Source organism: Rhinatrema bivittatum, chromosome 7 (genome assembly GCF_901001135.1).
Source record: "Rhinatrema bivittatum chromosome 7, aRhiBiv1.1, whole genome shotgun sequence".
Classification (NCBI taxonomy): domain Eukaryota; kingdom Metazoa; phylum Chordata; class Amphibia; order Gymnophiona; family Rhinatrematidae; genus Rhinatrema; species Rhinatrema bivittatum.
The window spans coordinates 53732922-53853463 of NC_042621.1; the positions used below are offsets into that span (position 1 = coordinate 53732922).

The 120542-nt window shown below is 47.6% G+C and overlaps 1 protein-coding gene across 1 annotated transcript; it reads right to left on the reverse strand.

The window, feature by feature from the left end:
- Window positions 1–289: 289 nt before the first annotated feature.
- On the reverse strand, window positions 290–111694 carry GPATCH1 (G-patch domain containing 1). The gene is made up of 20 exons (XM_029608394.1): window positions 111472–111694; window positions 103490–103624; window positions 103099–103184; window positions 94206–94366; window positions 93398–93495; window positions 93126–93184; window positions 84896–85138; window positions 71510–71657; window positions 59755–59834; window positions 57547–57751; window positions 56415–56702; window positions 54544–54722; window positions 51128–51255; window positions 44255–44394; window positions 34247–34413; window positions 23552–23765; window positions 22339–22452; window positions 9499–9620; window positions 1417–1562; window positions 290–575 (listed from the first exon to the last, which is right to left on the reverse strand). Exons 1-20 carry the CDS (start codon window positions 111542–111544, stop codon window positions 551–553), a joined length of 2811 nt encoding a protein of 936 aa, XP_029464254.1. The 5' UTR covers window positions 111545–111694; the 3' UTR covers window positions 290–550.
- Window positions 111695–120542: the final 8848 nt, after the last annotated feature.

Here is a 120542-nt window from a genome sequence, read left to right on the forward strand (position 1 = left end):
ATTTACACCAAAATAACGAAAACAGGAAAAAAAAAAAAAAAGATTACATCAAGAACAAATCACACAATAAAACCCCCACATTACTAAAGTGATGTAACTACTGTGTGCAGAAAAATAGAAAGTGCCAAACCCCTCCTACTCCTACACAAAAGCAACGCACACCTACAGACTCACTAGATGCACTGCGATGGCCTCACTTGCTCAGACTTCCTTTGTAATTACAGTCAGTATTTACAACTCTCTTTTCTTTGTATGTTTGATAGAGTCTTGATTCAAAGCACTGGATGGTAAGCAGTTTATTAAATACATAAAGTTTTATTTTATTCAGTGCATAATCTGGACTTTTTTTTTATACTACATTGTACCAGTCACACAAAAAATGTTCATTTGTAGCATTCCAGAGGTTTAAACCATCAGAGTATACAGAAATTTAACAAACACTAGATTTACAGTATATTACAATACAGCTTCAATTTCTGATCTGCCATCATGGAGGAGATCATCTTTTCACATTCAGTATTAAAAACAGTTTAGAGCTCAGTCCAAGTGACTAAGGCAGTGGAAGACGTTTCAGTCTGAAAGACAAATAAACAAACATATGATATTCTGAAAACTTGAGCAAGAGCAGTAGTTATTGTTTTGTTTTGGGGGTTTTTCTATAACAAAATCCAAACCCTACTGATTTCTGAATTTACCAACAATTCTTATTTTATATTAAAAAGAACAATACTAACAAGTAAAAGTGCAATTTGGTTTAGCACAAACACAGCAACCAGAGTATTACAAGTCAGGTTACAAAAAAAATCTTAAATGTCTCCTCTTAAAAAGGGACTGTGCTCATTGCAGGAATCTTAGATCTTTTGCAGTCCAAGGACAGTGTAAATTAAGGCACTCACAGGACCGAATGATTGTCCTTTTGCGGAAGGGAGCACAGACTCCAAATGATGGTCTCCGATGTGGTTTTGTTAGGCAACTTTCCAAGTGAAATTATCACTGTTTCAGCAAAATTAGTGCACAGATACTCTGCGGTTGCCAAATCGACATGAGCAGAAAAATAATTTCACTGACACCACTTAGTTTTTCAGGGGAGTAATAAAAGAGTTGCATACAGAAACTCATGCAGGGCTTCATGCACATATTTGTAAAAGACTCCAGTTTAGTGTTTTGTTTTTTAATTAAATACAAATACAAACTGAAACAAGGAGTACTATGACCAAAAGAGACACAAGCCGGTCAGTCTGTTCCCTCTCTGTAACATTTTACCAGTTATAATAGAAGCAAAAAAGAGGCTACAACTCTTTTTATTATACCAGCTTTAGAAATTATAGGACACATACACACGCAAAGGGGTAAATGTTTCCTTATTAATAATAAATTATTTCCTTAATTATAATAAATTAAAATAAAACTGTTCACCTTTTTAGTAGCTCTTGGGGGGATAATTTTGCAGTTTCCTCTGTCTCGCTATGGATGTCGGTACTATCTGCAGTATCCGAGCTGCAGTTTTCCTCAGCTTTTTTCTTGTGTTTGCTTTTATGTTTATGCTTTTTGTGCTTCTTTTTCTGTTAACAAAAAAAAAAAAAAAGGAAGTCTGTTTAGTCAGACAGCTGTTGCTGAAGGTACAGGCAGGTGGCATATCCAGACAGTAAGGTGGAAAGCAGAGTTGCTTACCTGTCACAGGTGTTCTCCGAGGACAGCAGGATGTTAGTCCTCACACATGGGTGACATCATCAGATGGAGTCCCGATGCAGGAAACTTATGTCAAATTTTCTAGAACTTTGACTAGGCACACTGAGCATGCCCAGCATGCCCTATATACCATGCATCCATGCAGGGTCCCTTTCCAGTCTTGTATCATAGAATTAGAATTAAAATAAAAAATAAGAGAAACCCAACTCCGCAGGGTGGTGGGTGAGTTTTGTGAAGATTAACATCTTGCTGTCCTTGGAGATGGTAGTCCTCACACACAGAAGTGAATCCCTAGCTATAGGCTGCTCCCCAACACAAAAGGGGACCAAAAGACTCCCAACCAGGTACCAATGGGCACAACACCACGGTGCTAGTAGAGGAGGAGACAGCCTGAACCAAACAATGGGCCCTAGGTAGGAGAGTTGGGTTCTACACCTAAAACAGGTCCCGAAGGTCAGACTAGCCAAACCTACTGTCACGTCGACCATCCCTATCCAGATATAATGAGATGTGAATGTATGGAGAGAACTCCAAGTCACAGCCTTGCATATCTCCTCCACGGGAATTGCTTGCAAGTGAGCCACCAACATTGCCATGGCTCTGCCAGAATGAGCCTTGACATGACCCCCAAGATGCAGTCCCACCTAGGCATAACAGGAGATGCAATCTGCTAGCCAACTGAATAGTGTCTGTTTGGCAACGGCAACGCCCAACCTATTTTTGTCAAAAGAAATAAAAGGTTGGGTGGACTATCTATGGGCTTTTGTATGCTCCAGATTGAAGACTAAGGCTCACTTGCAGTCCAAACTGTGTAGAGCACGTTCGCCTTAGTGCAAACGGGGCCTGGGAAAGAATATTGGCAGGATGATTGAATGGTTTAGATGGAAATCTGTCACCACCTTAAGGCAGGAACTTAGGGTGCGTATGCAAGACCACCCTGTCATGATAAAATTTAGTATAAGGTGGCTAAGTCACTAAGGCCTGGAGCTTGCTGACTCTGCGTGCTGAAGTGATCACCACCAAAAATATGATCTTCCAGGTCAGGTACTTCAGGTCACAGATCCACAGCAGCTCAAAAGGAGCTTTCATCAGCCGAGCTAACATCACAATGAGGTCCCAAGAAACAGCGGGAGGCCATAGGAGAGGCTTCAATTGAAGCAGGCCCTGCATGAAGCATACAACTATATGCCATACAAAGATTGGCATATTATCTGTATCTTGGTGGTATGTGCCAACTGCACCAAGATGAACTCTAACGGAGTTGGTCTTTAAGCCAGCCTCCGATAGGTGTAGGAGGTAGTCAAGTAGTTTTTGTGTGGGGCAGGAGAATGGATCTAGGGCCTTCTGCTCAAACCACACGGACAACCTCCTCCATATGGCCCAACCACCTCAACATGTGCCAGGCTACCACCTACTGGCTCTGATGGATTTCTGCCATGATGGTCGTCAAGGTGATGGCCCTCGTGAGGTAGAAAGGCCTTGGCCTGAGCCATGTCTAACAGGGATCCTATGAAGCCCAACTGAAGTGTGGACTGAGATGGGACTTTGAATAGTTGAGAACAAACCCCAGTGACTCCAACCCTCGCATAGTCAAGCACATGGATTTAGTGGCCCCTGCCTGAGACGTGCTCTTGACCAGCCAATCGTCCAGATACAGGAAAATATATACTCCTAGCCCGCTGAGGCTCACTGCTATAATGGCAGGCATTTTGTGAAGATCTGTGGGGCTAACGCAAGCCCAAACGGCAATACCTGGTACTGGAAATGCTGTTTTCTCACCCTAGATCGGAGATACTTCCTGTGACCGGGGAAAATCTCATAAGAACATAAGATATGCCATATTGGGTCAGACCAAGGGTCAATCAAGCCCAGCATCCTGTTTCCAACAGTGGTCAAACCAATTCACAAGTACCTGGCAAGTACCCAAACATTAAATAGATCTCAAGCTACTATTCCTTAATAATTAATAGCAGTTTATGGATTTTTCCTCGTATTCAAACCTTTTTTAAACCCAGTAACACTAACTGCCATAACCACATCCTATGGCAATGAATTCCAGAGCTTAACTATGAGATGAGTGAAAAATAATTTTCTTCAATTTGTTTTAAATGAGATACCTGCTAACTTCATGGAGTGCCCCCTAGTCCTTCTGTTACCTGAGAGAGTGAATAACTGATTTACATTAACCTGTTCAAGTCTTTTCTTGATTTTGTAGTCCTTTCTATCATATCCCCCCCTCAGTCATCTGTTCTCCATACTAAACAGCCCTAACTTCTTTAGCCTTTCCTTATAGGGGAGCCATTCCATGCATACACTCGATATGAGTGTATGCATTCTTTAGGTCAAGGGAGCATAGCCAGTCAGTCCCCTTTTTGCAAAAGGGGGATCAAGGTGCCCAGGGAAACAGTCTTGAACTTTTTTATTCCTTAGAAATTTGTTCAAGGCCCTTAGGTCTAAGATGGGTCGGAGTCCTCCTGTTCTGTTTGGAATCATGAAGTACCTGGAGTAGAATCCCTGCCCCCTTTCCTCTGTTGGTACAGGCTCGACTGCTCTGGCCATTAAGAGGGAGGAGAGCTCCACTAGTCGCACCTCCTGATGCACTACCGGACCCCAAAACAGGCATGGAGAGCAATTTGTGGGACACCCAATAGGTTCAATTGGTACCCCTGACAGATGATGGTCAGAACCCATGGTCCTCAGGCACTGGGGCCATTGCAGAAAACCACGGCTGTCCTCTGAATGGAGGGTCCATCTTCCCAGGTACGGGCAACTGGCTCCCGACGACCCAATCAAAACCACATCCCCGGAGTTGACTGAGGAGCCAGCTGGGGCGTGGGGCTCTCTGCAGCCTTGGGTGGCCACGGGAGTCCTGATGGTGTTGATGGAAGTGAGGAGGCAGAGGATAGTACTTCCTTTGGCAAAAGAAAGACGTCCTTGGCCCCAGTCTTGCCTGCCTCCTAGAAGAGGAGGATGTGTCTGGAGTATTGGTGGAGAGTTGCTAGAGCGATTTTCATAGTGGTCCTGAAGCTGAGCCACAGCATCCCTGTCATTCTGTGGGTGCTGATTCCCGTTGCAGAGACTCTCGATGCTCTTAAAATCGAAGGTCACATGAACCTCGTGTTTTCTGCACTCCAGGCCCTTATGCACCAGCGACATGAGGCAAGAAGATCTCGCAGCTCGGAAACCCAAGCCACAAGAAAAAAAAAACCTGCAAAGGTAAATAGGTACAAGGAATATCCACACAGTGGACAAAAGGTGGGACTCACCAAAGTCAAGACCAGATTAACGTTCCACAGTAGCACCAGTAGCTGCAAGGGAGGCTGAAAACAGTTAACTCCCTTCAAGAACTGAGACACCTCTGGTCCAACAACTACTCGCCCTCTGTCAGAAGTGAGAATTGCTATCTGAACCTTCAGGGTGGTAAAGACCAAGTCTCTAAGCCAACCTTCCGGCAGGAAATTTCAAAAGGAAAGGAATTTCTCTGAGAAGGTGAGGACACCGTTCCTCACCCCAGGCCTGGAAGATCTCCCACTCTAACAAAAGCCAGAGAGACAGAACACTCTGCAGCCCAGAACAAAGTAGAAATCACTGCAGAAGAATAACCACACTTCAGCAATCTAACCCTCTCGATGGCCAAACCATAAGGCAAAATCAATACGGATTGTTGAGAGGAAGGATCCCTGGAGCAACCAAATAGTCCTGAATGATAGGCTGAGAGCATTACCCACTAGCAGCCTCTGTAGATCAGCAAAACGACCCCCAGAGTCAATCTATAGAAATCTGAAATACAACTGCAGTCTGGATAGCAATCTTGTGAAAGATGTTGTCTATCTATGTTTCTGGTGGGAAGGCTTATAATACCCTACGCCACGGTCACATCTGAACAGGAGCACTGAAATTTTTCGCTCTTGGACCAGCGACTGAAGAAACGAGGTACCTTCTCAAGATTGGACAACCCATTGTGCTGAGTGGAAAGGCCTCTGTACCGCCTAGATGAATGTTGTAGACTACTGTCTATGCACTGACTGACAATACTGTGACCGGATATGCACTGAAGTGTGGACTGAGATGGGACTTGGAGTACATGCACTCCCAATAACTGATAGGAAGCCCCATAATTCAGCAGGTTCGCATCTGATATGAGAATCTCGCAGCCTGGTGTCTCCAGGGAAATCCACTCCCTGAGAAGATCCACCCATAGTCACCATTGCAACTGGCCCCTCACTGGCAGAAGCAAGTGAAACCACATTATGCACTCATGTGACCGCGGATATCACCAGGAGAGCAACGTGTGCTAAGGCTGCAAGCACTTCTACTGACCAGGGACAATGTCCAAAGTTGCCTCGATCGACCCCAGGAACTGAACAATTAACTCCTGATTGCGACACTCCACACCGGCCAGACACTGAAATACTCCAGCATCTGAGATGGCTGTAAATCATCTAGATACTTGCCCTCTTTGCACACAGACGCCAGTACATAAGAACATAAAAAATTGCCATGCTGGGTCAGATCAAGGGTCCATCAAGCCCAGCATCCTGTTTCCAACAGAGGCCAAACCAGGCCACAAGAACCTGGCAATTACCCAAACACCAAGAAGATCTACTACCATGACCTTGTAGAAGTTTCATATACGCAACCACCAGCCTGAAGGACAATGTCTGAAAACGATAATGACATCTCGGAATGGCCAAGCTCAGGAAATGCTGATGTTTCTGGAAAATGCATAGACATGCTTCTGTCAGAAACAAAGATATGAGAAACTTCACTAATGCATAGTTTTCCACCGGAAGGAGTCAAACACAAATGATGCTCAACTTCTTTAAGAATAATAGAAAAAGGGGATGGGGCCTGCAATTTTCTATCAGCATTCTGTTCGGCAGAGAGTTGCACGGAGAGATTATAGAAGCATCCAGAGGAATTCCAGAGCATAGCCACCCCTTAGGTTGAAGACCTAGTGGTCTGACTAATCTGGACCCACTTCTGAGCCAGCAGGTTAGTCTTTGGACCTTCATTGGGATGACTGAGGAGCTCCAGTATTGGAGGATGCCTCAGAAATGAAATCCTAAAAGAGTAACGTTGTGAGATTGGATCTGGAGACTGTCACCATGTCACAGCCCGCATTGGCTAAGAATGCAGTCCTCCCGGTTCCGTATCGAAATGCCATCAGACCACGTTCTTTGTTTGTCTCTAAAGAGACACAACTAGTCTGTACCACCAGGGAGCAACATGATGCAATCTGCAAATGCATTGCCAAAGCTGCAAGACCTGCCTAAGGATAGTCTCACACCTATCCTGAGCATTGTGTAGAGCACCCTCGTTTTTGACCAAGGGGCACAAACTCGCCAAAGTGCGCCCTCCAATGAAATTAGGTTCAGAGGTGCTCCATTCAAGGACAATCAACCCTGAAATCGCACCCAGAAGGGGAAAGAAAACATGACGCCTTGCGTAGGGTGACCAGTAAGGGGTCCTCCTGCCACATACAGGCAGAGTCACTCCCAACTACACTGAACATCTCCAGAGTCTGAAACAATAGACCTTGCCACTCAACTGTGTGAAAAACTCGTATCAGAGTGTACTGTGGTTCCAAATCTGGAGGAGTCTCCCCTTCGTCCAGAAGAGAAACCCAAATCCCCATTGGAGGCATTCACGTATCGTCAAGCACATTCTCCTGAACATTACCAGGACCGCCTCACTGCGGTGCCTGCACGCAGTGGCTGAAAAGTGGGGGCCTTGAATCTCTGCTGAGTGACCCTGCAGAAAAAAAACCCTGGGATTCCACCCAGGAAAGGGAGGATGGGTCCATCCTGGAGCATATAGGCCCAAGACTAACATCATTGATTGACCTACATCTCTCGAGATATCTCGGTCATAGGAAAGCAAGGAGCAGGAGATACACTCATTGTATCACCTTCTGTCCCACTCCCCTCAGATTGAGGGGATGGCCAGAGTCAACAAAAAACCATAGTAGCTAAATCATCTTATCCAACCAGTGCTGACACAGATTCCAAGAAGGCGATGGCTCCATTACCCTTATAATGCAAACTGCATAATTACAGTATACACACACAGTGCAAACTGTCTTTATATGACTTCATTAGAACAGGTCTCCTTGAAAACTCCTGCAAAAACTGCTTGTCCGGAAAGGACCCCCAATGGGGCTTGAACTGGCATTGGCTGCAAGATTGAGGACTGGAGTCTTAACGTCTAGGCCAGCCTAGTTAGACTCTGAACCCTCTATGTCCCCAGTGCCATAACCTTTCTGGGAGAACATACGCCATCACACACCTGCAAAGGGGCCATGGTTCCATACAGTAAGCGCACAAACAGTATGCACCCAGATAGAATGCACTCATATCGAATGCACTCAAATAGCGTGCGCCCAGACAGGATGCGCTCAGACAAAATGAGAATGAGCCCAGACAGGAGGCACCCAACATGCTCTGACACTGTGTGCACAGAGTGCGCTCAGTATGCATACAGTATGCGCTGATAGTAAGCGCTCAGTATGCGCAACAGTATGCATTCAAATAGTACATGCACAGTATACGTTCAGACAGCATGCACTCAAAATATACATTCGTAGCATACCTCCCTGCTCTATATAGGCCACAGTCTTATGCGCACAAGCACACACGTATCTGTGTGTTTACATCAGTGCACTACCGCACACAAGCCAACGTGCAGGAAAACCATTTCACCATGGCCCTCCACGTGGCTGAAGAAAATCGAGCCTTTTGAAAAGGGCTTAGCCAAAGGCTACTGAACCCACCGAGCTCACACCGCCGGCTCTACACTAAACCCTGAGAAAAGTGAGAAGGAATGGGAGAAGGGATGCCGAACACTTAGAATTAAGGAAAGGAGACCCAGTAAGGAAAAAACCTTCATAAACTCTCTTCTTTTTTTTTTTTTGTGTATACCTGAGCTCAGCCCTCCTGGCTGAGACCATGAACGGGTCTCCAGCTACAGGGGGAGAAGGCACAAGCTGCACCGCCGAGCACTCCCTCTGGCTCCAACCATTTTTTTTTTTTTTTTTTTTTTTAAGTCCATGCCTGAGGCAGGCTTCCGGACTGAAATGCTCAACTGAGGGAGGGACCTACTGGTGTCACCTCAGGAGCTGAAGCGATGTTCGAAAATTCTTCTATCTTCTTTTCTTTCATTAATTTTTTACCACAGGAAATCCCCAGAAGGGAATGCAGGTCCACCATCTGCTGAAATACTGGCGGGCTGATGTCAGGGCAGGTCTATATGTTCATGATGTCAGCTTTTACTCCGTCTCCATCTGCTAGTAGAGATGCATAACCCACTTGTGTGGCTTGACCTGCCTGAGTGCACAGGAAAAAAGGAACTGTAGAAACCACAAAGGCTTAAAGAAAACACCTTTTCCCCCCTCACGGACTGCCTTCGAAATACAGAATGCGATGGTAGATCAGCGCTGCAAGGTCCAGTCTAGTCTGCCTATTCCCAATGTGTCATTTTGTGGTATCACCTCAATGTCTAAACTAACCCAAAGTTTTACTGCAGGTATTCCTTACAGATAGAGAAGCTGTGAAAGAAAACCAAACAGTTCTGAAGGGGAAAAATTAGCATGCAAACCCTCTAAAATATGGTCTTCCTTTCACAACTCTGCAAAACTGAGAAGAGCCACGGTGGTTTGGATTTTCTTTTAACCATTTTTCCACAACCCTTGTACTGTAATTTATATTAATGCTGTGTTACAGCGGTATACCCAGTAGCATGGTTCTATAAAGTGATTATAATCTTACTAAGCACCAGTATGCAAAGGCAAAAAAAAGTTAAACAAATCACCTTTTCTTTTTTGTGTTTGTGCTCCCGCTTATTTTTGGGCTTGTCTCTGTTTTTCTTCTGTTTCTGTTTTCGAGGGACTTCAGCTGGGTTTGACAGCTCGGTTTCTGGTTTCGGATGAGTTCCTGGAACACCGACCAGACACAAAAAGCCAATGATCAATAAATGCAGATGAAGGCAGAATTCCACACATAGTTACATCAATTGTCAAGGTCTGCTTTGAAATTTAACCTGGAAAAACTATATGTACACAATTATATCTACTAGCTGGTGTACGTAGATTTGCTGGGAAAGTTTACACGCATATTTTTTAAAATCAAAACGTATGCGTTTAAGTCCCAATCCTGCCCAGACTCCACCCCAATGCATGTCTTGCCCCATGAGCATAAATCTATGTGCATACAGTATATATATATATATAGATAGATGTAACTTTATATATTTATCAGGAAAGCAAGTTTCTAAAGGGCCATTTCTGTGGGTAAAGCACTGCCTTACTCACAGAAATCAGTTTTTAATTTTTTTTTCTTAAATGCTCGAGCTCTTTTCATCCCAAGCTGTAGTGGACAGAATTGACTGCTGATCTCCTAAAGCAATTTCATGATGGTATATTGGCTTTCAATTCTACTTCTTGTTCTGTTTGGTTACCCTGTATAGCAGGTTACTTACTAGATATGCTAGTCCTGGATTTACTTTCTATTCATATTTCTGAAGTGCCCCAGGCAATTCACATAACAAAATGAACACCAATCTTAAAACAACCACCTGTTACAAAGTGCCAAAAGAAACCTCCTACAGAAAATGCAACATGAAATGCTGTTTCCTTTTCCTTGTAACTAATCTTAACAAAAAAAGCAGGTCTGTACCAGGTTATACCCAGTGGAGTAAAAGCAAAGTTTCATATTGTCCAACACTTGGAGGCGTGTGCTGCAGTAGAAGCTCAGAGATATTTACCAACTGAAGAATTCCCAGTGTGGAGAGAGAGAGAGGTTAATCCTGCTTCTCCTGTACTTCCAAACAAAAGAAACTAGGCTGGAGGCATAGTATGTTGCCATTAAAAGAACCAAACCTATTTTAACTCTAAGTTGTTCTGGTATTTAACGGAATTCCGAATGACAAGCAGCTAAGAGTTAAATGAACCGAATAGTCCCATACAATTAAATCTCACAATACTCCTAGTGGTTTCATTTGCACAAAAGGAAAATTGGTTCTTACCTGCTAATTTTCATTCCTGTAATTCCACAGATCAGTCCAGACGAGTGGGTTGTGCATTCTTACCAGCAGATGGAACAAAAACTTTGGGCACTGCTACATAATCGAGAGTACCACCTGCAGTCCCTCAGTATTAGCCTGTACCCAAGCCCAAACAACTAAGCTTACTAAAGGGCGAAGGGGGTTGGAACCCAAAACACAACAGCAAACCCCTCACCCGTAACAGATAAAACACAAAACCACTAGACCACCTCGGAACCTGCTCCTTCAAGAGCATTTGCAAAAGAACAAATTTGTTTCTTCAGGAAAATATCACCTCTCAAGGTAGTCTTTCGGCATCTGAAAAGGGGACGGGCCTCTGGACTCATCTGTGGTATTATAGGAACGAAAATTAACAGGTAAGAATCAATTTTCCTTTCCTGAACATATCCAGATCAGTCCAGACCAGTGGGATGCACCCAAGTCACTCCACACTGGGCAGGAACCCGAAAGACCCACGCGCAGAACACCCTCATCGAAGGACGATTCATCGTGCGCCCTAACATCCAAACGATAATGCTTGGTGAAAATGTGAAGGGAGGACCAAACCGCCGCTCTGCAGATCTCCTGAGGTGACAGAAGCTGACATTCAGCCCAGGAGGGAGCCTGGGCCCTAGTGGAATGAGCTCTCAGACCCACGGACACCTGACGCCCTTGGGCAACATAGGCTGAAGAGATAGCCTCCTTAATCCAGGACGAAATTGTCGCTTTGGAAGCCTTGTCACCCTTCTTAGGGCCCCCAAACAAGACAAACAGATGATCCGACCGCCGGAAGTCATTGGTAACCTCCAAATAGCGCAAAAGAGCAAGACGCACATCCAGAAGATGAAGCTCCCTCTCCTGAGGGGAATCCCTAGACCACTGCGGAAATCCTGGCAGCTCCACCGCCTGTTTGACATGAAAGGCAGACACCACCTTGGGAACGAAAGAAGGAACCGTGTGCAGTGAAATCCTATCATCGTAAATCCTAAGAAAGGGATCCCACACAACAAAGCCTGGACCTCTGAAATGCTTCATGCAGAACAAATGGCTACCAGGAAAACGTTCTTCAAGGTCAAATCCTTAATGGGAGCCCTGTGTAAAGGCTCAAAGGGGGCTCTGCAAAACATCCGAAGCACCAGGTTCAAACTCCAATCCGGACATCACAGATGTACAGGAGGACATAAATGATTTACTCCCTTGAGGAACCGCAAAATATCTGGGTGCACTGCCAGAGACCGACTGTGAACCCTGCCCCTTAAGGCACCCAAAGCTGCCACTTGAACCCGAAGTGAGTTGAAAGCCAAACCTTTGGCTAGCCCCTGTTGAAGGAAATCCAACATCTGGGGAATCTCCGTTGACAAAGGATCCAAGGAGCGCTTGCGGCACCATGCCTCAAACAACTTTCAGACCCTAACATAGGTCATAGAAGTAGATGGTCAATGCGCCTAAAGAAAAGTGGAAATGACCTGTTCTGAATATCCCCTCAATTGCAATTGCCGCCTCTCAAAAGCCAAGCTGCGAGAGTGATCCTCCCGATCCGAAAATATGGGCTCTTGATGGAGTAGTTGCAGAAGACCTTCCAGAGCTAATCGCACCATGTTTGCGAACCATGGACGATGTGGCCACTCTGGAGCCACCAACACTACACTGCCTGGATGTCGCTCTATGCGTCGGAGAAGCCGACCGATGAGAGGCCAGGGGGGGAAGGCATAGAGAAGAATGCCTGTTGGCCACGGACACACTAGGGCGTCTAAGCCTACTGAGCCCATTTCTCGACGACGACTGAAAAAGCCTTCCGTCTTTGCATTGGCCCGAGTTGCCATCAGATCCCACACCCCACCTGGCGCAAATGAGGTTCTAAGCTTCGGGAGCTAACTCCCACTCCCCAGGATCAAGCTGTTGCCTGTTGAGGAAGTCCACCTGAACATTTTCCATTCCTGTGACATGCGATGCGGCGATTCCTTTGAGATGGCATTCTGCCCAAGCGAACAACAGCCTTGCTTCCAGCGCCACTGCGAGACTCTGTGTCCTGCCTTGTCGGTTGATGTAAGCTACCGTCGTTGCGTTGTCTGAGAACACTCGAACCATTGGGTTCTTGACCAGAGGCAGAAATCTCGCAGGGCCAGGCGGACAGCCCTCATCTCGAGGCAGTTGATGGACCAGGATTTTTCCGTTGGGAACCAAAGACATTGAGTGGATTTGTTGAGGCAAACTGCTCCCCAGCCTGACAGACTGGCATCTGTGAAGATAATCACACAATTCGGGGGTCCAAATCCACTCCCTGTACCAGGTTGCTGCGTGAAAGCCACCACGATAGACTGACTCTGGAAGTAGAGGCAATGGTACATGGAACTGTTCCGACATCAGGCTCCATCTCGATAACAGCGCATGCTGCAATGGACGCAAATAAGTGAACGCTCACAGGACCAAATCCAAGGTGGAGGCCATGGATCCCAGAACCTGTAAGTGATGCCAAACCGTCAGAGTCTTCCTCTGAAGAAGAGCCTTGACCTGATCTTGCAACTTTGTTACACAGGTGTCGAAGAGCGCTCCCAAGTAGACCAGCGTCTGCGTGGGTTCCAAGTGACTTTTCTGGACATTTATGACCCAGCCAAGCGACCGCAAGGTGAGAATCACCCTCTGGACCGATCTTACGCAGTCCTCCTGTGACTTCGCTCGAATTAGCCAGTCGTCCAGATACGGGTGAACAAGGACTTCCTCCTTGCGCAGGAACGCCACCACAACCACCATGACCTTGGTGAAAGTATGTGGGGCCTTTGCCAGGCCGAAAGGAAGAGCTTGAAATTGGAAATGTTAACCCATCACTTTGAATCGGAGGAAACGCTGGTGAGCCTGGCGAATCGGGATGTGGAGATACGCCTCGGTGAAGTTAAGAACATAAGAAAATGCCATACTGGGTCAGACCAAGGGTCCATCAAGCCCAGCATCCTGTTTCCAACGACACGAGAAACTTCCCTTTGCATACCGCGGCTACCACAGTCCTCAAGGTCTCCATGCGAAAATGGGGGACTCGCAGACACCAGTTCACCTTCTGCAAATCCAGAATGGGACGAAAGATGCCCTCTTTCTTGGGAACCACAAAGTACACCGAATACATCCCTTGCCCTGCTCCGCAAGGGGAACTGGAACGATGGCCCAGAAATCGAGCAGCCGTTGAAGGGTCCCCTGTACTGCTTCGCGCTTGGACCACGAAGCAATGCGAGACTCCACAAAGGCCTCTCGCACCAGGCACAAAAACTCGAGAGCATAACCATCCCGGACCACTTCCATCAGTCCGAGGTAATCTTTTCCCACTCTGCATAGAAGCTCAACAATCTGCCTCCGACAGCTTCTATGACAGAATGAGTGCCCCTGGCTTCATTGGGAGGGTTTTCCACGTCCAGCACCCTGGCCCATGGACACTGTGCCTGGGCGCCGTCCTCCACGAAAGGACTGCTGATGCCCTGAGCCCGGCCTGGGCCCCGAAGGAGCTGAAGATCTACCAGAGCGAAATCTGCGAGAATCCCGAAAACAAGCTCGAGGGGGAAAAACCTTCCCAGATGGTTTCCTATCCTCCGGAAGTCGGTTGCCTTTGGATTCCCTCAGCAATTTCACCAACTGGTCCAGATCCTCCCCAAAGAGAAGCTTGCCCTTAAAGGAGAGGTTACAGAGTTGAGACTTGGAAGACAAATCTGCTGACCAATTACGCAACTAGAGGAGTCTACGAACCGTAACAGTGGACACCATACTACGCGTCGAGGTCTGTACTAAGTCATGCAACGCATCTGCGACATAGGCAACTCCTGCCTCTAATCGTGTGGCTTGCAAGGGCCCCCTGCTGTCGGCACTCGGGGCTGCGGACGCCTCCTGAACCCAGCAAAGACAGGCTCTCTGCATGAGGCTGGCACAAATCGCCGCCATGAGACTCAAAGTTGAGACCTCGAAGACTCGCTTACTCCTGCTTACAGTCCTGAATGTTCTTCAGTGCAGCGGCCCCGGCCACAGGAATGGTGGTCTTCTTAGTCACGGCAGACACCGCCACATCCACCTTCGGTACCTTTAGAAGATCCAATACATCCTGCGACAGGGGGTAAAGGTTCGCCATGCTCTACCTACTTTCAAACCAGCATCTCACGAGTCCCACTCCCGGGTCACCAGCTTGTGAACTTTCTTAGGCAATGGGAAGGAAGTGGTCGGTCCCCGAATCCCATCCAGGACCGGGTCGACACCTTCGCTGTCTGATTCTTCCTGCGAAACCTTGATCCCCAGAATCTCCAAGATCTGGGGAATGAGAAGCCGAAGCTCCTCTCGCTTAAATAAGCACACCACGCTGGGATCATCACCTTCCAAGGGTGGGAGGTCGTCCTGGTCCGGGTTGTCCTGGCTCCCATCACCTATATCCTGGGTGAGTCCCAGATCCTGATCCGCCCCGGGGCCCGAGGAATCCCAGAGTGGGACCAGCAACCTATCCTCAACTCGGGCCTCCCTGTCGAGCCCCTGAAGGTTGATGGAGGTCTGGGGACCCCTTGGATACCCGCTTCGGTGGATGCTCTGCCAAAACGTCCGGCTGTGCTGCTCTCTTCAGGATTTCCTGTTTCCTAGCAGTAGCAGCACAAACTCAAGACAGAACTCCCCTGAATCGGTCGTTTCCCCCCCCCCCCCCCCCAGCAGGAGGGTCCGGTAGCCCAGGGTCATCTCCAAAAGTGGGAATCTGGTCCATTGGGGATAGAATGGGAGGGGCATCCTCCTTCTGCAGCACCTGCCACGAGCCACCCTCCCCCGCTGAGGAGGACCATGGCCCGGAAGAACGGAGCCCTTGTCTGTCTGATGCTCCCCCCGAGGAAGTTCCCTCCTGCCCTGTGGAACAGACCGAACAAAGGGAACTAGCATTTAGGGCCTGCCCTGACGTGCCACACGCGCAGCAGGTCCCTATCTTGGGTCGGGGAGCCATAAACTGAACCGAGAAGCCACGCGGTCGTCAGAAAAAAGAAAAAAATCAAGCTGGGAAACCTTCGCGCAGTTGCAGGAGCTAAAAATAGCAAACTCCCTGCCGGTGCGAAAAACTGCTCTGAGGAGAGCTGCTGGCGGAAAAAAATGCGGCCTAGCATGCACGCGAAGGCCTTCTCTCCCCCCGCCGACCTACCTGGAGCCCCAAACCATTGTGAGGACCCACAGGGTCGAGCTCCCTACTCCGAATGGCCTGCCGACGAAACGGCATGGCCAGTTCCCCGAAGCAACTCCGCCTACCTTAAAAGGACTTCAGTTTCGTTTTTTTTTTGTTTTTTTTTTAAAGAAACTTTACACAGAAACTCCTGGGGCCTGAAGAAAGTAGTGAGAGGAGTCTCCTCAGTGGTCAAGGGAACCAGGAGCCCCTGGCTATCGAGACACTGGACTGTTGCGGGCGAGACTCAGCCAGGGGTGTCCAACCCCCTGGACGCCTGGCTTCAACTGAGAGATGGCCCACGAAGGTGCCTAACACTTCAGGTGCCTAACACTTCAGGTACCTACACCGCTAACTACTAACTAGCCTAACCTAGGAAAAAAAAAATATTTCACTAATCCTTTTTTTTTTTTTTTTTTACACTAACAGATAGGAAAATTGGTTCTTACCTGCTAATTTTCGTTCCTGTAATACCACAGATCAGTCCAGACAAGCAGGTTTTATTCATCCCTACCAGCAGATGGAGGTAGAGAACAAAACCTTGGGCACTGCCACATATATGAGAGTACCACCTGCAGTCCCTTCAGTATTAATTGATACCGAAGCCAGGATAAGTAAAAATTAAAGAGTGAACAAGGCTCCTAATATGGATACCCCTGACCAACTAGATAACAATTCAGAAAACGTTAAACCAAGAAATCGAAGCCAAAAAAGGCAAATCTGCTTTGCCAAATAAATACAGCAGTACACCAAGCAGTCTTTTGGCAGAGATCCTCAGGGCGGGCCTCTGGACTGATCTGCGGTATTACAGGAATGAAAATTAGCAGGTAAGAACCAATTTTCCTTTCCTGAACATACCCAAATCAGTCCAGACAAGCGGGATGTACCAAAACCCTCCTACACTGGGCAGGAACCTGAAAGACCCGCTCGAAGAACACTCTCCCCAAAAGGGGCCATCTCCGGGACCCGCACATCCAAACTTAATGCTTGGTAAAAGTGTGCAATGAGGACCACACTGTGGCCCAACAGATCTCCTGTGGAGACACCAGCTGACACTCAGCCCAAGATGTTGCCTGAGCTCGAGTCAAATGTGCTCTAAGCCCTACTGGAACCGCTCTTCCTTTGGATACATGATAAACTGCAGAGATCGTCTCTTTCAACCAACGAAACAAAGAAGCCTTAGATGCCTTTTCGCCCTTTTTTGCTCCCCCGAACAGGACAAACAAATGATCAGAACGACGGAAAGCGTTAGTGACTTTCAAGTAACTTAACACCACTCGCAGCCAAAAGATGAAGCTCTGGCCCCATCGAGGGATCCCGAGCCCAATCCGGAAATCCGGGCAATTCCACTGATTGATTCACATGAAAAACCGGCATCACCTTAGGAAGAAATGAAGGCACCATTTGCAAGGACACCTTATCAGACAATATCCGGAGGAACGGATCACGGCAGGAAAGCACCTGCAATTCCAAAATCCTTCTAGCCGAACAGATAGCTACCAAGAAGACCGTCTTCAGAGTAAAGATCTTCAAAGATGTCCGGCCCAGAGGTTCGAAAGGCTCCTCGCAAAGGGCCCGCAACACGAGATTGAGGTTCCATCCCGGACAAATGCAACGCAGAAGGGGACGGATATGTTTGACTCCCCATAGAAAATGCACCACATCCAGATGGGAAGCCAAGGCCTTCCCCTGTACTTTCCCTTTGAGACAGCCCAAAGCAGAAATCGACTCGAAGGGAACTATGGGCTAATCCTTTGGATAAACCCACCTGCAAACAGGACAAAATATGAGACACCGAAACTTGAAAAGGGTTCAATCCCTGTTGTCCACACCAGGTCTCAAATACCTTCCATAGAAGGCTAATGAGGTAGAAGGGCATCGCACTTGGAGAAGCGTGGTAATTACTGGTTCCGAATACCCTCTCACATGCAATCGCCTCCTCTCAAAAGCCAGGCCGCGAGACAGAAGCGATCCTCCCGATCAGAAAATATAGGACCTTGACGAAGAAGCTCTGGTAGGTGGGTCAGGCGTAGCAGACCGTCCACTGCCAGACGCAGCAGATCCGCGAACCACGGGCGGCAAAGCCACTCTGGAGCCACCATTATCACTGACCCTGCATGGCCCTCTACTCACCTGAGCACCTTCGCTATCAGCGGCCACAGAGGGAAGACAAACAGGAGAACCCTGGTCAGCCACGGACATACCAGGGCATTGAGCCCCACCGCCCCGGACTCTCTCCGGTAGCTGAAGAACCTTTGCGTTTTGGTATTGAGACTCCTTGCCATGAGATTGAACTGCGGGGTCCCCCACCGCTAGCAGAGGAGTTCCCAGGCTCTCTGAGGAAGTTCCCACTCCCCCGGATCCAACTGTTGCCGGCTGAGGTAATCCGCTTGGATGTTGTCAACTCCTGCTATGAGGGAGGCGGCGATTCCCTTGAGATGAAGCTTTGCCCACTTGAACAGCAGCTGAGCCTCCTGCACTACCGTGGGACTCTTGGTTCCCCCCTGGCAGTTGATGTAAGCTACCGAGGTCGAGTTGTCCGAGAAAACTCGCACCATCCAATCGTGGACCAAGGGTAGAAACTGCTCCAGAGCTCTGCATTCCACTCTTGTCTCCAGGCGATTGATGGACCACGCCTGCTCAGACGTCGACCAAAGGCCCTGAGCAGACTTGCCCAGACAAACCGCTCCCCAGCCCCGAAGACTAGCATCCGTGGTGACCACCACCCAATCCAGGACCTCGAGAGGCATTCCCTTCTCCAGATTGCTCTGCGTCATCCTGGACCTGGTCAGTTCCGTCAGAAAAAGGGGTAGAAAATATTGTTGCGACAGAGGATTCCAACGGGACAACACCACTTTCTGCAGAGGCCTTAAGTGGGCAAACGCCCAGGGCACCAGTTCCAACGTGGATGCCATCGAGCCCAGGACCTGTAAATAATCCCAGACCTTCGGCACCTGTAGACGAAGCAGACGCGCTATCTGCCCCTGAATCTTGTTCACCCTGTCATTGGTAATAAACACTCTGCTCCACTGGGTGTCGAAACTGGCTCCTAAGTATTCGAGGGAACGGGAGGGGACCAGATGACTCTTTTGCACATTGATGACCCAGCCCAGAGATTCCAGGAGTGACCGAACTCAGTCCATGGACCGCACACACTCCTCTAGTGACTTCGCCCAGATCAGCCAGTCGTCCAAGAACAGATGCACCAGAAATCCCTCCTGTCGCAGAGCCGCTGCCACTACCACCATCACCTTCGTAAAGGTCCATGGGCAGTGGCCAGCCCGAAAGGAAGCGCCTGAAATTGATAGTGCTGTCCCAGAACCATGAATCTGAGAAATTTCTGGTGCTCCTGATGGATGGGGATATGAAGATACGCCTCGGTGAGATCCAGAGACACCAGAAACTCTCCTCCCCATACTGTTGCAATTACGGTGTGCAACTTCTCCATCCAAAAATGTGGTATCTTCAAACTGGTTGACTTTCTTCAGGTCTAAGATAAGTCGGAATGTGCCTTCCTTCTTGGGCACCACGAAATAGATGGAATATCTGCCTTGCCCCTGTTCAGACAGTGGTACCGGCACAACCGCTTCCAAACTTAACAACTGCTGAAGCGTCTCCTGGACCGCTGCCCGCTTGCTTCGGGAAAGACAACGCGACTTCAGAAAAACCGACCGCAGAGGACGAGAAAATTTCTAAGGTGTAGCCATCCCTCACCATGCTCAAGACCCACCGGTCGGAGGTTATCTTGGTCCACTCCTCGTAGAACCGGGCCAGCCTGCCCCCAATTACCAGAGACGAGGAGTGGACCTGCCGGATCTCATTGTGAGAACTTATTGCCACCCACTCCCTGGGTGGATCCGCCTCTAGATGACATTCTAGACCCCCGAAAAGACTGTTGCCTGTGCGAGGACTTTCTTGGGGCCAAGGCCCCCAAGGACCTCGTCTGACAAAAACGCCTCGACTCCTGAAAGAGAGGCCGAGAGGAGAAAGGTTTCCGGTCAGACTTTCGATCCTCTGGCAGCCTATTGCCTTTCATCTCTCCCAGCGACTTCATCAGACTATCGAGATCCTCACCAAACAGCAGATTACAGAGCTGCGATTTTGACACAACAGGTCTGTTGACCAGTTACATAGCCACAAGTGTCGTCTGGCCGCTGCCACCGACACCATAGCATGGGCCGTGGTTCTCACCAGGTCATACAAGGCATCCATGCCATAGGCAACTCCTGCCTCCAGGCGGGCCACCTGGACTGGAGAAAGCGTCCCAGAGGCCGACTGCTCCTGCGCCTTCTGGATCCAACACAAACTGGCCTACTGCATCAGATTTGCACATACCACCGCTCATAGGCTGAGCCCCAGAACCTCAAACGCTCGCTTGAGATGCACTTCCAACTTCCGATCCTGAACATCCTTCAGAGCAGAAGTTCCAGCAACCGAGATAGTCGTCTTCTTAGTGAATGCTGAAACTGCCGCATCCACCTTCGGGACCTTGAGAACATCCAAATGTTCCTGCAGAAGCGGATAAAACTTGGACATCGCCCTGCCAACTCGCAGACCCGAGTCGGGAGAATCCCACTCTCTGTTGATCAACTTCTGGATCTTCTTCGAAATTGGGAAAGCACTGGGGGGGTCTCCGTAGCCCATCCAGAACCGGATTAACCCCTTCAGCATCTGAATCCTCCAGGGTGAGCTTAATCCCCAACTCCTCTAACACCTGAGGTATAAGCGGGCAAAGCTCCTCTCTTTTGAAAAGACGGATCACCCACGGATCATCTCCTTCAGCCTCCAAAGTCCCCTATTACGTTTTAGAGTCTCCTGGGTCCAGAGGGGGACCCCCAATCGGGACCCCATCCCGATCGGCATCCGAGGAAACCTCCTCCTCCTCCTGAGACTCGTCCGAGTCTTCTGAGGCTGATTCCAAGCGAGCTAGACGTCCCTCGGGAGGCGGGATTCACAATCCCGCAGCGCCTTTAAGGGGAACCTTCCCCCGCTTTGCCGAGTCCGCTGACCTTTCTGTGGCACCGCACTTACCTACCTGCCTAACCAGGAAGGCCTCGTGCAGCAAAAGTACAAATTCGGGAAAAAACCCCTCAGGGGCCCTCGAAGGGCGTTTGGGGCTGCTAGGACCAGAGACATCCAGGCCTTTCACCTTTGGTCAAACCATGGGGGACAGGAGCGGCAGGAACCCCGTGGGGAGAAACCCCCCTATCCAGCTCCGCCTCTGCAGCCATAGCCACTCCCTCCTGCGCCGCAAGCACCACCGCCGCGGTCCGTGAATGGCTCCGAAGCTATGATTGCCTCTTGGACCCCCTCCCCCCCTCCCCCCCCTCCAGCACACTCCGTGCAGAGGAGGAGGTCACTCAGCAGACTAACGGGCTCCCACAGGCCCTGCAGGTCTCCCTGAGCTGCCTGTCCATCATGGCAACTCAGCAACCCAAAAATGAATGCAAAAGCAAGCAAGTTTCCTGCCGACCACGTTGCCACGCGGCCCAGAATGCGGGGGGAGGGGCGCACCATGCGGCAGCTGATAAAATCTGAAGAGGGCGCACTGCCTCAAGAAATTCCTGCCGGCGCGCAGGCTGCCGCTGCTGAAAAATCGCATGGCTCGATCGGCAGGCCAGCCAGCCCCCACCGGAGGAAATTTCGCCTGACCGGAACCACTCACCTTCGAAGACTCTCCCGATCCGCCCATTTACTGTGAGGCCTGCACTCGACGATCCCGCCGAGGTGACTGTCTGCCCGACAGCTCAGTCTGCCTGCTAGCTGCTGCTGTTGCAACGCATACTGCTGCAGGGTTTTTTGTTTTGTTTTTTTTACACAAATACTTAAAGGTCCAGGCACTCAGGAAAGTAATCCCCAAAAAAGACTAAGGGTACTTCCCTGTTCCTGGTCCGGGGGAGGGGCTTCGATCCCACCGAGGAAACCGGCTGTCAGTGGTCCTGGGGTTGCGGGCTGAAGCTGGTCAGGGGCATCCAACCCCCCCTCCCCCCTCAGTTCGCCCGGCTCCACCCGAGGGGCGACCCTTCTTCAGGAGCCTGTCACCTCGGGGAGCAATTTTCCTCAATATATCTAGTCAGTCAGGAATACAGGTTTGCATCTCTACCATCTGCTGGAGTCAGAGAAATACTGAGGGACTGCAGGTGGCACTCTCGTATATGTAGCAGTGCCCAAAGTTTTGTTCTCTACTTCCATCTGCTGGTAAGGATGAATAAAACCCGCTTGTCTGGACTGATCTAGGTATGTTCAGGAACATCCTGTTCAGTACATTTTAAATGCTACATTCAAATAAAGCAAATAGCCTGTTAAAACCAGTATTCAAGATGTGCATCATATTTAGTGAAGCACTCTCCTACAGCCTAAACTGTAAAGTAAAAATATACGACAAAAAAAACAAAACAAGAAACCAGAATTTTCTGAGGAAAAGAGCCTTTGATAGGCTGTCACTGTACCAGAAGAGAAGAGCGGAGGCAGCTTAGGTCCAAACTCTTCCGACTCCGACTCCTGAGCTTGCATTACAGGAGGTGGCACAGGAAGAACCAGTTCATTTTCAGCAGTCTTAGGCTCTTAAAACAAACAAAATAAAAACAGATCTGAGAGCTCCTGGCTCACCTTCAGCATTTCAGATGCACATTAGGACAGTTTTCAAAAAGCTATTTCCATAGGTAAAACTGTGTTTTACGTGTGTGAATGGGCTCTTTGAAAATTGCATGCAAAAGCACACCTTCAATACCAGTACGAACAGAAACAGGTGTTCCTAGGGGTGAAGTAGGGAAGGGGTTAGCGTGTTAAGTTCACTGGAAAATGTGCCAAATTTATTTAAATCTTTTTCTATACCGTCGTTAAGGTGGGTACCATCACAACGGTTTACATAAAGGCACATAAAGTAATGCTATTGTAATCTTACATTTTACATGGGTGCCATACGGTTCGGTAACAGTTTTTAAGCAAGATTAATTATTAAATGAGGTTGAAAAAACATGTCTAGTTCAATTCTATAGCAGTTTGAGTCCAGGACTCATTCTCTAATTGTAGCTTTATCCTTTACTGCAGAGTTCACTTAAAAACTACACACTTAGTGATTACTGTTGTGTGGTTGGGTGTTTCTTGTCCGTACCATGCACTTCCCTGGTTTCATTCTCCCTTCTCTTTTTGAAAAGCTTGTTTAAAGAGCCAGGTTTTTAGGTTTTTCCTAAATGTTTTGTTTTCTCTTTGTAATCTTAACTCCAAGGGCATGGAGTTCCATAGTATGGGACCTGCTAATGATAATAACAGGTGCAGGCCTATTTCGAACCCAATTTTTAAAAAGGAAAGTCTTCCCTTTGAAAATTGATGAAAAGTCTGCGGGCAAAAACTACCCGCAGAACTTGCACTTCTGTGCACAGTTTCAACATTGCCCTAGTACTGATTTTCCTCTGCCAGATGTTGCATAAATGTTTTTTCATCACTTGGGCAAAACCAAGACAATGATTCCTTGATAATGGCCCACAAAAACTTCCGATTTAAGGGATTTAAAAACTGATGAAAAAGTGAAGTATATCTAAATCAAAGACTTCCTGTCATCTCCTCTGCTTTTACTTTACTGTTACCATTCAAGATGTCTCTCAATGGGGCAACTTTTAGTGGGAATGTTTTCTTTTTTTGTGAACTCCAGCTCCTATGTACCTTGTACATCAGAAGTGATGGTGTCTGGTGTTGGTCCTGCCAAAGGTTCTGGACTTTTTGCATCAGTCTGCATGGTCCGATTCTCCTCCTCCTCCTCACTGTCTTCAGAGGATGACGACTTTTCGTCTGAAGAATTGGCGAAAATAGCTTTGAACAGATCCATTGGAGGTCTACTTTCTTCTCCCTCGTTATGATCTGTGCTCTCGCCAACTGCCTGTGCACAACAGCATTGAAATTACATGGGTCAGCACTGCTTCCAAAAATAGTACATCAAAATCTCAACACTAACTACAAACATTTTCTGCTATTTCCAGCAAATAACAGAAAGAACAATCATACTACAAGAACCATTTAAACTATCAATGACAAAACAGCACAACTTTGATTTGCTGCTCCAGGATAATTTTTCCCCATGCTCAACTCCAACCTGTGCCTTTTCATTGGCTTAAACAAAATGAAAGACGTTCACTTTCAATCCAATCAAAAATTAATTTGCTTGGTAATTTAGGGTCAGTTTTAAACTTTGGGCAAAAGTCCAAGAAGCCTGGAAGTCATTTCATTTGCACAGTTTTGAAAAGACCAACTTAAATTTTACCCAAGGATTTAGTTTCCTGAACTTCCAGTAGGGAAAATACTTTCCACATTAAAAATAAATAAAGCAAGCAAAATAAACAAAATAAAACCCTAAAACACTTGCCCAAACTATCTGTATTTAACAAACCAGAGCAAAATGTTGCAGTTGTTTTTTTCCCTTTTCAAAAGTTAAAAAAAAAATCAAATCTTATAAAATTAGCCCAGTTTTGGCCCAATCACATACAAATAGTCCTAATGTATAAGGTAAGAAATAAACACATACACAGATTAGTTCTTCCTATGAAGAATTATCATCAGCATTTAGTATGGGCTTATTTGTTTATTTCCTACCTTATCCATTTGGACTATTTATTTGTGATTATGTGGGTTTTTTGCCTTCCTCTTGTGCTATTTTAAAATCATACAGTAAAACAGACTGAAATGGTGAAATTACTTACCTGATAATTTCGTTTTCCTTAGTGTAGACAGATGGACTCAGGACCAATTGGTATAGTGTACTCCTGATAGCAGTTGGAGACGGATCAGATTTCAATCTGACGTCAGCCTCTAGTACATATACCCCTGCAGGAAGTGCAGCTCTTCAGTATTCTCCTCGAAAAGCATTGTGGATATATGTATGACAGACTAATTTGATTAACTTGGATAACTTCACAACTTGGTTAACTTTATAACTTGATTAACTGGATTAACTTGAACTGGTTGAATCTGGCTATAGTTGGCGACCGCCAGTGTACTCAACCGGAAAGCGTCGACACCCGGCAGGGTGGTAATCCTAAGTGAGTGAAGACATGGCTTACCCTTGATCATTCGAATTCCATGTGTAACGGCAGCCAAGGGTGGGATGCTGAGTCCATCTGTCTAAACTAAGGAAAACAAAATTATCAGGTAAGTAATTTCTCCATTTCCTAGCGTGTAGCAGATGGACTCAGGACCAATGGGATGTATAAAAGCTACTCCCGAACCGGGTGGGAGGCTGCCCGTGACCCACTTAGTACTGCCCTTGCAAATGCCATGTCCTCTCGAGCCTGAACATACAGGCGGTAAAATCTGGAGAAGGTGTGCATGGAGGACCATGTCGCCGCCTTGCAAATCTCGGCGGGTGACAGTATTCTAGTTTCTGCCCAGGATACTGCCTGGGCTCTGGTAGAATGCACCTTGACTTGTAGAGGCGGTGGTTTGCATGCTTCTACGTAGGCTGCCTTGATGACTTCCTTGATCCAGCAGGCTATGGTTGCCCGCGAGGCCGCTTCCCCTTGTCTCTTCCCGCTGTGAAGGACGAAAAGGTGGTCCGTTTTTCGTACGGGTTCCGACATTTCCAGGTATCTGGATAGAAATCTGCCGATGTTGAGGTGACGTAGACTTCGAGCTTCTTCCGAATTCTTCAAGTCATCCGGCGATGGTAGCGAGATGGTTTGGTTAAGATGGAAGTGTGATACCACTTTGGGAAGAAATGAAGAGACCGTACGTAGCTGTATGGCTCCCGGAGTGAGCCTGAGGAACGGTTCACGGCAGGACAGTGCTTGTAGTTCTGAAATGCGGCGGGCTGAACAAATCGCCAGCAGGAATGCTGTCTTTAACATTAACAGGTGGAGGGACAGCTCTCAGAGGGGCCTGAAAGAGGTTCCTGCTAGAAAATCCAGGACCAGGTTGAGATTCCAAAGAGGTACCGGCCACTTTAGTGGTGGGCGTATGTGCTTGACTCCTTTCAGGAAGCGTGACATGTCCGGGTGAGAAGCTATGCTGTCGCCCTCGCTCTTGGAGACGTAGCATGACAATGTGGCCACCTGTACGCTGATGGAGTTGAGGGACAGCCCCTTCTGTCGCCCGTACTATAAGAATTCTAGGATCATGGGAACTTTACTTGAGCGTGGCTTGATGTTGTGGTCTTCGCACCAGGCTTCAAATACTCTCAAAATCCTTATGTACATTAAAGATGTGGAGAACTTGCGTGCTCGGAGTAGGGTGTCGATTACAGCCCCAGAGTATCCGCTCTTTCTCAGGCGAGCCCTCTCAATGCCAGGCCGTAAGAGAGAATTGAGCTGGATCCTCGTGGAGGATCAGACCTTGTTGGAGCAGGTCTCTGTGTGGTGCCAGTGGTAGGGGGTTCCCTGCCAGTAGTCTTCTCATATCTGCGTACCACGGTCTTCTTGGCCAGTCCGGGGCCATTAGAAGAACTAGTCCCCTGTGTAATTGTATCTTGTGAATGATTGCACCCAATAGGGGCCACGGCGGGAAGGCGCATAATAGGGTCCCCTGTGGCCAGGTCTGTACCAGGGCATCATTCCCCTGGGGCTGAGGTTCCCGCCTGCGGCTGAAGTACCTGGGAACTTGGGCGTTGGACCTGTTTGCCAGCAGGTCCATGTCCGGTTCCCCCACCGGTTCACTATCAGTTGGAATGCTGCGGACGAAAGCTTCCATTCTCCTGGGTCTAGACTTTCCCTGCTGAGGTAGTCCGCCGTGATATTGTCTTTCCCGGCAATGTGGACGGCCGAGATCTCCTGGAGGTTTACTTGCGCCCACACCATTAGGGGGTTTATTTCCAGAGACACCTGCTGGCTTCTGGTTCCCCCCTGCCTGCTGATGTAGGCTACTGTTGTGGCATTGTCCGACATTACCCTGACCGCTTTGTCTTGGAGTCTGGGAGCGAATCGTAGACAGGCTAGTCTGACTGCCCGTGCTTCTAGGCAGTTGATGTTCCATTCCGCCTCTTCTGCGTTCCACCGTCCTTGGGCGGTTAACTCCTCGCAGTGCTCCCCATCCTCATAGGCTGGCATCTGTGGTGAGCAGGGTCCAGGTTGGGGAGGATAACCTTGTTCCTCGGCTCAGGTGGCTGACCTGCAACCACCACCGTAGCTGGGTCCGGACTTTACCCGTGATAGACGTACGGCATAATTCTGACACAGTGGATTCCACCATGATAGAAGTGAGCGCTGCAGGGGTCTCATGTGAGCTCGCACCCATGGCACTGCTTCCAGTGTGGATGCCATTAGACCGAGGACTTGCAGGTAATCCCATGCAGTGGGACGAGGTTCGCTCAATAGGAATTGTAACCGGTTCCACAGTTTTGATCTCCTTGTGGGGGTCAGGCTGACCTTGTCTTCTTTGGTGTCAAATCGGACTCCTAGGTATTCTAGAGACTGTGAGGACTGTAGATAACTTTTGTTTGTGTTTACCACCCAACCTAGGCTCTCCAGTAGAGTTTTGACTCTGTTGGTTGCTTGGTGGCTTTCCTCTGGGGATTTTGCCCTGATCAGCTAGTCATCTAGGTAAGGATGTACGAGGACTCCTTCCTTCCTCAGTGTTGCCGCCACCACCACTATGATCTTGGTGAATGTCCGGGATGCTGTGGCTAACCCAAAGGGTATTGCCCGGAACTGGTAGTGACGGTCCAGGATTTTGAAGCATAGATAGCGCTGGTGTTCCTGATGAATTGGGATGTGTAGGTAGGCCTCCGAAAGATCCAGGGATGTGAGGAACTCTCCCGGTTGTATCGCCCTTATTACGGAGCATAAGGTTTCCATGTGGAAGCGGGGAATCCTTAGGTGGTTGAGTGACTTGAGGTCCAGAATGGGCCTGAACGTCCCCTCTTTCTTGGGGACGATAAAATAAATGGAATAATGCCCAGTATTTATTTCTTGTGGAGGCACTGGGTTGATGGTGTCGAGGGCCAGTAGTTTGGTCAGTGTAGCTTCCACTGACGCCCTCTTGGAGGGGTCGTGGCAGGGGGATTCCACGAACTTGTCCGGAGGGGTTCACAGGAAATCCAGGTAGTACCCCTCCCGAATGATGGCTAGGACCCACTTGTCCGAAGTTATCTTGACCCATCTGTGGTAGAATAGGGCTAGTCTGCCCCCTATGGCTTCTTTCCTTGGATGGGTTGGCTGAATCTCATTGTGGGGTACGGCTGGGGCCTGCACCCGAGCTGGTTCCCCTCTTGTTGTGCTTGTTCTGAAAGGACTGGTTCCTGCCCATAGGTTGGGGCGCTTGATAGCTGCTTCTGTATGGATTGAAGCGCTGAGAGCTTCTGCCCCTGGAAGATCGGGGTAAGGGTCGCTGGTTTCTCTTAATCCTATCCTCCGGTAAGCACAGCAATGGGGACTCGCCCCATTTGTCGGCCAGTTTCTCTAGCTCCCTGCCGAACAGGAGGGATCCTTTGAAGGGCATCATTGTGAGGCGAGTTTTGGAAGATGCGTCGGCTGACCAGCTTCTGAGCCAGAATTGTCTCCTGGCAGCCACCGCAGATGACACTCCTCTGGCCGCAGTACGCACCAGATCGGAAGCAGAGTCCGTAAGGAATGATACTGCTGGTTCCATGACTTCTCCAGGGGTGTTGCTCCTGGTCTGAGATAAGCAGGCACGTGTCACTACGGTGCAGCAGGCCGCTATTTGTAGGGACATAGCGGCTACGTTAAAAGACTGTTTAAGGATGGATTCCAGACGCCAGTCATGTGCATCTTTGAGCGCTGCTCCTCCCTCCACGGGGATAGTAGTGTGCTTCGAGACCGCGCAGACCATGGCATCAACTTTTGGGCATGTCAGGAGGTCTTTGGCCGCCGGGTCCAGGGGGTACATGGCTGCCATAGCTCGTCTCCCCTTTGCATGAGGACTCTGGAGCACTCTATTCCAGGTCAATTAGCTGCTGGACGGCTTGTAACAGAGGGAAATGTCGAGAGGTCTGGCGGAGGCCCTCTAGCAGGGGATTCGGCTTAGGCTCCCCCGAAGCACCTGGGCCCGGGATAGCGAGCTCCTTCAGGCTGTGAGTGACCAGGTCAGGGAGTTCGTCCTTGGTGAAGAAGCATCTCATGGTTCGGTGAGGCTCTGTCACCGGGGGGAGTTTCCCCTCTTCTAGGGGCTCTGCTTCCTCTTCAGAGTAGTCCGTATCCCCGTAGGTGGGGCTTCTGGGTGGTGGAAATCTTTGTCTAGGCCTCAAGGGGCCTGGGCCATACAGGTCTTCTGGCGGACAATTTATTTATTTTATTTATTTAAAGGCTTTTATATACCGAAGATCATGTACTGGTACATATCGCTTCTGTTTACAGAGAACCAAAAATTGGAAATTACAGCAAACAAAATGAATGAATACACTGAACATGAATACATAATAAGGATTAAAGAGAACCTCAAGAAGGCATAACATCCAAACATAAGAACAAGCCTAGTATCAACTCAACCACAGAGTATAAAGAGTATAAATGGTATCATCTGGAACACGTAGATATTTGGGCCTTTGCCCCAGCCGTTCTAACCTGCTACCTTAGATCTGGGGGTGATCTAGTTCAATGAGGTAATAAGTGCATAAATACGGGTAACAGTCAATGCTGTAGTATTAGGTAGTAAAGACTTTAAGTAAAGGCTCTTGTGAAAAGCCAAGTTTTCAGCTTTTTCTTGAACATTCGCAGACAGGGTTCCAGGCGAAGTTCCGGGGGGAGAGTGTTCCAGTGCATGGGGCCGGCTATCGAGAAGGCATGTTTCTTTAGTGATGACTTTGCAGAGGGTACATACAGGGTACCTAGGTACAATGTTCTAATTGGTCTGGATGCTGAGCGATGTCGAAGAGGGCAATTTAATTCGAGCGAGGTTTGGGAGTGAATAGATTTGTAGATCATGGTTAGCACTTTATACAGAATTCTAAATTTAATGGGGAGCCAATGTAAGTTCATAAGAATAGGAGTGATGTGTTCTCCTCTGCTGGTGTTGGTTAAGATCCTGGCTGCGGAATTCTGTAGCATTTGAAGTGGTTTGGTAGTGATAGCTGGAAGGCCGATTAGAAGGGAATTGCAGTAATCTATTTTTGAAAATAAGATAGCTTGGAGAACTGTATGGAAATCTTGAAGATGAAGGAGAGGTTTCAAATTTTTTAGAATATGTAGTTTAGGAAAACATTCTTTTGTTGTGTTATTGACGAATTTTTTTAAATTCAGCAGGTTGTCTATAGTTACTCCGAGGTCTCTTACATGAGTGATGGAGGTCATTAGGGATGAGGGGAGGTTGGAATCACCTGAACATTGTCCTCTTGAGTGATGAGCAAAAGTTCAGTTTTTGAGGTATTGAGTACTAAGTTAAGGCTGGTGAGGAGGGTGTTTATAGACTGTAGGCAGCTGTTCCATACGTTGAACGTTTTAGAGATTGATTCTGTGACTGGTATCAGGATCTGGACATCGTCAGCGTAAATAAAATGAGTAACCTTTAGATTTGTGAGAAGTTGACAGAGGGGGAGAAGGTAGATGTTAAATAAAGTGGGGGAGAGAGAGGATCCTTGAGGGACTCCGAATGTGGCTTTGACAGGATGCGAGTCTTTGTTGCTTATTCTAACCTTGAATTTCCTATTGTCGAGGAATGACTTGAACCAGTCCAGGGCTGTTCCTGATATACCGATGTCTGAGAGGCGGTTAATGAGGATGGAGTGCTTCACCGTATCGAAAGCTGCGGATATATCAAGTAATGCCAACAGGTAAGGGGTCTTTTTTTCAAGACCTGTAAGGATTCTGTCCGTCAGAGAGATTAGGAGGGATTCTGTGTTGAGAGATTTGCGGAAACCGAATTGGGCAGGAGCTAGAATCTTATGTTCCTCTAGGTATTCCGTGAGTTGTTTGTTCACTATTTTCTCCAAGAGTTTGGCGACAAAAGGCAAGTTAGCAATGGGGCGAAAATTGGCCGTGTCCATGGGGTTCAGGTTGGGTTTCTTGAGTAGTGGTTTGAGGGTAGCGAGTTTCAGTGCGTCTGGTACTGATCCTTGTGTTAGAGAGCAGTTGATAATCTTTGCTAGAGGCTTGGAGATAGTTTCTGGGATGGTGAGCAGTAATTTAGAGGGAATGGAGTCCGTAGGGTGAAGGTGGTCCTGTGTTTGAGGATGCCAGTGGGGCTAATAGTTTAAGGATTTTATTATCAAAGAATTGTGCGAGTTCTGAGCACCTAGATTGGGCTTGGTTGTCGGGGATGACTGGAGAGTTAGGTTTCGTGAGCTCTGTGACGTAGGAGAACAGTGTTTTGGCGTCAAAAAAGAAATTGTGAATTTTGCTGGCATAATAGTCTCTTTTTGTACGAAGGATGATGTTTCTGTAGCAATGCATGAAGGATTTATACTCAGTTAGCGTAGAAGTGGAGGGTCTCTTTCGCCATAAGTGTTCTTTGCGTCTTAGTTCTTGTTTGATTTTTTTCAATTCCTGTGTAAACCAAGGTTTTTTGTTCATGATGGAAGGGTCTAATTCTTTAGTTTATCTACTACCTTGTTTGTGATGTTGTACCAAGAGGCGAAGGCTGCATCTGCGTCAGAGAGATCAAGGTTGACAAGTTCTATCGATAGCTGGGACCTGAGGTCATCCAAAGAGCAGGATTTCCTGTAATGGATTGTAGTTTTGGAGAAGGAGGGAGCTGGGTTTTTTTTTATGAATAATTCAGTTGTGATCATCCGGTGGTCTGACCATGGGATTGGGGAGCAATGAGGCGGGGAGGTTTGTGAAAGGCCTGAGTTTATGAATATTAGATCAAATGTATGGCCAGCTTTGTGAGTGGAACTGTTAACAATCTGTGTGAAGCCCATGGCCTTGAGGGAATAAAGCAGCGCTTCACAGTTGGTGGAGTGGGAGGGTCACATCAATGTGGAGGTTAAAATCTCCCATGACGATGGCTGGGGTGTCGGATTTGATATATTTGGCAATGAGCTCTACAAGGAGAGAAGGGTCTGATTCTAGAAGACCAGGGGGAGTGTAAATTAGGCAGATCTGGAGCTGTTTAGAGTTGAATAGAGCGCATTCGAGTTTGGAAGTAAGTTTGGTGTTCTGTAGGGTTAGATCTAGCTCTTTTTTTGCTGCTAAGATCAGTCCAGAGGTTCCGTTTGCTGCTAAGATCAGCCAGAGGTTCCGTTTGCATGTGAACAAAGGACTCCACCCATGAGATAGACGCTGGATCCAAGCCAAGCGGCGCTGGGTCCCTGGGGGTCCCTGTCTGCAGGGGTGTCCCGCTGGGATTTGCTAGGTCTGGGGTACCCACTGAGGAGCTATTACTCGGCCCTGGGTGGGCCTGGCCCTGGGCTGGATCTCCCAGGGCCTCCTCGCACTGAGCGCATTGGGACAGGAGGAGTTAGATGACACGCTTGAGGTTCCTATGGACCTCAGGGAGACCCCTGATCAGAATGTCCTGGTTGACCAGTAGATCCGGGGACCGGAGGGCAAGACCCTTTGGGGGTCCCCAGGCAGCATAGCTGCAGGCCTAACTGAGCCTGCAGCTATGCTGCCTGGGGACCCCCAAAGGACTACCCGCTGGGCAGGCAGGGACCAGGAAAACTGAGCCCTGCAATCTGCTTGCTGCCTTGCCATGCAGCAGCAGGACAAAATCCAGAGAAAAAGGCCTCACCAGGTCTTCCCCCCCCCGCAGGGGGCTGGGAACCAGTAAACTAGGACTTACTTCCTCCTCCCCGTCCTCCTGATCTAGACCGGAATCAGAAGAGGTCGGGGACAGGTGCGGGAGAACGTTGTTCCCCCCCGCCCCCGCGGGAACTGCCGACGAAGAAAACAAAAGAGCTGCCATTCCCGTGCTAAACAAGGAAGGAACAGGACCCTGGTCAGAGCCCTGCTCTGCGAGCGACCCGACTGCAGGACAGCCCTGATGCCAATTCACTGCTGGAGGACCTCAGATGGCCAACTCAGCCTCACACGAGCAGAGCCACAGGCCCGGCATGCCGACCCGCTGGCCACTGCACCTGCCTGCAACTAAAATGAGCCAGAAAAAATAAACTTAGCTTGCTCCGAGATCAAGCCTGTACAGGAGGAGGAAGCCGCCTGCTTAGCAAGCCGTGCCTGTTGCTCTTAAAAAAAAAATCTTTCCTTTTCTTTTCTTTTCCTTTTTTTTTTTTTTGAATAAAGCTTTATTATTGAGGCACCAGACTAGGTCTGAAAATAGAAAGATTAGAGTGCCTCATAGAAAAAAAGGGACTACCAGAGCCTGCAATCGCCAGAGCAACCTCATGAAGAGGAAAGATCTGGAACCACCAGATTTACACCACACAGGCGCACAGGTCGAGCACACAAAAATGTCAGCGACCCCCGGCTTACCCGCCTCGACCAGACAGGGAAGAACCCCGCAGGATTCCAAAAAAGATCCCCGGGAGGAAGGCTCAAAAATAAAAACTGCCCAGACTACACAACTGCAGGTTTAGCACCATCTACCATCTGCTGGAGACAGAAAAATACTGAGGAACTGCAGGTGGCACTAGGGTTTATGAAGCAGTGTCAGTGAAACTTTCTCTGTCTCCATCTGCTGGCAGGGATACATAAATCCAGGAGTCTGGACTGATCCAGGTACATACAGGGAATTAAATTTACACTGAACTTTTTCTAACACTGTTCTTTAACAGAACTAATCAAATGGCATTCAGGACTTACCTCTTACAACAAATGTACAAATAATGTATTCTGCAGTTTTTAAACTGCAGGGTTGACCAAAGCCAATCCACATTCAGCCAAAACCCACCAATTAACCAGATTCTCAGTTTAATTAATCAATCGTCATGCACAAAGTGCTTTTCATGAATATTCTTTAGGAATACTCTGAAAACTGGACTCTTTTGTGCTTCTGACTAGAGTTGGACACTCTGCACTTAGAGGCCAATATTGGGATAAGGTTAGCCAGACAACTTTTCAGTTCAAATATCCAATCTAAAGTTAGCCAAAGTTCTCCAATTAACTTTAAAGCCTGCTTTTGGGCCGACAAGTTTTACCCAGTTAGCTATTCAGTGCTAGCTGGCCAAAGCTTAGCCTGCTCTGAGAACTCCTTCAGTACCACGTTTTATGTATGGACTACGATTTGCCCAGAAAAAAATCTCACCGGTTAATTGGTGGAGGTGATGGGGAGAGGGGGCGAGGAATTTGAAACAGCAAGGTTTGTCCAGCTACCTTCTAAAGTTAGCTGGATAAGCCCTTGGAATATCAACCACTTAAAAATTAATTGTTAAACTCTTCAAGCTACTACTTCAGTGGCTGTTCAACAGGAAAACTAAAAGTACATCTAAAGGCCATTTCAAAACAGTTATAAGAACAGTGCAATCATGAAGACATCACCTTAATATCTAAAGCCATAATTTGGGATCCTTTTAAGATTTTTTACCTCAATGGCCAGTGGCTCCACCGTGTTACTTTCACCTCTCTCTGCTGATGTACTCGGTTGTTGCATCTCAACATCTGTCTTGGATCTGGCCAGAGTTATAAATTCACTAATGGAACCTTTTTTCTTATCTTCAGCAGACACATCCCATCGTGACTGCTTCCTGGGCTCTGAGAATGAGTAAGTAGATAGGCTGGATAAACCTTGCTGGTTATATTTTAATAACTTATACTTTTAATTTTCAGGTGAAAGCAAACAAACACAAAAACCAGGCTGATTACAGGGCACAGAAATGAATACTTAAATAACGGAGTGCACTAATCTTACATTCTTGTCACGTAGGTGATAGTACAATGATAACTTTCCAAGCAAATGTAAAGAGGAATAGCTACTTGTAACTAACACCAGCTCACATCCAAGGCCCTGAACTCTCCAAGCAACAAGGTCCATCATGCAGAATCTTTTTGCCTTAATGTTGTATGGTCACTTTAAATTTATTTGGAAGCTGAATGATATTAAACATCTGAGGGCATAATGATGCCAAACCGAGAGAAATACTGACAAAGGAATGAAAGTCAGGAATCTACTATCTTCCTTAACGAAGCTTGGATACATAAGACACTCTTGGGATCTTTCTAGCACTTTTTCACTATATCTCTGAAAAGTGATTATGTGATGACTCAATCCATTCATAGACAATATCATTTTTTTTATTTGTAGATTTTTATTGCGTATCAAACAACAATATAATCCAGAACCAATGGTATGAAACAAGATACCAAAATGGTCAATAGACTGTGCATTAAAGTCTTCAAAACATTTCTGGGGAGAGGCGGCTATACACAATATTCATAGGAACTTATTCCTTGTCTTTATATATACCCAATAAGAAAAATGCATGAGCCATTAGAAACAAAGTAAACAAATTGTAACCACCTAGTCTGGATATTGTTCCTTGTATACAAACTGTCTTTCAATAAAACCCCACCTCCCCTCCCTCCCCAATAACAAGTTTTACAGAAACATGAGTGTATTGTAAGAATGAAAACATTATTAAGCCTCTGGGTAGATGAACATAAGTAACATCAAGTTACATCCTATAAGAATGTCAATTCCCTTTACTATCAGTTCACTGTTGATGATAGCCACTCCTCATATTTGAACCAAACCTGTTTGAAGCGAGAAAGTGCTCCATGTTTATGAGCAGTAATTTTCCCCAATGAGTGCATATTCAATACTTTAGCTTGTACATGTTGTAAAGATGGTACTGCCTGGTCTTTCCATCTGGCCGCGGTAACAACATATTTAATGAATTTGTTCTGAGTCAAGTCACAGTTTGAACACTCCCGGTTGAGAAGAGCACAGGCAGGAGTAAGATCCACATAGGCTCCTAGAACCAGTGTTAACCATTGTGAAATCTGTTGCCACAATACCCCAATTTTTGGACACGTCCACCAAAGATGAAAGAACGTGCCCTTGGCAGAGCACAACTTCCAGCATGTGTCAGTTGTGCCCGGATACATGCGACTTAATTGAATGGGGGTGATATACCACCTATATAACATTTTGTAGCCGTTTTCTATATGGGTAGCAGAAATCAGATCTTTCCACTAGCCATCCACCCTGTAAATCCTTTTCCCAAGCCTTGAGATGAGACAGCTCCTGTTGACAGGTAACATTTAATAGTGTATAAATCTGGGAAATAAGTTTATGGGATTTGTCAGCTTGACGGCAGAGATTCTCAAAAGGCGGTATACCAAGAGTCAGATCCACCGCTATGTGGTTGCGTGTCATGAAAGATCTCAACTGTTAGTAAGTGAAGAATTCTGTGGGAGATAGACCATAGCGCTTACTTAATGATGGGAAGAAAATCATCCCGCCTGATTCCCAGATATGTTGCAATTGTTTTATTCCTAAAGTGGTCCATTTTTTGTGAACTACAACATTACAATCAGGACTAAAGGTGCAGTTATGAAATAAATAGGTGCTATGGTAATAGACTCTTGTGCCCACTAATTGTTTTTTCCATCGATCCCAGGCGCTTAGAGTAGCTACTACTGCATCAGGTAAGCTGGACCTGGGGTGCCAAGTATTCTGGTGTTGCCACAGTATGGCTTGAAGTGGTGTGTTTCCTAAAGACGCTTGTTCCAACATCACCCAGGGTTTTTTATTTTGTACTTTTATGCCAGCCAATAATAGCTGGCATAAAATAGCTGGCAATAAATAGCTGGCATAAAATAGCTGGCATAAAATAGCTGGCATAAAATAGCTGGCATAAAATAGCTGGCATAAAATAGCTGGCAATTGTGCTGCCCCCTGGTAGTAAATGTAGATTTGGCATTCCCATACTCCCTTGAGGTTTAGACATATAAAGTGTCCGTTTAGCCACTCTCGGACGTTTCCCCTTCCAGAGATATTTGAGAAGCCTCTGTTGCCACTTTTCTAAAAGTTTCTTAGGGATTACCAAAGACAAGGTATGTAAGAGATATAAAATGCAGGGAAGTATGTTCATTTTTAGGACTGCCAACCGTCCTAGCCAGGAGATGTGGTAGCGGTCTCATTCTTCTAAATCTTTGTAGATCTTTGACATTAACGGTGGGTAATTGAGTTGGAACAAGTTATCCGCGTTGCCAATATAGATACCTAGGTATTTTATTTTTTCGGGCGCCCACTTAAAAGGGCGTGTTTGTTTAATAGATTCAGCAAGGACTTCAGGCATGGAAATATTGAGTCTCTCAGATTTGTCCCAATTTATCTTAAAGCCTGAAATTTAGCTAAACGCAGTTATTTCCGCATTAATCATCGTTAGAAATTCTGTAGGATTCGTAATGGTAAACAGAATGTCATCCGCAAAGAGCGATAATTTCGATGAGAATTCCCCCGTCCTTATTCCCGTTATATTCACATTGTTTCGAATGCGGATTGTGAAGGCCTCAAAGACAATATCATTTTAAACTGGACCAATCACCTTGAAACTTGGTGCAAGGGTCAACCATGGTTCTGAAAGTTATCCAAATTGAAAATAACCTAAACCTGATAATGTTCAGGTAATTTCCAACATCAGTGAGAGAAAGGGCATTATCCCTTGCAGCACCTAAAATTTGGAACACCTTGCCTGTTGAATTAAGGCTAGAATCAAGATAGCATGAATTTAAAAAAACTCTTTAAAACATGGCTTTTTAAACAGGCCTTTCCTGAGAATGAGAACAACAAGGCAGACTCAGACTGAGAGAAAATATATGCAGGACCTAGTATAAGGAACTTTTAGCTATTTTAGTTGTATTAGGCTTTTTAGAGTTTATGTATTGATGTATTTATTATTTTAACTGAATGTTGATAGTATATACTTATTGTTATTTAACGCTGATATTTTGTATGTTGTGGATATTGTAAACCGATATGAAGGTTTGGTCCGTACACCGGTACAGAAAAACTTGAAAAATAAATAAATAATAACAATACTATAAAGTGGAAAAGTGCTACAGACTCCATGCATATGTTGGAAACCCAGTGAATGGAAATCTCTCATATGCATATTCAACCTGGTTAGGTCTGCCTCCAGGATTGGGCTGGGAGCCTCTGCCATAGATAATAAGAGAAACTCTTTTCAGCCATTCAGTTAACATTTTTAGAGAGCAAGTTTCATACTTTCCTGGGTGCAGATTCAAACATACAAGCACATTTTCAAAGGGAAATGCCTCATGGGAGGCTGCCCACGGTCCAGTCAAAATTGCTGCATCCTCCCGGGCTTGCACATCCAGATGATAATATCTGGAAAAGGTGTGTAAGGAGGACCATGTTGCAGATCGGCAAATGTCGACAGGAGACAACAATTTCATCTTCGCCCATGACACTGACTGAGCCCTAGTGGAATGAGCCCTAACCTGACTAGGTAATGGCCCCCCAGCATCCATGTATGCAGCCATGACTACCTCTTTAATCCAGCAAGCTATGGTAGCCCGCGAGGCCGGCTCTCCCTGTCTAGTACTGTTGTAAAGGATAAACAGGTGATCCGACTACTGCAAATGCTTAGTAACCTCCAGATACCTGACAATATGTCTCTTGACATCCAAGGATTGAAATACACGAAACTCTTCTACATCTCTCTCTCTGTAGAGAGATGGCAGGGAGATGGATTGATTCAAGTGAAAGTCAGTGACCATCTTTGGTAAAAAGGAAGAAACAGTATGCAGGTGTACTGCCCCTGGAGTCATCCAGAGGAATGGCTCCTGGAAAGACAAGATCTGCAGTTTGGAAACCCTACACGCAGAACAAATTGCCACAAGAAACACCATTTTCAAGGTCAGTAACCTCAAGGATAGAATATGCAGCGATCTAAATGTATAGCCTGCCAAGAAATCCAATACCAAATTAAGACTCCATAGTGGCACCGGAAACAGCAAAGGAAGATGAAGATGTTTCACTCCTTTCTTGAAACGGGCCACATCAGGATGAGCCGACAAGGATCCACCATTCACCTGACCTCTGAAACAGGCAAGAGCCGTTACTTGCGCCTTTAAGGAATTGAGGGCCAAGCCTTTATTCAAGCCATCCTGCAGAAATTTCAAAAAGAGAGGGATCTTGACTGAAAAAGGAAGAGTATCTAGATCCCCACACCAGGCCTCAAACGTTCGCCAAACCCGCACATAGACCAAGGAAGTGGAGAACTTTCTAGCTCTTAGCAAGGTGGAAATCACTGCCACTGAGAATTCATGTTTCAGCAATCAAGCCTTTCAAGGGCCAAACCGTAAGACAAAATCGAGTCAGTTCTTCATGAAGAAAAAGGACTCTGCCACAGCAGGTTCCTGTGCGCCGGAAGACGAAGTGACAAGTCCACCAGGAGCCTCCGCAGATCTGCATACCACGGTCTCCTGGGCCAATCTGGAGCAACCAAGAGCATCATCCTTCTGTGGCACTCGATCCTTCGAACCAATCTGCCCAGCATGGGTCATGGAGGAAAAGCATACAGCATCTTGTCTTCTGGCCACTCCTGCACTAGGACATCTATCCCCAATGACTTCAATCTCTCCTGCGGATGAAGAACTGTGGAACTTTCGCATGGTGCAAAGTTGCCAACAGGTCTTGGAATGGGAGATCCCAGCAATCCAGAATCTGCTGAAATGCCTCATCTGACAACGCCCACTCTCCTGGGTCTAGACTCTCCCTGCTGAGAAAGTCTGTTCTTACATTGTCTTTTCCTGTTATGTGCGAGGCTGAGATCATCTGGAGGTGCACTTCTGCCCATTCCATCAGTTGATCTATTTCCTGCAACACTTGTTGGCTCTTGGTACCTCCCTGTCGACTGATGTAACAGACAGGCTCTTCTGTATTCCAGCACCCTTGCACTGTCAGCTCCTGATAGTGGTGGATTTAGGGAAACTCCCCTCTTTAGATGGTGCACCTGCAGCCACCACTGCAGTTGGGAGACCACCTCCATTGGCAGAAGAAGCCAAATTGAATAGTCCTGAGACTGCGGGTTCCACCAAGACAGCAGAGAACACCAAAGAGGACGCATATGCCCCTTCACCCAAGGTACCACTTCCAGAGTCACCATTAAGCCAAGTACTTGCAGGTAGGACCATATGGTTGGGTGCAGAATGTTCATCAATAGAGGGAGCTGTGCCAGCAACTTCTGAATTTGAGCTTCCGGTAGTAAAACCTTGTCCCTGCCCACGGAATTCCAAAGACTGAGCAGGCTGAAGGCTGTTCTTGACCAGGTTCACCACCCAGCCAAGCTCCTGCAACAGGAAAATCACCTTGCGAGTCACCAGGAGGCTCTTTTCCAGTGACTTGGCTTGAATCAGCCAGTCGTCTAAATATAGGTGTACTAGTATCCCATCCTCTCTCAACTCTGCTGCAACTACTACCATTACCTTGGAAAAGGTCCTGGCAGTGGTGGACAGACCAAAGAGCAGTGCCGGAAACTGATAATGGCATTCCAGAACTGCAAACCGCAGAAAGCACTGATGTTCTAGGCAGATGGGAATGTGAAGATACACCTCTGACAGATCCAGAGAGGTCAGAAATTCCCCCGACTGCATGGCCATTATCACCAAATGCAAGGTTTCTATGCAAAAATGTTTCACTCACAGATGACGGTTGACACCTTTGAGATCCAGGATGGGACGAATAGAGCCCTTCTTGGCCACCACGAAATAAATGGAATATCCTAAGTGCCTTTCTCTTTGCACTGCCTGTCATATTCGGGCATCTCAGCTGTCAGTGCTGTTTGGAAGCTCAGGGAAGATTATCTTCCTCTGATTTCACTACGCCTGGTTCTTCCCAGCCAGATGTGGGCCTGGGTAAAGACGTGTCAGGTGGGGTGCCTGAATTTGGAGCTCCTCTAACAGGTTCTTCAGCAAGGGAAAGTGGCTTAGTAAGTACACCTCAGGTACCTCCTGGTATGGATGCTTCTATATTTTCAAGGGTAGAATTTTTCCAGGGATAGTAATCCTTTTTTCAGGCGCAATCCTCAGCCCTGTCCAATGCTCCCAGAGCAGAGTCACAGGTAGGAACCTTGCCTGGACCTACTGTTAAGCGCCGGAATACTCCCAAAACGGCAGCAGGGCTGCCCAACAGAGATTCGGATGGCACTGATGACACCACCAATCCTGACTCTCTTGAGGATAGTGAAATTCCTCCAGAATTAGAACAGGATAGAACTATGCTACGGTTCTTTCATAGAAATGAACTGCCAGTTCTGATTTTCCAACCTTGAAAATGCTCTGGGTTCCTGTAATAGATTCCTTGTCTGAACCAAAGAGAAATCCCATTTTAGTTTCCTTGCCATAAAGCCTCTTGTTTTTCCCCATGATGGAACATAAGAACACAAGAAATTGTCATGCTGGGTCAGACCAAGAGTCCATCAAGCCCAGCATCCTGTTTCCAACAGAGGCCAAACCAGGCCACAAGAACCTGGCAATTATCCAAACACTAAGGCCATTAAAGAATTGATCAAACTTGAGAGGGGTGCCGTAGAGGCTAATTTCAAAGGGGGTCGAATTTTGGAAGCCCTGTATCCTCTGGATCCAGTAATAAGTGAGCAATTACATTTTCCGAAGGTAGATGCACTTGTATGAGCAGTCTCCAAGTGGACTATTGTTCCCTGGAAGGAGGAGCGGCCTTGAAGGATGGTCATGATAGAAAGATTGAGACTATCCTTAAGCAAGCATTTGAAGCAGTGGCAATGACCTTACAGATCGCTTCTTGATGTTCCTTGGTGGCTCACTCTTTTTTGCTTCTCTCCCAGGAGGTCAGTGACTCTGGGGTAAACTCCAGGGCAGTTATGGAACCAGCTGCTACCTTCTTGGCGGATGCGGACTGTGATTTGGTACGAACGTCAGCCAGAGGGGTGGCTTCGATAGTAGTGGCCAGGCATCAGTTATGGCTGAGAAATTGGTCGCCCAATGCGACCTCCAAGGCTAACCTCACCAAATTGCCCTTTAAAGGCTCACCATTGTTTGTGAATGAGTTGGAGAAACTGGCCAGTATGTGGGGCAAATCACTGGTTCCTCGTTTGCTGGAGGATAAGAAGCAGATGCCGTGCTCCTTTAACATGGGACATAAGAACATGCTATACTGGGTCAGTCCAAGAGTCCATCAAGCCCAGCATTCTGTTTCCAACAGTCGCCAATCCAGGCCATAAGTACCTGGCAAGTACCCAAAAAGCTGTCTATTCTATGCTACTGCTGCTAGTGATAGCAGTGGCTGTTTTCTAAGACAATTTAATTAATAGCAGGTAATGGACTTCTCCTCCAAGAACTTATCCAGTCCTTTTTTAAACCCAGCAACACTAACTGCACTAACCACATCCTCAGGCAACAAATTCCAGAGTTTAATTGTGCGTTGAGTGAAAAAGAACTTTCTCCGATTAGTTTTAAATGTGCCACATGCTAACTTCATGGAGTGCCCCCTAGTCTTTCTATTATCCAAAAGAATAAATAACTGATTCACATTAACCCATTCTAGACCTCTCATGATTTTAAACACCTCTATCATATCCCCGCTCAGCTGTCTCTTCTCCAAGCTAAAATGTCCTAACCTTTTTAGTCTTTCCTCATAGGGGAGCTGTTCCATTCCCTTTATCATTTTGGTCGCCCTTCTCTGTACCTTCTCCATCACAACTACGGTATATCTTTTTTGAGATGCAGTGACCAGAATTGTACACAGTATTCAAGGTGCGGTCTCACCATGGAGCGATACAGAGGCATTATATTTTCTGTTTTATTCACCATTCCTGTTAGAAGATCCAAGTGTTTTTGACCCTTTAGAGGACTTAACCTTCGGTAGGTCTCAGTCCTTTCAACCCAGACAACATTGAAGGGGAGAAGGCTTGGGTAGTGCAACCTCCCGAGCCTCCAATGAAGGTTTGCCAACCCACCCCTGGGAACAGGAGATAGGGGGATGCCTCTCTCTCTTTTATCAGAGATGGGTCAAAAATCACATTGGATCAATGGGTCCTGGAAGTGATATGAGAAGGATATGTGATGGAGTTTCAAAGTGTTCTTCGGGATGTGTTCATGGAATCTCCCTGCTACTCCCCGCAGAAGAAGCAAGCAGTGGAAGGTACATTAGCAAGGCTTCTCAGTCTGAGGGCTGTGGTTCCAGTGCCCATGTCTCAAGAAAATACGGTGCTTTTCTTAGGTATAGACACTATTATGGTCGACAATGCACTGAGCAGCGACCAGAGGTATGCATCTAGCTGTTTTTTATGTTTTGTTTTGGGGGTTTTTAAGACATCCAAAAATTCTAGGCGTCCAACCTAGGTATCCAAAAATTAGGAATCTCACACCTAGGCATCCCAATATCTAGGCTTCCTTAGGATAAGCACCACAAATGTAAGCGCACAGCAACACACAACTTGCGCTCACAGGTACGTGTGCGGCCACTAATGGTGCCACTTAACTTGGACACACAGACTTTGTAGTCTGTGTGTCCAAAAACTGGATGCACAACCTAGACGCACAGCTAGACACACACACCAAACCGACAAACTTGTAGAGGGCAGCCTAACAAAAGCGCTCAAAACGCCATTGAAGCCTACCATGTGACGCGCAGCAAAAAGAGCCTAAAGAGACTGCTCAACCTGCCAGGCTGCCCACGTCCCTCGACTTCCCACGGAGCAGAATGAACTTCGGAACAGTGCACCGAACACGGAGACCGGGGGAAGGAGGAAGCCTTACCTGGCTGAGTACAGAGGGGAGAGGACATGTGCTGTCACCGCTGCGCTCAGCTTCCTGCACCTGCTGCTTTTCAGCTGCTTAATCAGCTAAGTCCATGCTGGCTGAAAAGACAGCTACCGAACCAAAGCACTCATCTGAGGGATCATTGAAATCACCTCAGGAATTCTCAACTAGTGGCGGGACCATTTGGTTTCACCACAGGAGAGTAGGGCGAATTTATTTTTCTTATTTCTCCTTTTTCAAAATGAAGCAATCCCCAGTAGGGAGATGCATGTCCACTATCTGCTGGAGACGGAGAATACTGGCAGGCTGATGTCACTGCATGAGTTTATATACTGTGACATCTGCTGGTAGAGGTGCATAACCCACTTGTTCTGGATTCATCTGACTGGTCCCTAAGAAATGAAAACTAAGCTATCTAAGTGAGCCTCCAGGACTGACTTAAAAACCACTGGCCTATGGTATATGAAGGGCTATTCCACAAAGAAACAGCAAATATCCTTATGTTTCTGAAAACAGCTCTCTTCCATTTTCTTAAGCTTCATGTTAAGAAAAAAAAAACAAAAACATGAAGGCATGCAGCATAAGTCAGGAGTGGGAAACATCCAGCCCTCAAGGGCCAAACACTGGTCAGATTTTCAAGATATTCCTTATGAATTTGCTTGTAGTAGATTTGCATAGACACTGCCTCACTTGTATGCAAATCTCTCTCATGCATATTCAACAGGGATATCCTGAAACTTGACTGCTGTGCGGCCCCTGACCCAACATTGGCATAAGTAAAGACTTATGATTTTATTCTTAAAATGTTAGCTTATTCCCAACGTACTGTTTTGGTTGTTCCCAGGATGCACTTTGTCACTTTTTGTTTCACTTATCGTTGGAAGGGGTGACGTCTCTGGTATACTTAGGAAGTTGAAGACTGAATACTTATCACGTTTCACTGTTGGTAAGCCAATGATAGTTGAACTGAGGACAAAAATGAAAGACTGTATGATACCAACTAGGATTTGCAAAGCAAGTACAAGTATTTGTAACATTTTCATGGGAAGAAAGCAGAGTTGCTTACCTGTAACAGGTGTTCTCCGAGAACAGCAGAATGTTAGTCTTCATACATGGGTGACATCACTGAATGGAGCCCGGCACGGAACTGGTCTCAAAGATTCTAGAACTCTCAAACATGCCCTACTGAGCATGTGCAGCTGTAGTCATAACCCTGCCGCTTAGGCAGAATCCCTCAGTCCATGATATAGCTCATACATGGAGAAACGAACTCCCAGGGGAGGCAGGAGGTTTTCAAAAGGTCTGTCCTAAGAGAATACCTGTTCCAGGTAAGCAACTCTGCTTTCTCCTAGGACAAGCAGGATGGTAGTCCTCACACATGGGTTAATCCCTAGCTACAGGCTGTCTGAGCAGGACAAAGTGGGAAACCACACAGTGCTGAAGCACTACCTCCCTCCTTTGCCTGAGAGGCAGCCAACCCACCAGGGGGTCCAGGGTGGAGAAGAGTGGTTCTACAAAGAAAAGCCATAGAAAGACAGACACAAACCATCATGCGCAGCAGAGGGGCCTAAGGCAGAGGAGTGATGCGAGTGCAAGCAGAAGCAAACTCCACATCTCGGAAATCAGTACAAGCAGGGTTCCTGAAAGTAAACCCTAACAGTAGGTATAGAACTTCCTGGATATAGGAAGAATTCAGAGATGCAGACAAGAGAAAGACTGCACAGTTTCCTTTGGTATTAAGACAACAGAAAAACAACTGGGGCCCGAGAGCCCACCAGAAGAAACTGCAGTCCACTGACATCTGAAGGACCAAAAGCGCTCAAAATGCCATTGAAGCCTACCATGTGGCACGCAGCAAAAAGAGCCTAAAGAGGCTGCTCAATCTGCCAGGCTGCCCACGTCCCTCGACCTCCTACCTGGTATGGCTGGTAGGCATAATGGTCAGAGAAACTCCAAGCAACGCTTGGAGAACAAGCAGCAAGCCATGGCAGGGCCAGGGACAGACACCGTGTGCCGAAGCAGCAGACCTAGCTCACCACCAGGGCAGCGCAAGGGTTTTTGGGGATATGGGGCAATCCCTGAAACAGACCTGTAGCCCCAAACTCCCAAGCTGGGAGATGAGATAGGCCTGAAGCTCACCCCAAGAGTACCTGTCAAGAACAGGTTCATTTATCCTGTCATAGAATAGCACAGGGGAGCAGATAGGCCCTTTGGAAAACCTAGAGAAATGATAAAAGCTAAAGGCAGTGATGGCCAGAGTATGGTGAAAAATGTGGTGTATCCTTCCTGGCAGATATACAGAAGATATATCACGAGTGCCTTAGCTTTCCTCCCCTTCTCCTGACAAACCACCGAAAGTCAGAAGGAGTGAAGAACACAAGGAACCAGTCTGGTGGACGGCCGGGGCAAGCCCAAGTCGCCAGGTTGTCTATCAACCCCAAGCGAATAACTCACTGCCAAAACCAGCAGGGAGTTACCCTCCGAGATGGAGTCCTCAACCTGCTAGAAACAGCAGAAACTGAGAGTAAATACCCCGGAGGGGAGAAATCCCGAAAACTCCATGAGGAGTTGGGAAGCCAGGGAGTCGCATGCACAAATCTCGGTAGAACAGGATTTCATTATCGGCCTGGAAACCCGAAGGACATCGGGGCAGGCCCAGGGCGATCTCAGAACAGAGTGCCAAGCATATGGAAAATCGCTGCATAACTCAGGACAGGGTGATCCCAAAAAGGGGAAGAATAGCTTGCACGCTACCAGGTGCAAAGAGCAGGGCCTCTGTTGCGGGGTCACTCGGCCCTCAGCCTGCTCGGCCATGGACATGGTGAAAGGGTGAAAGGCATGCTTGCCCATTTGAAGGACTAAAACTCTCCTCACAGAGGAGGGTCCTGTAGGCAAGAATGAAAGAAAATTGGGTCTTACCTGCTAATTTTTGTTCCTGTACTACCACGGATAAATCCAGACACCTGGGTTTTGCCTTCCTTCCAACAGATGGAGACAAAGTTTCAGAAGCTCCGCCTCATAGCCCAGTGTGCCACCTGTGACTCTTCAGTATTGATCAGTACCCAAGCCCAATAAGATTGATAAACAAACCAAAAATGAATGTTAAACTCTTTCCCTCCCGAATGAGCAGGGGAGTTGGAACAATTGAACAAAAGGAATAACTGGTTGTCTAATTATCTGCAGGACCTATGCCAAACCCCAATGAAGAGAGAGACCAACATCAGAAATCGAGTGGACTCACCAAAAATGCCAACCTCCTATACGGGTGGGCGTCTGGACTGATCCGTGGTTCTACAGGAACGAAAATTAGCAGGTAAGACCCAATTTTCCCTGTACGTACCCAGATCAAGCCAGATACCTGGGATGTACCCAAGCTTCCCCTACTGAGGGTGGGACATGGAGAGTCCCGCTCGAAGCACACTCTCCCCAAAATGACAGACACCCGGAGCCTGGACATCCAACCGATAGTGTCTAGCAAAGGTGTGCAAAGATTTCCAGGTGGCCGCCCTGCAAGTTTCCTGCGGGGAGACCAGCTGGCATTCAGCCCAGGAAGCCATCTGGGAATGTGTAGAATGAGCCCGCAAAATCTTCCGGAACCGGGCGACCACGGCCGATATTAGAAGATGCAACAGCATCCTTGAGCCACCATGCAATGGTGGCCTTCGAAGCTTGGTGCCTCTTCTTCGGGCCATGCCACAGAACAAAAAGATGATCGGACAAGCGAAAACTATTAGGGACCTCCAGATACTGCAAGATAGCCCTCCTGACATCCAGGGATCTCAGATCCCTAGCTTGGGAGGACGTAAGGTCCAGGTCTGTAAAGGCAGGGAGTTCCACAGACTGACTCACATGAAAAGCAGAGACTACCTTGGGCAACAATGACAGAACCATTCTCAAAGACACCCCTGAGTCCGAAATTTGCAGGAACGGTTCCCTGCAGGACAAAGCCTGAAGTTCTGAAACCCTTCAAGCTGAGCAAATGGCCAATAAGACCACCACCTTCAGAGTGAGGTCTTTTAAGGATACTTTCCTGAGATGCTCAAAAGGTGGTTTGCACAGGGCCCTAAGGACTAGGTTCAAGCTCCAGGAAGGACATTCTGTGAACTGGAGGGCGCAAATGCTTAGCTCCTCTGAGGAAATGGTCCACATCTGGATGAGTGGCGAGAGTGGACCAGGGACTGTGGCCCCTCAGACACCCCAGTGCTGCCACCTGGACTCACAAGGAGTTGAACAATAATCCCTTTGTTAGCCCATCCTGCAAGAAGGAGAGAATCGAAGACACCGAAGCCCGGCGAGGGTCAAGACCCTGCGGCGCGCACCAGGACTCAGACCTGCCAGATTCGACTGTACGTCATGGAGATGGAGGGCTTACATGCCCTCAAGAGGGTAGAGATGACAGCCTCCAGATAGCCTTTCTTCCTCAGTTGCCTCCTCTCAAAAGCCAAGCTGCTAGACAAAAGCAATCAGCCTGATCGAAAAATATAGGACCTTGACAAAGGAGATTCGGTAGATTGTTGAACCACAGAGGCATGTCGACTGCCAGATTGATTAGATCCGCAAACTATGGGGCTGGTGGTGACCAGAGGCTGGAGCCCTGCTCTGACAAAAACGTTGCAGACTCCGGTAGCGAGGACGAGTCGGGAAACCCTTGGGAGCTCATGGTTTGTCCTCCGGGAGCTTATTCCCCAGATTCTTAATCAGCTGCTCCAAGTCCTCCCAAAAAAGGAGCTTCCCTTTAAATGGAAGGGCCCCGAGTTGTGCCTTCGACAACATGTCAGCCGCCCAATTATGGAGCCAAAAAAGCCTCCAAGCCGACATCGCTGAGGCCATAGTCCTGGAGGAAGTGTGAAGAAGGTCATACAGGGCGTTGGCGCCGTAAGTCGTAAGCCACAGCTGCCTCCAATCTCTCCGACTGCTGTGCCTCTGGGGGCGAGAGGTCTTGGGCGCTTCGTAACTGTTGCACCCACCGGAGGCTCGCTCGCAGCATATAACTGCTGCAGATGGCCACTCGAATGCCGAGACCTCGAATATTCGCTTGAGCAGGACTTCCAGCTTCTGATCCTGCAGATCTTTCAAAGCTGCTGCTCCAGCGACGGGAATGGTGGTCCGCTTCATGATTGCCGAGACCGAGGCATCAACTTTCGGAACCTTCAGGAGCTCCAATATATCTTCTGGCAAAGGATAGAGCTTATCCATTGCCCTGCCAACCTTGAGGCCTGCCTCCGGGAAGTCCAACTCCCAGATCATAAGCTGCTTCACCAACTCATGTAGGGGAAAAGTCGCAGGCGGACCCTGTAAATCCACCAAAACCGGATCCACGGTCTTCGGGCTTGGATCTGCTACCATGGATGCCAGGACATGCGGGATCAATGGAGCAAGTTCATTCCGCTGGAATAAGCGCATCACCTTAGGGTCATCCCCCTCCAGGGGCACCCCTAGGCCCCCATCATCATCAGTCCCCTGCGGCCCCGCAGGGGGAGGAGAAAGATGAGTCCGTCCCTCAGCTGGGTCTGGCCCCTCCAAGGGATCCACTAGCGACTGAGTCCAGGACCCAGGGGAATGCATCCTGTGGATATGAACAGCCATTGCAGCTTCCGGCTTCTTAGGGAGCCTCTCTTGCGGGCACCGCTGGCCAAAAAAGCTTGATGCATAAGCAGGATGAATTCTGGGGAAAATCCGGAGGCCCCCACAGCAGGTCTGACTACTGGGTCCTGGTCCTCATCAGAAACCTCTCCCGAGACCCCTCGGGCCCTATTGGGACTTGAATCAGCAGGAAAAAGCTCCAGGGGAATTCCCTTCCCCCTTTCGCTGCTTTCTCCGCTGCGCGAAAAGCTCCCAAGATGGCCGCCATTCCCCCACTAAACGGGTCGACCCAACGCAGCCGGCAATGGGCCTGAAGAGGCTTGTGAGCCGGGGACTGCCCTAGGAGCACCGGAGGGTCCTTCTCCTCCGTGGCAGTAGGCGCGACAAATTCCCGCCACAGCGCAGCTCGGGAGTCTCTCCCCACACGCGGAGCATCGGCTGCTGCGGAGCATTGGAGAAGCACAGCAAGGCACGCTAGAAACGCCGAACAACACAGGGGGGGGGGGGGGGAGCGAACCTCGACACAACACTCACCGCCCAAGTGCGATCTCTCGCACGGGCGAGCTTCACCAGCCACGAAACAAAAGTCCTGCAGCGAACAGAGCTTGCGTGCTTCGGCCGCCTGCAATTTTTTTTTTTTTTTTAACTCGCAGTTAGCAGCAGCAGGGAAGGGAAACACAAGAGGAAAATCCCTTCCCTGAGAGTTGGCAGAGGCTGCAAAGAGGGGGGAGGGAACTGGTCCCTTAGCTATCACCCCCGGCGCACCAAGGAGCACACTTTTGGGGTCACCAACCCCTGCTCGTTCCTGCCTACAACCAGGGGAGATAGTTCCACCAGGACCACCGACCCCCTGGGAGACTATTCTTCTCTTTCCATACGTTCTCTCTTCTTCTATCTTTTTTTTTTCTTGGATCAGATACAGAACCACAGGTTTTGCACTACTTCCATCTGCTGGAGACAGAGAAATACTGAAGAGTCACAGGTGGCACATGGGCTATGAGGCGGAGCCTCTTTCTCTGTCTCCATCTGCTGGAAGGGAGGCAAAACCCAGGTGTCTGGACTGATCCGGGTACGTACAGGGAACTGGCAATAGCGGTCTCTAAGAAAAGATGCCCACAGAGTCCAGCAGGTATCAAAGTGACTCCTGAACAGGGGAAACCCTGGAGCATCATTGGGGAGCAATACTGGACAGGCTCCCTCATGAATAGACCTGCTGCGTCTAAGAGTGACCGAGAAAGAGCGCTACTCTTGACTAGTTCTCAGGGCTGGTGCCAGCCAGAGCAGTGCCATTGCCTCGGGAACGGAGAAACCAGGGACTGTGAGAAGAGAGCAAAGCTGAATACCGTGAATACATGGCTTCCACGACCACAATGCTCCACAGAAGAAAGAGAGACTGAGGGACGCTGCCTAGGGGGCAGCGTGATGACTACAGTTGCACATGCTCAGTAGAGCATGTTTGAGAGTTCTAGAATCTTTGAGATCAAAAGTTCCGTGCCGGGCTCCATCCGACGTGTGAGGACTACCATCCTGCTTGTCCTAGGAGAAATATGTATCTGAACCCCTGTCTTCCTGAGCTAGGCTGGCTGTAAAGAGCACGAAGGATCAGATTCAATATCACTTGGACACAGAATGGGAGAAAAACCTATTGGAGAAGAGCTTGAGATGCAGAGATATAGTAGCTGTATTGGTCCTGCAGGCTGAATGTGGTCTCAAAACTCATGCACTAGATCAGAAGCTACATGGACCCTCCTGGCACACCACTCCCTCTACAACGCCAGCACCGCGCTCATTTTCAGACTTCAGGGAATTTCCCGACTCATTTTGCGCACTGCGAGAACAGCAGAGGCGGCTTGTAAGCTTTGAAACTGCACTGCCAGCATTAGAGAGGAAGCAGTGTGCTTGTGCAGACGACATGTTGAGTGGCCACAAGACATAGGATTTTTGATAGCGCGCCCTTCTGAAGACACAAGATTTCATCCCCAGAGGTGGAAGGTCGGCACTCCATCATACTTGAGACATTGCATGTTAGGAAAAACAAAATAACTGAAAGCATCATAATCTACAAAGGATAACAGAGGTAAAAGACAAAGACAGAAAATACTGAGACACAGCTTACCCAGGGTAAGGATCGGGAATATTAAACCGTTTACACAGCAGCTTTTCAGGGTGCCACTCAAACTGATCTCTCGTAAGCTTGCCAAACATTTTCATCTTAACAGCAGCTGCTTTGTCATCCACGTTACCCTGGAAAATTGAAAGTGTCTTATGATTTTGGATGAAGAGAAACTTAGTTCTTTTTGTCCATTGCTCAGTTTTAACATCCCATCATCTCTTAAAGCAGCTGAACCAGCAAAAATAATGTCTTAATACTTTTGCCATTTAAATCATTACAATTCCATTTTTCATTCTAGTTTTCTGAGAAAATATAATTAACTTTTTTTTTTTAAAGAGTTCCTCCGATTTAGCTACTTCCACTACTATGGGTCTCAATAAATGGTTGGCGGGCCTTCATCAGAGTCAGATGGAGCTTCCGCACAGTTGCGTGAAAAGATTGACCACAGAGTGATAACAGAAAAGCAGATCTTCAGAGCCTCATGCAAACATTGCTCTGATACATAAGTCCATTTTCAGTTGCCAGCTGGCTAGCCAAGTTAGCTGCATAAACTTCAGTTGGCCATTTAGTGGTGCAGCCACAACAGTGTATATGTACCCAGCTATTTCAAAGTTAGCCGGATAGAGTTTTCTGGCTAATTTTAGGACCGGCAGTTTATCAGCGTTTATCTGGCTAACTTACCTAGAGAGCCAACGCCACCCCCCAAAATGTCCCCACCCCCAGGTTATCTCTGAGCTGGTCAAAAGAAGCTGAATATGGACCTCAAAGCTATTTACCTGGATAAATTGGCCATTTGAAAATTGCCCTCCTGTAGTGTGGCTGAAAAGTACATGTGGTGTCCACATGGTGCCTGCATTCAGCGGTGTTCTTGGAGGTGTGCGTAGGCTGGTGGGGGAGGGGGGATGCACCACGGCACCTGTACTTTTCAAACTGTCAACAATATTACCCGCTCTCCCTCACAAACAAGTGCAAATCCTTTAGATTTTCAAAAAGAAACAACTCACATGATTTCTCTTTGAAAACTGGCCCTTACGTACGTGTGCTACAAATGGCTGCGTACTTTTCAATGATGCGGGCGGTTTGAAAATTGCTCCATTTAGAGACGGCAGTTTTCAGAAAGATATTTACTCGGGTAAGTTAGCCTGGGTAAATTAAACTGCCCCCCCCCCTCAGTCTGGTTTTTCACAGTACACGTGCTTTTAGCAAGGTTAAAAAAAAAGAGGCGTTCCCAGGGGCATGTTTGGGTGAAAGGAAGGAAACTGTGCACGTGGCACTGTTTCCAACTATACGTGCACCTTTTTTGCCCCCAATTGGCTACCCCCACAGAAACAGCCAGATGCAAATCACATGGGCACTTTGCACACACGTATCTTAAAGGTAGGAAATTTCAAAAGGGAACCTGCCCGAGTACCTTCTCTTTGCAAAGTAGTTACAACATCTGCGGTTACCAAGTACATGCGGACACATGCAACTGCATAGGGCTATTCAAAATTCCTTCCCCCCCCCCCCCCCCTATAAAGCATGACGGCAGGGAAAGACCAATCAACCTATCTGGTTGGCCTACTTATTTCTGGCCATGCTGAAAGGATATACCCCAGCTGCCAGCCGCTGGTAAGATATCACTCTTGTCCATTGGTACTCTGCCACCTGAATGATCCCTCCAAGGAGTGACAAGGTGTGTGCAAATTTCTTTTCGCATGAGAAACAATTTTTGAGTCCCCGTCCAGTCCATGAACCCCCTCTCACACCGCCGGGCTGCTGCCCAGCCTCTCCCTCTACCCCCCTCAGGGGCTGTGAAGGGAACTCTCGGTCTTCTTGGTCATCCGAATCTGAAGAAGAATCGGGATCAGCCACCGGGGTTCTTAAGGGTTTAGGCTGCTGGTGGGTCGAGGAGCCCACGTCCTGAGGGGGCCGAGCCTGCTTCGGAGGCCGGGGCTGGGAGTCCAGGAGGAGAGGCCCTTTCTTACTTGCCTTGCGAGCCTTAAAGGCTTTATGCATGAGCAAAATAAAATCAGAGGAAAATGACGACTCCGATGAGGTATCCCCCGTGTCCCCTGCAGCAGTATCCTCAGCATTAGTCCTGCCACTATCCGCGGGTCTGTCCCGCTCAGGGACCCCGTGCTGAGGGGAAAACTCGGGGGAAGGTTGTCCTCCCCAGGCGCTGCAGAAATCACTGGCCTCAAAGGAGACAAAATGGCGCCCACAACCAGGACCGCCAACCCCGAGGGACCTAAAATGGCACCCGTTCCCGCACTTCCCGGGAACGGGCCAGGAATCCCGGCCGGCAGCTCCCCAAAGGCACCCATAACTGTCTGGACCCTGAGGACTACCCCCTTCGAAGGCGCGGAGGCACCCTCACCCCCGGAAACACACGAGGCGCACAGGCCGTCCCCGCCGCGCTGCAGGCCCGACGCGGCATGGGAGCAAACGATACAAAAAACTACCACCGCCCCCCCCCGAAAACACGGCGAAACAGCGCCAAAACACACACACACCCGCGATCGGAAGGGCCACAGATTTGAATCCCACTAAAAATAAAAAAAAGACTTTTTTTTTTTTTTTTTTTTTTTACAAGTACCTGTCCGGCAGCCTCGGGTCCTGAACCTACTGGGGGGAGTGAGCCGGGCTCCCCGGTGTCACCCCCAGTAGCTGAGTGTATTGCCCAAAGGGTTCTCGACCCCCAACACCAACAGCCTCTGTAACCAGGGGGGATGGTCCCCTCAGGACCTCCCAACCCCCTGAGAGGCGGGAGACCCTGACTTGCAGGAACACACTGCAGTCCGTCTCCGTCAAGACTGTCCCTACACTTTTTATTTTAACTTTTTAAACTTTTACCTAATTCTAACCGAACACTAGGCTAGGCCCTAGCACAGACTGTAGGTTTTGCACCTCCTCCACCTGCTGGAGACAGAAGAATACTGCCAGACTGTAGGTGGCACCCTCCTAGATAAGGCGGAGTTTTGTTGCTAAACTTCTGTCTCCATCTGCTAGGAGGGGGTGGGGGTGCAAAACCCAGGAGTCTGGACTGATCCGGGTACGTACAGGGAACTACTGCTTGTTGGGTAGTCGGAGTTTGGACAGCAATAACGAAGCAGTTCTGTGCCAAACATATGGTTACATTTAAAACAGATATGAAAGATAAAAGATCTATGAATATACCAAGCATCACAATAATCAACTATTAAAATGCATTTCACCTATGGTAAAGATTTTGAAAAAAAAAAGAAATCAAATACATTTTTAAAAGGTAAAAAAAAAAAAAAAAAGGACCGGGCTAAACAAAAATCCCGCCACCCAAGAAAAAGTCTAGTGTGATGGATTCTCTGTTCCTATTGTCCACTGAAAGAGGTCTGATTCCCAGCACCAAGGTATAGGCAACCATTGCTGCTTGATATGAAGGCGGTAATGCAAGGAAGTACCTCCTGGTCCCTGGGAACATCCACTTTCTCCACGTCATCTTCATACTTGGCCCGAGTAAATCTGGAGGAGAGTGTTTTGCTGGAGGATCTGTACAGCATCGCCGCTCGTGTAAATTCATCCCGTTCTCTTCCTCGCTCCCACTCTGTCATGCCGGGGTCTAAACAGCTCTCCAAGGCATCTAAAACAGAAAAGTCTTTCAAAGAACACTGCAACCACATTTAATTAATGTAAGGCATCTCATTTACTGCATGTAACAGTAACGTACAAATGTCTGTCGCACTAACTTCTGGGACGTGCGTGTTTACATGCCCCCACCTCCCATGATGGCATGAAAGTTTGGTATGGACAGAACACCCAACAAAAAATGTATTAGGGGATACACACACAGATATAGCAAACTCATAAGCCTTCTCGGCCTTTGGTAAGTAGGCTAAACATTTAAATACAGATATAGTTTGGATTTCTGGACTTCAGTTGCAAGAAAACGATATTCCAGTGGATTCAGTTTATCACTGTAACACAACAGATGATGGGAGCAAGAAAACAACTGGTCCATCCAATCTGCCCAGCTATAGAGGCAACTGCCATTTTTCTGCAATTCACTACGGCTCTTCAGTGAAGTGGTCTGGTCAGGGCACAAAAAGCCGAAGCCTGGCGACCCAGATTCAGAGCCATCTCCCCACTCCCAGACAGCTCTGATCTCTTTCTTGCTCCATAATTTTACTGATCATAATACTCTGTCTGCTCAAAAAGGTTCACTTGATGTCTTTTGGCGACCAAATGATTTAAAATAAAATACCTGTTATTCGTAAGCAAAGGGTAACACTGGAAGCTTAACAGGCTGCGACAGCTTTTATTGGCCTAACATAAGAAGAATCAGAAGATGATACAGTACATGACCTTCCGACCCCACACAGCCTCACGTCCATTTGAAGAGGTCCTGAACAATCATGTAGCCCATCCTGTGATATCTCTTATCAGCCCATCATTAAAATCAAAACGGAAGACTCCAGCTTTCTACCGAGCCAGGACAGGAGCATCGCACTCTGGACAGGACAACTTTCAGAGCCGTTTACCTGGGAAATCTGGCCTGTCTGAAAGCTGCCCTCTCTCTGGCTAAAAGTGCGTGTGGGCACCACAGCCCACGGGGAGCCAGATACGGGAGGGGCAGGGAACAAGGCAGGTTTGGGAAATGACACATTTAGTTCCATTTTCAAAATCTACACCTGGTTTTCAGCAAAAAAAAAAAAGTTTTTCTCACGGAAGCAGCAGGTGCTTTTTGAAAATGAGTTAGAAAAGATCCCCTGGGTATCTGCAGCTAAGCCTGCTCTTTGAATACTGCCCTCAGAGTGGAATACTATTACTAATAATCGCCAGTGTAATACTGAAAAATCCTGGTTACAACACTGGAGAGATTTACAGGGGTAGGCAATGCTGGTCCTGGAGTGCCACAGACAGGTCTGCTTTTCAGGATATACGACTACCATTTATCATTTTTAAAGCACTACTAGATATACGCAGAACTGTACAGACGCACAGAAGAGACAGTCACTGCTCCACGGAGATCGATTCAAGGCAAAAAAGCATGCACGACAAACAAGAATCCACAATGAACAATTGAACGCACTGCATCCAAACTGATTGTGGATGTCCTCAAAACCAGACTGCTTTGTGGTATTCCAGTACTGGCGTTGCCTACCCCAGGATAGAAGAGGTTGCCCTCCTTCTAGAACTGCAGGTCTCTGTAATACGAGATGAAACCAATGAAACATTCACAGTCTGCAAACCCCACATGCAGTCAGTTACTAGCTACTTTGGCCATCTCGACTAGCAGGGCGCTTGTCTGTGTTGTTTGCCAACTGTTAAGTACCTTTCTCTCCTTGCTTAAGGCCTCCGAGGTAATCTTCATATCTCTTTTGCTTTTCTGGGTTTTTTGCAAATGGCTGAAAATCACCGGAGACTGCAGCCGCCGTGACCCCACCCCCCGCCATTTGATGCTGATCCGGAGTGTGATCTGCAGCTTCAGGCTGAAAGCGGCTGCTCAGGGCCAACTGGGTTAGCTGCTTCGCTTTCGCTTGCTGCTGCTCCATGGTTTGTTTCGCTTCTTGGATGCGCTCTCTGTCTTTCTCAGAGAGAAGCTCCAAAACAGAGGTGGGGCCTGATAACAGAAGAGGAGTGCATCAGTAGCAAGCCACAATGTTTTGATAAGTAGGCAGTATTTTCATTGACTGTTTTGGATGTTACCTTTCAATAAATCACTCCCAAACCTCTAGAAATCTTCCTATGGGAGTAATTTCCCTGCCAGTATCACGCAATCAGTTTCTCTTCCATTAAAAGGAAAACTACAATGAAATTGTGTGCATTGTGATAGGAAAAAGCAATCTAAAATATTTTCCCATTCAATCTAACATGGAACGAGCCATTTGGTGTTTCTTGGCTTGAAGTAAACGGCCTTTCTCCTCCTGAGGGACAAACGTGACATATTTATGATTGGGGCATAGCATTCAGCACGTCCACTGCTTGCTTACTGTCATATTTTTTTCTTTTCCAGAAGTCAATACTCGTGCATTTAAGCGGTATTAAATAGCAGATCAAAAATATGACACCATGTCATGCTCACTCAGGAGGTATTACAATGTCAAGCCAGAGCCAACCAAGTCAATATAAGAACTCTATGTTGGAGAGAAGACTTTTATAATCAGAACAATGTTTATAGAAATGCTGTATCGAGAAGTTATGTCAGAAAATTCATACAGAAATTACTCACCAGAGACAAAGCAACTTGCCTTGTACTACCCTTCCTCCCCCCAAAAGCCATCCTCTTCTCCCCCACAGGAAGACCCCTCCTTCATTCTCCTCCCTATGGCCCTGCTGCTGCCTCCCAAGACAAGATCGGGTCACCTCCAGGCTCCATCTAAGCTTGCTTGCCAGTCATGAAAATGCCAAGTGGATTCTGAAGACCCTGCACCCAGGCATTATTGAACCCGTAAAGCGTCATTTACCTTGCAAAGCCGTTTCTCCTAGCAAGTCCCTCCGCTGAGAGGAACTCAGGCCATGTCTGCTTTGCTGTGCCGGGTCACTCTGATGCACACCTGAGGAGTCCAGTAATGACTGAAGGACCTGAGAGTTTCCATGGTTTGCTGCTAGTACTGGTCTAAAATAATGGACGGGTCTATAATCTCTTGGCAGCTCAGGGGGTGGATATATCTACCGAAGAACAAACAGAAAGCAGGTGGCTATTTAGTGGCAATCCCGGCTGTTAAACACTTAATAAAGATAAAGGAAAAAGAAAAAATACACAGTCACGGACATCCTATACAAACCTGCTAAGGAACAACTGTCCAACCAGCCAGCACTGTCCTAGGACCAGCCAAATGATACAGTCCTGGCATGACAATTACAGAGACGCACTTATGTGCGAGAAGAAAATTAACTGCTTTTCAACTTCTGCAACAGGCTAGAATGGTTTTAAGATTTGGTTTCTTGGAAGAGCAAGGTTCTGGTTGAACTCTTTGGCAAAATAAAAACAGAAACACTGTGCATTAGTTCTAACAAAACCAAAACACAATTCAGAAAGCTGGCAGTTAATGACCGTGTTTAAAAATTCCTGTTTTTGTTCATTCTAACTTTTGTTCAATTCCTAAGAAGATCACATTGTGCAAAGCTTTTGAGAGCGCCTCCAGCCCAGCCCGCTCACTCCATGAAGTCTTTGTGCTGAGCTTCATCAGAGCTGTACATAGAAAACTCAGGACACGGGAGGATGCGTTTCAAACCATTTTCCGGGATAAAAACGCACCTGTCTTGAAAGTTGCCTTCTTCGGCCTGGCCAGAAGTCTGCGCAGGCTTCCACAGCATGCCCGCTTGTAGCCAGATTAGAGAGAGAGACCTTCCTAAGAAGCTGGGGCGGGGGAGGGAGGCGTTTAGGTGGGGGAAGGAGCACAGTTCACGTACATATAATTTTCAAATCCAATCGTGCTGTTTAGCCTCGGGCACCAGCTGCCTGCACCAAATGGTAGGTGCAAAGCATATGGCTGCTTTTAGCCTACAATGCCTGAGTGAAATCTGCTCTGAAGTATCATAAAAGGTGCAACATCAATTTAAAAAATGGCTTTATGCATGCTGGATTTTCAAAAGGAAAACAATACAGCTGGTTTCACTTTGAAAATCTATTGCAAATATATGCCAGTTGGTTATGGGTGAGATGTTTCTTAGCTGCGAGTTTAATGTTCATGGGCAGGCTGGGCTCTCAGCTGCTCAGGAAGTACCAAAGTCAATTGGTGCCAGTTATCAACTCTCTTGCTCCTTTTTTTTTTTGGGGGGGGGGCAGGGAGGGAGGGAAAGAGGAGAATATGTTTGTTCATTCTTTATTACATAAATACTGGAGAGAAGTAGCCTGCATGAAACCCTAGATAGTGGAGAGGTCGACAATATAGTTTTTTGTCTCCATCTGCTGGTGGTGGTGGGGGAAAGCAAAGCTTAAGCGTCTGGACACTAGACTAGAAATGTACCAAAAATTCTTTAAAAATGCTTCCTATTGGGATATTTCAAAAGCCTTTATAAACCTCATGAGCTTACACTAATGCCCTCTTGATTATCGTACAATTATGTTAAAAATGCACATAAATTCAAATTAAAGTCTTTTCAAGAATGTTTGAAGAGGCCTGCACGGTCTCAAAAGTGCCTGTATTGCGGCAGCTTTTTATTTTTTAAGCAAACAAAAACTCCAGTTTTTTCCAACAGCTACTCGAAGCCAGTATGTGAATATTTCTTAATATAATATAATTAAGCCTTCACAACATCTTCCCAGGAGGTCATCGCTTTTCTGCCTACTTTAGGCTGGTATCCAAATGCTGAGGAAATGAGGATGATCCCTACTTGGCCTTTTGGCTCAAATCAAGAACCTAAATGACGAGACTGGGTGGGGCAGAGTGCCACCCAGCCATTAAAAAAAATAAATAAATTCATACGTTTACATAAATTAATAATTTGCATCACCTATGTGCTGTAAAAGTGAATGATAAAAGCTGAGGTACAAACAGCAGAAATATTTAGGACATGAAAAAATATTTTAGCTGATAATCCACAAAGAAATTATTTATTATAAGGAAATCTCACTGTGAGGTATCAGCAGTGAAAAGATGGCAGTCAGAAAGAGAATAGAAAAAACTTATAACACAAAACATTAATTGGTAGCTAAATATATCATTTACCTTGCTAGGAGGAGAAGGTGCAGAGGCAAAGGAAAATCCATCCAAAATTTTCCCAACATATCTAACTTCTTTCTCCAGCCCTGTAAAACGTTTTTAAGCAACATTATGGCACATGGAAACTCTAAAACAACCATAAGGCAAATTCAAAAGAAGAGAGAGAGAGTGGCAGACTGAACGTCTGTGATCGGAAGGGAAATATAAAAAGAATACGTGAAAAGTGCTAGCAATCAACCTCTGTAGTATTATGCACAATGCCCTTAAAAACAGGAAGGCTGTGACAGGAACCTGTTAGCCCAAACTTAAAAAAAAAATAAAAATCTATTGACATAATGGCTGTGACACAGCACACATCCTGGGTACATACGTACGTGCTGTCATAAGATGAAGCAGAGACTACACCCTGGACACTTGTCTCTAAGTCGGCTCTGAACAGGGCCACTGGATGAAAGTTTAGTGCCCTCTTCATGGGCAAGGCCAGGGGCCACCACTCCTTGACCCACTGTCTACACTTGGATTCTGGGACTCTATCCTAGCCTCTTCCCTCCCCCACTGCAACTTTAGTGTCTCTCTCGGTGGATCCTCCTCCTCCACTATCTGGTTATCGGTTGGTGTGTGCCCCATGGCTCTGTACTGGGCCCCTGCCCCCTTCTCTCTTTACCCTGGTTTCCTTGCTGCTTTGATCTCCTCCTAATGTCATCTTTATGCTCATGGCTCCCAGCTCTCTCCTCCTCTGCACTGAACTTTCACCCGGAATCCAGTCTCAGATCTCGGCTTATTTATCTGGAATGGCTACCAGGATGTCCCACCGCCACCTTAAACTTAACATGGTCAAGACTGAAATTCTTATATTTCCACTAAAACCTACTTTCCCCTTCCACATTTTTCTCTCTCATTCTCATCATTCTCCCTATCCCCTCAACCCGCAACTCAGCACATATCCGAAACAAGTTGTTTCTTTCTCTCTAATATCACCAAAATCCATCCTTTCCTTTCTGAACAAATTATCAAACCCCTTAATCCATTCACTTATCACCTCCCACCTTGTTGCAACCGCCTCCTCACAGGTCTGCTGACACGTCCATGTTACCCCTCTTCTCATAGCTCTAACTTTGGTTTCCAATTTCCTTCCACGTTCGGTTCCAAACTGCTGCTTCTCCCCTACAGGTGCATGCCTATTCTGCAATGCCATGCTCTCTCTCCTCTCATATCTCCCATGTCCTTCCTCCTGACCTTTATTCACCAGGCAAGCTGCTCCTAACTATGCCCTTCTCGTCCACTATCAAATCAATACTGTGCTTTTATTCTTGGGGCACTGCATGCTTGAAACGGGCTGCCTGAGTAGATTCATCTTGCTCCCTCTCTGATTAAGTTCACATCCCACTTCAAGGCACTAGGGCTGCTTTTAAATCCATCAACCCTGACTCTTCCTGATCTTGGCCCTCTGACATTAAACATATTTTGCTAGAAAATTGTTCTGTCTGGGTCTCAACCTGATTGTAAGCTCCTTGGAGTGGGGACTGACTTTTCTGTATCTGTATGCACTGTTTGCCTCATGGCAATAAAAAAAACATATTCTGCAGCCGTACAGGGTTAATCAGCACACTCTTGTCCCTAACATACCAACAGCTCTCTTTGTTGAGAACACAAACATTACAGCTTTCCTTCACCGGCACTTTATTTTCTCATCGTCTTATTTCTTTATCTTCAAAGAATAAAAAAATCTGACCACAGCACACATACCTAGAAAGCTGTTAATGATTCACGTTTCAACCCAATCACAGGGCTAAGAAAAATGAGCTTGTTTCAATTGTTTGCACTGCAAGGGTCTAACCTAAGCTGTCATAATAGCAGGCACACCTCGGTCTACAAACAATCCACATATTTAAGAATGTGGGCAAACATTTTCCATACGCAGTTATTACAATGAGGATTGTACCATATACATGAGAGATACTTCAGAGAACGAGAAACTTGTTTGGCAAATTAAGAAACAAGCTGCACAAATCCTGTGTGCAATGAGAACTGTACTTGTTGTGAGGCTTGTTTCTCAGTTAAAAATGTGACACAGGGCCAAGACACAGCTCAGGTCAGGGAAAGCCAGAGATCTGTTGGAGTCTACAGCAATGCATCAGGAATGAAATTGGCCCTTTTGGTCCGTATCTGCCATCATGTTCTCGCTGTTACTATGCCAGTGCACTACAGAAAAGCATGTGGAGTTATTGCCAGGTGTCTGGGAAGCACTGGGGAAATTGATTTTACCCCTTGGTTCAAGGTGACCAAACCTTTATGCCATTCCAAACCCATATAAGAATTCAAAAGGAAAGAAGAAATATTTCACCAAAAGGCTGACAGGAAGCATCTTAACCACACATACAAGGGCAGAGTCTCTTGCCGCTATACACCGAGGTTAGTAGGGGTTTCTCATGGGAAGGTGCATTCCCCCTCCATCCCCAGCCCCCAGCAAAATTCTAATCTGTCACAAACCTCTTTAGGGAGTCAAAAACAGGCAATGGATCGCCCCTTTGGGATCAATGCTGTTTGTGTTTCCCTTCTCCCTCTGCCACCCCGCTTTTCTCCCTTTGTTTTCTGATACCATATTTTCGGTCAGCCTGGCCGGACGGCACTAGAAAATCCTCAGCACGGGCCAAAAATAAATCTGTTTTACAGGAACACGCTATATTTGGAATTGTTTCTAAAGGTGTAGCAAAATCATGAGCAGACTTTTATGGGCTAAATTTTAAAAAGGCAGGCAATAATAAGTAATGTGACTCTTTGAAGATCATTGGATCCCTTTCTTGGTTCTGAAAATTCTGCCATTATCAAAATAAGGGTATTTTGTTTTCTAATAACAGGATGCAAGTGAAAACTATGCAGAAAGGGGAAAGAAAAAAAACACCCAAATTAAAAATTGTAGGTGCAGTGTAAAACATAGATATGTACTTCTTGCCACAAGGTTATATTAAAGCTTAGATCCCCACAATCTCAAGAGCAGTGGGAGCCTGGACATGACATTCGCCATATCTGCACGTTACAACTACTGCACAAGCCACACAAATGTAAACCAAAGACTTAGTAATGCAGTATGGAAACCCCACATTCTAAAACAAATTATTTTAGTCCTGGGGGAATTCTGCGCTACTGCCAAATTCTGCGAAGAAAACAGCAGAGGAGACCCCAACATGCTGCGAACGGAGCGTGTCCTGCATGTGCTGGGGGACGCGCTCCGTTCACGGCGAAGATGAAGGCCCTGGTGCGCTGTTTGCGGCGAAATGGAAGGCCCCCGTGTGCCGTGAACGGAGTGTGCTCTGCTCGCGGCGAAGGTGGAAGGCCCCAGTGAGAGAGAATGTGTGAGAGAGGAGAGGGAGGGAGAGAGCATGGAAGGTAAGAGAGCAGGGGGAATGCTTGAGTGTGGGTTCAGAGAGAGGGAGCATGGGAGGTAAGAGAGCAGGGGGATGGTTGAGTGTTGGTTTCAGAGAGAAGGAGCCTATATGAGGGGAGAGAGAGCAGGAGGGTGTGAGAGAGAGTATGGGAGGTAAGAGAGCGGGGGTGGGATGCTTGAGTGTGGGTTTCAGAGAGAGGGAGCCTATATGAGGAGATTGTGAAGGAGTGTGTATGTGTGTGAGAGATTGGGAGCTCATGTGTATGAAAAAGGGATCCTGTGTATGAGAGGGTGCTGGCCTGTGTGAAGGGATTGTGTATGTCTGAGACAGAACGTGTGTGAACGGATGCGTGAGAGAGAGACATAGGTAGTCTGTGTGAGGATGTATGTGTGATAGAGAGAAAGGGAGCTTGTGTGGGTGTGCATGCAAGAGAGAGGGACCCTGTATGAGGGGATGTGTGTGTGCGAGAGAGTGAGGGAGCCTGTATGAGGGTGTGTGCATGTGTATTAGACAGAGGGAGCATTTGTGTGAGGGGCAGTACTGAGAACGGGGTCAAACTCTGGGAGTGGTGATAGAGTGGAAGGGGTTGAGCCTAGAGGTGGAGGGGAGAGATACTGGCAGGTGGAGGAGTTGGGGCCTGAGAGGGCAAAGTGGCCAGGGGAGTAGGGAGAGTGAGTGGAATGGACACTCTTATGGTGAATTTCTAGGGAAATTCTGCTCAAAATAACTTAAAATTCTGCATCTTTAAAAGAAAATTAGGTTCTTACCTTTTGCTAATTTTCGTTCCTGTAGTACCGAGGATCAGTCCAGACTCCTGGGTTTTGCCCCCCCTCTAGCAGATGGAGACAGAAGTTTATAAACAAAAACTCCGCCTACATATAGGCTGGTGCCACCTACAGTCTGGCAGTATTACTGAATGTCAAAGTAGCAGGAGAACCCGCAACAAATAACCCAAAGAACACTGAAGATTACCTCCAAACTAAGCCAAACTGAAGCTTAACTCCACCCAACTGGGTACCGAACTCGAGGTAACCAACAAACAAACATATTCCAGAAACAGCACACAGATCACACATCCTCTCCCGGCAGACAATCGCAATACTGGGCGGGACTCTGGACTGATCCTCGGTACTACAGGAACGAAAATTAGCAAAAGGTAAGAACCTAATTTTCTTTTCCCTGTACGTACCAGGATCAGTCCAGACTCCTGGGATGTACCAGAGCTTCCCTTACTGAGGGTGGGAGCCGGAGAGGCCTGCTCTAAGCACCCCTTCTCCAAACCCCGACGGCCCTGGCGCCTTCACATCCAAACGATAGTGCCGGGCAAAAGTATGGACTGACTTCCAAGTGGCCGCCCTACAGATCTCCTCTGTAGGAATATGTTGGCATTCCGCCCAGGATGCAGCCTGGGCGCGAGTTGAGTGGGCTTTCAGTCCCACCGGCAACGGTCTCCCCGCCAACAAATATGCTGAGCGAATGGTTTCCTTCAACCAACGAGCAATTGTAGTCTTGGAAGCCGCTTTACCTCGCCGGGGACCACCATGGAGGACGAACAGATGATCGGAGACCCTGAACACATTAGTGATCTCCAAATAGTGCAACAAGACGCGCCGAACATCCAGCTTCCGCAGGTCCCTAGCTAAGGGATCCGAAGACTGTCCCTGACCAAACGATGGCAACTCCACCGTCTGATTGACGTGAAAGGACGAAACCACCTTTGGTAGAAAAGACGGCACAGTACGCAAGGAGACTCCCGAATCCGAAATCCTCAGAAAAGACTCTCGACACGACAGAGCCTGCAGCTCAGAAATCCGCCGCGCCGATGCCATAGCCACCAAAAATACCACCTTGAGCGTCAAGTCCTTAAGAGTGACGTGTCGCAGAGGCTCAAACGGTGCCTTACACAGCGCTTTCAGAACCACATTCAAATTCCAAGACGGACACGGAGGACGAAACGGAGGGCGTAACTGTTTTGCCCCCCGAAGGAAATGCACCACATCCGGATGCTGCGCTACCGAAACTCCGTGCACCCGCCCCCGAAAAGATCCTAGCGCTGCCACTTGCACCCGCAAAGTACTACAGGACAGGCCCTTAGCCAACCCCTCCTGGAGAAACAGCAGAATATCTGGAATATTCGCCCGGGTAGGTGCTGTGCCGCGATGCACACACCAAGTCTCAAACAGTCGCCACACGCGCACGTACGCCAGAGACGTAGACTTCTTTCGGGAATGCAACAGCGTGGACACCACGGAAGCCGCGTACCCTTTAGAGCTCAACCGCTGCCTCTCAAAAGCCATGCCGCTAGACAAAAGCGATGCACCAGGTCGAAACAAACGGGCCCCTGATGTAGGAGATCCGGCAGAAAACGGAAACCGAAGTGGCCCTTCGACCGCTAGATTCACCAGATCCGCGAACCAGGGCCTTCTTGGCCATTCTGGAGCCACCACGATCACCTCCGCCGGATGCTGCTCTATGCGACGCAGCACCCGTCCGATAAGCGGCCACGGAGGAAACACGTAAAGTAACACATCCCTCGGCCACTGAACTACCAGTGCATCCACTCCTTCCGCCAACGTCTCCCGTCGACGAGAGAAAAATCGAGGAGCCTTTGCATTGCGGAACGTGGCCATTAGGTCCACCGCTGGTGTGCCCCACCGATCGCAAATGAGCCTGAAGGCGTCCTCCGCGAGCTCCCACTCCCCGGGATCTAACCAATGCAGACTGAGAAAATCCGCCTGGACATTTTCCACCCCGGCTATGTGGGAAGCCGCGATACTGCTCAAATGGGCCTCCGCCCATATCATCAACGACCGAGCTTCTGCCGCTACCGGCTGACTCCTGGTTCCCCCCTGACGATTGATATAAGCCACCGTGGTCGCATTGTCCGACAGAATCCTGACGGAACGCCCGCGGAGAAGCGGGAGGAACTTCACCAGAGCTAATCGCACCGCTCGAGTTTCCAACCGATTGATGGACCACGACGCCTCCCGAGCCGACCATATTCCCTGAACCGCTCGACCGAGACAGACTGCTCCCCAACCAAGCAGACTGGCATCCGTGGTAACCACCGTCCACGACGGAGTTTCCAACGAAACCCCGCGACTCAAGTTTTCCTGGCAGAGCCACCATGGCAAGCTGTCTTTGGCTTCCTGGGTCAACGGCAGGCTGAGGAAAAATTCCTCCGAGACCAGGCTCCAGCGGGAGAGCAACGCGGACTGCAAGGGACGCATATGCGCAAACGCCCATGGAACTAACTCTAGCGTGGAGTTCATAGAGCCCAAGACCTGCAGATAGTCCCAGACCACTGGGACCGGTTTGCGCAACAACCTGCGAATTTGCCCCTGTAGTTTGAGGATACGCTCTTGCGTTAGGGCCACCGTGCCTTGACACGTGTTGAACACCGCCCCCAAATACTCCAGGGATTGCGACGGCACCAGATGACTCTTGGCCAGGTTGACCACCCAGCCCAGTGAGCGTAACAGGTGCAGCACCCGCTGAATCGCCAGCTGACAAAGAGTCCTCGACTTGGCCCGAATCAGCCAATCGTCCAAGTATGGATGCACCAACAGCCCCTCCTGGCGGAGTCTCGCCGCCACCACCACCATAATCTTGGTGAACGTGCGCGGAGCCGTTGCGAGGCCAAACGGCAACGCTTGAAACTGGTAATGTTGCCCCAGTACCGCAAAACGGAGAAACCGTTGGTGCTCCCGTCGAATCCCAATGTGCAGGTACGCCTCTGTGAGGTCCAGAGAGGCCATAAACTCTCCTTTTCTGACCGACGCGATCACGGACCGCAAAGTTTCCATTCGAAAACGCGGAACCCTTAGACACTTGTCGACACTCTTCAAGTCGAGAATGGGACGAAACGTCCCCTCCTTCTTGGGTACCACGAAATAAATGGAATACCGGCCCTGTCGGAGTTCGCCGGTCGGAACCGGAACGACGGCCCCGAGGTCGCGCAACCGCGCCAGAGTCTCCCGCACCGCCCGGCGCTTTTCTGAAAACCCGCAAGGGGACACCAGAAAAGCCGGAGCCGGACGGCGTGAAAAATCTAACGCGTAGCCGTGTTTTATCACCTCTAGGACCCACTGATCCGACGTAATCTTGGCCCATTCCTCGTAAAACCGGCTTAACCTTCCTCCAACCGGGGGAACCGAGGAACGGACCGGCCTCACTTCATTGTGCTGGCTTCCCGCCCTGCACAGCTGGACCGGCCCCCGGACGGCCGAATCGACGCCCACGAAAGGACTGCGAGTACGATTGTTGGCGGGCCGCCCCGTGACGGAACGAAGAGTTCGATCCGCGCGCCGCCCGAGTTCTACGGCCCCCACGAAACCGCGGCCGAGCGGCTGGAGCACCCCGGAAACGGTATCTATCCTCCGGTAAACGGTGCACTTTATTCTCTCCCAAGGATTCCAGGAGATCCTCCAACTCCTTACCAAAGAGCAACTTCCCCTTAAAGGGGAGGGAGCCTAATCTAGCCTTGGAGGTACCATCCGCCGCCCAATGGCGAAGCCACAACAGTCGCCGCGCCGCTACCGCCGAGACCATGGTCCGTGCCGAAGTGCGCAGGAGATCATAAAAGGCGTCCGCACTATAAGCGATGACCGCCTCCAATCGACTCGCCTGTCTGGCCTCATCCGTCGACAGAGACTCATTCGCCAACAGCTGCTGTGCCCAGCGTAACCCGGCTCGCAACGAAAAATTACTACAGACCGCGGCCCGGATTCCTAACGCCGAGACCTCAAAAATACGCTTCAGTTGAACCTCCAACTTCCTATCCTGTATATCTTTGAGAGCCGTACCTCCCGTTACCGGGATGGTGGTCTTTTTGGTAACCGCTGCCACCGCCGAATCAAGTTTTGGCAGACGCAAAAGTTCCAACACGTCCTCCGGCAGTGGATATAACTTATCCATAGCCTTAGCTACCTTGAGTCCCAAATCCGGAGTATCCCACTCCTTAAACATCAAATCCGATGCCGAGAAATGCAGTGGAAAAGCCGACGAGGGACCCCTGAGGCCCAAGACAACCGGATCCGTCTGACCCAGACGAGATTCTACCTGGGGAAGTGGGATTCCCAGTTCCCCCAGGATTTCAGGGATGAGGGGCCCTAGCTCATCCCTATGGAACAACCGAACTACCTTCGGATCGTCCCCATCCGTAGCGTGCAGTGTCCCTGCATCCTTAGGCTCCGGCTCTTCCTCCCCCTCAACCCCCCTCGGGGGCTGGGATGGGCAGTCCAGATCCTCCTCCGGATCCGCCAGCGCCTCCGACTCCGACGAGGAGAGCGAAGGCCCCTCCGCCCCCCTGGAACGAAGAGGCCTTGGCTTGGGCCTGGGCCCAGACAGCCCCCCTCCCCCCGTGTCGGATTTTGGGGCCTTGGCCGCTGGCGCTCCGCTCCCAGAAGCGGGGATCCCCGGAACTCTCTTCCGAGCCAGGCGGCGTGCTTTAAAAGCTTTATGCATGAGCAACACGAACCGCGAGTTAAATGAGGAGTCCGATGACCCCTCCTCCTCTCCCCCCTCCTCGGGGGAATCATCCCCAGGAGACCTGGACCCTAACGGCCCTTCCTCACTTCCAGACACCCTCTGGGGGGACAAACGTGGCGGGTCACGCACCTGTGCGGTGGTCTGCCGGCCCGCGCTAATTTGTGCCGCCCGCGCCGACAAAATGGCTGCCGTTCCCGCCGAAACCGCTGTTAAAATGGCCGCCGACCCCGACGAACTAGCCGCAGACCGCTCCGTAAACGCTGACACCTCGTGGTCTTGCCTACTCCGCCGAGGCGCTGAGGCCATCGCCGACCCCCCTTCTCCGCCGCCCACGCACACAGAACAGAGGCTGTCGCGCGACAGCCGTCCCGCCGCGGACCCGCAGGCCCTGCACGATGCCTGCCGAGGCATCCTTCACACTGCCGCGGCGAACGGAGGCAGAGAGAGAAAAAAAAAAAAAAAATCAAAGTTTCTCCCCGGATCGGCGGGCCCCAGTCACCGCGAGCAAGCACAGCCTAGCAAGCACAAGCACACACACCACACACAGCACACAAAATAAATGAAAACAAATTTTTTTTTTTTTTTTTTTTAAACTGCTTACCTCGGATCCGGAGCCGGCTGGGGGGAGTGAGCCGGGACCCCCGGTATCACCCCCAGCTCTGTGGAGCCGGTACGTGGGGCTCTCCCACTCCTCGGCTGCCTCTACCAGGGGGAACAGTCCCCTCAGGACCCTAACTTCCCCTGGGAGGCGGGGATTGGGACCAGCAGGCAAGCCTCTGCGGTCCCTTCCCACTAGAAAAAAACCAACAAACTTTCCTACCTTTTTTTTTTTTTTTTTTACAAAAACCACCTAACCAACGTAGGCCTAACACAGACTGTAGGTTTTGCACCCTCTCCACCTGCTAGGAGACAGAAGAATACTGCCAGACTGTAGGTGGCACCAGCCTATATGTAGGCGGAGTTTTTGTTTATAAACTTCTGTCTCCATCTGATAGAGGGGGGGCAAAACCCAGGAGTCTGGACTGATCCTGGTACGTACAGGGAAGTAATTTTTTTCTGTATTAATTTAAAATGTAATTACTTAAAGACTGTCATGTAAATTGTGTTATTTTGACCAATATAAAGTTTGCAGAATTTTGCAAAATTTTAAGTTTTTGTGCGCAGAATTTCAAATTTTTTTGCGCAGAATTTCCCCAGGAGTATTATTTTCTCACAATATTAAGCCATTGTACACAGCTGGGGAAAAAAGGTCCAAGACCTGCAAGGACCACAAGAAAGTCAGATCAAAATATTTTCCCCGAAGTTCAATAAATGATCTCAGACTTCAAATATGATGTGGACAGTTATGGATCGGAAGAGAATCCAAATTCCACAAAGTAGTGGTCATAGTATAATAATGAGTCACAGTACAAAAAAACCAGAGAGAGCCAAAACATCAGGGCATAATAACCATAAAGACTAAGATAATGATAAGATAAGACATTAATAGTACTAAATATAGTTGGAGTCAGATAAGGCCCATTTAGTCTTTGCCCAAATGACTTCCTGGTGCAATTGCCAAAGACCCCAGCTGATCTTCGGCATTCCTTTCAATTCCTCTAGGCCTATTCCAGGCTTTCTTGAATTCTGTTACTGTCTCCACCACCAACACTGGAAGGCTTTGCTATACATCCACCATGCACTGGGAGGAAATATTTTCTAATGTCTTATCCCTTGCAGAGGTTTTCCCCGCAGGAGGATCCTCGCAGCACCAAGGTTTGAAATAAGTGAAGTGAAACCAAGACTACCACAGACTAACTTGGACCAGAATCAATAAAAACAATTATGATGAAGAGAAACCATCATTATGCAAAACACCGATCATGTGAAATGGTCAAGCTGCGAGGGAATCAATAAGACACTTGAGAAATTCAAACATCTTTAAATAAGGGAGGATGTGAACACTATGCACATATTTTCCAGTGCTTTTCAATGGTACACTGTTAAATATTACCTCAGCCTCATTGGTACTTTGAGAGTGGGTGTTGGTTCAATATGCCCCGCCCCCAACTTATTCTCCACTAATCATTGTAGCAATGGTCCTAGGCTAGGAGCCATGTACCAGGGCTCTGATCATGGGCTCGAAATCCAGCCACTAGATGTCACCATTGCATAATGACTAGGACTCCCTCCCCACTAAGAGGCCTCCGTAAAAGCCCCTACCCTGGCCACCCGCAGAGCAGACGATCTGAGCCAGGAATCAAACCCAACATTTTGGTACCTAATACGGCAGTAAACCATTGGCCTCAGGGTGTAGGGACTGATACTTTCAGAATAATTGCGCTGAATTTAATGGAGCTTGATATTCACAGGTATTTATCCGCATAACTTTTGAGTTATCTGGATCAATGCTGAAGTCTGAATATTGCTGCCACTTATCCAGATAAATGTTACCTACATGCGTGGAAGGCATTTGGGGGGGCCATTCCAGAGCAGAGGTTCAGTTAGCTGAATAATTTAGCTGGATAAGTTATTCTGCAACCTCTAGATGTGGCTAAGTGGAGGGATAAACTTATCCGGGAATATGGGTGGGGGGGGGAAGGGGATTTGGCCGACAGGGCCAACATTTGTTTCACTGGGGAGGGGGGGGGGATCAAGCTAGTAGGCCCACTCATTTCTTTTTTTTTTTTAAACTGTGCAGTGTCACTTAACCGGCTATAATCGGTTAGGTTTCAAAGTTATCCAGCTACACATATCCGGATAACTTTGCTCAAGGATATTCAGCGGGACGTTTATCCTGTTGACTTATCCCGCTAACTTTAACCATACAAGTCATCCATTCTCCGCTTCTTTGAAGACTGACCTCAGAATCTGAAGTAAAGGATGAGTCTTTCCTTACGTCCTACCTTGCTTATCTCTGTACTCCTTTGGAGCAGTCCACCCAAACAATCCATCGCCAGGGTCTTCCTCTCTGATCACCGTATCATACTTTGACAAAGTGTCAGTACCATAGATATCAGCATCCTCCTCCTCCAAAGCTCCAACACCAAAGGCCTTTGAACAGAAAGAATGCAAGAGATGCACCGTCAGGCATTATGTATTTCTAGTTAGCGTTATCCATGGCTGAAGGTGCCATAAGCTAGGCTAACTCTTTCAGGGTAAAGCCACTGAAGAATGCACTTCATCACCAGTAGGTCCTTAGGATTTCAGGATGTTGTGCTTCCTCTTTAGCAGAGGTTAACGTTGCAACATTCAGGAACAGAAAGAACGGAAGGGAAAATTTGGATTTTTAGCCCGCTTTTTCTGAGTAAGACTCAAGGAGACCACAGTATTTTTTAGAATTCAGGTACAATAACTCCCTTCCCCAAAGAGCTTACAATCTGCGGTGACCCAAGACAAAGGGACTTGCCTAAAGTCAGAAGGAGTGTCAGTGAAAGAAGTGAGATTTGAAGCCTGGCTTCCAGACCTTGCCTTCATCCAGTTCAAGCTTAAACTCTTTAGTATCAAAATTGGATTGGGAATATTAAAAAATAATAAAAAAAAAAAGGTTCATTTTCAGATTAACATTAAAATAACTAATTACATCTTGCCCTTTATGGGAGCATATTACCCCACAGCAAAAGAGTTTGCATTGGTTACTTGTGGAATAGAAAATTAAATTTAAGATTGTTACCGTGGTTTTTAAAATGTTGAACAATGAAGGTCCTATTTAGTTGACCTGCCTTATGCTCATTGAGCTCTGTAAGCAAGCAGCTCTTATTTGTCTCTGCTGTAAAGGATGCCTGCCTATGCAGTATTCGTGGTTGGGAGTTTTCTATCCTTGGGGAAATATTGTGGAACTCCTTAACTAATGAGCTTCGGGAAATTGTAGATTTTATTTACGGGAAGATTTAAAGTTAATATCTGGGTTAATTGTATTGTATTGTGTATAATTTAGATGTGCTGATGTTAGGAATTGTCAAAGGAGTTACATGTGTAAATGTAACAGTATCATAGCAATTTTCAAAAAACATTTACTGGAGTAAAGTCAACTTATGCAAGAAAATCATACGGACAACTCAATGGCATATATAGGAAAATTGGTTCTTACCTGCTAATTTTCGTTCCTGTAGTACCACAAATCAATCCAGACTGCTGGGTTTTGCCTCCCTTCCAGCAGATAGAGACAGAGAGTTTCTCAGGCACTGCCTCTTAACTTGGTGTGCCACCTGCTGCTCCTCAGTATTTACTCATACCCAAGCAGAACAATCTTATAGACCAACCTACTTGTGAATTAACCTCACTTTTAACCTCTAAACAAGCAGAGGATGAAAAAACTGAACTCCATCTAGCTCTAAACACCTCAAAAACAGAATTACTTATCATCTCCAACCAACCTGAACGTTTCACCCTCCCCATGAGACAGAACACTCCTCAAAATACAACCACAACCCTCTCTCAGACCCAGTCTGTAAGAGACCTGGGCGTCTTCATAGATCAGCACCTAAGTTTTAAACCCCACATCAAAACTCTACTTAAGGGGGTTTCTATAAACTTAACATCTTAAAAAAACTCAAACCCCTCCTCCACACCAATGATTTCCGCACAGTCGTACAGACCACCATGCTCACGAAATTAGACTATTGCAACTCCCTGCTACTAGGACTCCCCGCCACCACCATCAAACCCCTTCAGAATCTACAAAACTCCATGGCCAGAGTCATAACCGGTACGCGTAAAAGAGACCACATCACCCCCATACTAAAGGACCTACATTGGTTGCCCATCTCCTTCCGCTCACAATACAAAACCCTCACCATCCTTCACAACTCCCTACATAAACACAACCACACCTGGCTCGATGAAATGCCTCATTACCGCTCCTCCAACCGCCCCACAAGAACAACTCATACAGGCACTCTCCACATCCCATCCCTCAAAGCAGCACACTCAACACACACCAGAGGGAGAGCCTCTCTCGCTGGCCCCACCCTCTGGAACTCCCTCCCCACACTCCTACGCCAAGAGACATCCTTTCACAAATTTAAGAAAGGAGTCAAGACATGGCTTTTCCAGCAGGCCTACCCCGACACAAACCAAACTTAATATCCCCTTTAGCCCCCCTGCTCTACCTTATACTCCTTGCTCCCCCCCCCTTTCCCAGGTCCTCCCTCTGAAGAATTTTTTACCCCTGTGAATACCACCTGCTTCAACTCTTCCATAATCCTACTTAGTTAAGTGATTCCATGCACATTAGTCATCTGTACATAGTATCCCTCTTTTCTGCCTTTCTCTCACCCTATTTCTTCAAACTATGCCTTTCTGCCCCTCCCTTCCTTTCCCCTTTCTCTCCCCTATTTCTTCATTCTATACCTTTCTCCCCTTCCCTTCCTTATCCCCCTTTTCCCACCCCCTCCTACCTTCTACCTCTTACCCTCCCTCCCCCCCTCGCCCTACCCCCTTGCCTACCTTCCCCCCCCTCCCCCTTCACCTACCCTCCTTCAAACCTCCACGCCTCGTTTTTCTTTTAACATTGTTTATTTTGTTGTATTTTGCTTTTTGGTTTTTCTGTTTGTTGCTTCTCGTTTTAGTAACATCCTACTGTTTCAATGTCATTTTGTCATATTGTTATACTGTATCTCCCAATTGAGTTCTTTGTAAACCGGCATGATGTGCTTCACGAATGTCGGTAAATAAAAGTTAATAAATAAATAAATAAAACAGAACTTTGACAATTGAACAAGGAACTTCCTTCAACCATCATAAAAAGCTTGTGCCATTCTTCAGAAAAGGCTAGAGAAAAATAGAACAGTACGATTGGACTCTCCCTATACACACCGTAACCCCTCAGCGGGCGGGTGTCTGGACTGATCCATGGTACTACAGGAACGAAAATTAGCAGGTAAGAACCAATTTTCCTTTCCCTGTACGTACCCGGATCAGTCCAGACTGCTGGTATGTACCCAACTCACATAGAAACGATGGTAGAAAAAGACCAATCGGCCCACCCAGTCTGCCCAGCAAGCTCCCACACTTATTTTCCCATACTTATCTGTTTCATTATTTTCCCGTACTTATCTGTTTCACTGACCACCAAGTTCAGGGCCCTTGTTGGTAACTGTTTGATTCAAATTTCCTGCCATCCCCTGCCATTGATGCAGAGAGTAATGTTGGAGTTGCATCAAAAGGTGAGCATAAGGCTTAATGGTTAAGAGTAGTAACCGCTGCATCAAGCCCGTTACCCCGATGCTTGTTTACCCAGACTGCAAAGATCAATGCCTTGTTGGATGTTGTCTGAATGTAAATCCTCTTTTTCACATTTCTCCCTGCCGTTGAAGCAGAGAGCAACGCTGTATATGCATTCAAAGTGAAGTATCAGGCACAAATGATTCAGGGTAGTAACCGGGCAATAAGCAAGCTACCCCCACACTTATTTGTTTACCCAGACTGTGTAGTTCAGTCCTTGTTGGTTGTTGTCTGAATGCAAATCTCTTTTCCCACATGTCCCCCTGCCGTTGAAGCAGAGAGCAACACTGTATATGCATTCAAGGTGATGGATCAGGCTTAATTGGTTTAGGGTAGTAACCGCCGCAATAAGCAAGCTACCCCCACGCTTATTTGTTTACCCAGACTGTGTAGTTCAGTCCTTGTTGGTTGTTGTCTGAATGCAAATCCTCTTTTCCACATTTCCCCTTGCCATTGAAGCAGAAAGCAATGTTGGAGTTGCATTAACCGTGTGAAGGCTTATTGAATAAAGGTAGTAATCACCAGGTAGTAGCCTCCATTCCAGCAAGCCACCCCCAAGGCTCTTCTCTTCATTCCCGTCTTCTGGCCTTTATGGATCCACAGTGTTTATCCCATGCCCCTTTGAAATCCTTCACAGTTTTAGTCTTCACCACTTCCTCCGGAAGGGCATTCCAGGAATCCACCACCCTCTCCGTGAAGAAATAATTCCTGACATTGGTTCTGAGTCTTCCTCCCTGGAGTTTCAAATCATGACCCCTAGTTCTACTGATTTTTTCCCTTCGGAAAAGGTTTGTTGTTGTCCATGGATCATTAAAACCTTTCAAGTATCTGAAAGTCTGTATCATATCACCCTCCTCTCCTACAGGGTATACATATTTAGGTTCTTCAATCTCTCCTCATAAGTCATTTTATGAAGACCATCCCCTTTATGGTCTCCCTTCTCTGGACCGCCTCCATCCTGTCTCTGTCCCTTTGGAGAAATGGTCTCCAGAACTGAACACAGAACTCCAGGTGAGGCCTCACCAAGGCCCTGTACAAGGGGAACATCACTTCCTTTCTCTTACTAGATATTCCTCTCTCTATGCACCCCAGCATTCTTCTGGCTTTAGCTATCACCTTGTCACATTGTTTCGCCGACTTCAGATCGTTAGACACTATCACCCCAATGTCTCTCTCCTGCTCCGTGCACATTAGCCCTTCACCCCCATTCGAATACAGTTCTTTCGGATTTCCACACCCCATATGCATGACTCTGCACTTTTTGGCATTGAATCTCAGCTGCCATATCTTCGACCACTCTTCCAGCTTCCTTAAATCCCGTCTCATTCTCTCCATTCCTTCCGGCGTGTCCACTCTGTTGCAAATCTTAGTATCATCTGCAAAAAGACAAACTTTACACCTTACCTTCTATCCCGTCCACAATGTCGCTCACAAAGATATTGAACAGGACAGATCCCAACACCAATCCTTGCGGTACTCCGCTTAACACCGCTCTCTCTTCAGAGTAAGTTCCATTTACCATCACACATTGTCTTCTGTCCGTCAACCAGTTTGCAATCCAGGCCACCACCTTGGCACTCATTCCTAAGTTTCTCATTTTATTCACAAGCCTCCTGTGCGGGACCGTATGAAAAGCTTTGTTGAAATCCAAGTAGATGACATTAAGGGCTCTTCCTAGATCCAATTCTCTAGTCACCCAATCAAAAAAGTCAATCAGAGTTGTCTGACAGGACCTTCCTCTGATGAATCCATGTTGCCTCTGGTCCAGCAATTCTTCTGACTGTAGATAGCTCACTATTCTTTCTTTCAGCAGCAACTTCATTACTTTTTCCGCCACCGAGGTGAGGCTAACCGGAATGTAGTTTCCAGCCTCCTCTCTGCTCCCACTCTTGTGAAGCGGGACCACCACCGCTCTTCTCCAATCACTCGGCACCACTCCCATTTCTAGGGATCTATTGAATAGGTCATGCAGCAGACCCCCCAGCACATCTCTGAGCTCCCTCAGTATCCTGGGATGAACCTCATCAGGCCCCATGGCTTTGTCCACTTTCAATTTTCCTAGCTCTTCCCATACATTCTCTTCCGTAAATGGAGTTTCATCTACTCCCCTCCAGTTTCTTATTAATTAGCGACGGTCCTTCTCCAGGGTTCTCTTTAGTGAACACCGAACTGAAGTATTCATTTAATATTTCTGCCATTTCTTCGTCTCTCTCCACACATTGATCCTTTTCACCTTTCAATTTCACTATACCACTTTGGACCTTTCTCCTTTGTCTGATGTATCTGAAAAATGTTTTGTCACCTCGCTTTACCTCTTTGGCAATCCTTTCTTCCGCTTGACTTTTTGCTGTCTTTATTACTTTCTTCGTCTCCCTCAGTTCCACCAGATATACTTGCTTGTGATCCTCCCTTTAGGATCCTTTATATTTCTTAAACGCTGTTCTTTTAGCTTTTATTTTATCAGCCACCTCCTTTGAGAACCAGATGTGTTTCATTTTGCTCTTGCTTTTTTTTACTTTTCTAACATATAGATGTTGCCTTGGTAATTGCTCCTTTTAGTTTGGCCCACTGTTGTTCCACATGTCTCATTTTCTCCCAGCCTTCTAGTTCTTCCTCCAGGTACTTCCCCATTTCAACAAAGTCCGTGTTTTTGAATTGCAAAACTTGGGTCTTCGTGTAACTTCTCCGTATCCTATTTGTGATATAAAACCATAGTGTTTGATGACTGGTCCTAAGGTGGGCTCACACCCGGACAGAGACATTATCTCCGTTAGTAAACACTAAATCGAGTATAGCTCCCTCCCTCGTGGGTTCCATTACCATTTGTTTGAACAGAGCCCCTTGCACGGCATCCACTATCTCTCTACTACTGTTAGATTCTGCAGAAGGGATTCTCCAGTCTACATCCAGCAGATTAAAATCTCCAACGATCACCACTTCTCCCTTTTTTCCCCATCTTTTGGATGTCCTCAACCAGATCTCTGTCTAGCACTTCCATTTGATTTGGAGGCCTGTAAACCACTCCAATAAAAATGGATGCCCCATCATCTTTTTTTTAGGACAGCCCATAGTGCTTCTTCTTTGCCCCATCTTCCCTGCAGCTCAGATGCTTGGATACTGTTTTTGACATAAAGAGCCACTCCTCCCCCTTTTCTGTCCTTTCTGTCCTTCCTTAACAATTTATAGCTCGGTATGGTTGTATCCCAATCATGAGATGCCGTGAGCCATGTCTCCGTGTCAGCAACAATGTCCAAGTCCGCCTCCACCATTAGGGCTTGCAGATCTGGGATTTTATTGCCCAAACTACGAGCATTTGTGCTCATAGCTTTCCAGCTTTTCTCGTTCAGGTTACTGCTTTTCTTGGACTCCTTTTGTGACTTATTTAGCTGGCTTTTATTATCCACTTTACCCTTTTCCATTGCATTTGTATTTGGGGGATGACATTCTAAATTCCTTCTGCCACCCCCAGCATCTAGTTTAAATGCCTTATGACATAGGATTTGAATTTATCTCTTAGGATCCTTTTTCCCGCCACAGACTGATGTAAGCCATCTTTGACAAAGAGCTTTTTACTGTTCCATGCATGGCCCCAGCCCCCAATATATCTAAAATATTGTTCCTTACACCAAGATTTGAGCCATACATTGAAGTTATCAATATAGCTTAGTCTCTCCTTCCCCTTTCCATGAACAGATAACACTTCTGAAAAGGCAATGGTTGTCGCCATGTGACTAATCTGCTTAGCTAGAGACTGGAAATCTCTCTGTACCGCTTGGATGCTGTTTCTAACAAGGGCGTTGGTTCCCAGATGGATGATAATATCAACTTTAGTTTTCTTCTTTGGTCGACGATCCTGGAAGGCTTTTAACTGTAGTGTTTCCCATAAAAAGAGTTCCCAAATTAGTGCCTCTGATGACAGAGTCACCCAGCACAATGAGCTTTTTTCTTTGGTTATTGATTGTATTATGGAATTTCTCCTAATTAGGGTGCGACTGCGAGAGTCCCGCTCAGACGACACTGGCCCCAAAGTTGCCGGTGCCCGATTGCTGAACGTCCAAATGGTAGTATCGAGCAAAAGTGTGTAAAGACTTCCAGGTAGCCACCCTGCAGATCTCCTACAGGGAGATCAGCTGGCATTCCGCCCAGGAAGCAGCTTGCACTTGAGTAGAATGAGCTTTTAAATCCTCTGGGACTGATTGACCACAACAGATATTCCGATGCAATGGCTTTCTTCAACCAACGAGCAATAGTAGCCTTAGATGCCTTCTGTCCTTTCTTCACACCATCCAGAGAACAAAAAGGTGATCCGATAAATGGAATCCATTGGTAGCCTCCAAATAATGTAACAAGACCCGTCTGACATCCAGACGTCTCATTTCTCTGGAATGAGGATCCTTGAGTTTCACATCCATAAAGGCCGGAGGCTCCACCAACAGATTCAGATGAAAAGCGGAGACCACCTTAGGCAAAAAGGATGGAACAGCTCAAAGAGAAACTCTGGAGACCGAGATGCGGAGAAAAGGTTCTCTACAGGATAAGGCCTGAATCTCAGACACCCTCCTGGCTGAACAAATCGCCACCAGAAACAACACTTTCAACGTGAGATCCTTCAAGGTAGCCCTCCTAATAGGCTCAAAGGGGGCTTCGCACAAACCCCAAAGAACCAAGTTCAAGTTTCAGGAGGGACATAGCTGACGAGTCGGTGGTCGAAGATGCTTCACCCCCGCGGAGAAACCGCATTACATCAGGATGAGCTGCCAGAGAAGAACCCTGGATCTGGCCCTGCAGACATCCTAGAGCAGAGATCTGAGCTTTTAGGAAATTAAACGATAACCCTTTCTGAAGCCCGTCCTGCAGGAAGGAAAGGACCAGGAGAACCGAGGCTTTTCAAGGATCCACCCCCTTGAAGCTGACAACAGGACTCAAAGACTTTCCAAACAGGGAGGTAGAAGCTTTCTGGGCTCTTAGTAGAGTAGAAATCATCTCTTCCGGATATCCTTTCTTCCACAACCAATGCCTCTCAAAAGCCAGGCCGCAAGATAAAAGCGATCTGCCTGATTGATAAATATAGGATCCTGGCAGAGGAGATTTGGGAGATGACTCAACCGTAGGGGCCCCTCCAAGCACAGGTTCACGAGGTCCGCGAACCAGGGCCGGAGCGGCCACTCTGGAGCTATGAGAATGACTCAGCCCGGTTGAAGTTCGATCCTCCTGATCACCTTGCCCACAAGCGGCCATGGAGGGAACACATAAAGGAGAACATCGTGCGGCCAAGGAATTACCAGAGCAGCAGCTTCTTCCACACCATGATCCCCCCTGTGACTGAAGTGCGATGCCTTGGCGTTTGCGTGTGTCGCCATGAGATCCATGTGAAGCTTGCTCCACCGGCGAGATATCAGGCGCACGGCGGCAGACATCTCCCATTCCCCTGGGTCTAGCTGGTGACGACTGAGGAAGTCCGCTTGTATGTTGGTCGACCCTGCAATGTGTGACGCCGCCAACATTTCCAGATGGCATCAATAGATCCGCTTCAAGGGCTACTGGCCGACTTCTGGTTCCTCCTTGCTGATTCATATAGGCCACTGTTGTCGCATTCTCTGACAAAATTCGGACAGCCTGATTGCGCAGAAGGGGGAAGAAACTCTTCAGAGCCAAGCGAACGGCCCATGTCTCAAGGCGATTGATCGACCAGGATGCCTGCTCTGGAGACCACTGGCCCTATACTGCTCGATCCTGACATATACTGCTTGATCCTGACATACTGCTCCTCAGCCAGAAAGGCTGGCATTGGTCGTCACCACCATCCACCAGAGTATCTCCAGATCCACTCCGCGCTCCAAGTGCTCCTGCACCAGCCACCACAAAAGACTGGACCTGGCAACGTCTGTAAGTGGCAACAGGAGATGGAACCTGCTGTTGGAGCAATTCTAACAGGACAACAAAGTCGCTTACAGAGGCCTCATATGCGCAAAGGCCCACAGAACCAATTCCAAGGTTGATGCCATGGAACCAAGAACCTGCAAGTAATCCCAGACTCTGGGCACTGAGGTTCACAACAGGGACTGAACTAGACTGCCAATTTGATGATTCTGTCCCCGGAAAGGAAGACCTTGCCCACTTGAGTGTCGAAGCGCGCTCCCAAAATCTCCAGGACCTGGGAGGGGACAAGATGACTCTTGTTGAGTTTAATCACCCAACCCAGGGACCGCAGGCGATGTAAGACCACATCCACTGCTTGCGAGCATAGGTTCACTGACTTTGCCCGAATGAGCCAATTGTCCACATAGGGATGTACCAACACTCCCTTCTTCCTCAGGGACGCCGCCGCCACCATCACTTTGGTGAAGGTCCGCGGAGCCATGACAAGGCCGAACGACAGAGCACAAAACTGGAAATGTTGTCAGAGGATCATAAATCTGAGGAATTTCTGCTGGTCCAAACGAATCCCAATGAGTAGATAGGCTTCCGTCAGGTCCAGGGATGCCAGATATTCGCCCTTCCACAGGTCCAGGGACGCCAGATATTCGCCCTTCCACACAGCTGCAATGACCTTGAAGGCCACATTGACCTTCTATAAATCCAGGATAGGTCAAAAAGTTTCTTCTTTCTTGGGGACGACGAAGGAAATGGAATAACGTCCCTTTCCCCGCTCTGCTTGAGGAACTGGTACGATGGCCCCCAGACTTTGGAGGTGACCCAGGGTCTGATGAATGACCAACTCCTTTGTCGGAGATCCACAGGGGGACACCAGAAATAGGCTTCGGAGCAGGCGAGCAAATTCTAAAGCGTAGCCGTGTTCTATCACACTGAGAACCCATCGGTCTGATGTGATTTTAACCCACTCCTGGAGGAAGAGAGACAGCTGCCCCCGTATAACAGAATCCGTGGAGTGGGTCAGCCTCGATTCATTGGGCGGACTTGACCCCGGTGGTGCCATGTCCGGCCCTGTCACAGGTTGTTCAACGCCCACGATAGGCTGGAGACCAAGACTGGAACCTCGCCAAGGCTTGTCTTTGTCCCGCGTTCTGAGCCCTGTTCTGACGAAAATGCCACTGACCCCGAAATCAAGAGCAGATAGAAAAGGCGACTTTCTGCCCTTTCGGCTTGTCCTCCAGCATCTTGTGGACCTTATTATTGCCCAGATGCTTGATCAGCTGCTCCAGGTCTTCCCCAAACAGGAACATGACCTTAAAAGGGAGAGCTCCCAAAGGAAAATTGGTTCTTACCTGCTAATTTTCGTTCCTGTAGTACCAAAGATCAGTCCAGTCTGCTGGGTTGTGTCTCCCTTCCAGCAGATGGAGTCAGAGAAAAAGGTTGAAAGGCACCCCCCTCTTACACTGGTGGGCCACCTGCGATCCTTCAGTATAATCCATACCATAGCAGAAAGAAACACATCATAACCTCAACATAAGAACCAATGGCTATATCAAACCACTCAATGAAAAAACTGCATAACTTCTGGAACTTATGTACATGGAGGGAGTACTTCCATATGCAACATGAATGCTGTCCACTTGAGAAGATTCTGCAGAATGAAAATGATACTGAACGGACTCTCCAGATTCCATGGGCAGGCGTCTGGACTGATCCTTGGTACTACAGGAACAAAAATTAGCAGGTAAGAACCAATTTTCCATTCCCTGTATGTACCAGGATCAGTCCAGTCTGCTGGGATGTACCCAAGCTGCCCTAAATGGGGTGGGACCTGGAGAGTCCTGCTCGAAGAACACTACTGCCAAAACAGTCGCCATCCGGAGCATGGACGTCCAAACGGTAATGCTTAGCAAAATGTGTAAAGATTTCCATGTAGCCACTCTGCAAATTTCCTGCGGCGAAACAAACTGACTATCCGCCCAAGACGCCACCTGAGAATGGATTGAATGCGCTTTCAAACCATCCAAGACATATATATGTCGAAGTTATAGCTTCCTTGAACCATCGGGCAATAGTGGCTTTAGTTGCCTTATGTCCTTTCTTAGAACCACTCCATAAGACAAACAGATGATCAGACAAACGAAAAGCATTAGTGACCTCCAGATAGCGAAGCAGAATCCGCTGCACATCTAATCTTCGCAAGTCGCGAGCCTGAGGCGAATTCCGATCCAAATCACGGTCTGATTCAAATGAAACTCTGACACGACCTTCGGTAGAAAGGAGGGAAATCCTGAGAAAAATCTCCCTACAGGACAAAGCTTGAAGCTCAGCGATACGCCATGCCGAAGTGATAGCCACCAGGAAAATCGCCGTAAGTGTCAAGCTTTCAAGATGGCCTGTTTCAAAGGCTCAAACGGAAGACCGCACAAGCCATGGAGAACCAGATTCAAACTCCAAGAAGGACACACTGGACGAGCCGGAAGGTTCAAATGTTTAGCATCTCTCAGGAAACTCGTTACATCCGAATAAGCCGCCAAGGATGTCCCGTCAATCTTTCCCCGCAGACATCCCAGGGCCGCTACTTGAACCCTGTGGGCCGGATTTTAAAAGCCCTGCACACGGAAATCCGGCCGAATTCCTGGTGTAGTGATTCCTGGTGCACCCCCTTGCGCGCGCCAACCCCGGATTTTATAAGATACGCGCGGCTACACGCGTATCTTATAAAATCCAGTGTACTTTTGTTCGCGCTTAGTGCGCAAATCGCGCAAATTTATAAAATCTACCCCTGAGAGAACTGCACGCCAAGCCTTTCTTCAGACCCTCCTGTAAGAACGACAATTGAGACGCGCCGTGGGGACACATTCAACCTGCTACACCAGGAATCGCTACACCGCATCAGGAGACTCCCCCACAACCCTCGAGCTGCAATGGGGCTTGAATTGGCCGGGGAGAGGACCAGAAAGATTCCCTTTCCCCAATGCTCTTTTCTCCATGGCGCAAAAAGCACCCAAAATGGCCGCCATTCCCACGCTAAGTGGGAATGGGTCAGCCAGGGGTCTCTGGAGCAGTGAGCAGCTTCCTGGCGCTACACTGCTGCAAATCTGCCGCCGCGGACGCACCAGGAAAGCCCTCCCCCCGATGAACCTGGCTGGAGAGCCGATCGCCCAGCATGAGAACAGACTCGTGCGCGGCATGGCGGCAGGGAACACATGCGGGGCAGGCACCAGCAGTCACAGGAGGAGGGGGGGGAACCAAGAAGGGAAAATAGAATCGTCCCTCGCGGGAGCTCCCGGGCTCTAGTCTCCTGCTTAACTCTCTGCCGTGCAACCCTGTGGAAAAAAAACAAAAATCCTCCACACAGCTTTCTTTTTAAACTTTAAAACTTTACTAAGAGCCCCAGAGAAGGGAAAGGAAAAGAAGAGGATACTTCCCTGAAGACACTGGCAGAGGCTGTAAGAGAGTGGCGTAGAAGGGAGGAGGGAGCTGGATCATCAGATGTCACCCCGCCGTTCAGGGTTCCTAATCCCTGCTTGGTCAAATGCCTACGACCAGGGAGGATGGTCCCACCAGGACCTCACTACCCCCCGGAAGACTCAAAAAAACTTGAAATCCTTCTTTTTTTTTTTTTTTTTGTATAGCTTGGATCAGAACCGCAGGTTTTGCACCACCTCCATCTGCTGGAGTCAGAGAAATACTGAGGAGCAGAAGGTGGCACACCAAGTTAAGAGGCGGTGCCTGAGAAACTTTCTCTGTCTCCATCTGCTGGAAGGGAGGCAAAACCCAGCAGTCTGGACTGATCCGGGTACGTACAGGTAATATAGCAATTTTCAAAAGCTCACTTACTTGAGTAAAACCCAGTTTTCCACATACACATGCTTTTTAAAATCAGGCCTGTTAAATGTCTATATTTTTGTTTGTTATTTGATGGGTTTATGCTATTTTCTTTTATAATCCATTTAGAATAATTAGTCTCAGAATATAAGAATTTTAAAATAAATCCCAAGGGGTATAGCATTCGCTGAGGAAAGTGTCCTGTTAAAAGGGGTTAAAACATCTCAATCAACCAGTTCCATCCCACACTTCAGCTTACTAAAATGATCCAGCACAATTTTTGTACTACAGAGATAAAATAAAGGCAATGAAAATTCATGTGCCACAACATGAAGAGCAAAATTCTCTGCAAAACTGGATACCTGGCCAGAGATGCCCAGTTTCCTTCCTTTACTACAGCCTATATCGCCGAGAAGATTAGTCATCTCTGCAGACTCGTTAGTGAATAGGTTAATGTGGTCTTCTGGCATGCCAAATAATGCCTGGCGTGGATCCAGCCCCTTGTAGCCTAGGCCACGGACGTCATCTTTGATGGTGAAGTCTATAGGCGTCACGTCCTTGGGAGCAAATGTCACGTTATCTGATAGATACTCCTCCTCTTCATCCTTTCAAAAGAAAAAAAGCAGGAGGAACATCACACCCTGCATCTGGGAACTGCAAAACCAATTAAGGAAAGCTTAAAACACTGCAATTTAAATTTGTAAAAGTCCATTAAAGCAAAAACCTGAAATATCTTAACTGTAGGTATTCTGCTCTCTTCATGGTATTGCTGGCTTTCACCCAGTGTTGATGAATAACATACAATAGTTTATGAAAAAAGGTAAATATGGAAACATGATAGCATTATAAAAAAAAATGAAGCAGCCGCCATAGATTTCCAAAAATAAGCAATATATCATATCCTATGATTTACTATATTTTGCAAAATAAACTGAAAAAGAAAATTAGGTCTTACCTTAGTTAATTTTCGTTCCTGTAGTACCACGGATCAGTCCAGACTCCTGGGTTATGCCCCCCCTCTAGCAGATGGAGACAGAAGTTTACAAACAAAAACTCCGCCTATATCTAGGCTGGTGCCACCTACAGTCTGGCAGTCTTACTTAATGTCAAAGCAGATAAAGGCCCCAAAATCACTACAAACGAACTATATACAGGAACCTACCAACCAAACTAACGGCTCCACTATCCCCCAAATGGGACCAGAACCAGAGCCATCGATAACGGAGAAAGAGAAAACAGAGATAGAAAGGACAGAAAGAAAGCATCGTCTCCCCCAGACTCTCCGTCAGAACAGCATACTCAACGGGCGGGACTCTGGACTGATCCGTGGTACTACAGGAACGAAAATTAACTAAGGTAAGACCTAATTTTCTTTTCCCTGTACGTACCCGGATCAGTCCAGACTCCTGGGATGTACCAGAGCTACCTTAACTAGGGTGGGATCCGGAGAGTCCCGCTCTGAGCACCCCTGCCCCGAAACCGCCACTACCTGGTGCATGAACATCCAGGCGATAATGACGCGCAAAGGTATGCAACGACTTCCAGGTCGCTGCCTTACAAATATCCTCCGCAGAAACCTGACTGCACTCCGCCCAGGAAGCCGCTTGAGAACGCGTAGAATGGGCTTTGAGCCCCACCGGGACCGATTTGCCGTGCAACAAATATGCGGAACCAATGGCTTCCTTCAACCAACGGGCAATAGTAGTCTTGGAAGCCGCCTGCCCGCGCCGAGTACCGCCCCACAAGACAAAGAGATGATCCGACCTCCGAAAAGGGTTCGTCACCTCCAGATAACGTAAAAGGGCTCTCCTTACGTCCAGGCGCCGCAAGTCTCGATAATTCGGAAGCGACCTATCAGCCTCAGAAAACGAAGGCAAATCTACCGTCTGGTTGAGATGAAACGCAGAAACCACCTTAGGCAAGAAGGAAGGCACTGTACGAAGCGACACTCCCGAATCCGTAATTCTCAAAAAAGGCTCCCGACAAGACAAGGCTTGGAGCTCCGACACCCTCCTCGCTGACGCAACTGCCACCAGGAAAACTACCTTGAGCGTCAAGTCCTTCACCGTAGCTCTGCGGATGGGCTCGAAGGGAACGGAGCATAAAGCCTTCAGAACTAAATTCAAACTCCAAGAAGGACACGGAGAACGGAACGGAGGCCGTAATTGCTTAGCTCCCCGAAGGAAACGCACGACGTCCGGGTGCGCCGACAATGTCCTCCCATGGACCTGTCCACGCAGCAAGGCAAGGGCCGCAACTTGCACTCTAAGCGAACTGGCAGACAAGCCCTTCGCCAAGCCATCTTGGAGGAAATGCAACACCTCCGGCACAGAAGCCTGCGTGGGTCGAATATCGTGTGCCAGACACCAAGTCTCAAAGACCGTCCACACCCGCACGTACGCCAGTGAAGTGGAAGGCTTGCGTGACCTTAGCAAAGTCGTAACCACCGCATCAGTGTAACCCCGCTTTTTCAACCTACGCCTCTCAAAAGCCATGCCGCTAGACAAAAGCATTCGACCTGGTCGAAACAAACGGGACCCTGATGTAGCAGGTCCGGCACATAAGGAAACCGAAGGGGAGGCTCCAGCGCCAAGTTCTGAAGATCCGCGAACCAGGGTCGCCGCGGCCATTCGGGAGCGACCAGAATCACGGGCGACGGATGAAGTTCTATGCGCCTCAGCGTCCGACCGATGAGGGGCCACGGAGGGAAAACATAGAGAAGCACCCCTGTCGGCCAAGGCAACGCGAGGGCATCGACCCCTTCCGCCCCCGTTTCCCGGCGGCGAGCAAAAAACCGCGGAGCTTTGGCATTTTTGTACGTCGCCATCAGATCCAGAACAGGTGTTCCCCACCTGGCGCAAATTTTCCGAAACGCTACGTCCGCAAGTTCCCATTCGCCGGGATCTAGCCGATTGCGACTCAGGAAATCCGCCTGAACGTTTTCCACGCCCGCAATGTGCGACGCCGCTATGCATTGCAGATGCCGTTCGGCCCATGCCATCAACTGTCGTGCCTCGGCGGCCACTGGTAGACTTCTGGTGCCGCCTTGCCGGTTGATGTACGCCACCGTGGTCGCATTGTCCGATAGAATCCTGACTGCTCGGCCTCGAACCAACGACAGGAACTCCCGCAGGGCTAACCTCACTGCCCTGGTCTCCAACCGATTGATGGACCACGTCGCCTCCGTCGGGGACCAGGTGCCCTGCACCGAACTCCGGAGACACACCGCGCCCCAGCCGTACAGACTGGCATCCGTGGTGACCACCGTCCACGAGGGCACATTCAGCGATATGCCCTTGGTCAAGTTTCCGGTACAGAGCCACCAGGCCATGCTGGAACGAGCTGAATGCAGCAGCGGCAACGGAAGACGGAACTGCTCCGATACCGGATTCCAGCGGGAGAGTAAGGCCAATTGCAAAGGCCGCATATGCGCGAACGCCCAAGGAACCAATTCCCGTGTGGACGTCATGGACCCTACCATTTGTAGGTAGTCCCAGACGACCGGCATGGGTTTGGCCAACAACTGCCTGGCTTGGCACTGCAATTTGACTCTGCGCTCCCGCGTCAGATATACCATGCCCCGCCGAGTGTCGAACAACGCTCCCAAAAACTCCAGGGATTGCGACGGTTCCAGCCGACTCTTGGCCCGATTGATTACCCAGCCAAGGTTCTGCAACAAATCGACCACTCGCTGTACCGCCAACCGACAGAGACGCTCGGACTTCGCTCGAATCAGCCAATCGTCCAGATACGGATGCACCAGACACCCTTCCGTGCGAAGATGAGCCGCTACCACCACCATGATCTTTGTAAAGGTTCGCGGGGCTGTTGCCAGACCAAATGGCAGCGCTTGGAATTGAAAATGCTGCCCCAACACTGCGAACCGAAGGTAGCGTTGGTGGTCCGCGCGGATTCCGACGTGCAGATACGCCTCCGTGAGATCCAGAGTCGCGAGAAACTCTCCTTGTCTCACGGACGCGATGACCGATCTTAGCGTCTCCATGCGAAACCTTGGGACCCGCAAGCACCTGTTGACGCCCTTGAGGTCGAGGATCGGACGAAACGTGCCCTCTTTCTTTGGCACTAGGAAGTAAATGGAATACCTGCCGCCGCGCAGCTCGCGGAACGGCACCGGCACGATCGCGCCTAGGGCTAACAGATGCCGGATTGTGTCCCTGAACGCCTGACGCTTCTCTGAGAACCCGCATGGCGACACCATGAAACCGGGACGGGGCCGCTGTGCAAAATCTAACGCGTAGCCGCGACTTATCACATCCAGCACCCACTGATCCGACGTGATCTTGGCCCACTCCCTGGCAAACTGCTTTAACCTGCCGCCGATCACCGGCACCGGAGAGTGGGCCGGCCGCCCATCATTGTGGCAGCTTCCCGCCCGGGGTTCCGGACCCGGTCCCGGGTCTGCCAAACCGGCGGCCACGAAAGGACTGCGAGTACGACTGCTGCCTAGCCGCATTGTGGCGAAAAGAGGAGACCGCCCCTCGCGCATTACGGGGCCGACGACCCCCACGGAACCTACCTCGCGTGGACGGCGCCCCCCCTTGATCGAGGCCTGTCCTCCGGCAGCCGATGTATTTTGTTCTCGCCCAAGGACTCAATCAAATCCTCCAGTTCCTTACCAAAAAGTAACTTCCCCTTAAACGGCAATGAACCTAACCGAGCCTTCGACGAGACGTCCGCCGCCCAATGGCGGAGCCACAACAAACGACGAGCCGACACCGCGGAGACCATTGCCCGTGCCGACGAACGGAGCAAGTCATGAAAGGCATCCGCGCTATAGGCAATCACCGCCTCCAGACGAGTCGCCTGCAGCGCTTCCTCCTGTGACAGACCTTCGTTAGCCGAAAGCTGCTGGGCCCACCTGAGCCCTGCCCGAAGAGAGAAACCGCTACAGATCGCCGCCCTTACACTGAGCGCGGAGACTTCAAAAATTTTCTTAAGCTGCACCTCCAGCTTACGATCCTGCAAATCCTTAAGAGCTGTCCCCCCTGTTACCGGGATGGTGGTCCTTTTGGTGACCGCCGCCACCGCCGAATCTAATTTTGGAACCTTAAACAGCTCAAGCGCGTCCTCTGTCAGGGGATAAAGCTTATCCATGGCCTTGGAAACCTTCAACCCCAGATCAGGAGTGTCCCACTCCTTAAAAAGTAAGTCGGACACCGAAAAATGCAACGGAAACGCCGTCGGAGGTCCCCTCAGCCCCAACACCACGGGGTCTGTACGCCCTAAGCGAGATTCCGGTCGCGGCAAATCTATCGCCAATTCCTCGAGGATCGCCGGAATCAATGGCGCCAACTCATCGCGCCGAAATAGACGCACCACCTTGGGGTCATCCCCCTCGGTGGTGTGGAGTCCACTCGCCCCACTGGCTCCCTGATCCCCTTCTCCGTCAATGCCTCGCGGCTGTGACTGCGGATCCGGATCCAGTTCCTCTGGATCCCCGGATTCGGACTCCGTCTCGGCATCCCCCCGCGGAGCCCCCAACCGGAGCGGGCGTGCTCCCCCCGGGGGATCCGAGACCGAGAGGGACCGGGCGCGTCTCTTAGGGTCCGGTCCCCGAACCAAATCCGGCGCTCCCCGCGATCTCTTCCTGGCCTGCCTGCTAGCCTTAAAGGCCTTATGCATTACCAGCACAAAATCCGACGAAAAAGAGTCAGAGGAGCTGTGATCCGGATCCTCCTCCGGATCGCTAAGAGCAAGAGTCTGGTCACCCTCGGGGACCCGCCTCTGTGGGGACAGAGCGGGAGGAACATCCTCCGGTCTCCCCTGCGACGGGGGCGCCTCGCAAACTGGCTCTGCTGAGCCCAAAATGGCGGGTTTTCCCGCCGCTGAAATTGCCGCTGCCAAAATGGCGTCTGTTCCCGCGCTTCGCGGGAACGGACCTACGGCCCCCGATTTACGTCCCGAAGCCTTCGGCAGCCGCTGTCCCTCTGCGCTAGCGCCCGAAGAACCGCCCTCGCCGCCCGAGACGCAGCCTGAACAAAGGCTGTCCCGGGAGAGGCGACGGGCCGCCCCGCAGGCCCTGCAGACCGGCCGCCGCGGCATGCTCTCCCAAGCAGAGCAGAAAAAACAAAACTGACAGTAGCAGCTACCCGCGGCGCCGATCCCGTTCCCCCTCGCGAACCCAACGAGCAGGAGAGAAAGAGAAGAGAAGGCCAGAGAGACAGAAAAAACAAACCAAGTAAACAATTTTTTTTTTTTTTTTTTTTATACCGTTCGCCACCGGCTCCGGGACCACCTGGGGGGAGTGACCCGAGCTCCCCGGTATCACCCCCAGGCTAGGAACGCTGGCAAGGGCCCTCAGCCCACCCTCAGCGAGCTCAACTCCCAGGAGGGAAGGCCCCCGCGGGACCTCACCCCACCTCGGGAGGAGACGAGTTCGGACCTGCAGGCAATCAACTGCGGTCCGAGCCTCACAATTTTCTACCAGTCAAAAACCAAACAACTTAAAAAAACTAAAGTCAAACCTTTCTCATTTTTTTTTTTTTTTTTTTTTTTTTTTTAAAACTAGGCCTCAGCTCAGACTGCAGGTTTTGCACCCTCTCCACCTGCTAGGAGACAGAAGAAGACTGCCAGACTGTAGGTGGCACCAGCCTAGATATAGGCGGAGTTTTTGTTTGTAAACTTCTGTCTCCATCTGCTAGAGGGGGGGCATAACCCAGGAGTCTGGACTGATCCGGGTACGTACAGGGAATAGTGTATCACTTTTTTTTTTTTTTGATCTATGATGGATGCTCCATTTTTTTTTTTTTGCCAGTTTTCCAAAGGAAAAGGAGGCATATGAGATTGGGGTGAATGTGTGCATTTGTCCGCACCTCATAACTTTTTTTGTTTGGCATCATGTCTACACCAAATATTTAGGACAAATCAGGGGAGACAGGAGGACCATGACAGGCTTTTTCTGGATCTTCGCATAAGTGTGGACGGCAGACCTGTGGACATCCCTTAGTACAGGCACCTTTAAGTTTGGGTGGAACTTCTTGTTTTCTAATGCTTTAAGACAGAAATAAATGCTACCCACATAGTCAGCTGCATAGTAAAAACAAGCTATACTATATCATTCAATCATGTTTTAACTGGTGTCAGCTTTATTTTAGTTGTATAAAGCCTACTTTTTATTGTATATATCAGGTGTGTACATTTAGATATTTTTTCTTTACATTTAGCAATGTTCCCAATTCGATACATGAAGTAACTTGATAAGCTCATGAACATCCCAGCTTCTGGAATTATCTAATGTAGAGGTCAGAAATTGTATGCTTATTTGTGGAGATAAGTGGGAAGAGGCAGTTGATAAATGCAATATTACACTTCACCCAGAGTACAAGAACACATCCTGCAGATGATCGAGTAGGTAACGTATGGGGCAGCTGTACAGATTCAGTGACAAAAAGAGTCACTGAATTGTCGCATGAGGGAAATCCAACTAGATGCAATCTTGCAACTTGCCAGAAGAAACCTAAAAAACTTCCAAGCACACCTTGCTTATGTTGTCTGTACAGCTTACACCTTATGAGCTCTAAAAGGAAGCTCTCTTGGGCACACTGCAAACACTAAGAAAAGCACTAGAAGTAAATTTGAGAGACTGAGATCACATCCAACCTACCCTGGTTTAAGGGAAAGGTTCAATTCTCGCCATGGCATGCACAAAACAAATCCATTTGGAGACAGTACCCTGTGAGAGAAAGCTAATAAGCTAGAATATAAATAAATCAATGTCAAATCAAATAATGCTGGGTACCGGTCACTTTAATATGAAAGATGAATTAAATAAAATTAACATAGACATTGGATGTCTGAGTTCCATAATTAACCTTCAGCAGGCAAATTTCGATGTAGCTTTTCCTAATATAGCAGAGTGCCTAGCTTTGTTGGATTTGCTCTCACTCTTGATACTCTTAAGAGTCATTTTACTTGCTGCTGTCTGCCTTCATATTTCAAAAGATGAACAAGAAAAAGAAGCATATGAAAAAGTTGATGCTGTATCTGGCATGTACAAATTAGAAGAGTTTCACTCTAGGTTTATGGTTTTGGTGACAGCAGCGAATGACAAACTCCACTCCCATGCAATACACTCTACAACTCGCTAAAGAACGGCTTTCCCTTAAACATATTACAGTAAAAGCTCTATTATGCTAGGGAACAGGGGGTGCCGGCTAATCAAATATGCTCCAGCCCCTCTCCCTCTACAGGCGGCAGCATGCAGGGAACAGGAGGGCAGGGAGTGAGGTGGGAGTGGACAGAGCAAACTACTTTGCTCCCTAAACCAGCATCCCCCCCCGCCACCGCCCCTGCCACAAACTTCATTTTCCCCTCTCCTCCTCTCCCTTGCAGGAACAGGATGGGAGGAGATGAAGCTGGAGCGCACAGAGCAGAAAACAGCTCTTCTGCTCCCTACTCCAACCCCCTTTGCCCTGCTATTCGCTTCCCCCTTCACTGCAAGGGCTGCCTGGGTGAGATGCCAGTTAACAGAGCATTGCAGATGGTAACATACCGGACAACAGAACTTTTACTGCCGTACGGTATGAAGGAAAATTGTACGATACGTGTTTTCAGCTTCTGCATGGACGTTACCTCAGATCCCTCCGAGCCTTGTGGAGGTAGTGCACATCCGTACACCTTCGCTTCCGGGGCTGCATGGGAACAGAGAATGAATGAGCAGTCAGCCAGCCATGGAAAGAACACGGCATGTTTCTTGTGTACGGTAAAAAAAAGAATTCATTCTGACATCGAATCGAGGCTTTTAGAAAATATGCACGTCAATGGAAAATTATCCTCTTGCTTTTCTGCCACTTATAAATTAAGCTAGCTCAAATCAATCCCCGTGAAATTATTATTATAAATACCAGGTCTTTGCTTGCGTGGTTTTCTCTTTATTCGAGGACCAACTCCCTGCCCTTCCTTCCAGCCCATCTTCCGTAACAACTCCACACCAACAGATAGCCTATCAGGAAAGCCAGAAAACAGAGCAGAGGTTAAAGACAAGAATAAACCCACAAAGACACAAAATTACACATCATTAAAAAGAGCAAGGTAACATCTCCATAAGGGGAAAGGTTTTTTTGGAATCAGATCACAGCATTAATGACCTCATGGATCAGGATACTAAATACAGAAACATAAGACATTTGAAATTAAAATGATCAACTACCTGGAATTCACAAAAAAGTCAGAACAGATTTTTTTTTTTAACTCACTATCAGAAATAATTCTACCGCCTCCATGTCATCATCTCCTTATCACTCTAATACAGCGGGGGCCAGCTCTGGTCCTCGAGAGCCACAAACATGCCAGGTTTTCAGGATATCCATAATGAAGGCCATGCATGCAAACCAATCTCATGCATATTCATTATGGATATCCCAAAAATCTGGCCTATTTGTGGCTCTCAAGGCTCAGACTTGGCCACCTCTGTTCTAACACCTCAACCACCTTCCCTTCCCCCTACCCTTGTAATGTATTTTATGAATCCCTTATATTTTCTAACAATGTCATCTTTTACTCGTTCCATTTGGACCTGAGGAAGGGAGAAAAATTTAACAATGACAAGAAGCTACCACAGCCTTTTACACTGAATCATCCAAGTATAATATTAAAGCAGAAGTGTGGATCTGCAGTAGTCAGGTCACAGTCATCCTCTGTTCAAATCCTTACTTTGCTGGTGCGATTAGATCTTCTAGTATGGAGGCTCCGGGAATAGGGGCAGTCACTGCCGCAAGCAACTTTGCTTTTTCTTTTATCCGATCTTTGGTTTTGGAAGCAAAGTCATCTGTAGTTATAATTTCCCTAGGTGCTATCCCATGTTCACCGAGATCCTGAAAAAAAAAATAAATTCAAATCCCGTTTGAATAGATGCCATCACATGCTTCAAATTTTAAACTGGATAAAACAAAAAGAAAAAAAAACTGTACAGAACACGAGTTCAGAGCACACCTAATCTATGTAACCTCAAATTAGAACTGAAAGTAGTACTTAAGATTCCCATAAATCTTTTTTCAAATGGACAGCCACCAGAAAGCATAGTTACTCGTTGCCCACATTCTTTTGTCAAGTTCCTGCTTTCTGATTTATAGCAGGGGGGGTGGCAACTGCAGATTTTCAAAATCCACAAAACAGATGAGGTTTTCAGGATAACCAAAATATGAAATAATCTATGAGGAGGGCAATCTTCAAAACCGACTTCCTTGTGTGAAAAAAAAAAAAAGCGTTTTCCTCATGGATATTGCCCGTCCTGAGCGTAGATAGAAGCACACACACAGTTCCTTGCATGTGGGGCAGGGACTGAAACTGTATTTCCAAAGGCATGCACCTTGTTTTAGGTGAAAAAAGTACTGTCACAAAAAAGGAGGTGCAAAGCTCACTTAAAAAAAAAAAAAGTACACATACATTTTTTAAGCAAAATTATTGATAATTTAAATTTATGCGCCACCCATCTAATATACAACTCCAGACGGGACCACAGACTCTGAAAATTAGTCCCTAAATTTATGCAAATGTATGTCATGAATATTAAAGGAAAAATTGGTTCTTACCTGCTAATTTTCATTCCTGTAGTACCACAGATCAATCCAGATTCCTGGGTTTTGCCTCCCTTCCAGCAGATGGAGACAGAGACATTTTTGCAGGTACCGCCTCTTAACCTGGTGTGCCACCTGCCGCTCCTCAGTATTAATCAGTACACAAGCAGAATTTGAAAACCAAAACTAACAAACTACCTCTATAGGTTACCCAGAATGAGCAGAAGAAAGAGAAAACTTTCTAAACAGATTTAAAAGAGAAACCTGTGCCATTCTTCAGACGATTTCAAATATTAAGGAAAAACAGATCGAGCGGACTCTCCACACTGCCCTCTCCTTTCTCGGGCGGGACTCTGGACTGATCTGTGGTACTACAGGAACAAAACGTAGCAGGTAAAGACCAATTTTTCTTTCCCTGTGCGCACCCAGATCAGTCCAGACTCCTAGGATGTACCAAAGCTTCCCGAACTGGGGTGGACTGCAAGAATCCCGCTCGAAGAACAGGTTCACCGAAAGTACTGACGTCCGAGGTTTAGACGTCCAACCGGTAGTGTCTGGCAAAGGTATGCAAAGACTTCCAAGTAGCCGCCCTGCAAATCTCTTGTGGCGACACCAACGGATATTCCGCCCAGGAAGACACCTCCGGGATAGGATGCCCGCTACATATGTAAGCGGAAGCGATGGCCTCCTTTAACCAATGCGCAATCATGGCCTTTGAGGCTTTCTAACCTTTTTTGACCCCACTCCATAGCACAAAAAGGTGATCCGACAATCTAAAGCTGTTAGTGACTTCCAGATATCGCAACAAAGCTCTCCTGTCTATTTATTTATTTATTTATTTAACATTTTTTATATACCGAGGTTCTGGTAACAATGTTATCTCGGTTTACATTTAACTTTGGGATGACATAACACGAATGTCTTACATAGAACAAGGGAATGAGAACTGGGAGAAAATTAATGAAATTAAATTAAATTGCATGGAACATTATGAGAAACAACATTTTAAGTTACTGAACATTAATTAAATTAAATTAAATTGCATAGAACATTATGAGAGACAACATTTTACATTACTGAAATCTAACATATTGAAATCTAACATATAAGCGATTCGGATTGGTCATGTAACCCGTAGTCCATCTTAGGCAGGAGGAGATTATAATTGTTCTGGGATTATTATCTAGTGGGACACAAGGTGTGTTGACCCAGACGAGATAGTGTTAGTGAAGTCGAATCAGGCGTAAGCTTGGGTGAAAAGCCAGGTTTTGAGTCTTTTTTTGAAGTTTATTGGGCATTGTTCGAGCCTAAGGTCTGAAGGGAGAGAGTTCCATTGTTTGGGGCCGGCTGTGGAGAAGGCTCTCTTGTTTGAGGATATTTTGATTGAAGGGGCTTTTAGCGAGCCTTTTTGTGCCAATCTCAGTGGACGGGATGATGAATGTAGCTGCAATGGGATCCTGAGATCGAGGTGTGAGGTTTTGTAGATAGATTTGTGTATGGTTGCGAGAGATTTGTAGAGTATTCTATATTTTATAGGAAGCCAATGGAGATTCTTTAGGATTGGAATGATGTGGTCCCTTTTTTTTGCTTTAGTTAGGATCCTCGCAGTGGCATTTTGTAACATTTGTAGAGGTCTTATGGAGATAGCTGGGAGACCAAGTAAAAGAGAATTGCAGTAATCAATTTTAGAGAATATGATTGCTTGCAAAACTGATCTGAAATCCTGGGGGTGGAGTAGGGGTCTAAGTCTTTTTAGGACTTGGAGTTTGAAGAAGCATTCTTTCACTGTGTTGTTAATAAAGCTTTTGAGATTCAGTCGGTTGTCTATGATAACTCCTAGGTTTTTGACCAGAGGAGATAAAGAGGGGGTTGCCACTGGATGAGTATTAGAGAGCTGGTAATTGCCATCTTGGGTAATGAGGAGGAATTCGGTTTTGTTGGCATTGAGAATTAGGCAGAGGTCCTCGAGAAGCTTGGATATGGAGAGGAAGCAAGAATTCAAAAAATGGAGGGTATCTTGCCGTGATTTGGTTATTGGAATAAGAATTTGGACATCGTCCGCATATATGTAGTGGGTTAGATTCAAATTAGATAGTAGGTTACAGAGAGGGAGCAAGTAAATGTTGAATAGGGTTGGAGATAAGGAGGAACCTTGAGGGACGCCTAACGTTGAGCTGATAGGCTTGGACTCTTTGTGGTTGATCTTAACTTTATAAAACCTATCTCGAAGGAAGGATCTAAACCAGTTGAAGGTGGTGTTTTTAATTCCAATCTCTGCTAGTCGGTTAAGGAGGATCTCATGGTTTACAGTGTCGAATGCCGCTGATAGATCGAGGAGTATGAGAAGGCACGGTTGTTTTTTCTCTAGGTTGAAAAGAATGTTGTCTGTTAGAGATATTAAAAGGGATTCAGTACTTCTGGATTTACGAAAGCCAAATTGCGTTGTGGCTAGAATGTTGTTGTCGTCTAAGAATTCGGATAGTTGATGATTTACAATTCTTTCAAGTATCTTAGCTATGAAAGGGAGATTTGCTATTGGCCGAAAGTTAGCTAGGCTGTCTGGAGAGAGATTTGGCTTTTTTAGAAGTGGTTTCAGGATGGCGAGTTTGAGTGAGGTTGGCACTAGGCCCTGGATGAGTGAGGCATTGATGATTTGAGCGATTGGCTTAGCAATAATTTTGGCACTTGCTATGAGAAGATTCACGGGGATTGAATCAAGAGGGTGGGAAGCAGGTTTAAGTTTCTTTAGTATGTTTTCAATCTCTAACGAGGATGCTGGTTCGAAGGCTTCCAGGCTTGAGGCATGTGGTGTCGTTGTTGTTGAGAGAGGGTGTTGGGGGGAGGGAATTTTATGATTCTGAAGGGGGATCAGGAGGTTGGCTATTTTTTCTTTGAAGAAGATGGCAAGTTCCTCGGCTTTGTTTGCGGCTTTTTCATCTGGAAAGACGGTTGTGGGCGGTTTTGTGAGGGATGAGACCAGGGAGAAAAGGGCTTTTGGGTCGTACATGAAGTGATGGATTTTTCGGGAGTAGAAATCTCTTTTTGTCTGGAGAATGGAGATCCTGTAAAGGTGCATGCTGGTTTTGTAGGCTGAGATGTTCGTGGACGTAGGGTTTTTTTCGCAGTTGTGTTCTTTGGTTCGGAGTTCCCGCTTTAAGTTTCTGAGGTCTGGGGTAAACCAAGGCTTTTTCTTTTCTTTATTGGAGCTGATGGTTTTGGATATTAGAGGGCATGTCAAATCTGCAACTTTATTTGTTATAGTTGTCCAGGAAGCGATGGCTGAGTCCGCGTCCGTTATGTTAATGTGTCTAAGTTCCTCAGTTAGATTTGTGATGAGGGTTTCCTGGTTGCATAATTTTCTGAAATGAATCGCTGTTTTCTGTGAGGTTGTAATGCTAGGATGGTGGATGGCTAGAGAGGTATTGATTAACTTGTGATCAGACCATGGGATTGGCAGGCAGACTATGGAAGAAGAGAGGGTGAGGCCTTGATTGATAAAGATTAAGTCTAATGTGTGGCCTGCTTTGTGGGTAGGTTCGTTTATTAGCTGTTGAAAGCCCATGAGGTTGAGTGTGTTGATGAGGATATCACAGTTGGAGGAACGTGGATTAGCATCCACGTGGAGAATGAAGTCTCCAAGCAGTAAGGCCGGCGAATCCGTGTTGATGTGCCTAGCAATACTTTCTATTAGAGGAGAAGGGTCTGAGTTGAGACGGCCTGGAGGAGCATAAATGAGGCCTAATTGCAGGTGAGGGGATTTGAAGACAGCAAATTCAAGAGATGGGGAAGAGTTGGTTGTGTGGAGGGATAATCCAAGAGTTTTTTTAGAGGCTAATAGCAGGCCCCCCTCCTCTTTTTTTTGGTCTAGGGATCGAGAAGATATCAAATGATTGGAGAGGAAGTTGGTTGAGTAGGACTGAATCTTCTGGTTTTAGCCAGGATTCGGTGATTGCACATAGATCTGGCTGTTCATCAACGAGATAGTCATAGAGTAGATGTGATTTTTTCATTAGGGATTGAGCATTCAGTAGAGTTACTGAGAATAAGGTAAGGCCAAGAAGTTGGTTTAATGGAGAGAGCATAATGGGCATGAGTCTTTTTTGTCGAGATTGTACATCCAAAGGTGTGCCTTGTTTAATTGATGCATATCTCCTGCTTTTGTATATGATTGGAATAGCGTTGTGCCCCATTATTGTTGAAAGAATAGGTAGACTTGGGAGGGGGGTGGCAAGTAGAAGAGAGAGATAAGGAGATGACCCGAGTCTAAGAATCAGGTAGTTAGAGAGAGGTGGTTCAGCAGTAGGGCTACTGAGTAGAAGGGAACTAGTAGTTAGACTATCTGAGGAACCGTAATATAGTCGGCTCAGCTGGGGGCTCCCTCGGGGCTGCACTAAGGGGCGCACAAAGGGGCAGGCCCCTTTGTCGCGCTCCTTTGGCGCGCGGCACCGGAGTAGTAGCAATTTAAAGGCCTCACGGGCCTCTCTTGATTGGCTGTCGGGTGGACGGGAGGGCCGTGCTGGTAGGCTGGTCCCTGAAGGGACTGGCTTTGCCGGTGGTGGGACGGAGCAAGAAGCCTCGCGGTCGGCGGTGTGGACCCCCGAGAGTAAGTGTTGAACTTTAAGGCCTTACCCCGGTGGGTCTGCGGTGCCGATTGCGCAGGCCAGCCCTCGGTCCGATCGTCGGTGGGGGGATCCTCGCGGTCGCCGTCCAAAGAGGAAGCTGCGCCGGAGTAGGAGCGATTTAAAGGCCTTGCGGGCCTCTCTTGATTGGCTGTCGGGTGGACGGGAGGGCCGTGCTGGTAGGCTGGTCCCTGGAGGGACTGGCTGGAGGCGGGCTTTGCCGGCGGTGGGACAGAGCAAGAAGCCTCGCGGTCGGCGGTGTGGACCCCCGAGGGTAAGTGTTGAACTTTAAGGCCTTACCCCGGTGGGTCTGCGGCACCGATCGCGCAGGCCAGCCCTCGGTCCGATCGTCGGTGGGGGGATCCTCGCGGTCGCCGTCCAAAGAGTGAGGACGGCGACCTCCGGTGCAGCTGACCTGTTCCTGTTGAGGCGGGAATGGCGGCCATTTTGGATTCTTTTGCGTGCATGAATGGGAGGGGAATTCCCTCCCCTTCATGACGTCGCAACTCCTTGGCCTGAGGCATACCAGCCTCCAGATTCGGGAAGGCCATATGTTCCACTGACTGACTCAAATGAAACGCCAAAACGACCTTAGGCAAAAAGGAGGGAACCGTCCGCAAGGATATTTGTATTTTTGTATTTATTAAAATTTATTGATCGCTTAACACAGAGTAGGCCTAAGCGAGTCACAATAAAACAAGCATAAAATGATTAACAAAACATAAACAGAAAAAACATAAAATAAAAGATCCAACCACAATCAGCACAAATTAACAATAGGCCTGCTACGAAAAGAGGTTCTTTAATTGGAGTCTGTATTTTTTAAAACTGTCCTGAAGACGGAGATCACCTGGTCAGACCGCTATCAGCACAGACTAGGCTTAGGCCTGCTGCAGCAGGAAGTTCTTCAATTGGAGTCTGAAGTTTTTTAAACTGTCCAGAAGACGGAGATCATATGGCAGTGAGTTCCATAAAGTAGGGGCTGCTACCAAGAATGAGGTTTCTCTGGTTGTAGTAAGGCGAACATGGCGAACAGATGGAATATCCAATAGTCCATGTTGAGAGAATCTTAAATCCCGGGTTGGTTTATAGATCCTTGAGAGTACTGTACCAAGAGGGAGAGTCAGAGCTCAGCAATTTGAAAGTGGTCATGGCAAATTCATCCCAAATATGTTAGTGTACAGGTAACCATTTCAGTTTTTCCAAGATTGGTGTAATATGATCAAAGTCCAAAATTCATAGAAAGGGTTCCCTGCAAAATAGGGCTTGAAGTTCCAACACTCGCCTGGCTGAACAAATTGCCACCAGGAAAACCACCTTCAAAGTCAGATCTTTTATGGTAGCCCTTTTAAGGGGTTCAAAAGGCGCAGCACACAAGCCTTTGAGAATGAGATTGAAGCTCCAATTAGGGAAAATCTTGCAAGAAAGGGGCCGCAAGTGTTTTGCTCCTCAAAGGAAACGCATGACGTCCAGATGCGCAGCTAAGGAAGCTCCCTGAACCTTGCCTAATAAACAACCTAGAGCTGACACCTGAACCCTCAAGGAATTGAAGGACAGGGCTTCTGACAGGTCCCTTTGCATAAAGACAAAGATCTGCAGTACCGATGCTCTCCGAGGGTCAATCTCCTGCTCCTCACACCAAGACTCAAAGACCCTCCACACCTGGATAGACGCTAGTGTGGTAGAGGTCTTGCGAGCCCATAGCAGAGTAGAAATAATGTCCTCCAGATATCCTTTCCTCCTTAGTTACCTCCTTTCAAAAGCCAAGCCGCTAGACAAAAGCGATCCACTTGATCGAAAAATATAAAGCTCTGCCTTAAAAGATCCTGTAGATGGCCCAGCCTCAGGGGTCCATCCACTGCTAGATTGACCAGATCCGCAAAACCATGGTTGTTTGGCCACTCCAGGACCACGAGAATCACTCTTCCTCGGTGGACCTCTATTCTCCTTAGAACCTTGCCCACTAGAGGCCAGGGCGGGAACACGTAAAGCAGAACCTCATGAGGCCAAGGAGGAACCAGGGCATCCACCCCTTCTGCCCATGCTTCCTTCTCGACTGAAGAAGCGTAGCGCCTTGGCATTGTTGTGGGTCACCATCAGATCCACCTGAGGCTTGCCCCACTTGTTTGAGATGAGGGTCTTCGCTTCGTCCGACAGCTCCCATTCTCCGGGGTCCAACTGCTGCCGGCTCAGAAAATCCGCCTGCACATTAACAGACCCCGCTATGTGCGACATCGCTATAAAGGCAAGCTGCTGTCCCCCCCAGGACATCAGCATCTCTGCTTCCCTTGCCACCGCTTGACTCTTGGTGCCACCTTGGCAATTGATGTAGGCCACCATCGTCACATTGTCCGAGAGGACAGACCTCCCGATTGGAAAGGGAAGGTCGCGGTCAGGCCTCTCAGACCAGCCATGACCAGATCCACAGAGTCCTGGTTCTGTTCCACTTGTGGCACTGCAATTCCCAGCTCAGCTAAGACATGTGGGATAAGAGGACCAAGCTCCTCCCTCTGAAAAAGACACAGTACTTTGGAATTGTCCCCCTCCAGGGGAGGCATCGTTCCAGGCTCCTCCTCCCCCGGATCCTGTTCTGCCACAAGCAGAGGTCCCTCTGGAGGGTCAGCAGAGGGTAACCCCGGATCCAAGTCCACCGCCGCGTGACCATGCCCTGCAGGAGCTCTGACAGTGCGGATCCTGTTAGCTCCTGCAGAAGTCTATGCTGTGGCCTTCGGAGAGGCGTTCTGGAAGATATGACCGCTTAGCCCCCTGGGACAAAAAGGCCTGGTACATTAGCAAATGAACTCTGGGTTAAAAGGGGGAGGATCCTGTTCATCCCTCCCCCAAGGGATCAAAGTCCCCCTCACCCAGCCCCTCCATGTCCCCTTGGGGCTCCTCAGGGTTGGAATTAGCCAATAATGGAGGGAATTCCCCTCCCCTTCATGCACGCAAAAGAATCCAAAATGGCCGCCATTCCCGCCTCAACAGGAACAGGTCAGCTGCACCGGAGGAAGCAGATCGCACTTGTCACGGCTCCCGCCGCTGAGAGAGTTCCCCCACAGTTCCCCACAAAGAGCCCTCCCCACCAGGGAGGTAGCGGGAACAAGAGCCAGCCCACGAAAGCCGCAAGGAAACTCGTCAGCTGTGAACTTTAACACATTGTCTGATGGGCAAGCATGGAGACAAAAAAAAAAAAGTCAAGGAGTTTCAACTGGCGTTCACATCTGAAACTGGATGAAATAAAAATTAAAAATAAAAGTCTTCTCTTGGACTTCAGCAGCTCTATAACATCTCCAAATGTATTTCCAAAATTAAGTTCACAGTATAATTTATCACCTGTTGCTTGTCTTTCGGGATACCCACTAATAAATAAATAAATGAGGGCTGCAACCATACAGAAATACTTGAACTTACCTCTTCATCCATAAAATCTTCTGGCCTGAAAACCTGCTTGTCTGCCCTTCCCTGACGTGATGATACAAAAGTAGAAGGCGTCCATCCTAGAAGAACAAAGCACCCCCCAGAAGATATGGAAATTACCACCTTTATCCATTCACATGAAAAACAGAAATTAATGACAAAAACAAACAATATAGATAGTTTCAAAGGTGTCTTAGCAGGTACCGTAGCCTACTGTATAAAGGCCTGAGTTGTGACTTCCAAAATTAGCATCCATTAACTTTATCATTACATCACAGCAAAGTTTTCTCTTTTCTAGTCACACATGTATGGATAAAACAATCTGCACATGTTACAGATATAGCAAAACTCTGGGCTGGAGAAAAATAAATACAGTTTAACATACCTTCCTTAGAGCCAACAGTATTGAAGTACCCTGCAGAAAAGCCTCCTGTGAATGCTCCATGAAAACGTTTGTACCTTCCTTTCTCATCTTTGACTGTCTGATCTTGAATGGGTATTGGCTTCTTAACCGGCTCTCCTAGGAAAAAAAAAAAACAACCCAGAAAAGTGAGCTGCACATAGACACATGCCAGCAATTAAAGTCCTTCACATGTTTAAGTAGACTCCCACTATCTGTTCAACTCAGATTTGTAAAAAAACGAAAAGATTAATAGAGGTCGTGATCTAGTCCTATGTTTCTAAACCTTCAAAGGAAAAAGAAAATTGGTTCTTACCTGATAATTTTTGTTCCTGTAGTACCACGGATCAGTCCAGACCATACCTCCCTTCCAGCAGGTGGAGACAGAAAAAAAACTTGTGCCTCCTGCATCCCTTCAGTATATAGAGTATCAATGCAGAATAAGACTAGCAATGAATCAAGCAAGAACTGAACTTTAAGAATGAACATATAAACATGTAACCGTAGCTTTCTTTCTTAGTATGCTGCAATAACATAAGCTGAATATGTGCGTGCGGAATTAACAGATCCCCTTGTTACCCACTCCTAGTCTTTGGGCAGGCATCTAGACTGATCTGTGGTACCACAAAACAAGACGGTAACCGGTCCAGGAAAGCCACGGAAATGGAAAAACAAAAACCGGACCGATGCCTTGGAAAGGATTTTATTCAATTATTATTGAACATGCACATGATCTGTGGTACTACAGGAACGAAAATTATCAGGTAAGAATCAATTTTCTTTTCCCTGTACGTTCCCGGATCAGTCCAGACCATGGGATGTACCAAAGCTTCCCTAAACCGGGTGGGCCCTCGCAAGTCCCACACACAATACGCCACTGCCAAAATCTCTGGGCACCTGAACGTCCAAATGGTAGTGGCGAGCAAATGTGTGGAGTGTCTTCCAAGTAGCAGCTCTGCAAATCTCCTGAGGCGATACCAACTGGCATTCGGCCCATGAAGCGGCTTGAGAGCAAACAGAATGGGCCTTCAGGCCCTCAGGAACAGGTCTTCCTTTACAAATGTATGCAGACGAAATGGCTTCTCTCAACCATCATGCAATCATTCAGGCCGATACAGTACAGTGCGCTGCGACGGAGCGCACTGTTAACCTGTCATTGCACGCACGTTTTCCCTTACCCCTTTTTCAGTAAGGGGCGGAAAACGCCCAAAGGTTGGCGCTAATTTCTTCCAGCACCGGGAAAGTGCACAGAAAAGCAGTAAAAACTGCTTTTCTGTGCACCCTCCGACTTAAGATCATGGCGATATTAAGTTGGAGGTCCCGAAGGGTAAAAGAAAAGTAAAAAAAAAAAAATTTGAAGTCGGCCGGCAGCTGTCGGGTCGAAAACCGGACGCTCAATTTTGCAGCGTCCGGTTTCCGAGCCCATAGCTGTCAGCGGGCTTGAGAACAGACGCCGGCAAAACTGAGCGTCGGCTGTCAAACCCGCTGACAGCCGCCGCTCCGGGCCAAAAGGAGGTGCTATGTCCCTAGCGCCTCCTTTTGCCCGTTTCTACCGCCAGACCTAATTTAAATACTGCATCGCGCACACAGGCGAGTGACCTGTGCGTGCACCGGGAGAGCAGGCGTTCGCCCGCTCTCCTGCGGACTTTACTGAATCGGCCTGATTGCCTTAGATGCCTTGTGACCCTTCCTGGGACCGCTCCATAGGACAAACAAATGATCTGAAAGAATTTGTGACTTCCAAGTAACGCCAAACATCTAGACGAAGCTCTCATGCATGTCGAACATCGTTCGACAAATGAGGAAAAGCCAGAAGCTCAACAGATTGGCTTAAATGAAAAGATGAGACCACTTTGGGCAAAAAGGACAGAACCGTTCGGAGAGAAACTCCCGAGTCAGAGATTCTAAAAAACGGTTCCCTACAGGAGAGAGAAATTCGGCGAGCTGAGCATATAGCTACCAAAAACACCACTTTCAAGGTGAGATCCTTCAACGTCACCGTTTTAAGGGGTTCAAACGGCGGATCACACAATACGCGAAAAACCAAATTAAGACTCCACGACAGACATACCGGACGGACAGGGGGCTTCAAATGCCTTACTCCTCTGAGGAAACACACCACATCTGGATGTGACGCCACTGAGCTACCAAACAGAGTGCCTAAGGCCGCCACCTGTACCCGGAGGGGGAGTTAAAAGACAAGCCCTTGGCTAAACCACATTGCAAAAAGCTTAACATCTGAGCAATTGTAGCGTGTCTGGGAAGAATCTCTCGCTCATGACACCACTTCTCAAAAACCCTCCATACTCTAATTTATGAGAGAGAGGTAGACGTTTTCCTGGCTTGTAGCAGTGTAGTGATCACCTCCTCAGAATACCCCTTCTTCCTTAATCTCCGCCTTTCAAAAGCCAAGCTGCTAGACAAAAGCGGCCAGATTGATGAGATCAGTAAACCACGGAAGTCGGGGTCACTCGGGAGCCACGAGGATTACCCTCTCTGGGTGGACATCTATTCTGCGAAGCACCTTGCCTACCAGAGGCCAAGGAGAGAACACCTACAGGAGAACTGATGTTGGCCAGGGAAGTACTAGCACATCGACCCTACTCTGCGCCGTGATCTCTCCTGCGACTGAAAAAGTGAGGAGCCTTGACATTGTCCCGCATGTCATGTGGGGAGTCCCCCATCTGTGAAAAATGAGATCCATCGCTCTGTCAGAGTTCCCACTCTCCGGGATCTATGCGCCTCCGACTCAGGAAGTCCGCTTGTATGTTGTCCTTCCCTGCGATGTGAGAAGCCGCTAGCATCGCAAGGTTTTACTCCGCCCAAGCCATGAGTAGCTCCGCCTCATTGGCTACAGCTTGACTTCTGGTGCCTCCTTGACGGTTAATATAGGCCACCATCGTCACATTGTCGGATAGGACACGAACTGCCTGATGGCATAATCGGGGGAGAAAGTGTTGCAAGGCCAAGCGAACCACTCTGGTCTCCAGGCGATTGATCGACCATCCGGACTCCTCCGGGGACCAGCTGCCCTGTACTGAAAGATACTGGCAAACAACTCCCCAACCGGAGAGACTAGCATCCGTGGTCACCACTATCCAGTTCGGATCTTCCAGATCCACCCCTCGAGATAGACTGTGTGGGCAAAGCCACCACCCAAGACTGGACCTGGCGTGATCGGTGAGTGGCAGAGGGAATTGGAAATTCTCCAACTTGGGATCCAACCAGGAAAGCAATGATCATTGTAACGGTCTCATATGAGCAAAGACCCAGGGAACCACCTCCAGAGTAGATGCCATCGAGCCAAGAACTTGAAGGTAGTTCCAGGCCCTGGGCAGCGGGAGTGCCAATAAGCGACGAACTTAATCCATCAATTTGTTCATTCAGTCCATCGGGAGAAAAAAACGTTCCCGCCCGAGGAGTCAAACCGGGCTTCCAGAAATTCCAATGTCTGAGAGGGGATAAGATTGCTCTTGACCTGATTGTTTACCCAGCCGAGGGATTCCAAGAGAGTGGTCACCTTGTGGATCGCTTCCACACAGCATTCCCTTGACTTCGCCCTGATGAGCCAATCGTCCAGGTAGGGATGAATGAGGAGGCCTTGTCTCCGGAGGGACGCCGCCACAACCACCATGACCTTGGTGAACGTATGGAGTGCGGTCGCGAGACCGAAGGGCAGAGTGCAGAATTGGTAATGCATCCCCAGGACCATGAAGCAAAGGAACTTTTGATGGTCTTCACGGATGGGAATGTGCAAGTATGCCTCCATCAGATCCAGAGAAGCCAGGAATTCTCCCTTGCGTACAGCCGCGATGACTGAACGCAGAGATCCATGCGAAAGTGTGGCACCTTGAAAGACTTGTTTACCTTCTTGAGGTCCAAAATTGGCCAGAAGTATCCCTCCTTCTTTGGATCTACAAAGTAAATGAAGTACCTCCCTTTCCTCCAGAGTTCTGGAGGAACCGGCTTTACCGCTCCCAGAACTAGGAGACGTTCTAGAGTCTGACGCACAATCTGCCGTTTGACTTGTGGACCGTATGGAGATATTAAGTAGAAGTCTCTGAGAGGCCGAGCAAATTCCAAAGCGTAGCCTCATTCTATTATGCTTAGCACCCACTGATCGGAAATATTTCTGGCTATGCCTCGTAAAACCGGAACAGGCGCCCCCAACCCGAGGGATCGGCCGGCCCCATCTCATTGTGTAGTCTTGGAGGATGGGAGGTGAGGAAAGAACCCCCTCTTGAGAGGTTCTGCGTCCCCGAAAGGGGACATCAAGTAATCTATTTTTGTTTTCCCAAAATTGAAAATTATTATTTTAACTAAGAGCTTTGTTTCCTTCAGTTTGAATTTTAGCTCTGATTTTCTTGGAGACATCAAAATTGCATGTAGTGGGGTAAAACCAGGTCCAACTTAGTCTGGAGACTTGGAATAGTCCGATAACAACATTGAAAATGTAGCTTTCACAAGCTGATACTTGTTCCCTGTACGTACCCGGATCAGTCCAAACCATGGGTTATGCCTCCTTTCCAGCAGGTGGAGACAGAGAAAAACTTGAAAAGCACCCTCACTTAACCTGGTGTGCCTCCTGCATCCCTTCAGTATTTCTCTGTCTCCAGCAGATGGAGGTGGTGCAAACTCTGCAGTCTTGCCCTGTTTCCGAGGTACACGGATACGCGAAGACTCCTGGTAGGGGAACCCTCTGCGTCTATCTTCACACAGGGATCTACTCCAACAAGGACCGATCCCCCACGAAGATCCAACAAGATTCTCGCTTACGGCCTAGCCCTTGAGAGCTCTCGCCTGAAGAAGAGCGGATACTCAGGGCCAGTAATTGACACCCTGAGCCAGGCGCGCAAGTTTTCCACACCCTTAATCTATCCCCTACTGGAGGAGCGAGGTGCGTGGTGTGTGTTTTTGTATGATCTAAAACGCTGAGATCCTCTGCCCTTGGGTGCCCGGGGAGAGGGGCACAGGTTCTTCTTGTTTCTGTCCTCCGGTAGCCAGGGTACTGGGGACTCGCCCCGCTTGTCGGGCTAACTTATCCAGTTTGCTTCCGAACAGGAGTGTTCCTCTAGTGGGCATTCTCGTGAGCTTTGTCTTGGAGGTCGCGTCGGCTGACCAACTTCGAAGCCAGGGTTGTCTTCTGGCTGCCACTACGGACGAGATGCCCATGGCTGTGATGTGTACCAGGTCTGAAGACGCATTCGTGAGGAATGAGATTGCCGGATCTAATGCTTAGATTGGCGTAGTTGTGTCCCTGGACATAGCCTGGCAGGCACGTGTCACCATGGCACAGCAGGCCGCGATCTGTAAGGACATAGCTGCCACATCAAAGGACTGTTTGAGGGTGGATTCCTGCCGTCTGCATGGGTATCTTTGAGTGCCGCTCCTCCCTCGACTGGTCTGGTGGTGCGCTTTGTGGTGGCGCAGACCAGGGCGTCGAATTTGGGAGACCTCAGAAGTTCCTTAGTCGAGGGGTCCAAGGGTTAGAGGGCTTTTAGGGCCCGACCTCCCTTGAAGCTGGCCTCTGGAACGTTCCATTCCAGGTCGACCTGTAGTGTTGGGGAATGGCGTGAGGTCTGACGGAGCCCGACCAGATAAGGCCTTGGATTCTGCTGTGGTGCCAGTATCCGGGGTGGTCCATGCCTTCAGGCTTGTGGCCACGAGATCTGGAAGCTCGTCTGTTGGGGGGGGGGGAACGCATCATGGCTCGGTATGGTTCCGTTCCCGGAGGGATTTCCCCCATCTTCCAGGGTTTCTGAGACTTCCTCTGACTTGTGGGCCACTGGTGAGAGTTGTAGCTTTGTCACTGGTGGTCCTGACTGTGCGTGGATGAAGGATTGCAGTTCTGCGAAGAAGCCCGTCCAGGAAAAGTTACCTGGGACTGAATTGTCTCTGTTCCCCTAGAGCTTCTTCGCACTACAGACACAGGGCGGTGACCACTTCTGGCTGCGCCGCTCACAGGTGGTAGGCTGGTCAGAGGGCCTGTCTCTCGGATGTTTTATCTGGATGTGTCATGATTTGCACGTGAATCCTTCTCGGATGCGCGTGCTAGGGGCTTGTTGTGCGTTTTGGGTGCGCCCACATCGTGCGCGTAGAGCCCGAGGGTGTGCGCGTGGGTCTATTTGTGCGCACAGCCCTGTTATGCACATCGCTGTGCGCAAGGCACAATACGCGCGTCGCTATGCGCCTCAATATTTTATGCGCCCAAGTATCTTTATGCGCCCGGCTCGCCACTGAGCGCACTACTCAGGAAGTGGGTGAAGCGGCAACCAAGAGGGGGGGAAATGGTGCCGGCGACCATGCGATCAAGATGGCAGCCCCCCTGGAGGATCTCCACGTGGGAGGACCCTCGCGCCGGATCAGGGTCTAGCCCAGCCTCGGCTGCTCAACCCGATTAGACAGCCGCTGGATCGACGAGCTGTGCGGCTATCCGAGCCTCGGAGACCGGAGACTTTGAAAAAGTTTTCTACCTTACCTTGTCTCGGCGCTTCCCGGTCTCTTGCCGGGCAGTCTCCAGCTGCGGGGGGAGAGGGGAATACCTTCTCCGCCACGCTGGGTCTGCACCCGCTGCCTCTCAGTCGCTCCCTTTTCAGGGGGCTAAGTCCATGCCGGGTCGGCGACCGGACCGAGGCTGCCTCTTAGCCGCTCCCTTTGCAGGGGGCTAAGTCCACGCCGGGACCGAGGCTACGTCTGAGGGATCTCAGAAATCATCTCAGGAATTCTCGACTGGGGGAGGGCCCCTTAGGTATCACCGCAGGAGAGCGGAGTTCATCTGTAGATAAGATTTCTCTTTCTTTCTTTCTTCTTTAAATTTGGAGTTTGGTTTTCTAACGCTGTGCAAGCCTGTGTGAAGTCCTGAACTGCTATGGAGACGGAAAAAACTGAGGAACAGAGCCTCGTGCACAGGTATATGTAGTGCTGATGTCAGACTGAAATCTGACTCCGTCTCCAACTGCTATCAGGAGCGCACTATACCCATTGGTCCTGCTACACAGACTGGGGAAAAGTCTTTTTGAATGAGGTTTATTGCTTTCTATGTTCCACTGTTATGCCCTACACTACAGGGAAAAACTGAACACTAACTCCAAATAGTGTTATTATTCAAAGCACAGCATTCAGTACCTGACAATACCAAGTTTGATTAGTTCTTCTAAGTTAAAGACAACATACAACGAACAATAATGAAAAGGGCTGGATTCAATTACTGTTAAACTTGTTCATTTACTCTGACATGTGTCATTGTCTAAGGCTAGAGGAATCTAAAAACCTGCACACAATACAAAGACCAAACTATGTGAAAGAAGATCTGAGATTTAGGGCCAGATATACTAAGCCTTTGCTGAATGAAAAGAGGACTACAAGACAGTCTTCTAATTTATTTTTTCAACTGTGTTGATTTAACAGTTGTCAGTCTAGGCACATCCATAGGTATAAACTATATTACCTATGGATTCCTACTAGTCTGGGTACTTCATTTAAATATTTGTATAGTGCCCGGACTTCTGGCTCCAGTTCCAGCTTTATTTGCTGATTGTAAATAAAGATTTTCTGAGAAAAAGTCAGAATGGAAAATATTAAATATTGGTGGCAACACTGGAGTTCTGGCTATCTCAGCTGCACCAAGGGCCATAATACAATATGGAGAAGTCATACTTTTAGGGAAAGAAGAAGAATTTTATTTCCCAATTCCCATTGTGCGTCTACGGGAAATAAAGATCGGTCCATCTTTTGGCCCTGTTCGCGCTGCTCCGCATGCCTCATCTGGGGAGATTGGCGGTAAAGCGAGGGGGAGGCGCGACAGGCAGCGCAAACAGGGCCAAAAGATGGACCGAGCTTTATTTCCCATAGACACACAACGGGAAGGAGGGGGGGGAGGGACCCCATTAGTCCACCTCGCCCGTTACGCAGTGACCGCGCCCCTTTTGCACTCCAGGCTAACACGGTAACAACCGCCCCCGACTCACCCTCCGCCAGTGGCTCCAGGGGAGTTCCGTAGACCCCAAAGTCTTCGTCGCTATCGCTCTCCTGCGCGGCCATCTTTCCCACGGCGACGGTGGCCGCTTTAGTCCAAACGAGCTCCGCGCGCGATGTCTGGGAAGACTTTCTTACAGCCGGGCAACCTGCAGGGGGCTTCTGCCACAATTATTCTTATAAGTGCTTCGTATCATCAGGCTTTTTCTCTCTCCCCCCAAATCTTCCAAAAATATAAAGGACATCGCTGATTTCCAGGAATGGTTTAGTCTTGCATACAAGATGTTAAAAAAAACACCTTTTTTTGTAAGAAAGTGAGCATCTTTCCAAATCTGGATATAATGGAATTATTGTATTTCCAGTGCAGATCCGTCTAACATGTACGAGATAATAGAAAGCGTTTCACTGAAAATTATTTTCATATTGATATGTATACCTATCCGGCTGCTGACCTTGGATGTACAAGATCATAGAATCTTCTGTTCCCAGTGCTTTTATTGTAAAGTCACAGGTACACAAGAAGAAGCTTTGTAAGGAAGATCGGGTGGAGTCTTAACGACAGTGACTTTAAAAAAATCATACAAGATTACTTTGAGTCTTTTGTACCTGTTATCTAGTATATAGACACTCAGAATTCTATATATCTTGTTTTATATTGTGGAATCTTTTTATGTTAAAAATAAAAATAAGCAGGGTCGTTGCACAAACTTCTCTTCCTCTCATTAACCCAATAGTTGGGTTTATAAAGTCCAGGGTTTCCAACTCATATTTTCCTGACAGTCTTTTGGATTTTTATGGGCACTCGTTTCACTGCAGCTAGTTTGGGCACACCTGGACTTGCTATGCTCAAATTGGCACCTTTGTGAACCCAGATGTAGTCCCCCAAGTCCTGTAACTTGACTGAGTCTGAGCCCACGGCACCAGACATGGGTCCCGTCACTCATGACATTTTTACTGACATGAAACTATTTTTAGGAATGTGTCATTTTTTGTTCCTTTTATTTTTTATTGTCAGTGTATGTACTGATGGTTGGAACCCTGACAAGGTCAAAATAAGGGCCTCCCACAGAGAGATCCATATTCAGAGGCAATAAAAATGTATAGTCTGCTACATCACAAGTTTCAGAGTGGAGAACAAAGGCTATATACATATATTGTTTATTGTTAATTTATATTTTTTTCTCAAATATCCACCTGTACATATATTGTTTATTGTTAATTTATTTTTCGAATGTTCCTTTAAAATTCTCTCTTTAACCTTCCTACTGCTGTCCTCTCTCCTCCTTTATTGCTGCTCCCCCTTCCCCTTCCCTGTTTATTGTATTTCACTCTATTGTTAACTTGTTATAATGTAAACCGGCATGATGTTCCAATGAATGTCAGTATATAAAAATCAATGAATAAATAAATAAATAGACATACATAATTAAAATAAACATCCCCCAAAAATGTAGAAGTACTTAGGGAAAAGAAAGGATATAAAGCGACTTGCAGTATTCCTAGGAAGAGTATCTCTGACATTTCTGAATGGCCTTTCAAGTGAAAAACTTGATTATTTTATAAAGGGAGCGAAGGCCTCTTTAAAAAGGAAGGCCTTTAAATCCTTAAAGGATTTTTCATAAAAAAGTGACCGAACAGCCATGGGAAGCGAGTTCCAATAAATGGGAACTGCCACAAAGAAGGCTATTTCTCTGATGATGTTTAGTCACGCAAGCTTTATTGCAGGAACCTTGAGGAGGGTTTTATCGGTAGATAATACAGGTCTATAAATTTTCAGGACTGAGCTGACACAAGAACATAAGAACATGCCATACTGAGTCAGACCAAGGGTCCATCAAGCCCAGCATCCTGTTTCCAACAGTGGCCAATCCAGGCAATAAGAACCTGGCAAGTACTCAAAAACTAAGTCTATTTCATGTTACTGTTGCTAGTAATAGCAGTTGCTAATTTCTAAGTCAACTTAATTAATAGCAGGTAATAGACTTCTCCTCCACGAACTTATCCAATCCTTTTTTAAACACAGCTATACTAACTGCACTAACCACATCCTCTGGCAACAAATTCCAGAGTTTAATTGTGCGCTGAGTAAAAAAGAACTTTCTCCGATTAGTTTTAAATGTGCCACATGCTAACTTCATGGAGTGCCCCCTAGTCTTTCTATTATCTGAAAGAGTAAATAACCGATTCACATCTACCCGTTCTAGACCTCTCATGATCTTCAAGACCTCTATCATATCCCGCCTCAGCCGTCTCTTCTCCAAGCTGAAAAATCCTAACCTCTTTAGCCTTTCCTCATAAGGGGAGCTGTTCCATTCCTCTTGTCATTTTGGTAGCCCTTCTCTGTACCTTCTCCATTGCAATTATATCTTTTGTGGATTAGCTTGAAAATAATAGTTGAAAGCCTGTACAGAATACGCCGCTGAATTGGAAACCAGTGAAGCTCATAAAGAATGAGTGTAATGTGCTTGTTTATTTCTGTACCTTTCATAAATTAGATCCACCAGCTTTGTACAAAGCCATTTAAAACGATATTGAAGACTTTCTTTTTTTAAACAAGCTTTCGGATAGCGCAATGCTTAGTATGAGGACACTGCAGTTGATAGAGTTTTATTCTGTTTAATGTTATTTGTTAACTATTTTTAACTATTTTACTTTTTAGATTTTAGTGTGCTTAGCGTTATATTTGTATGCATTTTATTATGACTGTACATCTCCTAGGGCTTTGGAATGGACATCTCAAATGTTTAGAAATTAAAAACACATCCCTTTTTACTGAAGCATCCTAGGGATCTGGTTTCAAGTTTTGGGTGTTCTGGCCAGAAAGATTAAGCACTAGCCTTCTAGTCCTCCAGCAAGTTCAGTTGCTCTCTCTTTCTCCCCCCCCCTCCCACCATGCCCCACCCCTTTTTTTTTTATCACAGGAATATTTCCACGATATTTATAGCAATTTGATAAATCTAGGTCCAACTTTGCTCTCTGGACAGAGATTGAATATGGACCTAAAAATGGGAGAAAAGCCTTAGTAAATCAGGCCCTAATCTACTAAGCACTTGGCCTCTGGAGCCCATAGTTTGGCTACACAGGCTGAAGTCTGATTTGTATGACAATGGAGCTTATTTATGAAAGCTTAATACCAGCAGAAAGGCGTTTATGAACAGGTGCTAAATTAATTATCATCTATTTGTAAACACCATTCTTTTGTGGTGCCAAATGGAAGTCAGTTTACAATAGATTGCACTGTATCTTGATTAAATCAAGACAGGACAACCAACTAATAGCATTCATATGAATGCAAAGGTCACCAAACCCAGCATCATGATATTTATCCTGCTGAACTGATTGCAGGGCAGCTGTTTCAAGAGCTGCAGTTGTACTGCCTGTGAAGAACCAGGGTCAAAACTGACAGTGCAATCTGGAAAAGCCTGCCACCCAGTCAACATGATACGTTCCATTAACAAAGGTTTAAAGCAATTAAAAAAATTATTAGAGCTATATAAGTTTTTCTTTATTAGGATCATTATTACTAACACTGGAGGGGCTTCCAGGGAGGGGAGGGAAGTCAGGGGACTGTCTTAGACAGCACTGACCACTGAAAGCTCAGAGAATGCCAGGTTCACTTAAAGGTCGATGTGCTGACACGTGATATTTGCTGTGGGTTAGTGGCTATTTTGCGCAATTTTGCCACGGATGCAAATGATCTCCTCTACATCCATAGCAGTTTGTTGCCACAGCTGCAAACTTTGTGCATACCAAGCCATGGCAACTCATGAAACATTTCGAAGGCTGGAGGCCCCACATGGAGGCACCATATTGTAATGGGGCTGTGCAGCCTTAAAGGGGCAGTACAGGCCATGTGAGGCCCCTCTCTCACCAATAAAGTCCCTGGTGGGCCAGTGGCCCCCAGATGGAGGGCAAAAAAGTGCATGTGTGGAGGTGTTTCTACAAGTTTGCCCCTTGTCCTCCTGAACATATTAATAATAATTATAGCCTTCTTCTCCCATCCCCCAGTCCCCTAAACTTACCCGATAGGGGAGTGGGGTCTTCCAGGTGCAGGAGCAATGCCCACCTGCTTCTGCCCTGCCGACCGCCATTTTCCAAAGTGACGCCAACTGACCAGCTAATCCCTTTCACTTCCTTTGCACATGGGAGTGAATGGTGTCAGCTGCTCAGCTGGCATCATTTTGAAAAATGGCCTTTAGGGCAGGAGTGAGCGGCCATCACTCTTGCTCCCAGAAGACTCCCACTAGCTAACCAGGTAAAGCTTGGAAAGGCCAGAGTAGGGGGAAGGGGGGGTGTCACATTTTATTTTGTGTGTGTTCAGGGGGACAAGGGAATGGGGCTTATAAAGGTACCCACTAGGGGTGAGGGGACTGCTGGCCGAGCAGGGACTTCTCTTGTGGTGGTGGTGGAACTTATGTAGACCACATGGCCCCTTTAATGCTGCACGGTGTTTCACGGAAAGCTCAGCTCCTCCCAGGACAAAAAAAAATGGACTTGCAAAAACTTCATGTGCCTAGATTCACAACTCCCTCCCCCCCCCCCCCCAACCATGAGCTACTTTGCATGATTTTGCATCACAGTAGCTTTTGGGGGTATTTGAATAATTTCCATGTGTAGCCCATGAAAGTTTACTATTTGAAGGTCACTTTAGTGAAAATGTTTTCACAAAAGGGGTTTATATGACTGTCTTTCAGATTTTTGTGCGTTTCTGCTCCTTGTGTGAAATGTTTTGTGCAGAACCCCATTTTGGGAAAAATGTTCACTTTATACATTGGCCTCTTCTCTTTCTTTTCCTTACTTTTCTCTTCCTATCCATTTGTTTTCTCTGCTTTCCCCTTTTGTTCCTTCTCTTATCCCTTTTTCTGGTCCTTTTTTCTCCCTTTCCCCACTTCTTTCTATTTTTTTTTTTTTTACAGTGATCCCCTGCAGGTGGTCAAGTTTTTACAGCTGTCAGCTGGGAGATATCCATGGCTACAGCAGTGTAAGTAGACTTGGGTGAGCACATTGTCCTCATCTGCTGACATTTACTGTCTTGCTATGTGTTCCATCCCAAGTATCTCTTAGGATGGTGGACCCTTGGCCGAGATGAGGTGGACGCTACCGGTGGGGGAAGCCCCCAGAGGTCCTCATCATCGACAGGCAGTGGTGGTTGGTGCAGAGATCCAACAGGATCTTCACCAATACCAGCCCTCGTTCCCTGCAGGTTGAGCCCTTAGGTACCGGGGCCGGCTGGACTTAGGCTGGGGTCTCCGTAGATGATGAATCCCACAGCGAGGCGAGGGTGTAGTCAGGCAGGCCACAGTCGAGGCAGGCGGCATTCAGCAAAGGTCCAGAAATATACCAAGGTCGTGGCAGGCGGCAAGCAGACGAAGGTCACAAGGCATTCCAAGATCGGGGCAGGCGGCAGGCAAGCAGAGGTCAAGCGGGCGTTCTGAGGTCAGGGCAGGCAGACGACAAGCGAAGATCCAAGAGACAAGCCAAAGTCAAAAGCCAGAAGACAATCCAAGGAGTTGAGACAGGGGCATGGAGGCAGGAACACGGCAACCAGCAGCTCCAACAGAGTTCGACCTGTTGCTGAAGCTTCAGATTGCTAGAGCCAGGATTATTTAGGCCCCTGGCTCAGATGTCATCATTGAGGGCCATGGTCATTTTCCCGCCATTGGCCTATTTAATTTTATTGTTCTTTGATAGTATAGTAGTTAAGTTTTTAAGTTTTGTTATTTTAAGGTTTTTTAAGATTTTAAGTTGTCATTGAATTTAGGAAACTAACTAAAATGACGTATTTAATTTATTATATAGTTAACTGTATGTATTGAATTATGTCAATGTACACCGTTGTGATGGTCAAACGACTGATGTAACGGTATATAAACCAAATAAACTAAACTATATATATATATTTTAAACATGGGGAAGCGAATCGCACGCTCACCTAAGGACTGGGCGCAAGTCCCGCATCAGGCGGCATCCTCACCGCAATGTGGGGAGATGTGCGGCAAGAGAGGAGCTGGAGGAGGCCTCCTGAAGATGCTGGCAGGGATTCCCTGCTGCCACGAGAGATCTCCCGGAGGTCCCCAGTGCGGCGCCTGGCCATGCGGCACATAACAGTATCTTTCTCTTTTATCTTCCTTTGCCTTTTTGCTCTTCACCTTCCACCTCTCTTTTCTTAAATCCATTCCATTTTAGCCTTCCTTTCCTAGATTCTGTCTTCTCTTTCCTAATGAATTCCAACATCTAACACAGGGGTAGGCACAGGGGTGCCACAGACAAGCCACGTTTTCAGGATATCCACAATGAATATGCATGAGATAGATTTGTATGCACTGGAGACAGTGAATGCAAATATACATATGAAGCTACTGCAACAGCTATAGTCAAACTGTGAATCTGACTAATAACAGCATCCAATCTCTGTACCGCTTGGATGCTAGTAACAGCATCCAAGCAGTACAGAAAGATTTCCAGTCTCTAATGAAGCAGATTAGTCACATGGCAACAACCATTGCCTTTTCAGAAGTGTTACCTGTTCATGGCAAGGGGAAGGAGAGGGGGCTGGGGCCGTGTATGGAACAGAAAAAACTCTTTGTCAAAGATGGCTTACATCTGTCTGTGGAGGGAAAAAGGATCCTAAGAGATAAATTAGAATCCTATGTCATAAGGCATTTAAACTAGAGCACGGGGTTGACAGTAGGACATTAAAATGTCACCACCCAAATACAAATGCAATGAAAAAGGGCAAAGGAGATAACAAAAGTCAGCTAAATAAGTCACAAAGAGAGTCCAAGAAAAACATTAACCTGTACAAAAATAGCTGGAAAGCTATGAGCACAAATGCTCGTAGTTTAGGCAATAAAATCCCAGGTCTGCAAGCCCTAATGGAGGTGGACTTGGACATTGTTGCTGTCACGGAGACGTGGTTCACAGATTCACATGATTGGGATACAGCAATACCAGGCTACAACTTGTTAAGGAAGGACAGAGAGGATAGGAAAGGGGGAGGAGTAGCTCTTTATGTCAAAAACAATATCCAAGCATCTGAGCTGCAAGGAAGATGGGGCAAAGAAGAAGCTTTATAGGCCGTCCTAAAAAAGGATGATGGGGCATCCATTTTTACTGGAGTGGTTTACAGTCCTCCAAATCAAATGGAAGTACTAGACAGAGATCTGGTTGACGACATCCAAAAGATGGGGAAGAAGGGAGAAGTAGTGATTGTTGAAGATTTTAATCTGCCGGATGTAGACTGGAGAATCCCTTCTGCAGAAGCTAACACAGTAGAGAGTTAGTGGATACCCTGCAAGGGACTCTGTTCAAACACATGGTAATGGAACCTACGAGGGAGGGAGCTATACTTGATTTAGTGCTCACTAATGGAGATAATGTCTCTAACGTCCAGGTGGGCGCTCACCTCAGCACCAGTGATTATCAAGCGGTATGGTTTCATATCACTAATAGGATACGGAGAAGTCGCACAAAGACCCGGGTTTTGTGTTTCAAAAACATGGACTTTGTTGAAATGGGAAAGTAATTGGAGGAAGAACTAGAAGGCTGGGAGAAAATGAGAGATGTGGAACAACAGTGGGCTAAACTAAAAGGAGCAATTACCGACGCGACTAATATATATGCTAGAAAAGAAGAAAAGAATTAAACCTATCTGGTTCATAAAGGAGGTGGCTGATAAAATAATAAGTGACAGACAGACTCCCTAATTACTAAGTATCCTAATTACCCTAATTATGGTCACTGTATCCAGTACTAATTCTAAAATATCTACAACTGGACAATGATCTTTGAGATCAAAAATTTACTTTATTTCATATATATATTTGGCATTGCTTATATTTATTGCTACGTTAAATAGTTATACTGCTTATATAATATATTATATTTCTTTACTTATTACTATTTATTACCAGTTAAACTATTATTTCTTTATTTAGCTCTATGTTAAATTGTCAACCAGTTATACTGTTCCATATGTTCTACTGTTCCATGTAAAGCTCAGCTCTCTGTTGAGCAGTTCTTCGTTTTATGTAAACCGGAGTGATTTGTAGTCCCTACAAGAACTTCGGTATATAAAAATTAAAAATAAATAAATAAATAAAAAGATAAAAGAACAGCGTTTAAGAAATATAAAGGATCCCAAAGGGAGGATCACAAGGTAGAATATCTGATAAAACTGAGGGAGACGAAGAAAGAAATCAAGAAAGCAAGAAGTCAAGCGGAAGAAAGGAATGCCAAAGAGGTAAAGTGAGGTGACAAAACATTTTTCAGATGCATCAGTGAAAGGAGAAAAGTCCAAAGTGGTATAGTGAAATTGAAAGGTGAAAAGGATCAATGTGTGGAGAGAGTCGAAGAAATGGCAGAAATATTAAATGAATACTTCAGTTCGGTGTTCACTAAAGAGAACCCTGGAGAAGGACTGTCGCTAATTAATAAGAAACTGGAGGGGAGTAGATGAAACTCCATTTACGGAAGAGAATGTATGGGAAGAGCTAGGAAAATTGAAAGTGGACAAAGCCATGGGGCCTGATGAGGTTCATCCCAGGATACTGAGGGAGCTCAGAGATGTGCTGGGGGGGTCTGCTGCATGACCTATTCAATAGATCCCTAGAAACGGGAGTGGTGCCGAGTGATTGGAGAAGAGCGGTGGTGGTCCCGCTTCACAAGAGTGGGAGCAGAGAGGAGGCTGGAAACTACAGGTCAGTTAGCCTCACCTCGATGGTGAGAAATGTATTGGAGTTGCTGTTGAAGGAAAGAATAGTGAACTATCTACAAGCAGCAGAATTGATGGACCAGAGACAGCATGGTTTCACCAAGGGAAGGTCCTGTCAGACAAATCTGATCGACTTTTTTGATTGATTGAATTGGATCGAGGAAGAGTGTTCAATGTCATCTACTTGGATTTTAGCAAAGCTTTTGATCCAGTCCCACACAGGAGGCTTGTGAATAAAACGAGATGCTTGTGTGTGAGTGCCAAGGTGGTCTGGATAGCAAAATGGTTGAAGGACAGAAGACAATGTGGATTGGTAAATGGAACTTACTCTAAAGAGAGAGCGGTGATGAG

Bases quoted from the DNA above. Each gene is read 5' to 3' on its own strand.
- GPATCH1 (XM_029608394.1), bottom strand. From the start codon at position 111,544: ATGGCCGCGCAGGAGAGCGATAGCGACGAAGACTTTGGGGTCTACGGA. The intron at 93,496-94,205 runs GTAAGGATTTGA...CTTTCCTGATAG, and splicing joins GATCTAATCGCACCAGCAAA to GCTATCTGTTGGTGTGGAGT. The intron at 1,563-9,498 runs GTGATTTGTTTA...TTTTGTTAACAG, and splicing joins ACAAACACAAAAAAGAAAAG to AAAAAGAAGCACAAAAAGCA.